Below are 144,179 nucleotides of genomic sequence, written 5' to 3'. Positions count from 1 at the left end.
GAGGGTTGCAATTTCTCCACATTCTCACCAACATTTGATAATTTTCTTTTTTTTTTTAATTATAGCCATCTTGTGGGTGTGAGGTGTTATGTCATGGTTTTGATTTGTATTTCCTTAATGAATAATGATGGTGAACATTTATTCATGCATTCGGTGGCCATTTGCATACACTATTTGGAAAAATGTCTATTTAAGTACTTTATTCATTACATAACTGAGTTATCCTTATTGTGGAATTGTTAAGAGTTCTTTAGATATTCTGAGTAGACATTTTTATATTTGTCCATGTGTCTACAGTTACCAGAAATCTTTAGATTTTTTTATGGCTTTGAATTATTTGAATCCTTTTATTTCAACCTAATGGACTGCATTTAGCATTTCTAACAGAGCAAGCATTATGATAATGAATTCTTTCAGCTTTTGTTTATTTGCAAATGTCTTAATTTCTCCTTTTTTGGAAGCACAGTTTTGCTGGTTATAGAAATCCTGTATAAGAGACTGCAAAAGAGACATAGGCATTTAGAACAGTCTTTGGGACTCTGTGGGAGAGGGTGAAGGTGGAATGATTGGAGAGAATGGAATTGTAGCATGTATATTATCATAAGTGACCAGTCCAGGTTCAACGCATAAATTTTCCTCTGTTCAAAAAAAAAAAAAAAAGAAATCTTGGTTGACAGGCTTTCATTTTTTGTTTTCCCCTTCAGTTTTTTAAATATATAAATCCATTGATTTCTGGCCACCAAAATTACTGCTGAAATAATTAAACTGATAACTGTATTGAAGACCCTGTACATGATGACTTGCTACTTTCAAAATTCTTTGTCTTTTGACATATTATAATGTGTCTTCGCATAAGTCTCTTTGAATTTATCCTACAGAGATTGTCAGGATTATTAGATTTATAGAGTCATGTCTTTCAATAAATTTGGGCAGGTTTCAGCCATTATTTCTTCAAATTTCCCTCTCTTTTTCATATGGGATTCCTGTAATGCCTATATTGGTTTGTTTGATGATGACTCACAAGTGGTTTCGACTGTATTCACTTTGATCTTTTATCTTTCTGTCTGACATTTTTGACTCATTTCAATTCTCCTGCCATCAGTTTTCCCAGTTTCTTCTTTTTCCTTATTAAATCTGCTGTTGAGTTCATCTGATAAGTTTTTCAATTCAGATATTGTATTTTTCAGATCCAGAATTTCTTTTTGATCCCTCTTTATAATTCTGTCTCTCTATTGGTATTTGCATTTTGTTCATAAATAATTTCCTATTTTTCTATCCAAAATAATCACGTGTATTTTGGTTTTTACTCAGTTCAGTTCAGTTAGAACACAGTTCAGTTGCTCAGTCGTGTCCGACTCTTTGCGACCCCATGAATCACAGCACGCCAGGCCTCCCTGTCCATCACCAACTCCCGGAATTCATTCAAACTCATGTCCATCGAGTCGGTGATGCCATCCAGACATCTCATTCTCTGTCGTTCCCATCTCCTCACACCCCCAATCCCTCCCAGGTTCGGAGTTTTTTCCAGTGAGTCAACTCACCGCATAAGGTGGCCAAAGTATTGGAGTTTCAGCCCTAGCATCCGTCCTCCCAATGAACACCCAGGATTGATCTCCTCTAGAATGGACTGGTTGGATCTCCTTGCAGTCCAAGGGACTCTCAAGAGTCTTCTCCAGCACCACAGTTCAAAAGCATCAATTCTTCGGCGATCAGCTTTCTTCACAGTCCAACTCTCACATCCATACATGACCACGGGAAAAACCATAGTCTTGACTAGATGGAACTTGGTTGGCAAAGTAATGTCTCTGCTTTTTAATATGCTGTCTAGGTTGGTCATAACTTTCCTTCCAAGGAGTAAGCGTCTTTTAATTTCATGGCTGCAATCAGCATCTGCAGTGATTTTGGAGCCCCAAAAAATAAAATCTGACACTGTTTCCACTAATTCCCCATCTATTTCCCATGAAGTGTTGGGACCAGATGCCATGATCTTTGTTTTCTGAATGTTGAGCTTCAAGCCAACCTTTTCACTCTCCTTTTTCACTTTCATCAAAAGGCTTTTGAGTTCCTCTTCACTTTCTGCCATAAGGGTGGTGTCATCTGCATATCTGAGGTTACTGATATTTCTCCCAGCAATCTTGATTCCAGCTTGTGCTTCTTCCAGCCCAGCGTTCCTCATGATGTACTCTTCATAGAAGTTAAATAAGCAGGGTGACAATATACAACCTTGACATACTCCTTTTTCTATTGGGAACCAGTCCGTTGTTCATTGTCCAGTTCTAACTGTTGCTTCCTGACCTGCATACAGGTTTCTCAAGCGGCAGGTCAGGTGGTCTGGTATTCCCATCTCTTTCAGAATGTTCCACAGTTTATTGTGATCCACACAGTCAAAGGCTTTGGCATAGTCAATGAAGCAGAAATAGATGTTTTTCTGGAAATCTCTTGCTTTCTCCATGATCCAGCAGATGTTGGCAATTTGATCTCTGGTGCCTCTGCCTTTTCTAAAACCTGCTTGAACATCTGGAAGTTCACGGATCACATATTGCTGAAGCTTGGCTTGGAGAATTTTGAGCATGACTTTACTAGCGTATGAGATGAGTGCAATTGTGCAGTAGTTTGAGCATTCTTTGGCATTGCCTTTCTTTGGGATTGGAATGAAAACTGACCTTTTCCAGTCCCGTGGCCACTGCTGAGTTTTCCAAGTTTGCTGGCATATTGAGTGCAGCACTTTCACAGCATCGTCTTTCAGGATTTGAAATAGCTCAATTGGAATTCCATCACCTCCACCCGCTTTGTTCGCAGTGATGCTCTCTAAGACCCACTTGACTTCACATTCCAAGATGTCTGGCTCCAGGTGAGTGATCACGCCATCGTGATTATCTTCATCGTGAAGATCTTTTTTGTACAGTTCTTCTGTGTATTCTTGCCACCCCTTCTTAATATCTTCCGCTTCTGTTTGGTCCATACCATTTCTGTCCTTTATCGAGCCCATCTTTGTATGAAATGTTCCCTTGATATCTCTAATTTTGTTGAAAAGATCTCTTGTTTTTCCTATTCTGTTGTTTTCGTCTATTTCTTTGCATAATCGCTGAGGAAGGCTTTCTTATCTCTCCTTGCTATTCTTTGGAACTCTGCATTCAGATGCTTATATCTTTCCTTTTCTCCTTTGCTTTTCGCTTCTCTTCTTTTCACAGCTATTTGTAAGGCCTCCTCAGACAGCCATTTGGCTTTTCTGCATTTCTTTTCCACGGGGATGGTCTTGGTCCCTGTCTCCTGTACAGTGTCACGAATATCCGCCCATCGTTCATCAGGAACTCTATCTATCAGATCTAGTCCCTTAAATCTATTTCTCACTTCCACTGTATAATCATAAGGAATTTGATTTAGGTCATATCTGAATGTGCTAGTTAGCATATTTGCACAACAAAACAAACTTTCTCTTGACCCCACTCTTCACATTAACCACTATACATTTCTTTCTTCCCTATACAGCAAAACTATGTGAAAGAGTTGCCTTTACTTATAATTTCTAATTCCTTTCTTTTCATTCTCTTTCTTTCTTATTTTTTAAAATTTATTTAACTGGAAGCTAATAACTTTACAATGTAGTATTGGTTTTGCCATACATTGACATGAATCTGCCCCAGGTGTACATGTGTTCCCCATCTTGAACCCACCTCCCACCTCCCTCCCAATCTCATCCCTCTGGTTCATCCCAGTACACCAGTCCCGAGCATCCTGTATCATCCATCGAACTTTGACTGACAATTCGTTCACATATGATAAAGTACAGGTTTCAATGCCTTTCTCCCAAATCATCCCACCCTCGCACTCTCTCCCAGAGAGTCCAAAAATCTGTTCTATACACCTGTGTCTCTTTTTCTGTCTCGTATACAGGGTTATCATTACCATCTTTCTAAATTCCATATATATGTGTTAGTATACTGTATTGGTCTTTTTCTTTCTGGCTTACTTCACTCTGTATAATAGGCTCCAGTTTCATCCACCTCATTAGAACTGATTCAAATGCATTCTTTTTAATTGCTGAGTAATACTCCATTGTGTATATGTACCACAACTTTCTTATCCATTCGTCTGCAGATGGACGTCTAGGTTGCTTCCATGTCCTGGCTATTATAAACAGTGCTGCAATGAACATTGGAGTACAGTGTCTCTTTAAATTCTGTTTTCCTCGGTGTGTATGCCCAGGAGTGGGATTGCTGGGTTGTATGGCAGTTCTAGTTCCAGTTTTTTGAGGAATCTCCAGACTGTTCTCCATAGGGGCTGTACTAGTTTGCATTCCCACCAACAGTGTAAGAAGGTTCCCTTTTCTCCACACCCTCTCCAGCATTTTGCTTGTAGACTTTGGATAGCAGGCATTCTGACTGGTGTGAAATGGTACAACCTCGTTGTGGTTTTAATTTGCATTTCTCTGATTATGAGTGAGCATCTTTTCATGCGTTTGTTAGCCATCTGTATGACTTCTTTGGAGAAATTTCTGTTTAGTTCTTTGGCCGAATTTTTGATTGGGTCATTTATTTTTCTGGAATTGAGCTGCAGGAGCTGCCTGTATATTTTGTAGATTAATTCTTTGTCAGTTGCTTCATATGCTGTGATTTTTCTCCCATTCTTAAGGCTGGTTTTTCACCTTGCTTAGAGTTTCCTTTGCTGTGCAGAAGCTTTTAATTTTAATTAGGTCCCATTTGTTTATTTTTGCTTTAATTTCCAATATTTTGAGAGGTGGGTCATGGAGGATCCTGCTGTGATTTATGTCGGAGAGTGTTTTGCCTATGTTCTCCTCTAGGAGTTTTATACTTTCTGGTCTTACATTTATATCTTTACTCCATTTTGAGTTTATTTTTGTGTATGGTATTAGGGTGTGTTCTAATTTCATTCTTTTACAAGTGATTGATCAGTTTTCCCAGCACCACTTGTTAAAGAGATTGTCTTTTCTCCATTGAATATTCTTGCCTCCCTTGTCAAAGATAAGGTGTCCATCAGTTCAGTTCAGTTCAGTTCAGTTGCTCAGTCATGTCCGACTCTTTGCGACCCCATGAATCACAGCATGCCAGGCCTCCCTGTCCATCACCAACTCCTGGAGTTCACTCAAATTCATGTCCATCGAGTCGGTGATGCCATCCAGCCATCTCATTCTCTGTCGTCCCCATCTCCTTCCACCCCCAATCCCTCCCATCATCAGACTCTTTTCCAGTGAGTCCATAGGTGCATGGATTTGTCTCTGGGCTTTCTATTTTGTTCCATTGATCTATATTTCTATCTGTGTGCCTGTACCATACTGTATTGATGACTGTGGCTTTATAATAGAGCCTGAAGCACGGCTGATTGATTCTCCCATTTCCATTCTTCTTTCTCAAGATTGCTTTGGCTATTCAAGGTTTTTTGTATTTCCATACAAATTCTGAAATTATTTGTTCTAGCTCTGTGAAAAATACTGTTGGTAGCTTTTTAAGGATTGCATTGAACCTATAAATTACTTTGGCTAATATACTCATTTTCACAAAATTTATTCTTGCAATCCATGAACACGGTATATTTCTCCATCTATGAGTGTCCTCTCTGATTTCTTTCACCAGTGTTTTATAGTTTTCTGTATATAGGTCTTTTGTTTCTATAGGTAGATATATTCCTAAGTATGTTATTCTTTTCGTTGCAGTGGTGAAAGGAATTATTTCTGTAATGTCTCTATTTTCTCATTATTAGTGTATAGGAATGCAAAGAATTTCTCTGTGTTGATTTTATATCCTCCAACATTACTATATTCGTTGATTAGCTCTAGTAATTTTCTGGTAGAGTCTTTAGGGTTTTCTGTATAGAGGATCATGTCATCTGCAAACAGTGAGAGTTTTACTTCTTCTTTTCCAATTTGGATTCCTCTTATGTCTTTTTCTGCTCTGATTGCTGTGGCCAAAACTTCCAAAACTATATTGAATAGTAATGGTGAGAGTGGGCACCCTTGTCTTGTTCCTGACTTTAGGGGAAACATTTTCAATTTTTCACCATTGAGGATAATGTTTGCTGTGGGTTTGGCATATATAGCTTTTATTATGTTGAGATAGGTTCCTTCTGTTCCCGCCTTTTGGAGGGTTTTTATCATAAATGGATGCTGACTTTTGTCAAAGGCTTTTTCTGCATCTATTGAGATAATCATATGGTTTTTATTTTTCATTTTGTTAATGTGGTGTATTACATTGATTGATTTGCGGATTTTGAAGAATCCTTGCATCCCCGGAATAAAGCCCACTTGGACATCTTTTTAACGTGTTGTTGGATTCTGATTGCTAGAATTTTGTTAAGGATTTTTGAATCTATGTTCATCAGTGATATTAGACTGTAGTTCTCTTTTTTTGTGGCATCTTTGTCAGGTTTTGGTGTTAGGGTGATTTCGGCTTCATAGAATTAGTTTGGAAGTTTCCCTTCCTCAGCAATTTTCTGGAAGAGTTTGAGTAGGATAGGTGTCAGCTCTTCTCTAAATTTTTAGTAGAATTCAGCTGTGAAACCGTCTGGACCTGGGCATTTGTTTGCTGGAAGATTTCTGATTACACTTTCAATTTCCATGTTTGTGATGGGTCTATTAAGATTTTCTATTTCTTCCTGGTTCAGTTTTGGAAAGTTGTACTTTTCTAAGAATTTGTCCATTTCTCCAAAGTTGTCCATTTTATTGCCATATAATTGCTGATAGTGTTCTCTAATGAACCTTTCTATTTCTCTGTTGTCTATTGTGGTCTATCCATTTTCATTTCTAATTTTATTGATTTGGTTCTTCTCCCTTTGTTTCTTGATGAGTCTGGCTAGTGATTTGTCAATTTTATTTACCCTCTCAAAGAACCAGCTTTTGGCTTTGTTGATTTTTGCTATGGTCTCTTTTGTTTCTTTTGCATGTATATCTGCCTTAATTTTTAAGATTTCTTTCCTTTTACTCACCCTGGGGTTCTTCATTTCTTCCTTTTCTAGTTTCTTTAGGTGTAGAGTTAGGTTATTTAGTTGACTTTTTTCTTGTTTCTTGAGGTGTGCCTGTATTGCTATGAACATCCCCCTTAGCACTGCTTTTACAGTGTCCCAGAGGTTTTGGGTTGTTGTGTTTTCATTTTCATTCATTTCTATGCACATTTCGATTTCTTTTTTCATTTCTTCTATGATTTGTTGGTTATTCAGCAATGTGTTGTTCAGCCTCCATATGTTGGAATTTTTGATAGTTTTTCTCCTATAATTGAGATCTAGTCTTACTGAATTGTAGTCAGAAAAGATGCTTGGAATGATTTAATTTTTTTTGAATTTACGAAGGCTACATTTATGGCCCAGGATGTGAACTATCCTGGAGAAAGTTCTGTGTGCGCTTGAGAAGAGGTGAAATTCATTGTTTTGGGGTGAAATGACTTCAGTTCAGTTCACTTCAGTCGCTCAGTCGTGTCCGAGTCTCCGCGACCCCACGAATCACAGCACGCCAGGCCTCCCTATCCATCACCAACTCCCGGAGTTCACTCAAACTCATGTCCACAGAGTCGGTGATGCCATCCAGCCATCTCATTCTCCGTCATCCCCTTCTCCTCCCGCCCCCAACCTTTCCCAGCATCAGAGTCTTTTCCAGTGAGTCAACTCGTCGCATGAGGTGGCCAAAGTATTGGAGTTTCAGCTTTAGCATCAGTCCTTCAATGAACACCCAGGGTTGATCTCCTTTAGAATGGACTGGTTGGATCTCCTTGCAGTCCAAGGGACTCTCAAGAGTCTTCTCCAACACCATAGTTCAAAAGCATCGATTCTTCGGCGATCAGCTTTCTTCACAGTCCAAATCTCACATCCATACATAACCACGGGAAAAACCATAGCCTTGACTAGATGGAACTTTGTTGGCAAAGTAATGTCTCTGCTTTTTAATATATTATAAAGGTTGATCATAACTTTCCTTCCAAGGAGTAAGCGTCTTTTAATTTCATGGCTGTAATCAGCATCTGCAGTGATTTTGGAGCCCAAAAATATAAAGTCTGACACTGTTTCCACTGTTTCCCCATCTATTTCCCATGAAGTGATAGGACCAGATGCCATGATCTTTGTTTTCTGAATGTTGAGCTTCAAGCCAACCTTTTCACTCTCCTCTTTCACTTTCATCAAGAGGCTTTTTAGTTCCTCTTCACTTTCTACCATAAGGGTATTGTCATCTGCATATCTGAGGTTATTGATATTTCTCCCAGAAATCTTAATTCCACTTGTGCTTCTTCCAGCCCAGAGTTCCTCATGATGTAACCTGCATAGAAGTTAAATAAGCAAGGTGACAATATAAAGCCTTGATGTACTCCTTTTCCTATTTGGAACTACTCAGTTGTTCCATGTCCAGTTCTGACTGTTGCTTCCTGACCTGCATACAGGTTTCTCAAAAGGCAGGTCAGGTGGTCTGGTATTCTCATCTCTTTCAGAATTTTCCACAGTTTATTGTGGTCCACAGAGTCAAAGGCTTTAGCATAGTCAATGAAGCAGAAATAGATGCTTTTCTGGAACTCTCTTGCTTTCTCCATGATCCAGCGGATGTTGGCAATTTGATCTCTGGTGCCTCTGTCTTTTCTAAAACCTACTTGAACATCTGGGAGTTCACGGTTCACATATTGCTGAAGCCTGGCTTGGAAAATTTTGAGCATGACTTTACTAGCGTGTGAGATGAGTGCAATTGTATGGTAGTTTGAGCATTCTTCGGCATTGCCTTTCTTTGGGATTGGAACGAAAACTGACCTTTTCCAGTCCCGTGGCCACTGCTGAGTTTTCCAAATTTGCTGGCATATTGAGTGCAGCACTTTCACAGCATCATCTTTCAAGACTTCAAATAGCTCAACTGGAATTCCATCACCTCCACTAGCTTTGTTCGTAGTGATGCTTTCTACGGCCCACTTGACTTCACATTCCAAGATGTCTGGCTCTAGGTCAGTGATCACGTTATAGTGACTATCTTGGTCGTGAAGATCTTTTTTGTACAGTTCTTCTGTGTATTCTTGCCACCTCTTCTTAATATCTTCTGCTTCTGTTAGGTCCATACCGTTTCTGTCCTTTATCGAGCCTATCTTTGCATGAAATGTTCCCTTGGAATCTCTAATTTTCTTGAAAAGATCTCTTGTTTTTCCTATTCTGTTGTTTTCCTCTATTTCTTTGCAGTGATAACTGAGGAAGGCTTTCTTGTCTCTCCTTGCTATTCTTTGGAACTCTGCATTCCATAGATATCAATTAGGTCTAACTGGTCTATTGTATCATTTAAAGTTAGTGTTTCCTTGTTAATTTTCTGTTCAGTTGATCTATCCATAGGTGTGAGTGGGGTTATAAAGTCTCCCACTATTATTGTGTTTTTGTTAACTTCCCCTTTCATATTTGTTAGCAATTGTCTTACATATTGTTGTGCTCCTATGTTGGGTGCATAAATATATATAATTGTTATATCTTCTTCTTGGATTGATCCTTCGATCATTATGTACTGTCCTTCTTTGTCTCTTTTCACAGCCTTTGTCTTAATGTCTATTTTATCTGATATGAGTATTGCTACTCCTGCTTTCTTTTGGTCTCTATTTGCGTGGAATAACTTTTTCCAACCCTTCACTTTCAATCTGTACATGTCCCTCGTTTTGAGGTGGGTTTCTTGTAGAAAACATATATAGGGATCTTGTTTTTGTATCTATTCAGCAGTCTTTGTCTTTCAGTTGGGGCATTCAACCCATTTACATTTAAGGTAATTATTGATAAGTATGATCCTGTTGCCATTTATTTTATTGCTTTGGGTTCGAGTTTATACACTCATTCTGTGTTTCCTATCTGGAGAAGGTCCTCTAGCATTTGTTGGAGAGCTGGTTTGGTGATGCTGAACTCTCTCAACTTTTGCTTGTCTGTAAAGCTTTTGATTTCTCCTTCATATTTGAATGATATCCTTGCTGGGTACAGTAATCTGGGCTGTAGGTTATTTTCTTTCAACACTTTAAGTATGCCCTGCCATTCCCTCCTGGCATGAAGAGTTTCTATTGAAAAATCAGCTGTTATCCTTATGGGGATCCCCTTGTGTTTTATTTGTTGCTTTTCCCTTGCTGCTTTTAATATTTGTTCTATGTGTTTGATCTTTGTTAATTTGATTAATATGTGCCTTTGGGTATTTTTCCTTGGGTTTATCCTATTTGGTATTCTCTGGGTTTCTTGGACTTGGGTGATTATTTCCTTCCTCATTTTAGGGAACTTCTCAACTATTATCTCCTCAAATATTTTCTCATGGACTTTCTTTTTGTCTTCTTCTTCTGGGACTCCTATGATTTGAATGTTGGGCCATTTAACATTGTCCCAGAGGTCTCTGAGATTGTCCTCATTTCTTTTAATTCATTTTTCTTTTTTCCTCTCTGTTTCACTTATTTCTACCATTCTATCTTCTAACTCACTTGTCCTATCTTCTGCCTCCATTATTCTACTGTTGGTTCCCTCCAGAGTGTTTTTGATCTCACCTATTGCATTATTCATTGTATATTGACTTTTTTATTTCTTCTAGATCCTTATTAAACCTTTCTTGCATCTTCTCGATCCTTGTCTCCAGATTCTTTATCGGTAACTCCAATTTGTTTTCAAGATTTTGGATCATTTTCACTATCATTATTCGGAATTGTTTATCTGGTAGATTCCCTATCTCTTCCTCTTTTGTTTGGGTTGCTGAGCATTTATCCTGTTCCTTTACTTGCTGGGTATTTCTCTGCCTCTTCATCTTGCTTATATTTCTCTGTTTGGGGTGGCCTTTCTGTCTTCCGGCAGTTTGTGGAGTTCTGTTTATTATGGAGTTTCCTCGCTGTGGGTGAGGTTGGACTGGTGACTTGTCAAGGTTCCCTGGTTAGGGAAGCTTGTGTCGGTGTTCTCGTGGATGGAGCTGGATTTCTCTCTGGAGTGCAATGAAGTGTCCAATAATGTGTAATGAGATGTCAATGGGCTTGGAGTGACTTTGGGCAGCCTGCATATTGAAGCTCAGGGCTATGTTCCTGTGTTGCTGGAGAATTTGCATGGTATGTGTTGCTCTGGAACTTGTTGACCTTTGGGTTGTGCTTGGTTTTAGTGTACGTATGGAGGCGTTTGATGAGCTCCTATCGATTAATATTCCCTGGAGTCTAGAATTCTCTGGTGTTCTCAGGATTTGGATTTAAGCCTCCTGCCTCTAGTTTTCAGTCTTATTCTTGCAGTAGCCTCAAGACTTCTCCATCTGTCACTTCCAAGGTGGTTCCCTCTGTTTTAGCTTCTTCTGTTTGCTGGTCACTTCAGTGTCTAATTTCCTCCCTGACACTAGGGGGCGGTGGTGGACACGTTTTAAGGCTCACTTGTTCAGCTGTGCTGTGGGGAGGGAGGAACACTGTAGACAAATATCACTGGCATCTGTGGGGAGTGCACACAGTGTGTCGGCCACCCTGGGTTTGCCCCCACTCACGGCATGTGTGCTGTCCCAGTCTGCCCTGCACAGGCTCTAGGTTGCTCTGCCAGGAACTCTCTGAGGCCAGCACTGGGTTGCATGCACTTCCCAGGTCTAAGTCGCTCAGATTCAGGTACTCGGGTATTCCACAGAGGCGCAGACTTGGTTGGGCCTGAGTTTTGTGCCCTTCCCCGGTCTGAGCAGCACAGGTGACCAGGTGTTTGGCGAGCGCGGTTGTTGTGACTTACCGCCTCCCTGGTCCCTGGCGCTCAGTTTTCTGGGTGTACAACTGACTCACCTTCTCAGACGGATGTCAACCGGCCAGAAACCCAAGAAGTCTTGGTTAGCAACGAAGCCTGCTTGCAGTTTCTTATCAGATGCCTTTCTGGGGCCGCCATTGCCCCCTTCCAGCTTTGGTTGCCCTCCCCTGCATGTCTTTGTGGGGGATGGGGGATGAGCTGTCCGCAGTCGGCTAGCTCTAGTCCACCCTTTGTTCTGTGAGCGGGTCTGGTGGAGTCTTCAGTTCAGTTCAGTCGCTCAGTTGTTTCCCACTCTTTGCGACCCCATGAATCACAGCACGCCAGGCCTCCCTGTCCATCACCAACTCCCGGAGTTCACTCAAACTCATGTCCATCGAGTCGGTGATGCCATCCAGCCATCTCATTCTCTGGCATCCCCTTCTCCTCCTGCCCCCAGTCCCTCCCAGCATCGGAGTCTTTCCCAGTGAGTCAACTCGTCCCATGAGGTGACCAAAGTATTGGAGTTTCAGCTTCAGCATCAGTCCTTCCAATGAACACCCAGTACTGATCTCCTTTAGAATGGACTGGTTGGATCTCCTTGCAGTCCAAGGGACTCTCAAGAGTATTCTCCAGCACCACAGTTCAGAGGCATCAATTCTTCGGCGATCAGCTTTCTTCACAGTCCAACTCTCACATCCATACATGACCACGGGAAAAACCATAGCCTTGACTAGACGGACCGTGGTTGGCAAAGTAATGTCTCTGCTTTTTAATATGCTATCCAGGTTGGTCATAATTTTCCTTCCAAGGAGTAAGCGTCTTTTAATTTCCTGGCTGCAGTCAGCATCCGCAGTGATTTTGGAGCCCCCAAAAATAAAGTCTGACACTGTTTCCACTGTTTTTCCATCTATCTCCCATGAAGTGATGGGACCAGATGCCATGATCTTTGTTTTCTGAATGTTGAGCTTCAAGCCAACTTTTTCACTCTCCTCTTTCACTTTCATCAAGAGGCTTTTTAGTTCCTCTTCACTTTCTGCCATAATGGTGGTGTTATCTGCATATCTGAGGTTATTGATATTTCTCCCGGCAATCTTGATTCCAGCTTGTGCTTCATCCAGCTCAGTATTTCTCATCATGTACTCTTCATGTAAGTTAAATAAGCAGGGTGGCAATATACAGCCTTAATGTACTCCTTTTCCTATTTGGAACCAGTCTGTTGTTTCCTGTCCAGTTCCAACTGTTGCTGCCTGACCTCCATATAGGTTTCTCAAGAGGCAGGTCAGCTTGTGTGGTATTCCCGTCTCTTTCAGAATTTTCCACAGTTTATTGTGATTCACACAGTCAAAGTCTTTGGCATAGGTTAGGGCTTTTCACCTTTGTGCGGGATAGCTATCCCACAGTCTGCTTTGCTATCTCCAGTTAGCGCCCTCAGATTCCTCTCAGGGCATTTGGGCCTTGTCCTCTCTAAGCAATGCAGCCCATGCCTCCCTGCCAAGCCCCGCTTGATAGTGGCAGATGCAGGCATCTGTGCTGCTTCTCCGCTGGGTGTTACAGTTGGGCATGTAATCTGTGGGTTTTGATTTTTTATTTTTCATCCCAGTTATGTTGCCCTCTGAGGTTCCAAGGCTCACCACAGACTTGCCAGTGATAGTGTTTTCTGGTGTTTGGAAACTTCTCTCTTTTTTAAGCCTCCCTTCCCGGGACAGATCTCCATCCCTACCTCTTTTGGCTCTCTTTTTATCTTTTATATTATTTCCTATGTCCTTTCGAAGACATTGGGCTGCTTTTCTGGGTGCCTGATGTCCTCTGCCGGCATTCAGAAGTTGTTTTGTGGAATTTACTCAGCGTTCAAATGTTCTTTTGATGAATTTGTGGGGGAGGAAGTGGTCTCCCCGTCCTATTCCTCCTCCATCTTCCTTCCTCCTCTCATTTCCTATTTAAAAAAAAAAAAAATTTTGGTGTTTTCCTTTAGCTACTTGAGCATATTTAAGACAATTCCTTTAAATCTTTTCCTAGTAAGTCCAATCAATGTCTGTGCTTCTTCAGAGGTGGCTTCTGCCAATTTATTTTCTTTTATTGAACTGATCATGCTTCTTTGTACACCATGTAAGTTCTCCTGGTTGAAAATTTGCGTTTGCAAAAACAAACAGCTTTCCCAGTCTTTGTAGACTGTTTTGGTGTCAGAGCAGTCTGCCACTGACTAGCTGGGCATGCTCTGAATCTAGGAAGCAGCTGAGATAAAAGCTTAAGATCTCCTTAGAGCATGCATCTTGCCTACACACTTTCTCAATTCTCTTGATATATTTCTCAAGAGTCTCACCTCAGCTTCTCCCTGCGATTTTAAATGGTCTATTGTATGTCTCCACACATAATCTCTTGCTCTGGAGGTCTTCACATCTGTAGTATCATTGCAAATTTCACCATCAGTGACTGCCACTTTTCCCCATCTGAGATCTGTTGGGTGAGAGAAAGACCAGTTCTTCAAGTAGCCCCCAGGCAGGTTTGAAAGTCGCAAATAAGATCTGTTCTGCTCCCTGTAGTTTAAATGAGAGAATTAAGAACTGAGTTTTCACCTTATCCAAAGCAAGAACACACCAAACCAGGAGTTGGTGGGGCACTTTGGAATAATGCACCAGTAAAACTTTCTATACCATTTTGAATGTGTTTTTTCCTTGACTGAGCATTTGCTTGGTTGCTATAGACTTTTGAATGCCTTCCAGGGTTCCTGCAAGCTTATTTTAGCGTTTTCTGGTTCTTCTCATGTCTTTATGGAAGAATAACAGCTCTGAGCTTCCTGGTTCACTATTTTGCTATTGATACTTATTTTATGACCCAGAATATGGTCTGCCTTGGTGAACATTCTATTCACTTCAAAATTATATGCATTCTGCTGATATTATGCAGAGTGTTCTGGAAATGTCAGGTAAGTCAAGGTGGTTAACAGTAGTGGTAAAGTCTTCTATAACCTTGCTTTCTGTCCACTTAGTCTATCAATAATAGAAAGATATGTATTAAAATATCTCACTTTAATTGTGGACTTATCTATTTTTACTTGCATTTCTATAAGTTTTATTTCAAGTATTTTGAAGGCCTGTTATATCCTCTTATTAAATTGATTTCTTTTTCTCCCACTTGTGTAATTGATTTATGATTATGAAGTAAAACTTTATTATCCCTGGTAATATATTTATTTGAGTCTTTTTAGAATATCCAATCTGATATTCGCTACCTTTTCATTGCAGTTTTTATATGCTTTACATTTAATATGATTATTTTTATGAGAAATATTAAGTCTATCATCTTATTTGATTTGCATTTGTCTTATCAGTGTTTTTTTTTCCCCTTTTCTGCCTTCTTTTGGATTGAGTATTGTATTCATTTCCTAGGGCTACTATAGAAAGTACTACAAATCAAGTTACTTAAAATAATAGAATTATTTTGGTCTCAGTTTTGGAGTCTAGCCATCCAAAATCAAGGTGTCAGCAGGGTCATGTTCTCTCTGAAATCTGTAGGAGAGAATCCTTGCATCTTCTACCTTCTGATATTTTCCAGCAATCCTTGGCTTTTAGATTCATTTCTCCAATCTCTGCCTCTGTCATCACATGGTCATCTTCGCCCTGTGAATCCTGTTCTTGTTCTCAAATAAGGACACCTGTAATATTGAATTGGGTCTCATCCTAATGATCTGAGCTTCAGCTGATTACATCTGAAAGATCTTATTTCCAAATAAGGTCACATTCACAGATATCAGGGTTTAGGATTTCAACATATCTTTCTGGGGGACACAATTCAACCCATAAGAAGTATTTTATATGACTCTCCGTTGTTGGCTTATTGATAACAACTATGCTTTAGGCGACGAGTTGACTCACTGGAAAAGACTCTGATGCTGGGAGGGATTGGGGGCGGGAGAAGATGGGGACGACAGAAAATGAGATGGATGGATGGCCTCACCAACTCGATGGACAGGAGTTTGAGTGAACTCCGGGAGCTGGTGATGGACAGGGAGGCCTGGCGTGCTGTGATTCATGGGGTCGCAGAGAGTCGTACACGACTGAGTGACTGAACTGAACTGAACTGATGCTTTATTAATTTATTGGTTGCTTTAGGATTTATTGTATACCTCTTTATTATAGTCTACCTTCAAAAGACTTATAATACTTTATACTGCTTATAAAACATTTATAATTAAAGGCAGTAGTGTATCAGGTCGGAGAAGGCACTGGCAAGCCACTCCAGTACTCTTGCCTAGAAAATCCCATGGATGGAGGAGCCTGGTAGGCTGAGTCCATGGGGTCACTCAGTCGGACACGACTTAGAGACCTCACTTTCACTTTTCACTTTCACGCATTGGAGAAGGAAATGGCAACCCACTCCAGTGTTCTTGCCTGGAGAATCCCAGGGACGGGGGAACCTGGTGGGCTGCTGTCTTTGGGGTCGCACAGAGTCGGACACGACTGAAGCGACTTAGCAGCAGCAGCAGCAGCAGCAGCAGCAGTGTATCAGGTACAAATGGGTTCTCAGCTTCAATAGTTGTTTACAGCTGGCACCTATTCCAATTGGTTGGTGCTGCATTGTTAAATATTTGAAGATTATCCCTGGATGGGCTCTGTTGACTGTAAAATAAAATAGCACTTCTAACTTGTAGGGACTCAGACTAGGGGATACAACCCTGAAGGAGAAGGAAAAGGCAGGCAATAAATGAATGCTAATGCTAAATCACTTCAGTCGTGTCCGACTCTGTGTGACCCCATAGACGGAAGCCCACCAGACTCCCCCGTCCCTGGGATTTTCCAGGCAAGAACACTGGAGTGGGTTGCCATTTCCTTCTTCAATAATAAATGAATAACTGGGTAAATTTAGCCCCTTCACCAGTTGCAATAAACAATCCAACTACCCAAACCATTGTGATGGCTGTTCTGCTATTTAAGATCAGTGACATGAAAGAGGGACAATCCTGTACAGTGTGCCATGGGTCATCATTCTCACAAAGCCATGTCATCCTACACAGGAGTGAAGTACAGTTTTCTCATGTCATTTAAGATGCTGTTAACTGAAGACTTCTGGAATGATTTGATGAAACAGTTCAGCCATGTGACTTACAATCTGGGTGTTCTCCCTCCACACAACTATCCATGGGTCAGCAGCATCTCACAGCTGCGTGTGCATGATGGTAAGGAGGCTGATGAGAGGACCTGGAATGAACAGCACCTGGAAAAACATGCTTCCTTGTTCAGGTAGCCTGTTGCCTCCTAAAACTCACATAAGAGAAGCATGCCCTTTTCCTCAAGCCATAGCAAACATTCTGCCATATCTCATAGGCCCTTAGTGGTTTCGACCAGGCCCCAACCCAAGCCAGTCACTGTGCAAGGCAGGTGGCATTATCCCAACTGGCTTAGATGGATCCATCTACCCCTGTTGCTGGGCCTGCCCTCCAAACTGAATGATAGCCATTCAGCTGGAGAAGGATGGCCTGGATATTTAAGGGGAAACCTGAATTCATGAAAACTCTTTTAGATTTATGTAGTATTTTCTCATTTAGAAATCACTTTTATAGAATTTAATTTTACTAGTAAAAATAACACTTTTACCCTAAATGTATGTAAAAGATAAGGTCCAGGTAGGTGAGGAGTTATCAAAGCTATGTGCTTTTACATAGCAGAGTTTAGCAAAACAGTAAGTCTTTTAAGGGATACAAACACAGAGGAAGTCTAGGATTTCGAGACAGTTTGGTGTGCTAAAGGAAGGCTCAGCATTATTTCAGGAATACAGCATCTACATAAAAGAGGTTAGCGTCTGCTGCTCTTGAGGAGCGTCGAAGAAGACTGGGAAGCAGGCAGAGGGAGGACAGGAGAAGAGGCAGCGGACAGAAGATTTACACACTATTTGGGCAACAGTCAATGGACCCTAAGGGGAGGAAGATTATAGTTGTTAAAAAAAAGACAAGTAACATTCTGAGTTGCAAAGTGGCTGGATCACTAACACACTACATTCTTGGTTGAACAAATGCAACAGTTGGAAGGTCCTTGTGTAAATGGAGCTGTGGTTTGAGGAATATCAGAGCCATGGTTAGAAATTTGGGACTTTTGCGGGCTGCACCAGCACCTGCTAGCAGGCTCTGTAACCCACCCTGCTGTGACCTGTCTGAGGCTATCTAGAGGAGGTCTACAGCTAGGGCCATTATTTCTTGAACTCACGATCCAGGGACAGTCTGTCAACAACTAATGTACTCTCAGCAAAGGTGTCCTCATTTATTATCTTCTCTTTTTCCCCTTTCCAACCCCCTTCTCCCGACTGCCACACTTTTAAAAAACTTTTGTGAAGTCTCATTTTTTAATAAAATTCTTATAAAACACAGTTAAAGAAAGGGCCCAACTTTAAACAAGTTGACCAACTCCTTCCTTGAGAGGTTCATACAATAAAGCTGTAAAAAGTATCTTTTCTCAACCACCTACACAAATGTTCTCCTACTAGATTATACTCCTAAATCCCATATCTCTGTTATTAATCTTATTAAGTACTTACCCATTACCACCTACCAGGGAGACAGAAGGAACCAGATTTAAGAAATCTCCAAATACCTATAAATGGTTGAAAAGTAATCACATGGACCTTTCACCCCCACCCTGGCTAATTCCTAATTCTGAGAGACCAGGTGGATGACCTTCAAGCCTCTTTCCCCTTGGTTTGGGACAGTTTCCAGGTAGCAGCTGGGCCTGTGGTAAACAGGCCAGTGAAGAAGCCTCCCAGGACCTGTCTTTGATGATCCACAGAGTTCTTAACAACAAACACTGGAGCCTGGAATAGAACCTTCTTGTCATAGTGCCCACATGTCACTAAGCACCCTCACGGGTCTGCTGACGGAACACTAGCTGCCAGGTCTCTGGTGGGCAGAGAAATGTCAGATCCCCAGATCCAACTGGGCAGCGCCTGGAAAAGCCACCAACAGAGTGACCATCAGAGCTTACTGGGAAATGCCAAAACTAAGGGAAACAGGTGCTATTCCTTATTTGGAGAGAACATAAAGCTTATGGAGACAGAAAAGTCCTACTCAATTCTGTCCTTCAACTGGAAAGAAGAGAATTTGCTAAGAAAAAAACTAAGTTTTCTAGACTCCATGAAGAAATATGAAGCTAATGCCTGGCTAATGGAGCAGAAAGCCTTTTATAAACGGTGCCACTCAAAGCTCCGAAAGTCAGAGCTAGCGCATGCTCGGTTGCTAGGCAACAAGGACTTGGTCAACCGGCTCACCTCCAAGAAGATGTTGTCCAACTACACCACCACCTTTGTGGATGAAAGCGAGGCAGCAGTGAAGGCGATAATCCAGAAGAGAAGAGAGGGGGAGAAGAACAAAATCCCCTTCAGACTTAGCCTAGACAAGAACAGACTCTACCCATCCACAGCTTCCAGGGCAACCTTAAAGGCAGACTCCAAGGATGAAAGTGAGAGGGCAACTGTAAATATAAGAGGGTCTCTCTCCAGAGGGGAGGGAAAACCAGCTCTGGTTTTATCTTTAGAGTCTTTGGATAGTCCAGAGCAGGTAGAAAAACAGAGAAAGCTCCCTGTTGACAGCAGGCCATCAGCTGGGGGAGAAGGGATCATAAGAGATATCCCTAGTAGGCCATCGAGCACTGGGCAGAGTCATCTCCAAGATCCAGCCATCGGCAGGAAATCAAAAGGCAAGTTTCTTAAATACATAATCTATGGAGACAGGAGTGGAGAGCACCCCAAGAAGAAAAGGTCACGGCCCAGGAAGAACCCACCTGTCCCAGACGAGCAAATGGACCAGGCACTGCGGACCCAGGTTCAAATCAACCTAAGGCAGGAGTTTCTCACGAGTGAAAGGGCCAAGTATCTTGAGGCCAGAATCCAAAGTCTACCACAGCCCACATATTTTCAAGGTCACTCTTCTAACAGACACTGGGAGAAAGGCACTGAAGGAGTAGTGCATGCTCCAGGAATCAGAACACAGGGTGCAGGAAGAGGGCCGAATATCATTCCTGAAGAGATCGGAAAACGAACTGGAAGCAAGTCCATCATCAAGAACAAATGTTTTTCCTAAGGCACCCTTCCCCTTTCCACCCCTCTGCCATTCAGCAACTTCTACTTAATACTTACCAAGAAAACTCTTACCCCTGACCTCAAGACTGCTCTGGAACTCACGGAGAAAATGCTTCTCCTCTTATATAAAACTTTGACAACCAAGGCAGGATCTAACAGTAAGAAGTGGACCTGGGTCACACCTCTCCCTGCAGCCCTTCACGCGGAGACACGGACGGGCGCGCAGAGGAAGGGCAAGGGGGCCGCGCGCGCGTCCAGAGCGCCCCTTGCGAACCTTCAGGTCCGCGTCCAGGAGCGGTAGCTGGGGGGAACATGCTGCTGGGAAACTTTCTGCCAGAAATGCTCTTACTGTAAAAAAAAAAAAAAAAGAGAGTGAAAGACAATGATTTGCGGAACGTTAGCAAATCTGTTTCTTCGGTAGCTTGGGGAGGGAAAGGGAATAGGAACCTTGGTCTAACTTTTGACCTTTTTCAATAAAATCAAACCAAACTAGTCGACTTGAAAACTAGGAGAGATCTCTCTCTCACTTTCCCTCGGCGCCCCGTTCCCCAGCAGGCAGGCCCTACTGGGAGCCTTCCTGCATTTAGTGAAGCAAAAAATGTTGAAACAAGAAAGAGGACTGATGGTGTGAGATGAACACCAAGTGGGAGGCAGAGGTTCTGTTTTCTAACTTCATGAGTTCATATGAATGCAATGATCAGAGTAATCTTGAGCAAAACGCTTCACAGCTTGAGACCTAAGTTTCCTCATCTATAAATTGAGGGTTGGAGAAGATGATCTTTTAGGTCATTTTTACCCCTATACAATTATTTTAACTTGTCACAAAAGCAGATGTTGGGTGGCTGCCCTTGAGCAAAATAAAACATCTTCAGTCTTTTGTCCTTCCAGTGGTCAGTCCAGTGGTTAGTTAACATTTCAAAGTTTTTTCTGAGGTAATATAAGGAAGTTAAAGTCTTCATTATCAATTAGATGGTCATGAGGCAAATGTATAGAGAAGTGGCACTTTTACATTTAAATGAATAATGGTAAATATTTTTAAAATATTTTTTCTCTGTATTTCATAATTCATATTAAATATTTTTTCTGTATTTCATAAGTATTTAAGTCCCATTATGACAGCAGCCTAAGTAAGTGGAATTCATGTTGTACAGCATGTGGCTAAATAATTGCAGGCTTAATGTCACCTGAAATCAGATCTGCAGTCAGAGGGATCACTGCAGTGATCTGCACTGTCCCAAATGATTGCATCCACGTCATGTGGATTCAATATGAATTTTACTAATTTCCTCTACTGGTTACTGGCATAGTACTGAAAGCACATAGGTGGTTGTGATGAGAAACAAAAAGCCACCCTTATATGAATTATGAGGTTATAAGTGTAATTTTAGAGTGGGGGCGGGGATGAGGACCTACAGTGGAGAGAAAGAGGCTCTGAAAACTAAAGGCACTTAGCAAAACGTGATTGTTTCCTCACCACCTTCTTAGGGATACATGGCAAACTGGTTTCCCTCAATTGTTTTCCAAAACTAGCTCCATTCATAGAGCAATATAAGGTGGTACTGTTCCTGAACAGTGGGAAGGCGTGAGGAGTATCTGAATGCCAGAAAAGCTCTTCACATGCAGGAACAGCTCTTACACTACTTTTACTGGTAGCTTCTGTGGAGATCTGGAAGTCCAATTGATAAATCAGGCTCTTTGGTTTTATAAGCATAATTTCATTCAGACATTCATTTGAAAAATATGTTCTGACCACCAGGGTGAGGAAAACATATATTTCTACTCTCATGGAATAGAATTTAAGGAATGAGTTAGGCAATAATGAAGTAAGCAAAATAATAGCCTGTGAAAAGCATTTTTGAAATATGACTATTTTGGAGACTGCAGTTTAAATTTGAAAAATACATCAATCCTATTAAAAATACATATTTAGGGCAAATGGTATTTTCTTTAGGCTTGGGTACAAGATGCAGGCACACAGGGACAATTCTGAAATGCATTTTTAGGTAATGGGCTAACTTCCACTTGACAGGCCCAAGAATACACTTGTAGTTATGATGAGCCGGGATTCTCCTTCTCAGTCTCAGCTTGAAGCATTGGAGGTTATTTCCTGCCCTTGGTGATTATTTCCAGGGCAAGGCTGCCTTCTCAGTTGCCTCAGGAAACAGATCTGATCTCACTTACTGTGAACTTGATTCACTGGTAAGGGGACCAAACCCAGCAGTGCTAGGCATTGATTTGCAAGTTAATATATATCATATCTCAACAGTTTTGAAATATTTTCACTCAGCTGATATATCTTCCTACTGCTGCTGCTGCTAAGTCACTTCAGTTGTGTCCAACTCTATGCGATCCCACAGACGGCAGCCCACCAGGCTCCCCCATCCCTGGGATTCTCCAGGCAAGAACACTGGAGTACGTTGCCATTTCCTTCTCCAATGCATGAAAGTGAAAAGTGAAAGTCGTTCAGTCGTGTCCGACTCTTTGCCACCCTACGGACTGCAGCCTACCAGGCTCCTCCGCCCATGGGATTTTCCAGGTGGGAGTACTGGAGTGGGTTGCCATTGCCTTCTCCGATATCTTCCTGAGATGACAGTAAATAAACACACACACAATGTGGGCCCTTAAACACTGTGGTAAGAATTAAGGTGGGGGAGGGTGTCAGCAAGGTGCAAAGGATAGCAGGGAAGAGGATGGGAAGGAGACACCCTGGTTTGTTGTGCAGTTTAGTGAACTTTGTTTACATTCTGCTCTAGGTACCAGGGGCACAGCCATGAGCAAAGTCCCTGCCATCATCAGGCTTGGTCTCTAGTGAAGCACAGATAAAAATGAGTAGATAAGGGTTCATTTTTACTTGTTTAACTCTGAAATGTTAACATTTTCCAGGGACTCTGTCCATGTTCTTTCTTCCTCCCTTTATTACCTTTCCCTGGTGACTACTTAAGGGTACATCTATGCTGAAAACCATACATTTTAATCTTATTTGTAGGCTTTTCTTTAAATTTCTATTTTTTTAACTGCCTCTGTACAATTCCACTTGTATATTTCTCAGACACTTCAACTGAAACATGACCCAACAGTATTAATGTTCCTTCCAAAACTTGTTTCTCTTCCCTGTAGATCCCACACCACCACCAACAACCCAGTCATGCAAATCAGCAACGTGGGTTATTTTTGACTCCTCTCCCTGGAATATCAAATCAGTCACCCAGTCCCAGTCCCAAACATGTCTTAGAACGTCCCCTCTCTTCTATCCTCAGGCTTATATACCTGAGAATATAACTAGAATTATGGCAATAATCTCCTAACTGGCCTTCCCTGGTGGCTCAGATGGTAAAAAATCCACCTCCAGTATTACTGCCTGGAGAATCCCATGGCAGAGGAGCCTGGTGGGCTACATACAGTCCATGGTGTCACAAGTAGGACATGACTGAACAACTTGGCAAAATCTCCTAAGTACAAAGATTGCATGACACTTACTTTCCTCCATGTTATAAAATGATACAAAAAATGTAAAATGGATTATCTTTGTATTTCAATATCTTCAAAACAAGTTCAAAGTCCTTGGTATGGTCTACAAGGCCTTTCATGATCTGACCTGCCTTCCAATCCAATCTTGATCCCTTTCAATCTGGTACTCAGGCATATGAAACACCTTCTTGTCTGCCTATCAGCTAATCCTTCACCTCGTATTTGGACAAGTTTTGGATCTGAATTCACTGTCCAAATTGTATCTTTATGTACTTCTATAACCCTTAGTGGTCCCTATGTATATCTGATCCACTAGATTCAGTCTCCCCATAAAAAGTCTCCTTGATTGAATAAAGGTAGCTGTGAAACCAACCTGAAACCTCCAGCAAACCTGCAACATGACTAACATTCAATTGGTATGTTCAGTTCAGTCGCTCGGTCGTGTCCAACTCTTTGCGACCCCATGGACCACAGCACACCAGGCCTCCCTGTCCATCAACTCCCAGAGTTTACCCAAACTCATGTCCATTGAGTCGGTGATGCCATCCAACCATCTCATCCCGTCGTCCCCCTCTCCTCTTCCTTTCAATCTTTCCCAGCATCAGGGTCTTTTCAAATGAGTCAGTTCTTCGCATCAGGTGGCCCAAGTATTGGAGTTTCAGCCTCAACATCAGTCCTTCCAATGAACGCTCAGGACTGCTTAGCATTGTTTTCAATTGGTATTGAATTAGCATTCAATTTGTATTGAATTGTATTTACCTGGTAAATGTTAGTAAACAGAAAGTCTTCGCACTTCTGTTGGAATAGGACTAGAAGCAAGTTTGAGATCTCCCTTGGAGATCTTTCCGTAGCACCATCCAAAGAGTACCTAAGTCCTTCCTATAGGTCTACTAAATTATTTAGTAATGAGATTTACTAAATAAGGCGGCACGTGTGTGACAGGAAGGAAGCAAGTAAGGGTGATGGTGCAACTGAACACAACTTTTTATTTTTGCTGGTCTGCTCTGGCTCTGTTTTCCCAGGAATGAAACCTCAGGTATTTTTCTGGTCACTTTGAGATAATAAGCAAAGCATGTTTTCTGGGTATTAGTGAAACATCAAAAATGCCACACTCTCTCCTAATTGAAAATGCAACTCTTGCTCAGAGCTGCTTCTGGGTGGGAGGCCTGAAGATAGGTTCTTCATCACGTTACCTTCTTCTCAAAAGCTGTTTCTGGCCCTGTTTTTGGAAGGGAGGAAATCTAGAGAAAAATATCTTGCCTTATCCAGTCGGTGCAACTGTCATGAGATATTGAGCCTTCAGAGAAAGGTGGGAGTTAATGGCTTTCTTTCACAATGTAAACTCTTCAGGGAACCCCCAGGAGAGCCTCTGGCTTGGCTGATCATTTCCAGTTTCTCCTCTTCTCACAGCTTCTATCTGAGGGTATTCAGATACTGGGTGTCTGGCTTCAGAGCAGGAAGCCCACTTGTGCAGGGTCAGATGGCCCATGACCTGTCACTTACAGCGATCACATGTGGCCTACAGGAAGTATACACTTCAGCCTCATCACTGGTAGATGTGCCCTTTATTCAGCAATATTCTAAACAGAATTCGAGCAAACCAAACTGAGTAGCATATTAAAAGGTCTGTGTACCATGAACCTGCAGAACCCCAGGAATGGAGGGTTGGCACAACATACCAAAATCCATCGATGTAGCCCTACTAATAGAGGACAAAAACTCACAACCATCTTAACAGAAGCAGATTAAGATCCTACATTGCAGGTGGATTCTTTACCAGCTGAGTCACCAGGGAAGCCCAAGAATACTGGAGTGGGTAGCCTATCCCTTCTTCAGGGGATCTTCCTGACCCAGGAATTGAACCAGGGTCTCCTGCATTGCAGACGGGCTCTTTACCAACTACCAGGGAAGCCCCAATAGAAGCAGAAGCATCTGACAAAATCCAATATTCTTTCTTGATAAAAACAGTCAAACTAGGAATGGAAGGAAAATTTCCTCAACCTGAAGCATCTCTGAAGAACTTACTGTTAGCATGACACTCAATGGTGAAAAATTAAATGCCATCCTTATAAATCAGTACTAAGATGTCTGTTCTTGCCACTTATATTCAATATTGTGCTAGAGGTGCTAGCCAGGGCACTTAGAAAAGAAAAAAAGTATCCAGAGTGAAAGGGAAAAAGTAAAACTTTCTATTTGCAGATGCATGATCTTGCATATAGAAAATACAAACGAATCAAAAGCAAAACACATTTAGTTAGGAAAAGTCACATAAGATCAATATAAAAACCTTTTCACTGCATTTCTATATGCTAGCAATGAATGATCCAAAAATGAAATAAAGAAAACAATTATGTTTATAATAGCATCAAAAAATAATAAAATACTTGGGAAAATATTTAACCAAAGAAATCAAGACTTGTACACTGAAATCTAAAAAATAACAATAAAAAAATTAAAGACCTAAATAAATCCAAAGACATCCACGTTCATGAGTCGGAAAGCTCTATATTGTCAAATTAGTGATATTCTCCAAATTTATTTATAGATGCAACACAATGCCTGTCAAAATTCTAGATGCCTATTTTGAAGAAACTGATAAGCTGACTCTAATATTCAAATAGAACTGCAAGGGACCCTCAATAGCCAAAATGACCTTGAAAAAGAACAAAGTTGGAAGACTCAACATCCCTAATTCAAGCGTTGTATTTCAAAGGACACCGTCAATAAAGTGAAAAGACTATCCGAAGAATGGAGTAAAATATTTGCAAATGACTTATCTGATAAGGGATTTGTATCAGAATAAGGAATTGAATAATAAAGACAAATAACTGAATAAAAAAATAGGGAAAATTTCTGAATGAATGTCTCTATAAAGATGACCAAATGGCCAAAAGCATATGAAAAGATATTCATTAGTCATTAGGAAAATGCAAATCAAAACCATGAGATACCACATCACTCTCAATAGGAAGGCTAGACTCAAACTGTTGGCCAGGATGTGGAGAAATTAGAATTCACAAGATGCTTGCAAGAAAGTGAAACCACTTCAGAAACGTTGGCAGTTCCTTGGAAGGCTTGGGCATATGACCCAGGAATTCACTACGTACATTACCGGAAGAAGGAAAGCTTATGTCCACATAAAAACTACAGTGTTCATGGTAGTAGTGTTTATAATAGAAAGTGAAAACAACACAACCACCTATCGAATGAATAAAAATATGGTATGTTGATACACTGAAATATTATTCATAAAATGAAGTACTGATACATGTTACAGCACCGATGCATCTTGTGTGTGATTCTATTTATATGGACTGTCCAAAATAGGGAAATCTACAGACAAGTAAGATTAGTGGTTAGGTCTTGGAAGGTGGGGAAAGATAATCACTTCTAATGGATACAAGCATTTTTCTTTTTTTGCAGTGGTGAAGATGCTCTGGAATTATATAATGTGACACAATTTTGTGACTATTCTAAGTCACTAATTGTACACTTTAAAGAAGTGAATTTTGTTATATGAATTATCCTAATTAAAACAAAAAACAAAAATCAAAGAAAGCACCCCTCTTGCATTTTGAGATAGATGAGGAAGGGTCAACTCCTGCAAAAGAAATCATTACAAACATCCTCAACCTCTCAATGAATTCCTTCTTCTGTCTTGCAACAGGTAGCACCTGTGTCTCAACTTCACTGAGTCTTGATAATCATCAGTGACATACATGGGCTTGGACATGCTAATCCAAAGGGCGGGCAGGGCCAGACAGAACTGAGACCGTCATTCCAACTCTAAAGGCTGTGCCCTCAGTCACTGTGCACTGACACATACCCATCGCATTTTCTGTGGTTTGCTGGAGACTAAAAGATAGCCAGGATAATTATTCCTGTTCGGCTGAATCCAAGAATCCCAACTTAAGGGCTGATTTGTAGCAGTAATTACAAGGTTCTGGCAAACCAGGCATTCATAATGGTGAGTGCATTTAGTATAGAAAACACAGCATTCAGCAAGGATAGCTCCTTGATATGTAAGGGTCTGGCAACAGCAGGATGAAGTGACACCTGCCCCCATCTCCAGTGGGAGAGGAGTGTAGCCACAGAGGCTGACCACGCAGAGGTTACAGGTTGCCAGAGCACATCCCGAAAAGTAGGAAGTCACACAGAAATCTTGCTTCCAAGAACTTGGTCCGTTTCATCCTTTCCCTTTTAGTAATTTTCACAGGCTGAAATGACAGAACCAGTTACTCACTTCCTCCAGGAACAAGTTCTTTAGCCACTAAATATTCAAATATTTTAAAATAAAACCTTTTGGGGGTAGGATAAGGAGGAGACAGGAGACAGAGACGCTTCATTGAATGGCAAGCCGTCATTTTCAATCATTCAGGTGGTGACTGACAAGGTACTGGAAAAAACAGCGCTCGTCATTTCAACAAAGTTATTACACAACTACTATATAGGACAGGAACAGAGATAAACAATCTTCCCCAAGAACCTGCCCACATGCCACTTAATAGTTATGGGAAAAACCCCAAAAATCCCAGTTACTCCTCACTGCTCAATGTACATGTACAGACATGGAAGTTGCTATTAGGTTACAGACATTCTGGAGGTTGACGAATTCATGGGTGAGGGGCTTTTTAAAGTTTTGGCCCTTAAGATTACTTGAGGAATATGAAATGATTAAAGTACAGAATGATGATGTGGGTGGGGATGCAGGGAAAGATGCCTGTAACTGATGGTAGAATTGGAAAATAGGTGGGGCTGAGCCTATGGAGGGCTGCGGATACCAGGCTTGCAGATTTCCTCAAAGGGGAACAAGTTTTGAAGCAAAGGATATTAAAATTAATAAAACTGTGTTCTAGCAGAATGAGAAAGATTGGCAAATACTAACCAAGGTGGGTTAGGGGATCAGAGGCCTAAAGGAAGTATGATGAAGGAGAGGGGAAAACAATTGACACAAGCTGTGACAGTTGAAGGGTGAGGGATTCTGAAGACTGGGTTGAAAGGGATGTTTTTAAGGAACGAACAATAAATGATAGGTAGAGACAAAAGTTCCATTTTGAAGTGTATCGATTTTAAGACACCAGAAAGATATTCTGGGGTTAGAGTCTGAGCAGAAGGCACGGATTTGGAGAACAACCTTTTAGAGTGGTTGAGGTTTACCAGACAGAACTGGGCAAGTACAGGTCAGAATTTTAGAATTACAGTAGTATCCACCCTAGTGAAAAAGGAACAGAGTAGCAGCTGAACCAAGTTCAGGGTGCTGCCAAGGTTAAAGAGTTCTCACTGGCAACAAAGTTTCTCAAGAGGAGGCTCTAAGAATCTTTCAGGAGAGCTATTTTAGTGGCATAGCAAAAGTTTTAAGCAGCATTTCTCACAGGGGCACATCTGCACCAAAATCATCCTGCAATTGGTTAACAAATGCCAACTATTGGATATGAACAGTAAAGAAGGAAAAGACTAAGAGTCTGCACTTCTCTCTCTAGACTCCCCAGGAAATTCTCCATACACTAACACTGTGGGTAAAAGAAAGAAAGAGAGGAAGTAGAAGGGGCGTTTTGAATCCTCTATTGGCTCAGGGAAGGGGCAGGAATACAAGAGATGGTCCTTAGAGGCTGGTGGAAGGTCAAAGAAGATACTTGAGGTAAACAGGTTATAGGAATCATGACTACAGATAGAGTAGCCTTAGGAAGACTACCCTTCCTGCGAGTCTCCATGAAATTCTTGAGAAAACCCCTTGAAAGGGCCTGAAATCCCAGCACAGTCATGTTCTTACAGTGATTGATGGTGTTAGGTTACACTCATCCTTCCTTTCTAGTAAGATGGATGTGTACCGATAGGGAAATGAATATCATCAGCAAGTTTTGTTTGAAGTCTGATTTCTTGTATCTCCCTCCTTAGTTAGTATGTATCCCAAAGTAAAGCTACAGAAATTGTTGTTGGATTTTATCACACAATTAAGCAGAGCCCAGTAAAGTTGTATAGGGTAGGAAATCTAATTCATTGGCCAAAGATACCAGGCTCCAGAAAAGTTTGGTCACAGGCTGTGTCTTTATGCTTGAGATATTCTGTAACAACGATATGTAGGAGATATTTCATCTGGAAAACCAATTAGTTTTCGGGTTTTTTATTTCCTTCAGAGCTTCCTGGTGATCTGGGAGAAAGAGTACTTTATAGCACGATATCTGGGATAGAGTCAAAATTTCTATTTGTTCCCTCTTGCTTAAGATACAGTTCAGTGAAAATTTTGTAGACAGTAGTGGAAAGGAGGCAATGAGAAAAGAAGTGGTAATATGCCCAGGAAAATCAGATACTGAGCAAGCGAGACCAATTAGTCTGGACAATCAATGAACTTTTCTCTTAAAATATTTTCAAGGGTAGGTTTATTTTCAACTGTTTGTTAAAAGTCTATTTGATATGAATTCTATACCTGATGATCTGTACTCAATGACCATTCAAAAACTTCACACAGATGTGATTACAACTGGATAACTTCAATACTGTAGTGATAATAAAACTTGAGAACTGAAGAACACAAATTTCTTCACGAATTTATTATACAAAAAGCCCCCAGAGTATTTGATTTCTCGTATTCTCACTTTCATTATACACAAGAAGCACAGGGATGAGAGGCCTTTTAAGGTGACTGCAGTAGCATGAGGGGCCCTTGAATCAAGGTAGTGTACATATTTTTAACAGTGTTCTCACGGCTGGCCCAGAAAATCCCCATGTTACCTTATCACAATATGGAAAGCAATGTTTTCTTTTTCCACTAAATTATGGTGAAAAATGTCACTGTTTTATTCAGCATTATGGTACATAACAGTTAAGTCTCAGTTACTAAAAGAACTAAAATAATTCTGAAAGACACCCTCTTTCCCCTTCCGATGATTGAAAGCTGTATTTTTCCTGCCAATTTCAAACAAATCATCAAACTAATCTGTCATGGTCAGTTAAAACAATCGAGGTACAAGCTCAGCACATTAGCTGTAACCTGTAGTAAAAGGATATATCAATATGTTTCTCCTCAGTTAAAAATACATAATCCTTTTATTTTATATTGCAATAAAAGAAATAAACATCACAGACACAGAAGACTAGAAAGGGGAAACTACTTACTTCTGAATGTCTAGTAATTTAAATCTACCTGCACTTTTCCACAGTACATGAAAGTAGTATTTAACACTTTTTGAAATAAACTTTAATCTTTGGGGACAGACGATGTAAATAGGACTTAAGAGTAACAGTTCCATTCATTGCCAAGTCTCTGCTTATTGTATGATTAGGTAAAACAAGGCACAACAGCCATTCTTTCCACTATGTTCCAACACTGATCATGTGCCTTGATAAAATGGCTGACTGGATAAGATGATGGCGACAAGAAGGGAAGACTTTGGATTGTCTATTTAAAATGTGGTTAATAAGCAAAGAATAAAAAATTTAAGTGCACTTTCACATGCTTTACGCTTATAATAAACAACAAACTTATCTTTCTTGCAAAGGGTTTGACTATCATTTCTTTTGGCCAAATGCACTTTTCCCCAATAAACTTAAAACAACAACAACAACAAATCCCTGTCCTTCCATATACTAAGAAGGAGGATTAGCTACTGAAACAGTTCATTGCAAGACACATGAAGACAACATACTGTGGCATGAGTTGTTTTTAATTTGTTGTGCTGTTACTAAAGTAAAGTTCTGAGGGCTGCAGTTAAACATTCCAAGTTCTCCCTTCCATCTTTATTGATTTTAAGATTTTTGCACAGAAAACTCTTTGGGGACTAGAACAGCAGCAATTGCATCACACTGTTTTCAAGACTTCAAGTTTCAAAAGCAAATTGTTTAAAAAAAATACAGCTCCTGATTTGAGTTAGATACAGGGACAAAAAAATAGCACATACTTGAAGGTTACATGGTCTACAAATGGTGGCAATATTTTCCTTGGGAGGGTAGTTTGTTGGTATATATTTTTAAATATGCAAAAAGGCTCAACCTCAAGCAGTAATAAACACAAGCAAAAGTGATTTAACCCTTAAAATAAATATTCAGAAAAACCTCTCTGTACATACAAGTGAAAGAATAAGTAACACTTTCACGCAAAAAAAAAAAAAGAAAAGAATAATAATAAAGGATTTGTTCATATAAGTAGCTGAAATCTGCTGTTCCAGCCCATATATCCCCAATAAAGAAGGGAGGCACAGACATAGGTGACTACTGTTGTTCACTATTTAACAGCCTTTTTGTACTGGGACACTATCACCACCAATTTTATCCCTCTTGTTATATTTATTAAAATTTTAAATTTCTTTTTCTTTTCTTCCCATTTTTTGTTTTTTTACAGCATGCCAAATCCTTTGGCATAAGTGATGGCCTTCAACAATCTCTCTTTAAGTTTTTCTTTGCTTGAATATTCCGGAAGTAAAAGGACATTAAAGCAAGTATGAGATGTAGGTAACCTATATAGAGAGAAAGGGGAAAAACAGGAAAATAAGTCATGGGAAATATGCTCAGTACTAAATGATCCTACTTTAGATGGCACATACATTGAGATGGTTTGCAAAGCACACTACACATTAATGCACATCATAAAGATAAACTATGATTTTGCCATACAGCTACCAAACAGCAGTTTGTCTTTACCTCATAAACTACTCAGTGCTAATACTGATGATGGTTGATGATAACGTACTGTATCCACAAAGTTATTACCACATACAGATACTGTTTTAATAGGTTCTTAATTCTGAGAGCTCATTTAACTAAATTTTCTCACAGTTAACCTACAGACTGTCAGTTTCCCCACTGTAGAGTTGAAATCACTGAATAGTAACATTAAGTGGAGACAATATTCAAATCTCAGATTCAAAACTTCAGTCTGGGCTCTTTAATGCTTATTTGAAATATTCCCAATGACTATGTAATTGATTTGATAATAAATAAATTTACATTAATATCAAATAATATAGAACACTAGAAGAAATGTTTCTATACAATTAACTTATTAAATATACTACTGCTCATGTTTGGCTACACACCAAACGTTAACTTCTACAAGAGAGGAAACACAGTTAATGTAAGGACAGTGAGATTGGTGGTTCTAGCATAATCGAGGGGTGAACAATCTTGTGAACTTCAACTTGACTATTCTAAACAGATGACATAATGTGGCTTTCAATTAAAAAATTCTCAATCAAAAACTTTAAGAATCATACCAATTTGTAAAATTTCAAATCAAGTGAACTCTGTAATTTTTAACCTGCCCAGTGTTTAAAGATTTTCTTGAACATTAACAGCAAAGTACTGGCTAAACTAACATTTTATGTGACTTGGAAATTTCTATTAAAAACTGCAAATGTGCTCAGAAGCTTCTGGATAGGTCACACACGTGTAATAATATGGAAGCCAAGGTTTTCAGTATATAGTCACAATTAATAATTACCTTTCTGTGTCTGGGCCATTTTTGGCTATTATCATCTTCAATTTTCCTAGTCCGCCCACAGGTGCCCTGTCTGTGCCTGTTGTAAACTGCAAGAAGAGTCTTTTCTGCTCATCTGTAAATGAATGAACAATTTCCCAGAACTCCCTAATGAGAAAAGATAAAATACTGATTTTAGTTTGGCATTCATTATTGCTAGCACATAATTTAAGTTTGTGATCTGCATTAAAACCATGATAGGAGATAACTTGAAGGTCAATATCAAGAGCCTGAAGGTTCTTTTCTGGGGATCTAGGACCTAGGACTTCCACTCATGCAAATTTAAGAAAACTATTTTCAAAAACATAAAAGTTTTTGTTCATCGCTACATTATCTGCAACAGTAAAAACTGGCAACAACAAAAGGAAACAATTATATCAACTGAAAATATATAGTCAGTAACAAAAGAAAAGGCAAAACCAAAGTCCTGTGAACTGAAGATGACAGCTATGTCCCTCTGTCTACTCATGCCTTGCGTAACTTCAAGGGCAGAAGGTCAGACACAGAGTAGGGACAAAAGAAACCACAAAACCCTCATGCCTACAAATACTAATACAAAAGTACACGATGTTTATATGAACAAGAATACTTTCATCAATGGTGTGTGTGCTCTGGGAGGGGAGGTGGGGGTTATTCTGATTTATGTATCATATGCAATTACACTGAGAATAACTTAATCCCTGGCATTCCCAAAATCTATGTGATAGAAGTCACATTATAATGAAGCTTGTTAAATTTACTCTAAAAACAAAATGTAAGTTCATTAAGAGCAATCTTGAAAAAGAACAATTGAAATCTATACTTTTAATAATAAAGTATCCATAAATTTAACATATACAGTTTCAGGTGTACAATTGCATATATCCACCCTTTCTCAGATTCTTTTCTCATGGTACAATGAAATACTGAGTGGACTTCCCTGTGTCATATGGTAGATCCCTGTTGATTCTCTCTTTAATATATAGTGTGTATATGTTAATCCCAAACTCCTGAATTATCCCTTTCCCACCTTTCCCCTTTGGTAACCATTAAGTTTGTTTCAGTTGGTATGTTTCTGTTTTGTAAATAATCATTTTCTTTTTTAGATTCCATATATAAATGATATACGATGTATCTTTCTCTGATTTACTTCACTTAGTGTGATCATCTTCAGGTCCATCCAAGTTTATGCAAATGACATTATTTCATCCTTTTTATGGCTGAGTAATATTCTTTTGTGTGTGTGTATATATATATATATATATGTATCATATCTTCTTTATCCATTTCCTCTCTCAATGGACATATATAGGTCGCTTCTATTTCTTGGCTATTGTAAATAGTGCTGCAAAGGACACTGTGGTGCACACATCCTGTTGAATTATGGTTATCTCTGGATATATCCCCAGGAGTGTGACTGCTGGATCATATGGTAGCTCTACTTTTAGTTAAGGAACCTCCATACTGTCCTCCAAAGGGGCTGTAACTGTTCACATACCTATTAGTAGTGTAGGAGGGTTCCTTTTTCTCCACATACTCTCCTAGCATTTATCTTCTGTAGATTTTTTGATGATTGTCATTCTAATCTGTGTCATGTGATACCTCATTGTAGTTCCAATTTGCACTTCTAATACTTTGGCCAACTCATGTAAAGAGTTGACTCATTGGAAAAGACCCTTATGCTGGGAGGGATTGGGAGAAGGAGACGACAGAGGATGAGACAGCTGGATGGCATCACCAACTCAATGCACGTGAGTTTGGGTGAACTCTGGGAGTTGGTAATGGACAAGGAGGCCTGGCATGCTGTGATTCATGGGGTCGCGAAGAGTCAGACACGCCTGAGCGACTGAACTGAATAATTAGTGATGTTGACCATTTGTCATGTGATTTTTGCCCATCTGTATGTCTTCTTTAGAGAAGAAATGTCTGTTCAGGTTCTGTCCATTTGCTGATTAGACTGTTTGCTTTTTTGATATTAAGCTGCATGAATTGTTTGGATATTTTGGAGATTAATCCTTTATTAGTCTTTTCTATTTGCAAATATTTTCTCCCATTATGTGGGCTGTCTTTTTGTTTTGCTTATGGTTTTCTTTGCTGAGGAAAGCATTTTTTAGGTTTAATTAGGTCGCATTAAAGAGTGTTCTGCTTATGTTTTCCTCTAAGGTTTTTATAGTACATATCTTAAGTCTTTAATCCAACTTTGAGTTTATTTTTGTGTACAGTTAGAGAAGGCAATGGCAAGCCACTCCAGTACTCTTGCCTAGAAAATCCCATGGATGGAGGGGCCTGGTAGGCTGCAGTCCATGGGGTCGCTACGAGTCAGACATGACTGAGCGACTTCACTTTCCCTTTTCACTTTCACACATTGGAGAAGGAAATGGCAACCCACTCCAGTGTTCTTGCCTGGAGAATCCCAGGGACATGGGAGCCTGATGGGCTGCCGTCTATGGGGTCACACAGAGTCGGACCCGACTAAAGTGACTTAGCAGTAGCATAGTTAGAGAATATTCTAATTTCATTCTTTTACATGTAGCTGTCCCATTCTCCCAGTACCACTTACTGAAGGGACCGTCTTTTCTGCATTACACTCCTGCCCCTCTGACACAGATTAACCGACCGCAGGTGTCTGTCTCTGGGCTTTCTGCTTCATTGACCTGTATTTCTGTTTCTGTCCCAATACCAACTGTTTTGATTACTAAAGCTTTGGAGTATAGTATGAGATCAGGAAGCCTGATTCCTTCAGCTGCAGGAAGGAATGGGTTTTTTTTTTTGTTTCTCAGGACTGCTTTGGCTATTCAGGGTCTCTGTGTTTGCATACAAAGTTAAAAATTTTTGTTCTAGTTCTGTGAAAAATGCCACTAGTAATCTGATAGGTAGGACTGCATCGAATCTGTAGGCTGCCTTGGGTAGTATAATTATTTTGCCAACATTGAATCTTTTGGTCTAAGAATGTACTATTCCTACCTGTTGTGTCATCTTCAATTTCTTTCATCAGGATCTTACAGTGTTTAGAGTACAGGTGTCTCCTTAGATAGGTTTAGTACTAGGCATGTCACTCACTCTTTCTGATGCAACAGTAAAAGCGATTATTTCATTAATTTGTCTTTGTTGTCTTTCATTGTTTATATATAAAAATGCAAAAGATTCTGGTATATTAATTTTGTAGACCGTAAGTTTACCAAATTCAGTGATTAGTAGTTTTCTGAGGAATGCATTTTAATATTTATTTGAAAGTGCTTTCCAGAATCTTGACAGAAAATGTCACACTTCCTACACACAGTTACAATTCTAGTTTTTGATACCCTAGTATTCCAGTATACAATTTCTCTTACCAAAATGTTGGTATTTCTGTTGCTGCAATGCCATTATTTCTAACATAGATTAGCAGCTTTATTAGAATTTTTGGCTCTCTCCAAAGTCTTGCCATGTCTATTCCCTGACACTGTAATATCCTCCCCACCCTTTAGTTCTTAAAAACCTCCCACCCGTTTAGAGAAAACAACTTAAAAAACAAATACAACAGGAAACTGAACGTGGAGCACACAAGCGCATCTCTCCATTAGGAAGGAAACAAACCATACCACAGTTTAGGTTGTTCCCTTTTGGGTGGCTGGCAAGGAAAAGCAGGCATGCAGTAACCCAGAGCCCTCTGTCAGAGCAAAAAAAACCTCCTCGCTCCTCAGGAGTGTTCTAAAGCCTAAATGAATCAGCCACATCTGAAGAGGCAGACCAACAGGTGCCCTTGAATAGAGGAGGCAGATCCTAAAGGAAGTAGCAGACCAGCAGTGGTCATTGAGACAAATTCAGCTGTTCCTTTGGTTCTTTCTAAAAAATCAGAACTTAAAACATTAGGGTTACTATCAGTTTTTACAATGAAAATACTAAGCAAAATTCTTCTCTTCCTATTAAGTGTTATGTTCTACATTAAAACTGTTTATATACACCTGAGTCCACACTAGCAGAGTCCAGGAAGAGCTGTGTGGAAAAGTAGGGTGTGCAGAACAACATGGGATGAGGGTCACCCCAAAAGGTCAGGTAAGAGCACTGGCAACAAGACACCATCTTGGATTAAAAATGGCAATCTCACAAAGACATCATGCCTGATGGGGCAGGAGGCACCCTGGGAGACAGAAGTATCCCTTAAAATTAGCCTCTGGCTGTAAAGGGATGAAAGCAGCTGACCAAAAAAATGGCCTGAGTTAAATATTCTGCTAAATGTTGCCAAATTCTCCATAGAAATTGTGACATTTTCTATGTGACAATGCCATTTCTCAACTAACAGTCAAACAGCTGAACTGAACAACACCCTGGGTTGGGAAAATTGTAGGAAATGAGATATGCATGTATATTACTGGTAGGAGTGCAAAATGTCACAATTTCTGTGGAGAATTTGGCAATATTTAGCAAAATTACATACATATCTACCATTTAGTTTAACAATCCCACTTTCAGCAGCAATTCCCAATTTGATGATGTTTGATGTTATGTATGGAATAATGTTAGTGAAATGATCCACTGTGACTTCTAACAGCAAAGAGCTGGAAGTAACTACTGTGTCTATCTACACAACACGACAGTATTGACCCATACATTTTTTACTACTAAAGTAAAAGATGTAAATAGGACCCAGGGTCTCCTAATAAAACAGCCAAAATATCCAGCATACAATCCAAAACCACCTGTCAAGCCAAGAACTATGAAAATCACATGAAAGAAAGAAAATCAACCAATATCAAACACTGGGATGAATAACATACTGCAACTGACAAGGATTTTAATGAGGTCATCATAAAGATTATTCTATAAGCAATTATAAGTTCTAGTGTTTCAAAACTGAAACATCAGAAACTGAGTCTTAGCAAAATGTTTAAGTTAGAATTAAAAAAAGAGACAAATGCAAATTACAGAACTGAAAAACACAGTAAGAGAAAAATACTAGATGGATTCAATAGTAGAGTCAAGATAACCGAGGATCAAAACCTGAGCAAAAGAGAAAACAGACTGAAAAAACTGAGGGCCTTCGGTATCCACAGAACAGTGACAAATGACCGAACACTGGCATCATTAGAGGCACAGAAAGAAAGGAAAAAGAGAATGGGACTGAGAATGCATTTCAAGAAATAATGGCTAAGAACACTCCAAGTTTGAAAAAAGACAGAAGCACACAGATTTAAATAAGTTAAGAAACTTCAAACAGTATAAACAAAACTGTCAGAAATAAAGTGGAAATCACCCTCTGACAAAGGAAAACTAAAATAATTAGTCATTAGCAGATCGGCCTTTGAATACTAACTAAAGGAAGTGATAAAAGATGGATTCTGAGGCAGACGGAACAGAAAAAGTAGAAACAAAGGGACATACAACAGACTATAATTCTCCTCATGAATTTTATAAGTCGGATTTGATGACTGATACATTACATCACTAATACTCAAGACAATTGTATTTAAATGTGGGGAAAGTAACAGACTCAAATGGAAACAAGGTTTCCATACCTCACTGGAAATGTTGATACAAATATCAATAGCAACCATGAAGAACACTATACTAAGCAACACAAACAAAAACAGAACACCAAAATCAAGAAGAAATCCTTAAAAATGTTCCAGTAACTAAGTAACCCACAGAAGGCAAAAAGACCAGGAACCATGAGGAGCAAATAACAGAAAACAAATAAAACTGCAGACTTGAGTCCTACCATATCAATAACTACCCTGAACACAGATGGTCTAAACACAACAGTTAACGGCAAAGACTGACAGAGTAAATCAAAAAAACATGACTCAGCTCTTTGGAAGAAACTCATTTCAAATTCAGAACATTGATAGGTTGAAAGAAAAAAGAAAAAGATATATCATGCAAAGCAAGACAAATCAGGAATGGTTACATCATATCATATTCAGAGCAAAGAAAATTACAAGACATAAAGAGAGACCTTATATAATGGTGGAGGGATAGGGAAGAGGAGCCAAATTAGGAGTATGAGATTAACTACAAACAACTACACGTAAACTAGATAAGCAACGAGGATTTACTGTACTGCACAGGGAATTATACCCAATCTTATAATAACATATAATGAAATATAATCTGCAAAAAAACAATATGCTGTATACCTGAAACTAACACAATACTGCAAATCAACTATAAATAAAAAACATTTAAAAAATTCACATATGATGTTAATATATCAAGTAGGAATTATGTTATTCTAAAAGAATAACATAATATTCTGAAAGAATAACATGTTATTCTAAAAGAAATAAAATTAAGACCTTAACTTAAAAAGTAATTTCTCCATAAAGAGCAGCACAAGATACCTTCAACTATTCTCAGAGAAACATTACGATACCACAAAGTCATAACTGTCTGTGATCACTAACATCTCTAACAGAGATGGTGCTGTGACCATACTCAGAAGCGAGGTTGCCCTTTGCTGTTGTTATCCATGCTATTTCAACTCTGTTATGGGTCACCTTTGAACTTCAAGTAAATAGCAGGACAATAATTGCTAAAAGTAAATAACTTCACCACTGCCACTAAGAATGACCAAAGGTACGCTAAACAGAGGAAATACCAATAACTTCACACAAACCAAAGTGAAGAATAAAACAAAGGAAAATAACAGAACATCAAATATTCATTTCTCGATATAAGTGATACTCATTATAGACTTCCTATACTTGAGTCTTAGAGTGACAACCTTCAGAGACAACCTCCAGGAATGCTTCATCACCTCACCCTACCAGTGACAGCCAAAAGGGCATTTGTCCCTTTTTACCCCATCTCAGCAGGAGAGGAAGAAGCCTGTGTCTCTCAGGACTGGACAGTAGCAAAGAGAAGCAGACGGTACACAGCAAGAGCAACTCCTTGAGAACAGTTAAGACTAGGAATCTCTCCTTACTGTGAGAATCTGGAGCCAAGGTCTTCAAAATAAAATAAAAATTCTAGTATGTACCTTGCTATGTAATGAGGATTAAATCAAAGAATATTCCATTTCACACAAAAGGTGCCTCATACAGGGTAGGTAAGTAACATTCCCCAGAGGTCAAAAGAAAGGAGAAATATTCACAAGAGGTAGTTCTATTTTCATCATCATCTAACTGGCACTAAGCACACTGTAACCAGAATTACTAGGAATATTAGATACTTTATACCCCCAATGCAGAAGAAAACATGCCACTTACACAAAACATTATTCAGGAAATAAATCACAAGATTAACAATAGGAACTGGTGATTATATTACAAATATATTTTTAATTTTATACATTGAGAATTTGTCAGTTTGCTTATTTGGAAAATAAAACCTGGAGGCAAAGGTCTAAAGCATAAAACCTACACCCCTTTGGTGAATTTTAATTCTTCCTCTTAAGAATTAAGAACCTCACCTAATCACAACAGAGTCCCTGGTATAGCCACCGTCATATTCTGTAGTTTCTTCTAGTGCTTGGAAATCTAGGTTCTGCAAATTCAAGAAAACACGTCTTAACATCTACACCACACCATTACAAACAATAGATCAACAGAAGATATTTCTGGAAACCCCTGCTTTCTTACCCGGCTTCCACATATAAGCAATTCAATTTCCTCTGGTCTGAATAAGTACTTTAAAGGAGATTCATTGGTCACCATATGAAAACCTCTCCGAAAAGCCTTGAACTGTTTTTCTACCGACTTATTGAGAATGTAGTCAGAATACAGATTGACAAATTCCTGCAGAAAACATTAACCACAAGAATGTCTTATGATGCATAATACAACAAAATACAAGCTACTGGACTGCACAATGTTTTTATTTTCCCAAAGAAAACACAATCAAGAATATTTTTAAAAATCCAAACTTTACACAAAGGAAAATACCTTTAACAATTTCACAGCTCTCTATGATAGACAATGTGTTAGTCACTCAGTCATGTTCAACTTGCTGTGATCCCATGGACTGTACCTGGCCAGGCTCCTCTGTCCATGGCATGCTCCAGGCAGGAATACTGGAGTGGGTGGGTCACTATTCCCTTCCCCAGGGGATCTTCCTGACCCAGGGACGGAACCCAGGTCTCCCGCAATGCAGGCAGATTCTCTACACTCTGAGCCACCAAAGAGGCCACATACATGTAAGTTTCAACTTTGATATTAAACAAAACTGAAGATAAAACCTGGGCCTTGATACAATTTTAAAGTTCTCTCAATTAGGTTATGCAAACGCAAACCCATTTAAACCATTTATACGTCAATTTATAAAAGCTAACATTTTTAATAGAGTACTGGAAATGAGCAAACAAGGAAGTGTTTCATATTTCCTATTCTAGAATATTTGGGAAGCTGCCTACTGTTATGTTTCAACAAAAATATCGGTTTTTCACTTGGTGAGCAAGCTACTGTACCAAATAAAAAATGGAAGATACACTCTGTATTCCAACTTAATTAATACATTTCATCAAAAATTGTATTAATATAAACATTTTTTTTAAAGGTTTTATATATATCATAATTCCCCTGGGTTATATTCTGGGTTATTCCCCTGTTCCCAGATGTATACTTTTCTAGTCAACAGAAAACACAAAACTGATTTCTTTAAAATATTTATTCTTTAGCACTTTTCAGATGTTTATTTAAGGCACGTGTATTTGTGTGTACATTAGAAGCAATTATTGACCATCTGGTTATAAGGACCTTCCCTATTTCCTACCCCTCTACAGCTTAATTTGAGAGATAGCCTTCTTCCTGCTTTACACCACAGCCACACTGAGCCATGCACTGTCTCCCACTTGGGGCCTCTTTCTTTAGGAGGGGTTCAGTGTCCAACCACATGCTCTCATACCAGCCTTTAGTCAAGGTTAAAGAACTGTGGCTGTTTCATTTATAAGAACTTAGTTACTTGATTTCTTTGTACAGATGACATTAGAAACTTCTTTAAAAACTACAAGCATATGTGCTTTCCCTGGAGGAAGGCATGGCAACCCACTCCAGTATTCCTGCCTGGAGAACCCCATGGACAGAGGAGCCTGGCGGGCTGCTGTCCACGGGGTCTCACAGAGTGGGACACAACTGAAGCAGTGCACGCACAAACGCACACATATATGCTTTAAAATTCTGTTATTAAAGAGACAAAGACAAGGATGACACAAAAACATTTATTACCTTTCTGTTTTCATTGGTAATTGGAATTTTATCACCATTTTCTTTTAGATCATACATCATCGGATTACCAAAAAGATCTGTCTGAGATATCTGGAAAGTGATCATCATATCATCTTCCACATTCCCTTCATACTCCAGTAAGTCTTTTAAACTCTGATATAGAACCTACCAATCAGAAAAGGAAAAATTAAGGCTACCACAGAACTATAAAATACAACAGTTTGCATCACTCTTCTTGGGAAAAGATTAAAAAACAAACTAACAGTAAGAATTAGAGTACAAACAGCACCCCTCTTCTAGTAGTTTCTGTGCAGACATGAGAGAGACGGTCAGTCAGTGGTGATACCTCCCTCTGCTGAGAAACCCCACACCAGCTACTTCGCCATGGGTCTCACACTGTGCTCTACCGGGACCCTGAGAGGCATCTCAAGGGTAAGGAGGGGCTGGCTGCAGCCACCAGAGCCCCTGACTAACGGCAGCTCTGACTCTACCCAACAATCTCATGATTCCATTAAAAAAAAAAAATTAGAAACACTTTTCTACAGAATCAACCTTGCAAAGCTGACTTGCTTGTAACAAGTTCTCCTTCAAGTTTTTAAGTGTTTACGGCATTTCAGATAGATAACAAAACAAAGATTTCAAATCAAAGCTTTAAAAATTTTATATAAATTCTATATCTGCTTTTAAATAAAATCTAAAAGAATAAAAAATGACAAGACTTACAGGATGAGAGTCTCCCAAGTCAAGAAAAGTTCCTTTTTTCCCCATTAGCTTCCTGTAGACAACCATGGGAAAATGTACATCCAGTATACAGTTATTGTAAATAGCCAAACCCAGTACTATGCCAATCAGAGTGAACTGACCCTCAGTTTCAAAAGAGGATGGATTAAACCAAAACAGCTTTGTAGATTCATCATATGTGAACATACCTGTAAGAAATGATTTTTTTAAATGCATTACTTTCATATTTTATTAGACAGATGAACAAATAATTATACATATAAAATACAAAAATCAATATAATTACACATGTAAATTTATTTGCATTAGGGCTTTTTTCTGTTACATCAGGAATTGCGAAAACAAAGTTTAAATACATATGAATGCTACAAATTGTGTAGCATATATTAAAATAATAAGCCATTCTGTTGGCATTTTCTAAGTTAGGAAAACTGTTCATTAAATTCTAGTTCTCTAATCTTCTATTAACGCAAATCAAAAGTTAACTTGCATTCATATTTTCACCACTGAATGGTTGAAAAATGCAGAAGAAAAAAAGAATCATATTTTGAAAATGTTTCACTTATTAAAACATATTTAATCCACACGTACTGTTTTAAAAAACAATTTTGAATTTCATTAAGAAAAAGTCTTTTTTTTCTCCAAATGGCATAATGGTTCCATGAACTTTTTCAAGTACCTTTTAAACAAAAATGCCAAGTACTTAAAACTCAGGCAAACTTGATAAACTTAAGATTATGTCCAAAACCCAAAGCCATTTAATACACACATTAACTGTGAGCCAAAAAGTAAAACAAAACTAATTTGTAGTCTTCTTTCAATTTCACATGGTCTTCACTATTTATATCACTCATTTAAAAATAGGAATCTAAATAGCCATTACCATGGCAGACTTACCTCCTTTCTTGTAAAGAAATATCTAAGATAAAGGTTAAATGATATTTTAATTGAATTAACAATTTCATTTTACTATAAAATGATTTTTCAGTTGCTACTGTGGAACTAAATGAAAATATTTTAAGAATTAGATCTAAGAAAGAGGGGTAAGTTCCAACAGAATAAACTTTAGAAATCAACATTTTTAAAGAAGTCAACCAGTTTTTAAGCTTTTTAAAAAGCTTTAAAAATGTTTCTTCATTTTCACATTTAGTTGAAGTTAAACATAAAGAGAAATTTAAAGGGTTCCCTTGATCCTAAGAACATGAATTTAAGATATTTTTCTAATGCAACTTAATGTTCACAAAATAAAATTTTATAAATTACCTAATTCATACTTGAATGTCAGTTTACATTCAACTTTTTTTTACAGGCTGAAATTACAACATCTAGGGAAGTGCTAAAAACTTCATTTAATTATAAATATGGTATTAACTGGATCAGAACAGTTAAAAATAATTATAATGAATATATCTGAAGAAATATCACAAATGTATGTCCTTGGACTCAAAAGCTATAAACTATAAATTAATCAGAATGTAAATTACACAGGTCACTACTCTCATTTTTGTGCTTGAAAGATAATAATCTTAAAAGTCCAAGAGATTCCATTCGTGGTACATTTATCTTCAGGTCCCTATGAGAAAAGTTCCATAAAGGGTGGCTCTTCTAAAATATTCCTTTTTGATATTTCTACTGTCATCATTTTAATTGTTTTACTATCAAGCAGAATTGTTTAATGTATGTTTTTTCTTAAAAGTATTTCTGCATATAATGTAAATATACTTTGTAACTAATGTTTAACATTTTTAGATAACATAAAGAGCTAATGTTCACCAAAGATATGAAGCTTTTAAATTAATTTTCTATCTCAAAAACACCATGGTTTTTAATGAAGCTTATAAATTAATTTTCTATCTCAAAAACAGCAAGGATTTATACATCTAAGTTTACTTTGAGCAAATTATATATATAAACGACATAGTCTTCAGATTATTAAAAAACATTAGCTAAAATACTAAGTCTTACCTTAACTATGTTTATGTCATGAAGTCAAAATGTCTACTTCCATTTATAAGCAGACTAACAACAAATACAGAAAAGTCAATTCAGTGTACACACTGAGAATCAACAGGAAATGATGTGCATTATTCTATGCCACGTTCTTCACAATTATGATGGTACCTTTAGAGGACTTCTTTTCCTCTAATTGTCATGCATTCGATTTTAAAAGTAAGCAACCCCAGTAACCAAGGTTTATACTGTAGAAATTAAATCAGATCAGAATTATCCAAGAGTATACTATCCAGGAAGCTCTTGTCTTTTTCCTGTTCTACTTTGCCAACTCTATTATTTTGTCTATCAGTGAAACCCAAATTCTTCATTTTCAGACTGACATATTATAGATCAACCTCTCCCAAATCATGTTCAATGAAAACTCTTCTGGAAAGCAAAAGCTACTAGATGTGGGATGGAAAAAGGGTTCTGGAGTCCAAAAAGTGTGGGAAAATATTATAATATTAAGCCCAAGAAATGCTGTAGGAAATAAACCAAATTAATTTGCTATCAATCAGTACACCCAAATTTTGAGCACGGTACACTTGTGAGACATTCTCAAGAGTCTTCAGACCATTATTCTATGAAACTCTTGTCTCAGAAATGCTTTGGTTGATGAGTATTTTAAACTGAAAAAGAGCAAAACATTTCTTCAACTGTTCTAATGTATCATTCTAAAATGTCTTCAATTTCTTTTACCTAAGAGATAATTTCCTGTATTAAAAATATTTGCTAAGTAATCTAAGAACTTGAATGAGTGAGTGATGCAGGATCCATCCCAAAGCCCACAAATCCAGTCATTATCATTGATTCTAGTTAATTCATACCAAAATTCTCTGTTGCTCTTCATAACTGAAAATATTTGTAAACCTAGGTAAATAAACTCTTAATTCAAAAAGGTATGACACCATGATCACATCACTAAAATATTTACCAATATCTGGATTGAAGATTTCCTCCACAACCAGCTGAAAAAATTCTTTGGAAACACCTCCCTCATCAACTCCTTGTTCTCCTTCAAATTCCACATACAACTGTTTCTTCAAGTCTGCAGGATTTTCCATAGCGATCATCTCTAGCTAGTGAGTGGAAAAAGTGGAAAGAAGATGAAACCCAGTATTAGGATGAAAACAAAATAAAGTGTAGGGGCAGGAGCAAATAAAAAGATAATGCTTTTGATATATTTTAAATGGAAACAGGAACCAAACTGGTAAAAAGCCAGTAAAGGCAAAGATTTTGCCTCACAGATAATGGGAAAATAGGATAGAAAAGAAACTGGCATAGAATTTTAAAAGGGCTACTTTCTAACTACTGATTTGATATGAAACTAGAATTAGATTTCCTGTTAACTATGTACATAACAAACCTGGGTTGTAAGATCAGGACATGGGGAAAGAAGTCAAGATAGCAAAAATGCCTCAAATTATTTCAGGAGAAACAAAGGTGTATAGAAGTTGACTTCAAAACTGTTAACTTGTAATTCTTTATTAGAATAGAAACTCAAGAATTAAGTCTATCTATTAAATCATAAATAATTTCAATCAAGAAAAATACATTTAGGGAAGCAGTTTATGGTCTCTTATAATACTTTAGTATAAATTACCATTTTAATGGATGAGAAACATTTTATATTCACTTTTTTGAAAGCAGATGAGGCATATATTTGCTGATATCCTTACTCTTAACTTCTTACTAACAGTTATCAAATCCTAGTTTCAACATTTCTTCAACCATAAATCTTTACCAAATGCCTTTTGTATCTATCAAATAGTGATTGCTCTCAGTATTATGAAATTAATCATAAAATCAACACCATATTCTAATGTGAAACATTTACATTGCAGTTTGTCTTATGTATCTGAAATTTACTAACAGCATGCCTGACTGATCATCCATCTTATTTGCCAAAGTGATTTTAAATTTGCCAAAACAGAATATATTTAAGGGTATTCAGATTTTTGCAACTATTACAACGAGAATTTTTAAAATGGTTTTGAGTAAGGAAAACATCATCAGAGTAAGCATACTATAGTCAGTCCTAAAGTAATTAGTTTAGATAACATCACTATTTTGGGCATTCTAATGTGTCTATAAAAAATAAAATCTCATAAATTCAAGATTCAGGTCAGTTGCCCTAGGTCAATGTTTTTCAAGCTGCCAACTGCAATTCATTAGTGGGTAGCTCAATCCATTCAATGCAAACCAAGTAAATGAAACAAATCAGAATGCATTACACAGGACTGGCATCTACTATTCTATAAAACTTCTGTTTCAATCATACGCACAGGCAAATATGCACAGGAGTAAAAAGTATCTTAGGGGTTGCAATCAAAAACGTCTGAACAAAGGCAAAAATGATCTCCTGGAAATCTTCAACTGCAGAATTCTGATTCTGTGAGTTTAGAATCTTTAAGGAATGTCTATTCTGTACAACAGTGCTCTGTAACACTTGCAAAATCATTTTTATGCCAAGTTGCATTAAGATAATTTATTTTTGAGACAGTGTTATTGTGGAAACATTAAGTTAAATACTCTATTTGTCCAAATTGTCACTTAATGTTAACTTTTAACCTTTAAACTTTTGCAAAGAACTCAGCTAAGCCTGTTTCCTCATCTGCAAAGAAAAAAAATAACAGGCTAATACTATTCCTACTGCAAAGTTGTGAAGGCTTAATAAGAAATAATGCATGAGAAAGAGTTCTAGAGTGGGTGATATTTTTAAGACAATGCATCATGTTGTTAACTTTTAAAACAATTTTGCTCTTTTAACAAAAGATTCTCAACTTGATTTTATAGCCTAGTCTCAAATTTTGAAAATAACAGGGGAAAAAAATAGCTCCAGTTGGAAATCTGTTTCAAGTTACTGCCTATAAAGAATTCCAAGGACTAAGTTAGAATTATCATTTTAGCTCAAATGTTGTTTACCCACCAGGCCAATATTCCATATTGCTATGAAATCCACTGCTCACCTCGACCTGCTTACGTGTTATAGAAATGTATACCAATGTTTATGTACACCTTTACAATACAAAGACAAACGGGCTTCTATCAATTACAAGGTATTTCAATGTGGAAAAATATAATTACCTGTTATTTAATTATGTGCCCTCTGTCTCTTCCTCACTAGCATTTGTGACTGAGAGGTAACTCCACTATCGATGTGACTGATACTTTTTAACGGATTTGGTATAGTTTCTGAGGATTCACAGGGCTCTATTTTCCAGTCTTAGCTCTATCCAAGACACTTCATATAGACAAGTGAAGCAAATTAAACTTCACTCTTAATAACATATTACATGTCTCTCCATTTCCACCAATCTTCACTCTCCATCCCCCACCCTGAATGCCAAAAAAATTTAATGCAATATGTTCTATTATTATGTTAATTGTAAAGTCACTTTATCTGTTTCAGTTTTATTTGTAAGAATAAGCATATCAATATACTAATAAGTAAGTAAATGTATATGAAACACTTACATGAATTCCCTGCAAAATTATTACTTTTATTAGTTCTCAAAAATTTTTTTCAGGCTTGGCTAAAAACTTAACAACTCAGCTATTATAAGAACAAAACTACGGCTTTAACAACAAAACAACATACAGCACTTAATATATCAGGGCACTTTACATGTATCAACTTATTTAATTTTCACAAGAACCTTATCAGGTGCTAATATTATTAACCCCATTTTACAGATGCATAACCTGAAGAAATGAGATTCATAAACTTGCTCATTAGTCAGTAAGTGGTACAATAGAGATTCTAGTTGAGGCAGCAAGCTCTTGACTATGCTCTATTCCTCAATGACTAGCAACAACCTTTTTAAAAATATTGAGTGACTTTCTCTTCCTTATGTGCTTCTGTATTTCTCTTTACATTAAGTATATATCACAATAAATATATATTATGAATCGATATATTCAAATGCAAATATTCATAAGAAGGATTTGAAAAACAGATGGCAACTGAATTTAGTGGGTGAAAATTTCCTATTATTATTTAGATTATCAGATATATAATGTGGTTCTGTAAAATATGGTATCATTTATGACACAAATAGTCTATCTTTTACAAAAACTATGATTGTGGTAACAAACACAAAACATAAAATTTAGCAATAACTATTTTGACAAAGGTCATTATTAAGGGACTGCATTTATTTTTATTTCTCTTAAAACAAACTCTTCTAATTCATTATTCAATTACAAAAGACTTAAGAACTAAATGGCAAAGGTAAATTACTTAATGTAGTAGACACATACCATTTAAAATTGAATTTTTTAAATCAAAAGCTATCTTGAAGGTAGGATATTTGGAAATTGGAAGAATATGTCAATGAACATTCTGAAAAGGAGAATTTATATGCATCCTTCATTTATTTTTATATACAGGGTTACCTGTTGCTGTCTAGTTACTAAGTTGTGTCCAACTCTTTTGCAACCCCATGAACTGTACCCATCTGGTTCCTCTGTCCATGAGACTTCCCAAGCAAGAATGTTAGAGTGGGCAGCCGTTTCCTTTTCTAGAAGATCTTCCCGACTCAGGGATCAAACCCACGTCTCTTGCATTAGATTCCTTACCACATCAAATTACTGACTGGAATAAGATTTTTAGATTATCCAGACACATTTAGTTTTTTCATTTCTCTATAAATTATAGAGATGAAGTTGCCTTAGCTTAACTATAAATGTTTGGGTAAGAGCCAAATATAAAATCATATCTGTGAGACCAGGAATCGTTAGTTCTACTTACAATCCTGCCATTAATTTCTGTAGGTGAGAATCTGAGTTTCATTTTCCTCATATGTAACACTAAGGAGTCTGACAAGTTTCACTGCTTTGAACTATTGGTTGGTGTGAGAATCTACATAGATCGACTTCATTCTCTTATTCTACTTAAAGGACATAAACCAAGCATATCTTCAACTAGAGTCAATCTTAAGAAACTATAATGGCCACTGCACTAAGCACAATACAGTGAATGTAGAAGATACAATCAAGCATACCGAAGGGTTACAGAGTAATCTTACTCCTAAAGGATTACCTAAAAGTAGGTCAGCTGACAAGTGAAGAATCGAGTTTTGTTTCAACAATAACTAAGGATGTCTATCAAGGAAAATGCTGGGGACTAGATTAGATAGTACCAGCAAAGTCAAAAGAAAAAAAACAAAAAATGGGTGAGTGATTTTTAGAAGAGATTAAGCATGATCTCCTGGCAGTCCAGTCATTTGTCCTCATCAACTTTAATCTTTTTTGGACTCTCCTATCCAATTCTACATCTCCTGTTCAGATGTGAGGTGGTTTGGGGCACCTTACCGATGATAATACTATCTCCTACAATACTCATACCCTCACTCAATCTCCTAACATAAAAGATAATTAAAAAAAAATTTTTAACATCCTCCTCCCTTGGAGATGCTCTAAGAAAAAATGACAAATTATGTAAAAGATAATTTAAAAGAGCACACAAATAGGCAAATGTTATTAGCAAAATACTGTAAATAACCTCATCACATTAGAACTGTTCTCATTCAAATTGAAAGCTGAGTTCTGAGTCTATCTACCACTGTATTGGGACTTCCCTAGTGGCCCAGTGGTAAAGAATCTGCCTGCAATGCAAGAGATGTTGGGTTCGATCATGGGTTAGGAAGATGCCCTGGAGAAGGAAATGATAACCCACTCCGTTCTTGTCTGGGAAATCCCACAGACTGTGGAGCCTGGCGGGCTACAGTCCATGTGGCCCCAGAAGAGTTAGACATGACTTGGCAACTAAACAACATCATCACTGTACTCTTTCCTAAGGAACAACAAAAAATAGTGAAAATAAGTTCCAGGAAGAAATATTCCACTAATTTAAGGGTGTAGGGGAAGTTCTTAAGCAATCCTGATGTCTATTTGTGGAAAGACAACTGATACACTATTATATTTCATTGATTCTTAAAATCTGCTTTTCTGTTTTTATACTTTTATGTATCTGAAATCAGGATATAAAATTTATAGCATCTCAAAACTAAACTGGCAGCATTTTTTCTTTTTAATGGTAATAACAGTGTGCCCTACAACCAGTGAATGATACGTTAAGTTTGATAAAAATACTGTAAACACTAATAATACTCCTATTGTCATCAAAAACATTCCTCTAAAAACCCCAGTTAGGGAACAATCTGCTACTTTGCTTTGAATTACATAGTACATGAAACCATTGAATACTATTTTTCTTTTAAAATAAAAAGTCTGTAATCAGTAAGTGAAGTTACTACCCCTACCTTCAAGTTAGTCAGTCTTACAAGTAATAACTGACAAATAAGATCCAACAGAAAACATACTCAAGACTGCCATGTATGTAGTAACTAATTTCCAGGCCTCATTTATAAACTGAGTAGACAGGTTTTAAGGCTTCTTTTAGCTCTTACAAGTCTAAGACCCTATAACCTTAATTATTCAATTATTAATATTGAACCCACCACAAAGTTTCTCATCTCTTCTTTTCCTGGCCGTACTCTGTAGTTCAAAATTGGCAGGTCGTGAGAAAGTGGTTGGGCTTCCAAGGTGGTGCTAGGAGTGGTAAAGTGTCTCCTGCCAGTGCAGGTGACACAAGAGACACGGGTTCGACTCCTGGGTCAGGAGGATTCCCCAGAGGGCATGGCAACCCACTCCAGTATTCTAGCCTGGAGAATCCCAGGGACAGAGGAGCCTGGCAAGCTACAGTCCATAGGGTCACAAAGAGTCAGACATGACTGAAGCAACTTAGCATATATGCACACAAGATAGTGATCAATAGGTTTATTTTGCTTATCAAATTGTGATATAAAAAGATGAGGCTTACAAAAGGCAAAGTACATCTTTGGGGAACGAGATGTTGAAAATCCATCAGTACTTTCTACAGTGTACCCTGAGAGGATCACCTTAACACTACTTATTGTTACATCAACTGCTATAAATGTTCCCTCAACATTTGCAGATTATCAATTTGACTTCCATGATCTATTTTGATGCTTTAAAAAACCAATCTTTTCACACTGTTACGAAAGATGGAAAGAAGGGAGGGAGAGAAGTGAGGAGCGGAAGAAAATGAGACTAAAATCTGTTTAATGTGTGCCCCTAAGCTCCTCAGCAGTCATGATTCATCTTTACGTCTCTACTGCTTAGCAAAGTGCCTCACACAAAGGGTTTCTGAAGTGGTAATATTCAAGTACAGATGTTACCCAGTGAACACGAATTACCTTTGATATAATAAGCCAAACATACGGAAAAACAAACAATTTGTCAGCATAATTTAAAAGTTCACAATTAACTTTACCCTAACACCTGCTGAAAGGAAGTTCTTATAAACCAAAATGGTTATTTGCTCAAAATTCTGGAGGATAACTTTTAGAATAAAATAATTATACAATAAGCACCTAAACTTTTGTAGGTTCTTAATCTTGCTTTACTGGGGTATTGGGGGAATGGGACAGGAGCAGAGGGAGAGGCAGGCTCTCAGAAATTTCTGAGAAGGCAGTTAGTAAGGCAGACAATTTTTTAAAACTCTGGATTGAGTCTTACACAGTTAATTTCAATGCTTTTAAAGGTCAAATATAGCTTTTGCTGGAAACAGATGAAAGGATCCCAAACCCCAAGAAGACAAAGATAAAATGTGTAGTTTAGAGATTGCTCTTCTGTTCTAACAATGGAAATTCACAGACAGACCTCAACATGCTTTCTATAAAACATCATCACTTCCTTATACAATATCCTACCGCTGCTCTGCTAAACTACAGAACATAAGTTGCTGGCTGCCTGAAGATCAGTTATTAAGTGTACTGCGTTATTAGTTATTTGTGTAGCTCAAAACTGCTGAAGTAAAGTGAAAAGGACACCAGAAAGCAGCGATGGTGATTACTTCAAGCAACCACTGCCGTCTCCTGTCTCTGGTGAAAAACTGCCCGAGTTTCTTAAATAACGTAGAACCTTCAACATTAGAAATGTATTTCGTATTAAACACACACACACAAACAGTAACAGAGAAGTACAGAATTCTGCACCTTTTAACTTTCCTAAGATGTCCAACAACTTTCCCCACTGATTTAGTTTTATAAATTCTCAGTTTTAGACAAATCTAATTCTAAAACTGAAGTACATTTTGAAATAAGTATCATTACTTTCTAGTTGTCTGTTCCATGGGCTCTTTTCCTTTATAAGTATATAAGACTGGCTATATCTTAATTTTAGTTGCCATTAAATTTTACTTGAAGTTGATGAAATACAACTAGCAATGCCAGGTATACCTAATATTATAAATACAACTACACTCTGTGATAAAGAACCCTCTGACAAATGTAAATGTTGGTACATGTGACTGGCAACTGGATTCTGTCTTCTGCTGCTGCTGCTGCTAAGTCACTTCAGTCGTGTCCGACTCTGTGTGACCCCATAGATGGAAGCCCACCAGGCTCCCCCATCCCTGGGATTCTCCAGGCAAGAACACTGGAGTGGGTTGCCATTTCCTTCTCCAATGTGTGAAAGTGAAAAGTGAAAGTGAAGTCGCTCAGTTGTGTCCGACCCTTAGCGACCCCATGGACTGCAGCCCACCAGGCTCCTCCATCCATGGGATTTTCCAAGCAAGAGTACTGGAGTGGCTTGCCATTGCCTTCTCCGGATTCTGTCTTCTAGCCAGGCTTATATTCTAATGAGGACACTAGATTTTTACTTTCTGTGGAGGTAAAGAATGAACAAAAAGCAACAATGTCTGAAAGAGGGTACATGTATTCTCAGTCTTCTCCCAGTTTAATCTCCCTAGATTGGAATGATGATACAGACACCATTAATTATAAGATTCCTGGAACAGTAGTTTTCCCACAAGTTCCAACCGACTCTAAGGCCCTGCATAGTCCGCATGTATGTTGAAGTGGGAGGAAACTCTCACAGCCCAGCAGTGCTTTACAGGGACACTCAGGGTGACCCAGGAGGGACGCTCACTAGCAGCGTGCTCCAACCTGCCTGGGTCACTTCATCAACCTCACGAGTTTTACACACTGGAAGTTTTAGACGCCACTTCTAGTTTACAGTGTGGTAGTGTCCTACCACTTCTCCCCATTGAGACTTAACATTCACACTCATTATCGGGTGTATCCCACAGCCCCTTGGCTCTATGCTTTAGAACATCCACTTCTCTTCTGAATGAAAAAACTTCGGGGGTTAGTTGTCAAGATATAGAAAATTTATTCTTTTTCAAAAAGAGAGTTACCATGATACAAGACAATCAATATTTTGTGGAACATTTATAAACTTGGACGGGGCAACAACAAAAGTACTTACAATAAAAAAGTCAATGTGTTCCTATACTATATAGTATTATATACATTCATCCACCTCCCCCAAAAGTCACTTATAAAACGAATTCACTGAACTGTATCACAGCATGCCCATCATTAGGTACTGGATCTAGTACTAATTTTTAAACAGTAGCCCAACTTACCCGGACAAGTGCATCATCTATGATATGGTCACGTCTGACTTTGAGTCTCAAATATGGATTCAACTGCTGTCCTTGAACTAAGCTGTAGAGAACAGTAATTCTTCGTTCACTGTACATGCGAATTCTATTGTCATAATATAATCCCAAATTCTTTGTGACAGCATTCAGTATAAACGGACATGTCATAAAAGAGAACTTGTTCTCTGTTTCTACTTTGAAAAAAGTATAATCTTTATCCATTTCTAGAACATCATTCAGTGGTTCATTAATAAACTCTTCAAAAGGGATAAGTGGTTTTCGACAATCCAGAGTTTTAACAGCAAGTTCAGTTTCCAGTGGGTCCACTCGAGGACCTTTCTTATTCCTTCTTTCTTCTCCCAATAACTCCTGAAGTGTCAATTCACTGGACTCAGGAAGGGGCTCTTCATCATCTTCTTCATTATGATTTGTGTCTACCTCCCCTCCTACTACATTTGCATAGTAAACCATTTTCAAGCACTTGGAAGCAGCAACAATAGCATCATCATCGTTCACTAGATTTCGATTGTTAAAGTCAGTGCTTATGACTTTGTATGTAATCAGCTGCTGAAATGTTTCCATCATTCTCCGAATCTGGTCTGCACTGTATTTAGACCACAGTCTGACCAGTTTTCCTTGGGCTGCAAGGGGTAGTTTGCTCATTGCTTTGCAAAATAGTGGCAAAGCCATTTCCAGATATTCAGGACTGTGGAGATTTCTATTCTCCATGACAATAATGAATAAATTCAGATAATTAGGATCTCGGGAGTATACATTGTGATACGTCAAGTCACATTCCACATTAGGTGACAAATACACAAGTGCATTGAGAAAAGCAGTTTCTATTTTTTCATTAGAAAGCAATCTGGTGTAGACCCTTCTAATAGCCTCAATATCCACAGACACATCATCAGGGCCTAACTTTTGTAAGTTGTTATCTCCTTGTGAGCTATCACTTATCCTCGAGGAAGATGCTTCTGAATCCTCCTCCATAGCTGCTGCGGAACATGCAGCCTTTTCCTTTTCGTCTTCATCTTTATCCTCGTCCTTTCCTTGAAGAGATTTCAGTTCTTCCTTGGTGTGTTGTTTGACTTTCCGAAAGCTTTGTACCAATGCTTCAGCACTAGAAAAAACTCTTCCAATAACACGAATTAAAGGGGAATAATCCTCTCTCTCTCTACATAATTCAAGAATTTCATACACCATCTCTTCGGTTAGGTAAGTCACATCTAGAAAATGAGGAGAAGAGAGAACATTTATTTTCATAACATACACACGTTTGCTTTAATAAATTCTAGTGAAAAACAAAATGGCCAAATATTTTACACTAAATACCACTTGTGATTTACAACTGTTTTTAAAAAGTTATCTTTAACAAACAAAACATGCTTATCTTTTTTCCCAATGTACTAGTAACAGCAGTACAACCTTACTCATTCTTTTATATTCTATATACATTATTAGACACAGCTTTTAATGAGCTCACTCTTTTCACAATGATGGCAAATATTAACATGCACCATTAACTATAAATATGAATCAAGGATATCATGTGGTGACTCATCACATTCCTCACTGTAGACCAGAAACAACAGTGTATTTCTGAGACGTTTCTCATTTCACTACTGTTTTCAAAAGACTTGGACTGAGGCCATGTTTTCAGAAAGGTTTCTTCAGAGTCTTCTTTTGGAAACAGCCCATGTCCTAAAACCAAACCAGTTACTTTCTGAGTCTTCCTTTAAAATTTGTTTTTTTTCACGGTGACCATTCTGTGGGTGACGGAGAATTAATATATCACTAACCATACACTCTGAAGTTGACAGATACTGCCATATGCAGCCAAGTAATAGGCTGGAATAAATCTTACACAGGAACAGGAAATAGTTACAGAGTAATTAAAAAATAGAGTGGGAAGAAGGCAACTTACAAGCAGACAAGAGAAACCACCACCACTGCTAAGTCGCTTCAGCCGTGTCCGACTCTGTGCAACCCCATGGATAGCAAGCAGCCCACCAGGCTCCTCCGTCCACAGGATTCTCCAGGCAAGAACACTGGAGTGGGTTGCCATTTCCTTCTCCAAACATACCACTGCTGCTGCTGCTGCTGCTAAGTCACTTCAGTCGTGTCCGACTCTGTGTGACCCCATAGATGGAAGCCCACCAGGCTCCCCCGTCCCTGGGATTCTCCAGGCAAGAACACTGGAGTGGGTTGCCATTTCCTTCTCCAATGTGTGAAAGTGAAGTCGCTCAGTCGTGTCCAACCCATAGCGACCCCACGGACTGCAGCCTACCAGGCTCCTCCATCCATGGGATTTTTTAGGATACCACTAGTAGTAGTCACCAAAATTTACTTCCTCTCCTTTCTGGGTTAGACACATTGTCCTTTCCCAGCTTTCTGAGGTAAGTGCTACTTTCAGGCCAAGGCTTTTCTCCTTCTGGCTAATGGGATGACACTCCTAGGATGGTTCTGAAAATCGTGTTGAGGATAACAGTTGCCAATAAAGCTCCATCTTTGAATGACTGTGTGAACCAGAACTCTGCCAATCCAGGATATTATGATTGTTGGATGAGCTAGAAATAAATTTCCACTGTTTGTAATAAGATAGCATTCTTTCTGGAGTTTACTTAATATTGCAGTCTAGCTGATTCTTACAAGAAGCCTTTCATTTCCCCCACCTTGACTTCAGAGTCTTTAAAATACAAGTAATGACCATCTCCCCTAAACTGATGTTACCATTGTTTTTTCAGCTTGTAATATTTAAATCCATGGGAGTTTATTAACATTTTCTATTATATCCATTCTTCCCTATAAAGAAATAATATCCTAAGTCAAAAATAACAGGAGGTCATGAAAGGCCAGACTGAATTCAACTTACTACACATTTTCACAATTACAATAATGCAACAAGGTGAAATTCTAATGAAATCACAGAAGAAATAAAAAAGAGAACAATTCAAGGATTTTTTGAGATAAAATTTCTGGAGCAATGGATTGTTAGAGACATGAAAAAGTTTGCTGCAGTTTGCTGGAATTCATTTTACTTCCCTCTCATATCTGTCTTTAAATAATGTGGTTTAGGCCTACTTACCAGCTTTTGCTATTAAGACTTTTTAATATCTGCCATTATCCTCTTTCAGAAAAACCAGACAACCCTATGACTTTTGTTATCTTTAATGACAAAATTTATATCTATATGTATATTCCCTTGAGAGGAACAGAGTAAATATGGAGGCTATGGAACGCATGAGTGCCACTGTATGAGATACATTAGAAAAAGAAAACCTCCATGTGTTCCTTCTCTCACGCTTTTCTTACTCATGAAAAAAATACAAGCCCACACACAAAAATGAATCTTAACACACTATTTTCTAAAACTCCGAATTCTCATCTTACTCAAATGTTGATTTATTTTGTGCAAATTAATCTGAGCTTTTATAGTGCTTGACCTCTTTTCAAAGAAGGTACTGAGTGACTGAAGTGGAAAACAATGTAAAACATTCAAATTCAAAAAGCAGTAAACCCCAATGCTTGGGAACATCATACAATACGCAATGTGTTGACTTAACACCTCATATATCATAAAACTCCCATGAAATTCAACTAAGGAAAAAAAAAAAACAACTTTAAAATTAACTATAACGCACTCATTCCATGATCGATTATCTACTTAAAAAAAAAATCAGAAAAATCCACCCTATTATCTGAAATAAGCCTATATAATTACAAATTTTCACTACCAAAGCTGAGAAATATGCCTCAGTAACAGTACTTTTTCTGTTATGACTTGCATGAATATCAGATAGTGTGTGCTCAGTTGTGTCTGACTCTTTGCGATCCCATGGGCTATAGGCCATCAGCCTCTGTCCATGGAATTTTCCAGGTAAGAAAACTGGAGTGGTTTGCCATTTCCTACTCCAGAAGTTCTCCCTGACCCAGGGATCGAACCCACATCTCCTGCATTGGCAGGCAGATGCTTTACTACTGTGCCACTGGGAAAGCCCCAAGATATGAAAGAAAATGTTTTAACAATTTTAGTCAACAATTTATTGCACATTAGAAGTACTTCAATAAAATAAAACTTCAATAACAACAAATTATGGGATACAATAATAAAATAAGTGTATTTTAAATGAAAGTACATAAGCAAAAGTGTTTCAATGCTATGGTCAAATAACTACATTAAATAAAAGAAGTGAGTGCAAATAGCCTTTACAACAGTAGAAAACCATATTTCACTTTACAAATCAATAGCAAAGAGAAGAATAAATACTCTGGGCAAAGATAATTAAAAAATCTGAAAGTTCCATGTATTTGTGTGTGTATATTCTCATCCTTAATTATTATTAAACATGTCTGGCATTACTCAAAGTACTCAAATGTTTGACAGGTAAGAGTAACCAATAACTAAAAGGGTATGAAATATTTAATGACCAAACACAATATCTCATTCTAAACTAGCAGAAGAAGGTCTATGTTCAATGCTGGCTAATACCCCAAGAATTTTGTGTCCTGAGCCATATCAATTTAGTTTGCATGGCTATATTAACTTACATTCTCTACTGTAATTACCTCTTAACTACAAATAAAGGACTAAAACCACATCATATCTGAAATGTGATCCTCTGAAACTGCTCTCTTCCCTCCAGCTATCTAATACATCTGGGCAGACACTTTATGCTGGCTAAATCCAAATTCATCTACCAATCTTCATCATGACATGCCATTATGAAAGAAACTGCAAAAACTAAACACTAGTATTCCAATCCTCACTTGCACTTGGGGGACTGATTTATGAAACAGGTCTGCAGACCTAAGTGGAAGTCTGTCAGTAGAGTTCTGAGGGTCTGTTTTCCTGATAAATGAGACAAACATGGCTAATTCACATTTTGAGTAGAAAAAAAAATCATTTATTTTTTATTAGTAGATAACATAAGCTAACTAGTATCACCATTTCAAATTATGAAAACAAAAACTACAGAGGTATCGACACATCATAAAAACTGTTCTTTAACAAATTTTTTTCAAAAATGTGCTGTGCTCAGTCGTGTCTAACTTTTTGGGACCCATGGACAGTAGCCCATCAAGCTCCTCTGTTCATGAAACTTTGCAGGCAAATACTGGAATGGATTGCCATTTCCTACTCCAGAGGATCTTCTGACCCAGGGATCCAACCCATGTCTCTTAAGTCTCCTGCATTGGCAGGCAGATACTCTACCACTGCACCACCTGGGAGCATTTCAAGACCACTTTTCATATTGGCTAGTAAAAATTACCAACTGTGGAAGAAATAAAAACGGAGCACTCCAAATAGTTTTCGTAATTTTGAATAAATTATTCAGATATGTTTATAGGAAAGAGAACAAGTGATATATTTTGTCTATTAACTTAAAGAGGATATATTGGTAAAACAATGTTACTGATAAAAATCTTAATCTATCCCTTTAATCAAAAGAATGACAGCTTTGTCATCGAATACTTACGCAGAGGATAATTTGAGTCATGCAGATAATCATTGTCACTATGACAAATGGACCCTTGTACTGTACAACATATAAAATTCCTTAATACGATTCTTACCTCTACTTTTGTATTTGCTTTAGAGTAAAAGACATTTTAAAATGCAAATGATAAGTGAATGAATAGCTTCCAAATGCTGAACCACCAAAATACCAGATTTTATCACACCACAAATCTAATCTTTGGTCCTTGATACCAGACTGGCAACACATTCTTTTACAGCCACAATTCTTGAAGAACAAATCCTTAGGTTAGTTCTGTGAAAAACACATTGGCATCTTCTTCTAAACTTCAATAATCTCTTCCTGGAAAGTGTGAAACTGCTAACTGGAGCGTATTTCCCATTATTTTAATGGGAAAAAAACTACAACATGTTCTTTTAAGATAATGCAAAAAAATCCTAACTTCTTAATATGCAACCAATACATGGCAAGTAGCTATTATAAATAACTATCCAGTTAGGACATAGGACACTGTGCTTCCTAATCATCAAATCATAAAGTTGTTAACACTTTGCATGCCATAAACACAGCTGATGTTATGGACAGCAATGTTCTAGACCCACACACCCTTTTGTTGACATGTCATGCTCTTCAGAACATCTTCAAGTGTTTCTGACATTTACTAATTCTACATAAAAAGTACCAATATTTTATCCACATAGTGTTTTGCTTAAAATGTTAAGCTGAATCTTTCAGACATAAGTATAAATTAGCTAAAAAGACACTGCATTTTGAGATATAAACATTCATGACATTTGGGTCTCAATAAAATGAGGCATTCTACTGAGAAAACAATAGACATTTTTGTATGATATACCTATATATATTATGATATATGTATATTTAAATAATACTCTTAATCGACACCATTTTACACTTAAATTCTCATGCAAAATCAGAGTTTAGGGCAGACTATTCAGTCAGTACCCAAAACTGAAACTAGAGCCAGCAAATACAATTAACACTCAAAAGTACTAGTGGTGTTGACACAACCATGATTCCTGGTAGAAACATACGACAGTGAATACAGGTGCTGCCAGAAGAGCGGGTGGGAGAAGAGTGCTGCAAACTGGGAGAACAAACTGCTGACTTACACAGATATGAGCTTCAACAGTACACCAAGACTGGGAAAGTAAGCACCTCTAAGATAAAGCACATAGCCAAAAAGAAGATGGGCACACCCATCCTGTATTATAACCCCCAACGGCTTGCTGCATTCAATTGTGACACCACACCCTACATTCACAGTAACTGCTGTTCTCGTGATACACACTACTGGGAAAATGCACACAATGTTGTGGTGGTTCAATCGCTCAGTCGTGTCTGACTCTTGCAACCCCACAGACTGTAACCCGCCAGGCTGCTCTGTCCATGGGATTCTCCAGTCAAGAATACTGGAGTGGGTAGCCATTTCCTTCTCCAGGGGATCTTCCCCACCCAGGAATCAAATCCAGGTCTCCTGCATCGCAGGCAGATTCTTTACTGACTGAGCTATGCGGGAAGCCCTACTTTTACATTATACATATTAACAACATTCCCTTATTTATCTAAGGTGTGTGCTAATTCATAGAAAGAAACATTCACACAATAAAGTTGTATAAAGTTATAAGAACTGCTTTATTGTGGAAATGAGTAGAAGCTATAACACAACTACATTTCACTAATTAAACTTGATTCAAATGACGTTACTGAAAACTTTATAGAGATTTAACTTATATATATCCTAAACAAAAAGCTTCCTCTTTTATAACAGAATTACCTCTGGGCAGGGCTGTGATTCATTCAGAAATTCATTTAGCTTGTTTCTAATACTGATTTGCCTTCACTGGGAGAAAGCAAGCTTGGGTGATTAAAAGAAAAAAAATAATTAACAGTTTTGGAATACAGGATTATTTAGACAGCAAAGTAAGGCTTGGGTGGAGTCTACCATTGTTAGGTAATGATTCTTGGCAGTATGAGTGTGCTAAATGCCTGGGAGAAGGTGAGCACGATACAGAAAGAATAAATTAGAAGGAAAACATTCTTCTTCAGGTGATTATTACAACATCTGCTGTGTCTTCAGAAACAGAAATTCCTCTTTCTGCTTCATCTGCGATATAGTGCTCAGGTTCCAAAACGCATTCCAGATATGTAGGCCAGCTATTCTGACAGCTAACTGACTTCATGGCCCAGTTTATGTGACTGACTACTATGTAATACATTTTTCCTGCTGCTGCTGCTAAGTCACTTCAGTCGTGTCCGACTCTGTGCGACCCCATAGACAGCAGCCAACTAGGCTCCTCCGTCCCTGGGATTCTCCAGGCAGGAACACTGGAGTGGGTTGCCATTTCCTTCCAGTGGGAAACATTTAACACTTCTAATCAATCCATTAAGAAAGGAACTTCTGGAAACATAATCTACTTCTAATTAGAGACCATAAGAATAGTGAAAGAGTTAAGTCATTAACTCAATTATTATTTAGTTCTGCCCTTTTCCACATAAAAATCAATTCCACTGTAAACATGTCCTAAGCAAACGACAACAGCAACACCTCAAACGTGTTGAAAATCTCTAAACTGGTTTTCAGTCAAAAATTCTCAATTAAAAATAGAACAACTTACCTTTAAAATCATCTCTTGCTCCTTGCCCGTCCTTCTTGTTCATTTTTATGTCAGAGCAGTTGTTAGAGGCACCTTTAGAGTTTTCAAGGTAAGCTGAGCTTGCTCCTTTCTTGGAGGGATGAGGATCACAGAGTTTTGCATTAATCTTATAAAGCTCGAGGGCTTTAATAGCTGCTGCATTGTTATCCATACGACGAAAAGTTGGACAGGAAGCACAAAACTCATTCGTGCAGGCCTCATTTCCACAGCCCTCAGTTAACTGGTGGTAGTAGCGTTCTATTAGATGTTTTGCAGCTGCTCGCTTCCTGTACCAGACATTCAAACAATAAGCACAGTGATTAGTACAGCTCTCAGGTACAAAGCTCAACAGATCATCAGCAAGGCAAAAGTTAGTCAAGCACTGAAGTAATAAACTTGCATATTAAGATAAAGTATAGAAAATGGAGATACACTACTTACACAAAACCTTTAACTGGAGAAATATTTGATAGCTATTTCCTAAAACCTATGAATATCAATGCTTGGCAAAATACTGTTTTCACAGAATGTGCTTTCCTTTGGCATGGTGAGAGGGGCTTGTTTGATGTGTTTTAATTGTTTAGCACAACAGTTGAAAAGTTTTGTGGCTAAGAATTTTAGTATTTTATCACTTTAAAATTAACACTAAGAAAATGAAGAGTCTAAAGTACCATTGCAGCTTTCTTTTATATAATCCCCATTTTTGTTTCAACAGTCTGTAAATACTTGGTTGATAGTTAACACAGAACTTCTATGTGGAACAACCCCCCACCCCCACCTTTCACTATACAAATTTAAAGATATTTATAAATAAAATATTCAAAGCTTGTATTATACTGCAAGAAAGTGGCTCAAAACATACTACCCTGAACCCAAAAGGTGTCATTAAACCTTCCTCATTAATACCATGGTACCATTAATACCATTAACACTTCATTAATACCATGCCATGAGAATATCAAATATTTTAAATTCTCTTTAGAGCAAAATCTTATATCCCTCTTACTTTGTGAGCTTAATGTATGTGAATTAATGTTTCATTATTGTTGTTCCAGAAGACCTAGCAAGGTCAGTGAAAGTGAAAGTGTTAGTCCCTTAGTCACGTCCGACTCTTTGCAACTTATAGACTCGTTGCAGGCTGCACAACCGACTCATTGGAAAAGACCCTAATGCTTGGAAAGATTGAAGGCAGGAGGAGAAGGGGACGACAGAGGATGAGATGGTCAGATGGCATCACCAACTCGACAGACGTGAGTTTGAGCAAGCTCCGGGAACTGGTGATGGACAGGGAGGCCTGGCATGCTGCAGTCCATGGAGTCACCAAGAGTTGGACCCGACTGAGCAACTGAACTGAACTGAACTGAGACTGTAGCCCACCAGGCTCCTCTGTCCATGGAATTCTCCAGGCAAGAAAACTGGAGTGGGTTGCATTTCCTTCTCCAGGGGATATTTCCGATCGAGGGATTTAACCTGGGTCTCCTGTATTACAGGCACTCTTTACCATTTGAGCCACCCAGGGAAGCCCAGCAAGAATAGTGAAGAAGGGGTTATTTCATCAAGTAAGAAGCTGGATTAGATTTCTATCTTTACGGTTTATTCAAATCTTAAGATCTATATACTTCTACTACTATTGATGTTATGAGATGACCATAACTTTGAGCAGTCTACTGGATTTAAAAACCATAATTCACAGCTATCTATTTCTTTTGGTTCCAAATATATATGTAGGAATAAAAACATCAAATAATCTAACTAGAAAAAATAATTTACCTAATTTAATTCTTAAGACGTTCTTACAATTATCTCACAAACATGTAGGACTAAATGGCAAACAGTATTAGAGTTTACATCTTGTTAATCATGAGATACATCTTGTTAATCATTAGAAACGGAACAACTCATAAGACAAATAAGGGACACATTAGTAAGTTCAATTTTGTCTCAAAAGTAGGACTTTGTCTCTAAACTATCAAGGTAAGTGACAAGCAGTAATACACACATTCAATTCATTCTGCCACGCTGTTTTTCAAATGTTCCATGCAAATTTACCACTCACTACATGCAAATAGAGGAAAAAAGAAAAACCCACAAAATGCTCTTAAAAACTGCATGAACATGACTTGAGATATCCTATTATATGCAGTTACAAATAACTCCACTCCTGAAAATTAAAATATATTATTCCAAATATATCACTGTGCAAAATATTAAAGTGACAACATGTAAAGAGAAATAAAGGATCTATAAGATTTATGTCACACATTGCTGCTTCTTCAAAAATGCAATAGCTTTCCCTAGTGAGAATATAAATAAATATACATTTTCTTTCTGGAGGAAAACAATTAACATGCATCATAAGTCTTCAAAATGAATATGAGGATCAACCATATGAACCAAAGATCCCATTTTTGGTGAAATAGGACAGTTTTGCAAAATACGATGTTTCTATAAAGCCTGAAAAAACTGACATACCATAAAAATAGGAGATTACTAAAAGGAACTGATAACCATCCACACAATGGAATAAATAAAAATTATCAAGATCTGAATTTAAAATAGATCATTAATTGATCTTTTAATTGTAAAAGTCAGTTACAAAGTACTGTCATAATTAGCCTTTTTTATTTCAAAGTGTTAACAGCCATTTCTCTGAATGTGATTGGATGGGTTTTTTAAATTATTCTATCATGTTGCTTGTAAGTAATTTTTTCTATAACAATATTTCATTAAAATTAATGAACATGAAAGGGGAAATGTTAGTGGTTTTAAAACTTCATATATGTAATTTGAATGGCTTCCAGGTTTACTAAATTATCAATATGATTTTTTAAAGATTAGTTTCAAAGTTCAAAATACCAAAAATAATTTAGCTATTTTTAATAAGAATGTCAGGTTTTGTCCTTTAAAAAAACAAAAGTCACATACATAGTGCTTTTAAATGCAATGCATAAACAATTATGAACACTAAAAATAGAACAAGACTGAGAAATCAGAAAACTGGCTTTAAGTCTCAAAGTAGCTGTACTATCGGGCCTCAGTTTCCAATCTTTAAAGGCTCCTTTCAGTTTTAAATCTTTAACAGGGAGGTGAGCAAAGTACTAGCATTTATTGAACAGCTGGTAACATACTGGACACACTACAGGCACTATGACACAGGTTATCTCATCTGAGTTCCATGACTCTGAGGGTATCATCAGTCTACAGCCAAAAAGGGACACAGAGTCAAATCATGTATCCAAGGTCACACAAAGTTAACTGCAGAACTTGGATAAAAACAGGAATCCAGAGGCCTTCCAGGTTCAGAGTCTAAGTCTACTATACTGACTTACAGAAGGTGATACATTTCAATTCCAATTCTTAATAATAATAGTACTAAAAAACTTTTATGGAAAAAAAAATCCCATAAATAGTATGTAACTGAAAAAAGTAAAATGCATTCTGAAAAATCATAATTTGAATCACATATTTATGGAATATCTGGCATCACACAAGAACACAAGCTTCTTGAGGAACAGGTAGCACTCCATTCGACAAAGTAAACATATCTATTTTTTGAAGACCTACATGTTAGGCATTTTACAGATACTCTCACTGTGGAAGACAGCAAACCCTGTAAAGTTAAAAGCTCACACTCAGGCCAGACTGTCCAAGTTCACATGCTGGCTCTGCCACTTAATAACTATGTGACCAAGAATAAGTTTACTTAAACCTCCTGTGTCTGTTTCCTCGTCTTAAAAATGATGGTATATAGGATTATTATGTCTGTGAGAGAACTGAATGAGTTACTATAAACAGTCCTTAGAACACTGCAGAGCACACAGTAAGCACAACACATTAGCCACTGTTATTGTTATCATTGTTACTACCATCCCAAACGTCTATATTATGCTCAGAAGAGCACATAACTAGCCACACATCTTATAAGAGATCTGAACCCAGGTTTGACTCCAAACCTTGGGCCTTTAATACCATTAAGAATAGATTTAAGAGTAGGTCCCTCTATTTGATCCGCTTCTCTGCACCAAGACTTAGAAATAGCAGCTAGACTGATGAGACAAGACTGAAAGGCCAAGCCAGAAGCTCCATGTTATCAGTGGGATCAACCATACCAAGCATTTTTCCTCTTCCCTCACTTCACTGACACCTGGAATTACCTGCACACAATTCTGTATCCCCATCTAACTAAGAGCATATAAAAAAATGTGTATGCTAATAATGACATTTTGGTAAATAACCTGTACAAGATTAATCCCTATACACTAAGAGTTACCAATTCAAAGATCATGGACCAAATTTGTCATCTGTTTTTTCAAAAGCTTTGTAGGCTAAGAATTGTTCTTAAATTTTAAATCGTTGAGGAAGTCAGTTAAAAAAATAACGTCTTGTGACATGTAAAAATTACATGAATTTCAAATTTTAGCACCCACGAAGTCTTACTTAGAACATAACCACGCTCATTCATTTACATGTTGTCTACTGCTGTTTTCATACTAAAGCAGCACAGTTGAGTAGTTTTCAGAGATGGTACAGTCTAGCCTGCAGAGCCTAAAATAAATACCGCCAGGCCGTGACAGAAACAATTTCCCAACACTTAATTTAGAGACTGTGCCCTCCAGTGATGCTTCCATCCAATCATGTGGCCTCCTCACTCTTTTCAATCAGCAAATCAGTGCAATAAAATGCATAACTCCCTCAAATGTGAAGAAAGAAGGGAGGGAGGAAAGGAAAGGTAAAGAAGGGACAAGGAGATAGAAAGAGGAGGAAGAAAATGAGAAAACAGGAAAGATATGAAGAAAAGTCTTTTCCCTACTGGTCCCTTCAGTGATATCTTATGGGTCATTCAAAACTATCCCAAGATGGGTTCTGGCTTACTTTCTATACTTTCCTTACATCTTACTTTTATTCTATGCAAAAAACTAACCAAGTACTTTAAAACATACTGACTTTTTATAAAAGGTACTTTTTCTTATCAAATCCTGTGAAACCATCTAGTGAGAGTGCTCTCAATGCTCTTGACTCTTGACCTTACTTACACATTTAAAACAAACAGTCCTTTCCACTGACTTATTTTATTTCTTTCTATGAATCAGTAAGACAGTCCTACAAGTAAATGTTCTATGGAATAAATCATATGTGGAGGGCAAGTTACTCTAGAAAACTTGGCAGAAATCTTTTTAAGAATGGTTTCACCTTCAGGGAAAGGGATGTCAGTGACTTTAAAATGTACGGGGATAAAAAAGATGGATTGATGAATAAAAGTAGAAGGGTAGATATGTGACAAAGCAATGTAAACAATAAAAGCAGAATCTAGATGACAAAAGAGATGAAAAAAATCTAGTAGAGGTGATGAAATTCCAGCTGAGTTACTTCAAATCCTAAAAGATGATGCTGTGAAAGTGCTGCACTCAATATGCCAGCAAATTTGAAAAACTCAGCAGTGGCCACAGGACTGTAAAAGGTCTGTTTCCATTCCAAATTGCAAAGGAAGGCAAAGCCAAAGAATGTTCAAACTACCACACAACTGCACTAATCTCACATGCTAGCAAAGCAGTGCTCAAAATTCTCCAAGCAAGGCTTCAACAGTTCATGAACCAAGAACCTGCAGATGTTCAAGCTGGATTTAGAAAGCCAGAGGAACCAGAGATCGATCCAACTGCTAACATCTGTTGGATCACAGAAAAAGCAACAGAGTTCCAGAAAAACATCTGCTTCACTGACTATGCTAAAGTCTTTGACTATGTGGGTCACAGCAAACTTTGGAAAATTCTTCAAGAGATGGGAATACCAGACCACCTGACCTGCCTCCTGAGAAACCTGCATGCAGATCAGGAAGCAACAGTTAGAACCAGACACAGAACAATGAAATGGTTACAAACAGGCAAAGAAGTACATCAAGACTGTATATTGTTACCCTGTTTATTTAATTTATATGCAGAGTACATCATGCGAAATGCTGGGCTGGATGAAACACAAGCTGGAACCAAGACTGCAGGGAGAAATATCAATAACCTCAGGTAATCAGATGACACCACCCTTATGGCAGAAAGTGAAGAACTAAAGGGCCTCTTGATGAAAGTGAAAGAGGAGAGTGAAAAAGCTGGCTTAAATCTCAACATTCAAAACACTAAGATCATGGCGTCTGGTTCCATAACTTCATGGCAAATAGACAGGGAAACAGTGGCTGACTTTATTTTTCTGGGCTCCAAATTCACTGCAGATGGTGACTGCGGCCATGAAATTAAAAGACTTGGAAGGAAAGTTATGACCAACCTAGACAGCATATTAAAAAGCAAAGACATTACTTTGCCAACAAAGGTCCATATGGTCAAAACTACGGTTTTTCCAGTAGTCGTTTATGGTTGTGAGAGTTAGACAATACAGAAGGCTGAGCGCTGAAGAATTGATGCTTCTGAACTGTGGTGCTGGAGAAGACTCCTGAGGGTCCTTTGGACTGCAAGGAGATCCAGCCTGTCAATCCTAAAGGAGATCAGTCCTGGGTGTTCATTGGAAGGATTGAGGCTGAAGCTCCAATACTTTGGCCACCTGATGCGAAGAACTGACTCACTAGAAAAGACCCTGATGCTGGGAAAGACTGAGGGCAGGAGGAGGGGACGACAGAGGATGAGATGGTTGGATGGCATCACTGACTCAATAGACATGAATTTGAGCAACCTCTGGGAAATGGTGAAGGATAGGGAAACCTGGCGTGCTGCGGTTCATGGGGTCACAAAGAGACATGACTGAGCAACAACAAAGATGACAGGCACACGGCACCACCTTATCTGCTTGTTTGTAAATTTTTAAAGTAAATCATGTGGGGAAAATACTGTTGCCATACTGCAACTTTTTTAGAGAGCAGATCAAGTAAATGGCAGAGAGAATGGTTTCAGCCATCAATGAAGGAAAAGGAAAACCATCATCATCAATGATACAAATACCATGTTTGCTGATTCAGTTTTTGGAACAGTCCAGTACTGAACAGAAACAAAAAAAACCAAAAAACCCTATAATAATAAGAGTTATACTCTGATCATATTATGTACAACAACTTAATTTGTCTATTAAGGAAACAAATACGAGGAAAGTATGCTAATGTTCCTGTGCCAACAGCAAACCACTGAAGGCAGAACCAATGAAACAACTGCCAACAATATAACATGGAAGTTGAAAATGATCTTAAATTGAACATAATAGGAAGCTGGAAAATAAACAATGAATACAAGAACAAAGACAATGAAAGAAACAGCAACCATCAGGGGACGTCCCTGGCAGTTGAGTGGTTAAGACTCCACACTCCCAATGCAGGGGCCGTGTATTTGATCCCTGGTTGGGGAACTAAGATTCAGCATGCTGCATGGTGTGACCAAAAAAGAAATAAAGCAACTATCGGAAACTGAAGATGTATCAGTGAACAATGAGCAAACAAGACTGAAATTAAAATTAAAAAGAATGATAGAACTTAAAAGAATCAGGAACTGTGACTGCAGCATAAAAACTACTGGTGGACAACGTACAGTATAAATGAAAGGAGATAAAAAGGCAAAGATCAAGAGAACATGTGAATGTTAAGTATAAGGACTTTAACTGAAAATAAAGTCAAATGATGATGTGAGGAATCAAGACATCAGAGACAAAACAAAAAGGGCCCAAGACTTGTATCATCAGTCTATAAAGCTAGTAACCACTGTTTACTAGCCTCAAAGTAAGCAGAACACCTTTGTTTCCTTTAGGATGTTCCCTTTGTAAATGTGCCATCCCCTTTCCCAAAGTTTTACTAAACATAAAAAAATTTTAAGAATGACCAATGTTATCCTAGATATTAGTAGGCCTTATAGAAACAGATTCAACGAAAAAACATCTGTGACACAGTTATGATCAGGTTTAAGGTAGTGTCTGTTACAATGGACATGAATGAATTATTAAACTATTTGAATTGTGAACTCATTATTACCATGATCCAAACAACGAACCATTAACTACAGAATAAGATATAGTTTCCACAAAAAAGTTTTTAAATTGGTATATTTTACTTTAGAAATATGTTTAACAATAACTCCTGAGTACTCTTTTTACTGAGGCTGATAATCTCAGTGCCTAAATAGTTTCTTACACAGTATTCACAGAAACTGTAGAATAAACATTTATACAAAATTACTCATCTTAAAAAATCTTTTGGTTTTTTAAACAGCGTGACATTTTAGAGTGAAGTATAATAAACAAACAATAAAATATATCCATCCATCTCCCTCCAATTAAGATCTGAAAGGGAAAGGAATACAAAGCACATTACTGTAGAGCAACTACTAATTCTCTGTGCTGATCATGAAATACGGTCTTTGATTTCTGTTTCTGATTCAAAGACAATCAAGACAAAACTTGTTCCATGACTAATTACGCACTTGAGTGTCTACCATGTATCAGGCAATATGCTGTAATTTCTGTGATAAAGATCTGGCTGGCTATTTTGCAATTCTAGATAGCTGGATCACCTATAAAAGAATCGTTTTGTTAGGGAGTTAAGAAAACCTTGGAGTTATTTAAAAATTAAACAGATTTAATATACACTGCTGAGAAAACACCTAGAGTTCTGTCAGTGTTAGGGTGAAAAAATTATTAAGACAGATCTTTTAATTTATACTAAAGATTATTTAATATATATCAAAGTTAGTATTGTATAGATGATAAATGAACCCATAGATATATTCCTCCATCAACTGAACTTTACGATTACTAAATTATCTGAGAAAAGATAAAAAACTAACCAGCTAACCAGAAATGAGTCAGCAGGTAGAGAAAAAGGAAGCACCAGACCGATTCTCCCACAGAAACTCTGACTTACATGTGATGCCAAACTTTTTTGAGACCTCCAAAACCAGTTAGAAAGCTGCAGGTACCCTCAGCAAACTCAAAGACTAAATCAGCCAGAAATGTGTAAGAAAAGTTATTCCATATCAATTGCCTCAACCTCTCCCCAAGTAGCACAGTTCACAATAGTGATGAAAAGCCTAATTTGCAACATCACCCTTGGATAAGGGGGAAAAAAAAAACAGAGAGAGAGAGAGAATTCCAATGTCCAACATTTCAGTTTCTCAAGGGGCTGCACAAGGGACTAGTTTCTGTCTAGCCTAACTCAGAGAACTGGACCCAGCATACACTGGATGCCAAGGGAAAACAAAAGGCAGGTCTCTGGCTTGCTGCAGCCCCAGAGAACCTTAAGTGTGACAGAAAGACACAAGAGAGGGCAAAAGACTATACACTCTTGAAAAAAAAAAAAACCAAACAATAATAAACCCCTTCAATTGGGAAATTACAAGGACAAATCCAGAGAAGATGTACCCCCTAAAAGATTTTAGAGGTACCAAGATTCTCTAGCTATGCTGAATGATGTGATCCTCCCTTCTATGAAGTCAGTACATGAAGAATGGGAGAGAAGGTTAAAATCCACAACAAGACACATAAAAAACAGAATCATGACCCAGTCAAATGAACAAAATAAAGTTCTAGAAAATGACCTTAAAGAAATGAGTTCTACAAATTAAAATGACAAAAAAAAATTCAGTATAATTGCCATAAGGAAACAAAGTACAACAGAACAGAAATAAAAAACTTGATGAAATCATGATGTATGAACAAAATGAGAACATCAACAAAAATACCAAAAAAGAACCAAACAAAAATTCCAGAGCTGAAGAATATAATAACTGAATTGAAAAATTCACAAGAGGGGATCAATGGCAGATTTGATCAAGCAAAAGAAAAAAAAAAAATCAATGAACTTGATGGGTGAATCTTTGAAATTCTTGTCGGAAGGAAAAAAAGCAAAAAAAAGAAGAAAAAAGAAGAAAGTCAAAGGGACTTACGGGATGGAATATCATCACGCTGACCAACATATGCATTGGGGAGTACCAGCTAGAGAAGAGAGAATGAAGCAGGCTAAGTGAAAAACTAATAGCCAAATGCCTCCCAAACCTGAGGAAGAAAATGGACATCTAATTTTAAGAGGCTCTGCTGCTGCTGCTAAGTCACTTCAACTTTGTGCGAACCCATAGACGGCAGCCCACCAGGCTCTCCCGTCCCTGGGATTCTCCAGGCAAGAACACTGGAGTGGGTTGCCATTTCCTTCTCCAATGTGTGAAAGTGAAAAGTGAAAGTGAAGTCGATCAGTCGTGTCCGACCCTTAGCAACCCCACGGACTGCAGCCTACCAGGCTTCTCCATCCATGGGATTTTCCAGGCAAGAGTACTGGAGTGGCTTGCCACTGCCTTCTCCGTTAAGAGGCTCAAAGGACTCCAATTAGGATGAACCCAAAGAGGCACACAGTAAGATGCAAAATAAAAATAGAGAGAGAATCCTGAAAGCAACCAAACAGAAACAACTGGTCACACACAAGGAAGCTATCATAAGACTATAAACAGACTTATTAGCAGAAATCTTACAGGCTAGAAAAGAGTAGCATGACATATTCACAGTGCTGGAAGTAAGTAACTTTCAACCAAAAACACTATTATTTGGCAAAACTGACTTTGTAAACACAAAGGAGATATAAAGACCTCCTAGCATAAAAAAAAAAAAAGCTGAGCTAGTTCATCACCATTAAACCTGCCTTACAAGAAATGCAGAAGGATATACGACAAAACAGCATCTGAAAATATAAAGCCTTCTGGTAAAGGTAAATTTATAGAGGTACCAAGGTAAATTTTAGAGGTACCAAGATTCTCTAGCTACGCTGAATGATGTGATCCTCCCTTCTATGAAGTCAGTCCATGAAGAATGGGAGAGAAGTAATACTGCAATGGTGATGAGTATATCACCTTATATTCAGGTAGAGTTAGAACAACATTAAAAAAAAAAAAAAAACAACTCAACTATAAGGACTTTTCTGGAGGTCCAATGGTTAGGAAACCATCTGACAAGACAGAGGACACAGGTTCAACCCTGGTTAGGAAGCTAAGATTCCATCTGTTGCCAAGCAACCAAGTTCTTGTGCCGCAACTACTAAAAAAGCCCGCGCATCGCAACTAGAGTCCACGCACCACAACAAAAGATCTGACACAACGCAGCAAAGATTCTGAGTGCTGTAAATAGCACTTGACATAGTCAAATAAATAAGTACTTTTTAAAAACTCAGCTATATGTTACCGTATATGAAATACAAAAAGGTGTGATTTATGTCATAACAAAAATGAGAAACATGTAAAGTTTTTGTATGCAACTGAAATAATTATTTGTTTAAAATACATCACTACTACTGTAAGATTTTATGTAATCACTGTGGTGAACACAATGGTAAATACCAGCTTCCCCAGTGACGCAGTGGTAAAGAAGCTGCCTGCGATAGCAGTCACAGGAAACACAGGTTCAATCCCTGGGCTGGGCAGATCCCTTGGAGAAGGTAATGGCTACCCACTCCAGCATTCTGGCCTGGAGAACTCCATGCACAGAGGAGCCTGGCGGGCTATAGTCCAGAGGGTCACAAAGAGTCAGACACGACCGAAATGACTTAGCACACAAACGCAAAGAAAATACTTAAAAAAGACGCACAAAGAAAGGAATCAAAGCTGTAAGAAAAAACAACAACAACAAAACACAAAGGAAGACATCTCACAAGAAAAAAGGGGAAAAATTAACTATAAGATATACAAAAATCAATTAGCAAGATGGCAACAGTAAATCCTTTCCTATCAGTACTTACTTTAAATAATGGATTAAACTCCTAATCAAAAGATACAGAATGGCTAAAGGGGTTAATAAATTTAAAAAAAAAAGAAAAAGAAAAACCCAACTGTGGGGAAGAGCGTAAATTAGCCAAGATGGTATGTTCAGGCTCACTTGCCCCAGGTTTTGTAAACAGTGAGCGTGCAGCAGCTGAGATCACTGATCGCACTATTCATGTGTGTCGTGAGGCACTGCTTTGTGCTGTCGGCACACGTTGAGCTCCACCTACAAAGTGGCGGCATTACTGCTGCATCACGGCTGTGCCCATGGGGCCAGCCTCGAAAGGCGAGAGTACAGCAGGTCTGCTGCTATGGCTGCTGCGCCAGTCAGACAAGAATAAAGAATAAATGGGTCCGCAATCCCTATGCCTCCTTGAGTTTTCTTCCAGCTTCCCCACTTGTGCCTTGTCCAACATGGGTTCAATGAGCAGTGTGCACTATGAGATACAGTGAGACAACTGGCGTCATGAACAGGATCAGCAAGATACCAACTAAATGCTGTATATAAAAGAGTTACTTTACAGAGACAAGGACATACATATACAAGTTGAAAGTGAAATAAAGAAAAAACATACTGTGCAACTGATAACTGAAAGAAGGCAGATAATATATGAGAAAGTAAAGACCTATAAGTTAAAAACTGTTATTAAGAAAACAAAGGACATAATATACAATTGTAAAAAATGGGTCAATTTACCAGAAAGATACAACTAAAAATATATGTGCAGAGCACTGAAATAAACTAAGGAAACAGTGACAGAATCAAAGGAAGATACAGACAGTAACAATTATAGTAGGACATTTTAGCACCTCACTTTCAATAGTATATATATATATATATATATATATCTACCTGACAAAATTGTTTGGGAGACAAAGGACTTGAACACTATAATAGACTGAATGGACCTAACAATCAAATAAAAGACGCTGCACAAAACAACGGCAGAACCTACATTTCCTCAGTTGCACATGATTTCCAGCAAAGAGCACATGCCATGCCACAAAACAATCCTAGCAAAATTTCAGAAGATGGTGATCATACTGTGTCCTTCCCAACTGCAACAGAATGAAATAAAAAAATCACAATTAAAAGGAAAACTTGAATAGCCACTATGGAAATTAAACAACACAATCTGAACAACCAATGGGTAAAAGAAGAAATCAGAAAAAAAAAAAAAAATTACAGAATACCTTGCAAGAAACAACTATGAATGTATGGGACGCAGCAGAAGCATGGGCAGTTCACAGTGGTAAACACCCACATTAAATAAGAGAAAAGACCGCAAACCAACACCCTAATTTTAGACCTCAAGTAACCAAAAAAAAAAAAAACTAATCCAAAATTAGAAAGAAGGATACAATGAAGATTACAAAGAAATGAAATACAGCACAGACAAAGAGAAAAACTAACCAATGACAGCTGTTTGGGGGGAATGTCAAGAAAATCATCAAATCATTTGCTAAACCAAGAAAAAACTCAAATTTTCAAAATCAGAAATGAAAGAAGATAAATTATAATGATGCCACAAAAATAGAAAATATCATAAGAGACCATTAACAACAAGATACACCAATGAGCTGAATAACCTTAAAAAAATGAGTATATATTTCTACAAAAGTCCAAAACAATATAGTTTCACTGGAGAATTCTACCAAAGATTTAAAGAAGAATTAATACCAATCCTTCTCAAACTCGTCCCCCAAAATCAAGAGGATACCCTTCCAAATTTACCTATGAGGCCAGCATAATCCTGATGCCAAAATGAGACATATGAGACAAGAAAAATATACACCAATAACCCTGATGAATATGGATGCAAAAATCAATAAATTACTAGGAAGTAAAATCTGACAAAACTTTCAAGTTATACACCACCACCAGGTGGGATTTATTCCTGGAATGTTAAGGATGTTTCATCATATGAAAATCAATCAATCAAAATACCAAACTGCCAAAATGAAGGACAAAAATAACATGATCATCTCAACTGATGCAGAAAAAGCATTTGACACCCTTTCATAACCAAAAGTCAAACTAGACACAAAAGGAAAATTCCCTCAACATAATAAAGGCCATATAAAAAGTCCACAGTCAGTATCATGCCCGATGGTGAAAAACTGACAGCTTTCCCTCTAAGATCACAAACAAGGCAAGGATGCCTACTCTAATCACTTGTTTTCAACACAGGATTCCTGGCAATCCTAGTCAGAGCATTCAGGTAAGTAAAACCAATGAAAGTATCCAAATAGGAAAGGAAGAAACAAAATTATCTCTGCCCACAGGAAACCATAAAGATTATACACACACACAAACTGTTAGAACTAATAAATGAATTTGGTAAAGTTGCAGGATGCAAAAATCAGTTTTGTTTCTATGAACAATGAAAAGGAAATTAAGGGAATATTCCCCTCCAATCAGCATCAAAAATAAAATTCTTATGGGCAGCCTTATTGAAGGAGGCAAAAGTGCATTGAAAATGCATTGAAAATGACAACACACTGCTGAAGAAAACTTAAAGACACAAACAAATGGAAAGTTATCCCGTGTTCACCGACTGCAAAACCGAAGTGCTGTTAAAAGGTCCATGCCACACAAAGAAACCTCAAGATTCAATTCAACCCCTACCAAAATCCCGATATTTTCTCAGAAATGGGAAAAACAATCCTAAAATTCATATGGAATCTCAAAGTATGCCAAATAGCAAAAATAAACTTGAGAAAGAATGCCAAAGGCTTCACAATTCCTGATTTCAAAACATCTTTACAAAGCTACAGTAACCACAACAGCATGGTACTGGTATAAAGACAAGACATACACACCAAATGGAACATAACAGAGAATCCAGAAATAAACCCTTAAAACATAACACTCAAATGATCTTCAACAAAGGCAGCGAAGGTACACAATGTGGAAAGAATAGTCTCTTCAAGAGGTGCTGGGAAAACTGAACATCCCTACACAAAGAATGAAGCTGGACCCTTAGTTTATACAATACAATATAAAAGCTAACTCAAAATGGATCAACATAAATATACACGCTGAAACTACTAAACTCCTAGAAGAAAACACAAGGGGAATAGTTTCAGGACATAAGATTTGGACAATGAATTCTCTGATATGATACCAAAAGCATAGGCAACAAAAGCAAAAATAGCCAAATGGAGCTATATCAAACTTAAAACTGTGTATGAAATTTATGTAACCTACTAAGAAATGTAAGTCTTTTGGAATTTACTGACTATGGGCTTTCAGGACACTTATTTCCTGACTTCCTTTCTCTCTGGCTGTTCTTCAGATACTTGCCTTCCTAATCTAGAAATGTTTATACTCCCCAGGGATGAGCCATTAGACATTTTCTCTTTTGTATTTCTCTTTGGACACTTTCATTTTTCAAGGGTTTAGCAGTACCTGATGACTTCCAAATGTCTTCTTCAATATATTTCAAACTCTGCCTGAGAAAATAGAACTATTATTTCAGGTCTCATGGCTATTTTTTATGGGCTCTTTCTTCAGGGAACTGTTTAAGGGGTAGGGGGCTGGGGGAAACCCAGAAGATTTTTAACATCACAGGGACTCAGGAGGTATGGCAATATAAAAAGAGGCAATTTAGCCAAGATGAATTGCAAAGGATGACAGGAACGGATGACACAGAGGGTGGGAAGATTGTTTTAGATAAGAGAAATGAGTGAGTGAACACAGAAGAGCCTGAGAACATGGTCTTCAGACCACTGGATGAAGTTCAGTAGCATAAAGTTCAAGGAAGGACTCAAAGACTAAGCAAAGGCAAGGAGAGGCCAGATTATGGGAGAATTTTTAAGACATGATAAGGAATTCAGATTTTAACCAGCAGAGGAGTAATCTTACAAAGGTCAGTAATTTTCTTCCCATAAACATACATATATACTTTATCCGGCAAGAAGTTTCAGAATATTCACACACTTTTCATAAACTGCTAAATAAGAACATCCGCAGCAGGAGTCATTAAAGGGTTTTAAGTAAGTCAATGACTAAGTCAAATCTGCCTTTATGATAATTCCATGTTTTAAACTGGGACCAAAACTGGCAAAACTGGAGGTAGGCAATCTAGTTAGGTTCAGTTCAGTTCAGTTCAGTCGCTCAGTCGTGTCCGACTCTCCGTGACCCCATGAATCACAGCTGACTACTATTAGAGACCAGACAAAGAGTGAAGTAGCAGGAAAGAAAAGAAAACTGATGCAAGAAACATTTAAAAGATGTATACGAAGGGGTAACGAATAGAAAAAGCTGAATACCTAGGTTTTCTGGGACGGGCACCTGAGTAGAAGGTAGTGTTACGAGCTGAAATAACAAAAACAATAAAAATTCATTAACACAGTGAGTGGTTTTGCACATTATGGCCTTTAATCCTCACAAAGTATTCTAGGAGAAGGACTATAAACTATTCCCACTAACATTTCTTAAAATCTTTTAAGGACATGTACAATATAATAAATAAAACGCAAATTCGCACTAATTAATCCTAAAAACCGCTTTGCTGGAGTACTTCAACAAAATAACAGGGTTGTGCTCACTCTACCTTCTGAGAAGACTCAGTCAGAGGCATTCATCCCTACCATGAACCAGAAGCATATCTCCTTCTATTTAAAGATTCAGCTTAGTATCATATCATTTCAGGATCATGACTGCTGCTCCCACAGTTACCTGTACCTATTTTCAGTACACTTTATAATAAGTGCCTATTAATTACATGGTAAGCTCACTGAGACACATGATCTGACCATTTATCTACAGTTACGTTCTCACAACCTAGTAAATTTCAGAATCTCAGTGAGGATCTCATTTTCTCTCCTGATACTGTCTAGAAAGCAGTGTCAATTAACTATTTTTTTTCTAGTACTTAACCACGAAGGGAAACAGGTATCAGGATACCTCCCAGTTCCTTAGGAGTATCAGGAGCACACAAAAGTATATGCAAAGGCTCAACCTGGAGAACAAGAACATGGTATCAGAACCCATAGGAGAGAATCCTGGAAACAGAAGAGCTATCTTTATTTTGTATCTTTTACTTCAGAATGTATTTCAAGACATTATTTAATTAAAAAATGTTTTTATACACATACAAGTATATTTAATTTGGACTTGTATATAAATATTTTCTTCTACTCCACAGACAAAAGAGCATCTAAGCTACATCTCAACTTCTGATTTCTGGTTCCACAAGCTAGAAAGTAATTACTCCAATCCAGTAACAAATAAAAAGATGAAGAGAGACAAAAGGACTCCACAACTCTTCTTGGATTCCTAAATGAGGGAGAAGTATAAGGCCAAATGTCCCTAATACTGAGAGACAGGCAAATACAGGAGTCATAGTTTACTGAAGCAGAGATCCACAAGCAGGAACCCATGACAGGACAGAAAAACCTTAACTGTAATTGACAAACTCCTAGAGGCTGGGCCTTAAGAAAAGCTGGAGTTAAAAACTCCAGAGGGAGGGGCCAGTCATAGGGGAGCCCCCAGAGTTTTTATGAGAATTACCCCAAGGAGCTTGAGCAGGTTCTCAGAGCTAGTACTGAGAAAACTCCTCTCATGCTTCTAGCAGGGGGGCAGAGAAAGCAACCATTTTGAGATATACCAGTGCCCTCTCTTCTTATCAAGGCCTGTCCTCAGGCAAAAATACTTTACCCTGATGGGATATTATCAAATGCTTCCTTTCCGCTTACATCTTACTATCACATTAGTTAGTTAGTGTTAGTCACTCAGTCGTGCCCATCTCTTTGCGACCCCATGGACTGCAGCCCACCAAGGTTCCTCTGTCCATGAGATTTTCCAGGCAAGGATATTGGAATGGGTTGCCATTTCCGGCCTAGTACAGAAATTCCTTTTACTTGGGAAATCATGTCCAGCTATCAAGAAAAAATTACAAAGCATATTAAAAGGCAAAAAACACTATTTGCAACCACAGAGCAAGTGTAAGAATTAGAAATGGCAGAGATGTTGGAATTATCATACCAGGAATTTAAACCAACTAAGAGCTAGTTAATATATAATTTACTAAGCTTTAATGAATAAAGCAGGGCTTCTCTGGTGGCTCAGACAGTTAAGAATCTGCCTGCAATGCAGAATACCCAGCTTCAATCCCTGAGTGGGGAAGATCCCCTGGAGAAGGGAACGGCAATCCACTCCAATGTTCTTGCTTGGAGAATTTCATGGACAGGCGCCTGGCAGGCTACAATTCATGGGAGTCGCAAAGAATCGGACACAACTGACTGAGTGACTAACACACAAGTTGGATTATTGCAGGACTGCAGTCTTGGTAATTCACCATATCAATAAACTAGAAAGGAAAAACCGTATGATCTTTTCAATGAATAAAGTAGACAGCATGTAAATGTAAGCAGAGATGGATATCCTAAGAAAGAACGAAAACAAACCTCGAGATCAAAAACACTAACAGAATTTTAAAATGTCTTCTGAGGGCTTAATAGTAGGAAACAACTAAGAGAAGAATCTCTGAATTCAGATATTATCAGCAGAATCTTCAAAAGCAGAAATGCAAGGAGAACAAAGACTGACAACTGTGGGGCGCGATGGACGCGCACAGCACACACATACTGACTGCGGGGCGCGATGGACGCACACAGCACACACACACACTGGGAGCACTCGGAGAGGAAGAGAGGACCATCAGACGTTCCTGAAACGGCCACTGAGAAATGTGCCTAAACTAGCATCAGACACCAAGCTATAGATCCAGGACGCTCAGAAAACACCAACCAGGAAACATGCCCACTCTATAACCCTACACTTAGGGATATCATTTTCAAACTACAGATAATCAAAGAGAAAGAAAAAAAATCTGAAAGAAGCCAGAAGAGGAAAATTCCTTACCTACAAAATATCAAAAATAGGAATTATATCTGACTTCTCCTCAGAAACCATGAAAGGACAGGGAAATTAAATATATTAAGTACTAAGGGGGATAGGGGGAATGGAGAAAGAAAAATTACCAACCTAGAATTTTATACCCTGTGAAATTCTTCAAGAGTGAGGCAGAAATAAAGACTCAGACAAATAAAACTTGAGGGAATTTGTTGTCAGCATACCTGCCTTGCAAGAATGTTAGAAGAAATTCTCTAAAGAGAAGGAAAATGATACAGATTGGAATATCAAATTTACATAAAGGATGAGTACTGATAAAGAAGTTAAAAGTATACAGACTGGGACCTCAAATTTACATAAAGAAGCACAAGCACTGATAAATAAGGAAGTGAAAAGTAAAAGAAAACGTTTTATTTTTCTTAATCTTAACTAATCTAAGACATACAAGTTGTTTAAAATAATATCAACTATATATTTGGTTTATGAATACTTATGTATGTGTACATATGTGTGTGTATCTACTCAAGTATGTGTGTACGTTGTTGTTGTTTAGTCACAAAGTTGTATCTGACCCTTTCACAACCCCATGGACTGAAGTCCGCCAGGATACTCTGCCCATGAGATTTCCCAGGCAAGAATACTGGAAAGGGCATCTTCCTGACTAAGGGATTGAACCTATGTCTTCTGCACTGAAAGGTGGATTCTTTACCACTGATTGAAAGAGTGGATCAAAAAAACAAGACCCAATTATACATTATCTGTACTTTTACATATAAAGACAAATAAAAATTAAATAGGGAAAATATATACCATGCTAACAATGATCAAAAGAAAGCAAGAGTAGCTATATTAATTTCAGCCAGAGCAGACTCCAAAGAAAAGTTATCAGGGTCACACCTCCTAGAATAAAGAATAATGGAAATGAAAACAAACATAAACAAATGGAACCTAATTAAAACTTTTAGCACACCAAAGGAAACCACAAACAAGATGAAAAGATAACCTTCAGAACGGGAGAAAATAACTGCAAATGAAATAACTGACAAAGGATTAATCTCCAAAATATACAAGCAGTTCATGTAGCTCAACAGCAGAAAAACAAATAACCCAAGTCAAAAAATGTGCAGAAGATCTAAATAGACACTTCTCCAAGGAAGGTGAACAGACGGCCAATAAACACAGGAAAAAATGCTCAACATCACTCGTTACTTAGAGTAATGCAAATTAAAACTACAAGGAGGTATCACCTCACAGTGGTTGCAATGGCCATCTTCAAAAAATCTTCAAACAATCAATGCTGGAGAGGCTGTGGAGAAAAGGGAGCCCTCCTGCACAACTCGTGGGAATGTAGACTGATACAGTTACTATGAAGAATAGGATTTCTTAATAAACTAGGAATAAAACTACCATATGATTCAGCAACCCCACTACTGCACATACACCCTGAGAAAATCATAATTAAAAAAGATACATGCATGCCAATGTTCACTCCAACAGTATTTATAATAGGTAGACAATGGAAGAAATCTAGATGTCCATCAACAGATGAATGGATAAAGAGGTTGTGGTACACACACAATAGAATATTACTCACATATAAAAAGGAACACATTTCAGTCAGCTACAGTGAGGTGGATGAACCTAGAACCTGTTATACAGAGCAAAGTCATTAAAAGAGAAACAATATATATTAAGCATATATACAGAGTCTAGAAATATGTTATTAATGAACCTATCTGCAGGCAGGAATGGAGATGCAGATCTGTGGACACAGCAGCCGGGAGAGGGTAGGACAAACTGAAAGAGTAGCATTGAAACATATATTACCATATGTAGAAGAGAGCTAGTGGGAAGCTGCTGTGTAATACAGTGAGCTCAACTCCGCCTGCTCTGTGACAGCTCAGAGGGGTGGGATGGGGTGGGGCTGGGGCAGTTCAAGAGGGAGGGGACTCACATATACTTATGACTGACTCATCTTGTATGGCAGAAACCGATACAACAAGGTAAAGCAGTTATCCTCCAATTAAAAATTAAACAGAGGAAGGCATCAGGGCTAAAAGGGGGCATAACACAAGGAGAAATGGGTCAGTTCTCCAAGATAATATCGCAGTCCTTAATGTGTATGCACCAAACAACAGAGCAGCAAATAACTTCAGGCAAAAGTGAAAGAACTACAAGGAAAACCAGAGCAATCCACTACTACAGTCGGAGACTTCAATGCCTCTCTATCAGGAATGGGCAGGTGGAGCAGGCAGAAAATCATTAAGGACACAGCTGGACTCAAGAGCACCATCAATCAACTGGATACAACTGACATCTCTGGACTATTTCATCCAACAATAGCAGATTACACATTCTTCTCAACCTCACATGGAACAGACCACATTCTAGGCCAAAAAACACACCATAACACGTTTAAAGAACACTAGACTTCCATGCTGGTATTAAGTGAGCCAGACAACGAGAAATCAATATGAAACCAGTCAAACGACATTAAATCCCATGAAGATAAATACAGCATGGGAAAAGGAATAGGGAAGACAGGATATGACCTTTCTTTGAAGAAAACTGGTCAAGGAAGGTCTCTCTGATAAGGATCATTTGAGTGCTCTAAAGCAAATGAGAAAGGAAGCCATGTGGTTATCAGAGAGAAGGATCACAGAAAACAGGCACACATCTTAAGAACACCAAATCATTAAGGGCAAGAGCTTTATAAAGCAAGTGAGGATAAAAATGGGCAAAAGAAAATACAAGGGTCACAAAAGTGAAAGGAAGCACACAGAGCCTTCTAGATCCTTGGACTTTACTCTGAGAGAGAGACCTTTGAAAGGTTTTGAGCGTTAAGTAACAGGGTTTAATAACTTCAATCTTTGATCCAGTAACAATTAGCTATCTCCATTTACATTATGGTTGGTGTACTATGTGCTGAGTCGCTCAGTGGTGTCCCACTCTTTGTGACCCCATGGACTGTAGCCCGCCAGGCTCCTCTGTCCATGGAGATTCTCCAGGCAAGAATACTGGAGTGGGTTGTCATGCCCTCCTCCAGGGGAACTTCCCAATCCAGGTCTCCTGTATTACAGGCAGATTCCTTACTGTCTGAACCACCAGGGAAGCCCAAGAATACTGGAGTGGGTAGTCAATCCCTTTTCCAGGGGAACTTCCTGACCCAGGAAACCAAACCAGGGTCTCCTGCATTGCAGGTGGATTCTTTACCAGCTGAGCTACCAGGGACGCCCTATGAAGTTCTTACCTATAGAGAACAGATAATAATGGCCTGAGGGCTATGGCCTTGGTCATGCCAACATTTAGAAAAAAAAAAATAGGATTTCCAAATACTGAACCATAAATCACTTGATACACTTACCCTCGGTTCCCTTTACAGGCTTAATTATATACCTAAAAACATAGCCGAAGTGTTAGAGATAAGGTTGCAGAGTAACTACCAAAGACAAGAAATCTGAAGTTACTAGAATTGCTTTGAAATCATTAAGAAAATTAAAGAGTCTAAATTCGTATGTGAAAAAAGACTACTACATGGTATGTATGAATTTAAACAAAATCCAAGTATATTATATAACTGAATAAAAAGATATGGGTTATTGTGTCAGTTCTATTTTGAAGCTAAACTATAAACTAGCATGCAGCTGTTAAAAACTATGTTTTTCTGTGCTCTAGGAAATGGGTGACACTAGGAATTTCTAAAAACATGCATATTCTTTAATCTTATATAATTATTTAAAATGTACTCAAGGTGTTCCCTAAAGGATATCAAATGCAAATATATCTCAAAGTGGTAAAAAAGAAAAAAAAAAAAAGAATCATGCTTTAATAAATATAAGATGTTGCCAATAATAAAACACACTAGTTAATTCTTAGATAAGAACAAGAATCCTTCATCACCTATTTTGTATAGCAAGACACATCAGCTTAAGGTAGAAGAAATCTTACTAAACCTCTGCTTAGTCATGGTTTCTACAGGCACAGAAACTTGAGAAACTGTGGCAGACATGAAAACCTAGAGCTATGGTCTCATAATTATGGCCAGAAGCTTAGAAATCTTTGTCAAAACATCATGGAAGATCTAATTTCCAGTTACTCCATCTTACAATGGGCAACAGCATGATACCTTGCTAAACTCAACCAGAACTTAACACCACAGTCTCACTTGGAACCTCACGATAAACATCCTACCACACCTCACACTCTCGCCATACTACAAAACACAAGCCTCGTCTTTCCTTTTCACTCTTTACTCTTGATGCATCCATCTAACTTCTTCCATCAAGATCTCCAGAAACACACTCATGGTATCTTCAATAGCTTTATAAAATGTTTTCTCAATCTCTTAGCTTTCACTGAAACCTAACTTGCCCCCTGCATTTCTTATAATTCTTTTAAGTGAGGTTTCCACAGACAACTCAAACCCATAAACATACCGTTATCCTTCTTATTCATTGTATTAAAAAAAAAAAAAAGCATAACACAAACACAACTTATACTTAGAAACTTTCTGGTCAATTGCACCCATTTACTAAAGCCTTTATTTTGCCCCAGTTATATCATTGGCATTGTGACTTCAATGCTTGTATGCATGATCTATCCCAACCCTTGAGCCCCCAAAATAGTTGACTTTCTTAACCTGAGGGTCCCTCATCTCCTCTCAGTTTCAGCCAATCACTACCTCAGGCTCTGATCATCATCATCTATGCTTGTAAGAGTTTCACTTAAACTGAAACTATCTTTTTGACCCATCAGGCATTTTGCAATCAGCCCAACATCTTCATCTGGCACCACAACCTTTCCAATAGTGGCCATCACCAATGACATGTAAATTCAACTACTGCAATGTTAACACTCTACACACATGCCACTCCCATCTGCTCTAACAGCCAATGGTGAAATACCATTCATCTTCTGGATATTACAGAAAAGTCGTCAGACTGCAAGTATGGATAAGTTAATCTTAGCTGAGTACTCTGTTAGCACGAGACTTTCAATATCTGGTCCACTTCACCCATTTCCCCCAAGAACTTTCCAAGTTTTCAGTCTTTTAAATAAATCCCCTAACCAAACTGAGTTCTACAGAGCTACTTTAAAATGTTTCTTAAAAAGTTACATGGTCAAAAAACTATAGAGATATACCCGTGCTCCTATTAGGATGGCTTACAGTGAAGGAAAAAAAAAAAAGTAATTACAAATGTTGAGAATGTATGGAATTATAACCTCTGTGCATTATGTGGTCAAAATGTTAAAGTGGTACAGCCACTCTAGAAAACAGCACGAAGGTTCCTTGCGCAAAAAATTAAAAATAGAACTATCATATGATCCAGCAATCTGACTTGTGGGCATATACCCAAATAAATAAAAGCAGGGTCTCAAAGAGGTATTCGGACATTGCAGCATTATTCACAAGAGCTAAAACAAAAGCAACCAGTGTCCATCAGCAGATAAATGGATAAAGGAAATGTTACATACATATAACAGATTATTCAGTTCCTAAAAGGGAAGAAAATTCTGACATACACTACAACATGGATGAACCTTGATATCATGCTATGTAAGTAAAATGAGCCAATCACAAAAAGACAAACACTGTGGGCACTCAAAGTATACGAGGTATTGTTGTCCAAATCAAAGAAAGTAGAATGGTGATTGCCAGGGTCTGGGGAGAAGACTGAATGGGGAGTTATTTTTTTTTAACTGACAACAGTTTCAGTTTTGCAAGAAGGAAATACAGAGATGATGGTGGCAATCACTGCACAATAATATAGATGTAACTAATTACCACTAAATTGGACATTTTGTAATGTGTATTTTACCACACAAAAAAATTTTAAGTTACATGGACACATATGTTTGAAAAATACATTTCATAATTCCTTCTTGGAGATGCACAATGTATATCATTTTAAAGGATTTTTCACTGTTTTCAGAAAAGAAATCTGCTGTTTAAGTCTGTATGTCCCAAGCTTAATCAACAATGAAACCACTTCTTCCAGAAGCACACAGTGGTGTAGCTGACCTAATTTACTAAGAAAATTGACAGTTTAGGCACAATGGCTTTGACTTCCCCATTCTTACCTACCAATACATTTAATATCACATATTCATCCTTCCCTCCCTCTTCTAGTTTCATATGGGTCTCTGCTCTTATTCAAGAGAAATCCCTATACCTAGATTCTTCATTCCAACCCTTACTCCCTTAAAGCCCTGCTTCAATAATCACCATCTCTAGTTAAACTTTTATTTTAAACTTCTTATATTCTCACAACTAATCACTGAAGCCTTATCTACTTCACTTTCTAAATACTTTTCTTTAAACCAGAAAACTTTATCTTGAATTCCTAATATACTACTGCCCTTATTTAGGCTTTCATTGACTAAAACTTGGTCATCCTACCATATGATTTCTTCAATCCTGTTTCCTTGCCAGCAAAGTTACTAAATATATATATGTATCTAACAAGGTTACCCTACTTAGCAAATTCTTTCAGTTCAGTTCAGTTCAGTTCAGTCACTCAGTCGTGTCCGACTCTCCGCGACCCCATGAATCACAGCGCACCAGGCCTCCCTGTCCATCACCAACTCCCGGAGTTCACTCAAACTCATGTCCACAGAGTCGGTGATGCCATCCAGCCATCTTATTCTCCGTCGTCCCCTTCTCCTCCCGCCCCCAACCTTTCCCAGCATCAGAGTCTTTTCCAGTGAGTCAACTCGTCGCATGAGGTGGCCAAAGTATTGCAGTTTCAGCTTTAGCATCAGTCCTTCCAATGAACACCCAGGACTGATCTCCTTTAGAATGGACTGGTAAGATCTCCTTGCAGTCCAAGGGACTCTCAAGAGTCTTCTCCAACACCACAGTTCAAAAGCATCAATTCTTCGGCGATCAGCTTTCTTCACAGTCCAACTCTCACATCCATACATGACCACGGGAAAAACCATCAGTGATCAATGCAAAGAAATAGAGGAAAACAACAGAATAGGAAAAACAAGAGATCTCTTCAAGAAAATTAAAGATTCCAAGGGAACATTTCATGCAAAGATGGGCTCGATAAAGGACAGAAATGGTATGGACCTAACAGAAGCAGAAGATATTAAGAAGAGGTGGCAAGAATACACAGAAGAACTATACAAAAAAGATCTTCAAGACCAAGATAGTCACGATAACGTGATCACCGACCTAGAGCCAGACATCTTGGAATGTGAAGTCAAGTGGGCCTTAGAAAGCATCACTATGAACAAAGCTAGTGGAGGTGATGGAATTCCAGTTGAGCAAATTCTTTACTGACTCCCAAATACCTATGAGAGACAGGCCAAGGCCGTTCACATACCATGCAAGCACCTAGTCCTTTTTATCTAGTCTCATCTCCTTTAATTTCCCACCTTTCGGTTAGTCTATAATCTAAAAATCCTCAACTGCCTACTGTTTCCTACATTTACTATGCGGCTTTGTAAGTGCTCATGTTTCTGCCTAGAACATGCTAGCTAACTCCCAGGCACACTTCAAGACTTAACTTAGCCCTTCCCTGATCATCCCTGTTTTCTGCCATGTGGATTAGGTCCCTATTGCATCAAGGTACCTGAGTACACTGGTACTTCTTTATGTTCATGTTCCATCCTGGGATCCTTCTACCACCATGAATGAAATAATGTGCTTCCAGGTCTTTCACACTGAACAGACTAAAACTTCTAGGGGAGCAAAAATATGTAAGAATCCAGGGGTATGCAAATATCTGTCTAGAAGTAGAAATATAGTAATATGTTACCAAGATTTAGAGGTATTTATTTGGTAGGGAAAATTAGACATGTGTATTCCTATCTTCCAATTTCCTTTCTAAAGTAATACTCTCTTTAACTGGAAATTGTTTTCAAAAAACGTGATACCATGTAAAACAATCTAGAGCAACTTAGACACCACAGCCTCAACCAAGTTACACTTACATTCGGCTAGCTTCAATGTCGTCAGATTGAGGTTCTCCTGATGATCTGTAAAATGCAATTGAGAAAAGTTAAGCAAAATATTCCATATTTCAAAAAACGAGCAAACATATTATTTTGGAAGACAAACTTGAAACCAAGATTTAGTGGGTTAACAATTTTTTAAAAGTTCAACATGAGAAAAAAGTGATCAGATCAGATCAGATTGCCATACAACACATTTATCATAAGGGCTAGACTAATAAAAACTCAGTTCATTTTTTTTAAGGAAAGGAAACTAAACACTATTTAGATACCAACGTACAAATCAATGTAACAAATCATAATTATTTACAAAGTCAAATATTTATAATAAAAACATACAACGATGAACCCGTCTGCAGCCAAGTTATCAGTTATTCACGGCATCAAAGGCATTCACCGGTATTCGTGGTCCCAAACTTTAGATGAAGTATCGGCAAACTACTGCCTGCGATGACAAACTAAGGCCTGGGTCAGCCGCCTATTTTTATAAACTTGTTCTGGCACAGAGGCATGCTCATTCATTTACATACTGTCTATGGCTGCTTTTATACTACAAGAGCAGAGCTGAGAAACTTACAGACACGTGGCCCACAAAGCCTAAAATATTTATTACCTGGCCCTTTAAAAAAAAAATCTGCTAATCTCTGCTGTAGATAATACAAATTTAAACCTAACAGCCTCATGAATTTTGAGACACTCAAGTCTGATTTACCATTCTGATCATAATTACTTTATTTCAACAAAAGTAGCTTTCCCTGAAAATACACTGGCAGCATGTGTACCTGTCAACTGTATTCTAGGGTATTAAAAATCTTGCTGTGGATAACTATGAATTGACTTCAGTTATAAACAGCTGCCAGTTTTTTTCTACTTTTTCAATATACTGCTGCTATTTTAAGTAGAAATATTCGAAATTCTAAGACAGTAAGAAGTCTATTATTTTCATTCTGGGGTATGAACCAATTCTGCCTACCCCACCCAACATGTTAAAAAAAATAAATTCCTATTACTCTATTCACTTTTATAACCAGCATCAGTCAACATATATTAAGGTCAATCAACATAATACTGATTTCTAACACTTTCAATTCACAGAAAAGGTAAAATATTTTTTAGAGGTCAAAAACTAAATTTTCAAACTGATATTACAAGGACTTGATTTGTAAATTTATCACTGACTTGAGACTTCAAATTCCAAACAACTTTTAAGAAAAGAATCTTAAACTCAGAGCCACCAGAAAAGAAAAAATCTGTTTCCCATATTTCTCAGTTTTAAAAAAGTCACTTCCTTATCACTTTCAAAATTATCCCTCATTGCAGTGGTCCACAGGAAAGAATGCAAAAAAATGTAAGAGTCCAGCAGCTCAAATATTTTAGATCTTCTTTGCAGTATATTCACATTTTCAATTTTGCACAAAATAATATTAGAACTAAAACCTGGGGCATGCTGGAGGTGGCAGTGACTTGGCAGTGACACAAATGCAAAAATTTCACTCCACCCTCTCCCCCAGGGAGCAAGCAAATCACCTTTGTGACACACCTGGTTTCCACCAGCCTTGTGGGTAAGTACCCCAAGATTGCTTCCAAACTTGTATCTCTCAGACAGAAGAGCTAAAAAGTGATGATAACCCCATGTACCAGCTGACTCATTTTTGAAAGTGCGACCGACCCTCCAGCATCAGATGTCATACTGTAAGGAGGCAGAGCAGGCTTGCAAAACAAAAAATAAACCTGCTGGCTCTAAGGGAAGAGAGGCAGATTAGAAGCTTTTAAACACGCAGGCGGCAAAATTTTCAAAATTAACAGGGAAAGACAGAGGGGGGGAAAAATGAGGACACATTGACAGGGAAATTAAAGTACTACTGCAAAAAGGTAAGATGCAAGCAAGAGGAAAAACAAATCCAAGTCTCAGAAGTACAATTTGTAATTACTGTAAAGTTTTGAGATTCTGAAACGGAATAGAGATTAAATACATCAAATTGTATCTACATTCTAATTTCCAAAGTCTGTTCCCTAGACAAGAGAATATGTAAACATTGGCATCATTTAATATTAACATGTATTAATGTAACTACCAAAACCACTTTAAAGTCAAACCAAGTAATTTAAACCAATTCAAGAAGAAAAAAAGAATAATAAAAATTGAAGACTATTACCTTAAAACAATCTACCGTAAGACTCTTAAACATAGTGCATTTGTTTTTTCACTCAAAACGGAAATTGTTTTTAAATCAAGAAAAAGGTTATGAATATACACTGAACTAAAAGAAGCACTTATCTTATAGTGAGTAATAAGTAATAGTACCTGCCTGTATAAATTTCCAGTTTTTCTCTTATTGTATTCTGTCTGCAATATTCTAAATAATTTACCAGAGAGTATCCTAAGGTTAGGATCCAAACACTCAAATTTATAAAGTACATAAGATCTGGGGGGAGAACAGATATATGTGTAGGTATGGCTAAGTCCTTTTGCTGTTCAGCTGAAACTCCCACCACATTGTTAACTGGCTACACCCAAATACAAAGTAAGTTTAAAGTTTGGGGGGAAAAAAAATTCCAAAACTCCAATAAATAAATAAAATACCTAAGATCTAACAATAGTTTCCAAGCTTTATTTTAGCCCCTGAAGAGTCTTTATTCTTTACTGTCAAATGCTGGGAAGAAAGGATCTGGTTGTTCAGCCACTCAGTCGTGTCCAACTCTTTGCAACCCCATGGACTGCATGTAGCACACCAGGCTTCCCTGTCCATCATCTCCTGGAGCTTGCTCAAGCCCATATCCATTGAGTCAGCTGTAATTTTACCAAATTAAGGACATAAATCAAACGAAAAAACCCAAAAAGTACTGACTTAGGTTAACCTAAAGTATGTCAGAAAAACAAACCAGAAGAGAGATTTTTATGCGGTGCAGCTTCTCTGGACTGCAAGCCCCTCCTTTAACTTCCACTAACTCTCTGGGACAGAAGAGTATACCAGTGTTATTAAAACTCTCAGCACATGAAAAGCATACTTTAAAATGTAATATTAAGACTTTTTTCATAGTTTTTTCTAATCTTCATAATAAAATCTTTATTTAAAACTTGGAATTTTTTAGAAATACTTTCCTATTTATTCATACAGATAGGTCTGGGGAAAAGACGCAAAGTATTTTAGGAAGGAGATTAAATGGAGAAGTGGGTCAACTCGTAGGTCCACTATTCTTAGCAGTCAGTATCCCTGCCAACTATACATTTTCTTGCTTTTTTTTTTAACAGCATGTATTTTACAATGGCAGCCTTTTAAAGGCTGTAAAATAACATTCAAAATTACCTTTTACAAGCTGTGGCCATTCGGTGACATCAGGGTGATCACAGCTTTGAGTCACTGATTAAAAACAGGTTGTCACACCAGTCTAGCTGCTAACTTGATCTGAGCGTAGGTTTAATAACTCTAATAAATTAAACAAATCTTTAGTTAGAACACTTTATAAACTCAAGTCATTGTTCAAAAAAAATTTTTCACAGGTTCGAATTAGGTGCCAATGCAACATTCATCAGAAGAATAATTATAGAAATGCTTTCAAGAACTATTTTCCAGCATTTTTTCCTTAAATTATTTCTTCACTTGAGAAAACATGACAATAATCTTGTACTTTTATGAAATGTCACAGTTTACAAAAGCACTTTGGTAAACACTATCTTAAATCTCAAAACAACTTTGGCTCTAACCTATACCAAGTAGGTACGATAGAATTTTAAAAAAACAGAAAACCAAAGCAGCCTTAGAGTGATTAACTGACTTGCCCAAGATTTTAGTATTAGTGTTGAAGCCAGGACTAGGACTAAAACCTAGGTACTGACTTCCCAACCAGAATTAGTATTTTGTGATTTTGTTTAGTTTTGCTATAGAGCCTCATGATTTAGATATATGTAAGTAAGCAAAGATTTAAAATATAAATTGAGAATCCCCAATTATAATAGTTTAAATGGGACTAATAGTAATAGAGTTTTCCAGGTAGTCAAATGCTTAAAGAAATAGTTATACACAAACACACACACACACACACACACATCTAGTCTATTCCTACTTATTCCACAGGATAATCTTTAACAGTAGCAAAACCTCCTTGGGTATTTCACGAATATTATATTCTCCTTATCAGCCATAAATCCACTAACATTCAATTTCATGAGAGAGAATGGCAAAATACAAAATCATTTTTTTATCCCTCAACCTAGTATCTTCTGATCCCCTTACTTGGCCTTAGCTACTGTCCTGATTATCATGGTTCACGATTTATCAAGCGTCCTAATCACACTGCAGTTCTGACAAAGATACACATCGGGAATATCCCAGAATCAAGAGTTCATGTCCTGCAACTAGTTTTTCCTCCTGATGATTTCCCTACCAAACTATATATCCAGGTTAAATCTGAAAAGGGATCTAAGGAAAGATGAGAAAATTAGAAACAAAAGACCCTCAACATTTATAAAATAGGAAGCTATCTGAGAATACTAAGGGATGAAACATCAGTGCTTGAACCCAAAACTCTGCAGTCTATGAACTTGGGCTTCAAATTCAGATAAGCGAAAGAGCTGGCCAAAGAATACGTAAGTAACTTTCGGGGACTCCAATGCAGACATACTTCATTTTATTGAGCTTCACAAATAATGTGTGTCGTCTTTGACAAACTGAAGGTTTGTGGCAGCCTGCCTCTAGCAAGTCTACAGGTGCCATCTTTCCAAACAGCATTTGCTCACTTCATGTCTCTGTGTCACATTTTGGTTCACTTTTGCAGTATTTCACATTTTTTTCTCATATTTGTCATTGTGATTTATGATCAGTAACTTTTGATATTACTATAACAACTTGCTGAAGACTCAGATGATGTTTGGCACTTTTTTTTATCAACAAAGTATTTTTTAATTATATACACTATTTTTTAGACATGATGTTATGGCACACTTAATAGACTGTAGTAAGCATCTGTCAATATAACTTTCATAGGCACTGGAAAACCAGAAACTTCACATGATTAGCTTTATTTGCCTTACTGCAGTAGTCTAAGACTGAACCTGAAATACCTCTGAGGTATGCCTATATATGTGGGATTTATAATCCCTGGAAGATATCAAATTTCCTAGATTTTCCTATCATGTTACATGCTTCCTAATAACAACCTAGAAGATTCTTGAGGTCATTTGGAAAAGAGGTAATGCGACCCCTGAAACAAATCCAAGTATTTCCTCTGGGATCTTCATAAGACTAATAGTGTATGTGGATTTAAAAGATACAAGTCTAACTTTCCAACCTGTAAAACATAAAAATGAAAAAGTCAAAATACCTTTTGATTAACTGAGATGAATTAATTCATTAAAGAGATACATGTTCTGTGACAAATACTGCGGCAAGTTTTCTCTTCTAGATTTCCTTTTTCATAGTTCAGTGCTCAAGAGAGCAAACAGCTCCCAGAGTCAGTCTGGATACAAGGCCTTGTTTGGTCCCTTATTCAATGGAAAATCTTGGGCAAGTTTCTTAACCTCTCCAAGCCCGTTTCCCAACATATAGAACTAAGGTAACAGTAGGACCTATTTCAGAGGTCTGTCATGAGGATGAACAAACATGTATTTTGTTCAAAACAGTGTCTGGCACACAGAAAAAGCCCAATAAGTGGAAGCTATTATTAACTCATAGCCTAACAGTCAAACTCGCCCCCTCAATCTTCTTATGCAATTATTTTACCTCTCATAGCACACTAACCTCTTCTAAATTTCTTTCTGAATCCCACTTGGAGGCCTCATACAGTCTACCTGGCAGCATAGTGATTTATCACCTAGCAGCATAATCCTTTAAAAATGGCAGTCACCCAAATCTGCTGAATATATCCATCACTATTCTAATTATGACATTAAGATATTCATGCAATTTTGACTTTCAAAAAATAAAACAGAAACATACCATATTTCGCCAAACTTCTGAGGAGCTGGTGAATTCTAAAATCAGGCTCTTACAGATTTTTAACCTAAAACATAAAACACCTCACTCAATTCTTTTTACACAGACAACTGAATAGACAACTTTCAAAGAAAAAAAACTGCTCTAAAATTACAGAAGCAAACGCATTTGTAATATCTGTGAATATTCAAACATATCAGGAGACAAACGCCCCTAAGTGCTGCTGCCAGGATGTATGGACAGGTAGTTAGGCAGGCCCTGTGGCCTGAATGCTTCCCGCAGGCAGAACCGTGATGCCCATTTTCAGCCACAGAGCTTACTGCTCTCCATTTCCTTACTCCTCTCTCTCCAACAGAGATGAAAATACATGACAATTGTTTAAGTACGTGTCTCAAATTCCTTCAGATACCTATAGCAGTTAAGCTTTTAACTAAATTCTATATGCTGAGTATCTGCTATGTTAGGTACATATATGAGCATCTGCCCAACCATCTCCCAGAATAGCAGCTTGGGAGTGTCCTGTCTTAGGTGTCAGGTCGTTTTATTAGTGAAAATATTTTTAAAGTATGTAAGACAATGTTGTCTGGAGCATAAAAGGGCCTCAATGTACGGTAGCAATTATTATTTCTTAAATCAAACATTTAATCTATCAAAACTTCTCTTATCAAAAAGCAAATTTTGAAGCCTTTAAGCTTCAGCATGGATCCAAATAACCACTGTAAATTCTTATCTCATTTGTACACAATCAGAGCACATCTCAGTTGAACATGATTGAAGTTTGTTTTTTTTAAATACATTTCCTTTTACTACATATGAAGAAACCAAGTACACCACCAAGTCAGGAAACCCACCCAGCATTCTAAAGGTTGTTGTCAGAAAATGAATATACTGCATATAATTGGAGAAGGAAATGGCAACCCACTCCACTGTCCTTGCCTGGAGAATCCCAGGGACAGAGGAGCCTGGTGGGCTACAGTCCATGGGTCTGCACAGAGTTGGACACCACTGAAGCGACTTAGCAGCGGCAGCATATAATTACTGTTTTTAAAATTAATCAAATGTTAAGATCTTAACAGACTGAGTCTCAAACTCTCTTCTACAACACAATCACCTAAGCAATCTGTAAAAAAAAAATGCAGATACTTACTTGATCTCAACCTCCAGAGACTGTGATTCAGTACATAAAATGGGGATATAGGGATCTGTATTTTAAACACACATTTCATGTGATATGCATACCCCAATTTGAGACACTTTGCCTTAGAAGATTAGGAACACATAATCATCGAAGAAATATACCAAACCTATGAAGATATAGGATAAGTAACAGAAACTGTAAGCACCAAAAATGCTAGTTGCACTCTGCAAATTTAACCATTAGTACTCTTAGACCACACCAAGTGCCTTTATTTTCTTTACACTCGACAGAGGGCTCAGTAAAAATCAAAGAATAAGAAATTCATCTAAAAATAAGAAATGTCAATATCAATCTATATCCACCTGTCCTGCTATCATTTTCATTTACCCTTAGAACAATCCATCTACCTACTCTCACTTTTTCTCCCTCTACACAGGTGCATATATATTATTAATACATCTGTCATGTCTTTTATCTCCTCTCCAATAGCCTATTTCCTTCACCTCCTTGTAACCCTAGGACAAACTTAATTTCCAGACTACTTTTTCTATCACTTTTTCATTATGTCCACTTAGCAATCCTGTTCTTATTTATGCCATGTTTACAGTGTCTTAAATTTATGGCAAAGCTACTTGTTGACACCCATTCAGCTTTGTACATTTGTAAATTTCTCAACAAAAGACTATTCCCAGTAACTTTCTTGCATAAATCTTCCTGCCTTTAGGTTCTCCTCATTCTAGTTCACTCTGCAGTTGAGCTAAAATCTTTAAATATTACTTTCTTATAGTACTTCCAACATAATTCCCTCAACTCCATTAACTCTTTACAGTAACATTACCTTCCTTTAACCACCAGAAAGACCATCAGCTCAGATGCTAACATACAAAACTTTTCACATACTGATAGTTTTCTTATAAAAGTCCATCATCATTCTCATGTGTCCTAAATCTTATGACCTCTTAATCTTACTTTTTCTCTGCAGTATTTCACAATGCTAACCATTTCTCACCCCTCCTGGCTTCCATAATGTTGTACCTGTCAGTGTTCTACCTCTGACTGGAACTAAGTCTTCTGCTAGTTCATTTCCCTACTCCCCAGCTGTAGCCTCTAAGTTTCCATCAGTAGCCCTTTTCTTAGCATAAGAAAAGGAGCTATTTAGTTTAGGTTAAATTAATCTTCTAGACAAGGTCAGCACCTGTTCCTCTATCACCTCTCTATATACTTAGGATCCCTCACATCTTTTAAGACTTGACCTCTTGAGTCATAAGCCTGCTACTCTCAATTAACAATGGCACACATGCACTTGGGATGTTTCATTAGCATATAAAATCAAACTCAATTATTAAAAAAAACCTCACTCCATCTTGATGTGCCTACTCTTCCTCCTCTTGTTTTCCTGTTAATTATAGACTATAACAAAAATGGTAAAAAAAAAAAAAAAAGGTGAAAAACGAGAAAAAATGGTGCCATTCTTTTATTTTCCCCTCTCGTTTTTCTTTAGCCCAACCACTGTACAGTTTGATACTAAAGATCATTCAAAGAATGTCTACTACCTAAAACTAATACAATGTTATATGTCAATTATAGCTCAAATTTTAAAATATGTTTGAAGGTCTACAAGTGGACGAAGACATACTGGTAAAGCAACTAGACATGCTCTTACACAGATATAAAGAACAGACTTTTGGACTCTGGGAGAAGGCGAGGGTGGGATGATTTGAGAGAACAGCATTGAAACATGTATATTACCAAACGTGAACTAGATCGCCAGTCCAAGTTCGATGCGTGAAGTGGGGCACTCAAAGCCGGTGCACTAGGACAGCCCTGAGGGACGGGATGGGGAGGGAGGGAGGAGGGGGCTTCACGATGGGGGACACATGTTCACCCATGGCTGATTCATGTCAATGGATGGCAAAAACCACTATGAATACTGTAATTAGCCTCCAATTAAAATTAATAAATTAATTTTTAAAATTAAAATAAATTCAAAATTCAGTCTATAAATTTTAGTGACCCCCCCCCCAGAATTGGAAACTAGACTTGCTCTTATTCCCATGTAATAGGGGAAATGGGCACAAACAATAAAAACCACAATAAAGTAGGTAACTGCAATGCACAGTTAAGTGTTGTGAAGAAAAAACACAATATTAAGTGCACAAATAGAGTATTCTGACAGTCTGGGGAAAAAGTAAAGGCGTTCTTTATAAAGTGACATATAAACTGAACACTGAGGCATGAATGATGCTGACCCCAGACATACTAGGAAAAACCAGGGGAAGCAGTGACACCACTGCCAGTCCAGTCACGCAAATTAGAAAGCTGAGTCACAGTCCGGAAAGAAGCCCCTTCCAGCACAGCAAACTCAACCCCTGCCATCGACTCCATCTCAGATATCCCCCACACCCCAACACTTCCCCCAGTTATTCTGTTGCTGGTTTTGTTCCAGAGCAGCATTTAAGATGAAACTACACAATTCGGAAAAAATCTGCCAGTCCAGCCTCTTCTCTCAGACTAGACCACACTTTTAGAGAACACACACATAATTCGTTTCTTACCTCCACTGCTTGAAAATGTTCACAAAATATACTTCTCAGGATAAACATATCACAAAAGAAGAACATTTCCTTTTAGGTGACTTGCTTTAGGTCACTTAAGTAGTAAATATAAGGTTAAGATCAAGTTGTCTGATTCTAAAGACCATGTTTCTTCCTGCCATGTTGATCAGTCACTAAGTCCTGTCCAACTCTTTGTGCCCCACCCACAAGAGGCTTCCCTGTTCCTCATATCTCCTGGAGTTTGCTCAAACTCATGTCCACTGAGTAAGTGATGCCATCCAACCACCTCATCCTCTGTTGCCCCCTTGCACTCAATCTTTCCCAGCATCAGGGTCCTCTCCAATAAGTCAGCTCTTCTCATCAGGTGGCCAAAGTACTGCAGCTTTAGCTTCAGCACCAATGAATATTTCCTTTAGGACTGACTGTTCTGATGTCTTTGCAGTCCAAGGGACTCTCAAGAGTCTTCTCCAACACAACAGTTCAAAAGCATCAATTCTTCAGTGCTCAGCCTTCTTTATGGTAAAACCACAGTTGTGACAAATTTTATTTTCTTGGGCTGCAAAATCACTGTGGATGGGGACAGCCACAAAATTAAAAGATGCTTGCTCCTTTGCTTGTACACTTCTAATTCATACCAAAATCCCGTAAACTTTTTCTTTGAAATACCACTTGCATCCTTTCCCCCCCATGCAACCAACAGTCTCATGTTCAGTTCAGTTCAGTTCAGTCGCTCAGTCGTGTCCGACTCTCCGCGACCCCATGAATCACAGCACGCCAGGCCACCCTGTCCATCACCAACTCCCGGAGTTCACTCAAACTCATGTCCACAGAGTCAGTGATGCCATCCAGCCATCTCATTCTCCGTCGTCCCCTTCTCCTCCCGCCCCCAACCTTTCCCAACATCAGAGTCTTTTCCAGTGAGTCAACTCGTCGCATGAGGTGGCCAAAGTATTGCAGTTTCAGCTTTAGCATCAGTCCCTCCAGTGAACACCCAGGATTGATCTCTCCACAGGGTTTCCCTTTTTCCTCTATCTTTGACTCTGTTGCTAGAATAATCTTTTTAAAAAACCAAATTTGGCTATATCACTCTCATATTCAAAATCTTCTATGCTTTCCTAATGCCCACAGAATAAATTTCAAACTATCATACGAAGTCCCTGCTACCAGTCCAACCCTTACTGTGTGACATCAGTACCAGGTACTTGATGATCTAGTCCCATCACTGGATTACTGGCTATCACATACTTCAGTTCAGTGCAGTCACTCAGTCGTGTCCAAATCTTTGCAACCCTATGGACTGCAGCACACCAGGCCTCCCTGTCCCATCACCAACCCCCGGAGTTCACTCAAGCTCACGTCCATTGAGTCAGTCATGCCATCCAACCATCTCATCCTCTTGTGCCCTTCTCCTCCTTCCCTCAATCTTTCCCAACATCAGGGTCTTCTCGAATGAGTCAGATCTTCACATCAGTTGGTAAAAGTCTTGGGAGTTTCAGCTTCAACATCAGTCCTTCCAATGAACATTAAGGACTGATCTTTAGGATGGACTGGTTGGATCTCCTTGCAGTGCAAGGGACTCTGAAGTCTTCTCTAACACCACAGTTCAAAAGCATCAATTCTTCACAGCTCAGCTTTCTTTATGGTCCAACTCTCACATCCATACATGACTACTGGAAAAACTATAGCCTTGACCAGATGGACCTCTGTTGGCAAATTATGTCTCTGCCTTTTAACATGCTGTCTAGGTTGGTCGTAACTTTTCTTCCAAGGAGTAAACGTCTTTTAATTCATGCCTGCAGTCACCATCTGCAGTGATTTTGGAGCCCAAGAAAATAAAAGTCTGTCACTATTTCCACTGTTTCTCCTTCTATTTGCCATGAAGTGATGGGACCAGATGCCATGATCTTTGTTTTCTGAATGTTGAGCTTTAAGCCAACTTTTTCACGCTCCTCTTTCACTTTCATCAAGAGGCTTTTTAGTTCCTCTTTACTTTCTGCCATAAGGGTGGTGTCATATGCATATCTGAGGTTACTGATATTTCTCCCAGCAATTTTGATTCCAGCTTGTGCTTCTTCCAGCCCAGCGTTCCTCATGATGTACTCTGCATACAAGTTAAATAAGCAGGGTGACAATATACAGCCTTGACGTACTCCTTTTCCTATCTGAACCAGTCTGTTGTTCCATGTCCAGGTCTAACTGTTGCTTACTAGCCATCTGTATTTCTGACTTCAATGCTTTGGTTTCTCACAACACTTTACCCCGAAATACTTCTCTATCTTTTGCTCATCTTTATCTCCCACCCACCTATTATGCCCTGTTAAAAAAATACTCATTTTAAATACTGTACCACACAATTCTCTAATCTCTTCTGTAAATAATCGTTTGCTGTATATTCCTAATACTATATTAATCTTAAGTTTATTATTTTATATATTATAGCTATCTGTATACAGTTCTCAGTGCTTCTAATTATAAGCTGGTTGGGCGGAAGGTGCATCTCCTTCATGTTTACTTTCATCACATTGGGGACTGTTTTCTTGACTTCACACCTCCTGTCTACATGGGGGGAAAAAAAAAGTAAAGCTCATGGCCTGACAAAGGATTCTGAACTAGTTCCAAATGCAATTCATGGATGAATAAACAAGAGTACTCCTTAATTCCAAAATAACACAAATTTACCCCAAGTCAATTTAACCAAAGTATATTCTGAAGCTCAAAGATGTAAGAATCACCAAGAAAATTTCATTTTCTAAAAGAAACGTCTCTCTTTCCAAAGAACTTGTTCTAGCAGGAACTAAAGCATAGGATATTAAATAGTATAATTAAAATTGATACAACCCCTTCAAAAAAATCTACTAAAACTAAATATATACATATTCTATAACTTAAAAATTCCACTAGGTACATCAAACAGAAATGAGAACACACATTCACTAGAAAACATTTAGTGGAAAATTGACAGTAACAACCGTCTTAGTCACCCTAAACCAAAAATGACTAAAATGTCCATCAGCAGCAGAATGAAAAACAAAATATAGCTGATCCTTGAACAACCCAAGTATGAACTATGCAGGTCCACTAAGATGTGGATTTTTCTTCAGAAAATACACTAATATAGTAACACTATTTACAGCTGGTTGAAGTCACAGAACTGTCAAGTCTGCAAGGCCTACTGTAAGGTTATACATGCAGATTTCTGACTATGCAGGGGATGGGCACCCCGAGCCCCACACCTTAGGGTCATCTGTACCATACAGAAATTATAAGCAACCAGCGACAACCAACAGTGTGGATGAATCGCACAAATATGGTATGTGAGATAAGTCAGATACAACTAAATGTGATTGTTTCTAATTACATAAAATATAAAAATAGGAAAATCTCATCTATGCTAGTAGAAGTCAGGATACTGGTTACTCTTGGGGAAAGAGAATTAATGACAAAGAGAGCACAAGGGGCTTCAGAGGAACTGATCTTATTCCTTGATCTGAATGCAGGCTACATCTGTGTGCTCAGTGTGTGAAAGTTCAACAACCTATGTGCATCCCCATATGCTTTTGTATGTGTATCATACTTGAATCAAAAATTTATTTTAAAAAGCACAGTATGGTATGAGCACTTGATAAATAAATGTAGATGAAACAGAAAATAAGTCCAGAGAAAAATCCAAAAAATATCTAACAGTTACTTATCAAAAACAAGAAAACTGGACAACATACATGAAAAAATATGTTTCAGACCCTGGGTACAAGGCAGTGTAAGACTGTGATCCATGAGATTAAACAGAATTAAGGTGAACCCTTTGAATGCTTGAATTTCTGCCTAAAGGCAACTTTCTGCTAGAGTCAAACCCAGACAGAGGACAGCAGTCTCACTGGGGTGTGAAGCAAGAGGTCAGAGTTGAGTAGGCTGAAATGGGTAGAATATTTAGTAAGACTGAGTGCCAGAGAGGGGAGCTAAGCAGAGAAAAGTCTCTATAAGCCTGCCACTTGAGGGCCCTTTCAAGTCTGTCACTATATACTAAACTGGGCATGAATCAAGTGAAAGACTCCTTTGAAGCTGAAGAAAGAGGAGCTGTGAGCTGAAATATTCCCAGTGCTCATACAGGACTGGGAGATCCCAAAGTTCCTCCCAATGAGAATGAAGAGAACATGTTAACACTTAGAACATTTCATAGACATATACGGGACATTTAGTACAAAACTAAGAAAGGCCATGTTGTTCTAGTAGCTACCAGTCCCAAAGTAAAGCGTTCTCTAGACAGACTCTAATAGAGCCTTAAAGGAATCAAGCTGAGCAACAAGTTACTTGGCTGGCTGCCAAAACAAAATTTAACATTCGAAAAGACAATTAAATCCAGCCACTCAACAATAGAATATTACAATATTCAGTATCCAGAGGTAAACTACTAAATTTCCAAACAGGAAAACAAGACCCATAACCAACAGAAAAACCAGACAAAAGACCCTGAAGTGAAAAAACTGACGGAATCAGTAGATAAGAACTTTTAAAATGGATATTATAAATATGATCAAGGATTCAAAAGAAAATATGAAAATGAAACTCTTAGAAATACAAAAGAATAATAAATATATAATATTTACATAAATATATAAATCATCTCAAAGTATTTGACACTGCAGGGGGAAAAACAGTAAAATACAAGACTAAGTGGAAGCAGAAAGAGACAAAAAAAGAACTAAAAATATTAATGATCTGAATATAATTATCAAATAATCTAACATTATACATATAACCAGAGTCCCTGGAAAACAACGAAGAAAGAAGAGAAGTGACTTTAAAAAAATACAAGTGAAGAAATAATGACTGACACTTTTCCAGATTTGATGAAAGTATAAGCACATAGACCAAAACAAACAAAAACACCCAGAGTTAATAAATCCTAAGCAGGATAAACACAAAGAAAATCAGGGATAAAGAGAAAATCTTAAAAGAGACGCCAGAGGGGGAAAAAAGACTTTATGAATAGGGGAAGAAACGTAAGTATAACCACAGACTTCTCATCAGAAACAAATGCGGAAAGAAAAATGTCAACCTAGAGTTATGTATCAAGTGATAAATATCCTTCAAAATGTTAAGATAAACACTATATATCAACTAGAATGGCTACGTCAAAAAAACTGAGAGTCCCAAATGCTGATAAGAATGTAGAGCAACTGGAAACTTGTAATTGTTGATAAGAACCAACTAATTTGGGGAAGCCAAGACAAGCTATCCTGGCCAATCTCTGTGCCAAGTACAGCTTCATAAGCAAAATAAATAACTGCAGATGTTTGGGGTACACTAAGTTTGGGGTGATCTGTTAGGTACCAACAGATAACCAGAAAAATATACTAAATTTAGTTAAGTGCAGTATACTAAATTGATAATAATATATTTCATAAGTTTTAGTTAACTATATATGACGAAATTAAGGATGAGATATTCTAACATCTGCAACTTATTGAGTTAGCCAAAAAGTTCATTTGGAGTTTTCTATAAAATGTTACAGAAAATCCCGAACTTTTTAGCCAAAACAAAACTTTGAAAAGCATCAAAAAAAAGAGAAATAAAACAAGTTAACAGATAGATAAATATGAGACATTGAATAAGGTAAAATATTAATTGTAGAACTACATTCTACAATTATTTCATACCTGTGTAAGTCTGAAAATTTTCCTAATAAAATTTTTACAAGTGAAATAAAAACATTTTCATACAAATAGAAGCTGAAAGTTTTTTTTGGCCAACAGACTTAGTGCTCTAGAAATTTTATTTTTTCAAGTAGAAGGAAAATAATATCAGATAGAAATTTGCGTTCATGAAAAAGAATCTACACAAAAGAAATGAAATGAAAACATGAATAAAACATCAAAGAATATTGTTCCTGGTTTTTAAACTTCTTTATATAACAGCTGACTAAAGAAATAATCAGAAATTCTACTGTGGAATTTATAGCTTACATAAAAGCAAAACAGAAGACTACAATGGAAAAAAAGGATGAAGAAAGGTAAACGAATTTATAATGTTCTAGAATTCCTGTACTCTAAGAGGTCTTATTTTAAAGTCAGACTGAGATAAACTAAGGTGCATACTGTAAATACCAGTGCAACCAACTGGGGAAAAAACAGAGATACAAGCTAATAGTGGAGATAAAACAGACTTCTAAATAATGCTTAATCCAAAAGAATGCAGGAAGTGGGGAAGGGAAGTAGTATAAATAACACAACTAAAAAACAAACAGTAACCTGATACTCTTAAACTCAACCATATTGACAAGTACAATAAATATAAATGGATCAAAAACTTCAGAGAGCAGAGATTGTAAACGATCAAAAAGGATGCAACCAACTACAAAGTATAAAAGACATATTAAATATAAAGGCTTCTAAGTTGAAAGTAAAGAAACAAACATGTAAACACGAATCATAAGAAAGGAGTAGCAGCTATATTAACACCAGACCGAGCAGACTTCAGGCCAAGGAACAATACCAAGAGAAGAGACACATTTCTTAGTGATAAAGAATCAATCCATCAAGGAGATGTAACAGTCCTAAATGTGAAAGCACCTAATAACAGAACTTGAAAATACATGAAACAGAAAGGAACAGAATTGAAAGAAAACATAGCAGGTTCACAATTATAGTTAAACATTTCAATACTACTCTCTAGGGCTTCCCTGATAGCTCAGTTGGTAAAGAATCTGCCTGCAATGCAGGAGACCCCGGTTCAGTTCCTGGGTTGGGAAGATTCACTGGAGAAACAATAGGCTACCCATTCTAGTATTCTTGGGCTTCTCTTGTGGCTTAGCTGGTAAAGATTCTGCCTGCAATGCAGGAGACCTGGGTTCAATCCCTGGGTTGGGAAGATCCCCTGGAGAAGCTACCCACTCCAGCATTCTGGCCTGGAGAATTCCACAGACTACAGTCTATGGGATCGCAACTTCATTTTCACTAATTTAATAAAATAACTACCCTGCCCCCAAATCAGTTAACGATACAGAACACATGCCTGTCTAAAATAAAGAACTTGTAGCCTGAAAAGAAAAAGAATGAAAATAGTTGGATATTCACAAAAAGATACACACATGGCCAATAATGTATGAAAACTTCAATATCATTAATCAGGGAAATGCAAATTAAAATAACAATGACACTTCACACCCATTATATGACAATTACTTTTTTAAAAGAACATTAGCAAGGTATTAGCAAAAATGTGAAGAAATTGGAATCCTTGTAGGAAGGTAAAACAGTACAACTGTTATGGAAAATGGTATACTGGTTTTCAAAATAATTAAACATAGAATTACCATTCGTGACATTGTACAGGAGACAGGGACCAAGACCATCCCCATGGAAAAGAAATGCAAAAGAGCGAAATGGCTGTCTGAGGAGGCCTTACAAATAGCTGTGAAAAGAAGAGAAGCAAAAAGCAAAGGAGAAAAGGAAAGATATAAGCATCTGAATGCAGAGTTCCAAAGAATAGCAAGGAGAGATAAGAAAGACTTCCTCAGTGATCAATGCAAAGAAATAGAGGAAAACAACAGAATAGGAAATACAAGAGACCTCTTCAAGAAAATTAGAGATTCCAAGGGAACATTTCATGCAAAGATGGGCTCGATAAAGGACAGAAATGGTAGGGACCTAACAGAAGCAGAAGATATTAAGAAGAGGTGGCAAGAATACACAGAAGAACTGTACAAAAAAGATCTTCCCGACCAAGATAGTCACGATAACGTGATCACTGACCTAGAGCCAGACATCTTGGAATGTGAAGTCAAGTGGGCCTTAGAAAGCATCACTACTAACAAAGCTAGTGGAGGTGATGGAATTCCAGTTGAGCTATTACAAGTCTTGAAAGATGATGCTGTGAAAGTGCTGCACTCAATATGCCAGCAGATTTGGAAAACTCAGCAGTGGCCACAGGACTGGAAGAGGTCAGTCTTCATTCCAATCCCAAAGAAAGGCAATGCCAAAGAATGCTCAAACTACCGGACAATTGCCCTCATCTCACACGCTAGCAAAGTCATGCTCAAAATTCTCCAAGCCAGGCTTCAGCAATATGTAAACCGTGAACTCCCAGATGTTCAAGCAGGTTTTAGAAAAGGCCAAGGCACCAGAGATCAAATTGCCAACGTCCGCTGGATCATGGAGAAAGCAAGAGTTTTTCAGAAAAACATCTATTTCTGCTTCATTGACTATGCCAAAGCCTTTGACTGTGTGGATCACAATAAACTGTGGAACATTCTGAAAGAGATGGGAATCCCAGACCACCTGACCTGCCTCTTGAGAAACCTGTATGCAGGTCAGGAAGCAACAGTTAGAACTGGACATGGAACAACAGACTGGTTCCAAATAGGAAAAGGTGTACGTCAAGGTTGTATATTGTCACCTTGCTTATTTAACTTATATGCAGAGTACATCATGAGGAACGCTGGGCTGGAAGAAGCACAAGCTGGAATCAAGATTGCCGGGAGAAATATCAATAACCTCAGATATGCAGATGACACTACCCTTATGGCAGAAAGTGAAGAGGAACTCAAAAGCCTCTTGATGAAAGTGAAAGAGGAGAGTGAAAAGGTTGGCTTGAAGCTCAACATTCAGAAAACAAAGATCATGGCATCTGGTCCCATCACTTCATGGGAAATAGATGGAAAAACAGTGGAAACAGTGTCAGACTTTGTTTTTTTGGGCTCCAAAATCACTGCAGATGCTGATTGCAGCCATGAAATTAAAAGACGCTTGCTCCTTGGAAGGAAAGTTATGACCAACCTTGATAGTATATTAAAAAGCAGAGACATTACTTTGCCAACCAAGGTCCGTCTAGTCAAGGCAATGGTTTTTCCCGTGGTCATGTATGGATGTGAGAGTTGGACTGTGAAGAAGGCTGATCGCCGAAGAATCGATGCTTTTGAACTGTGGTGTTGGAGAAGACTCTTGAGAGTCCCTTATACTGCAAGGAGATCCAACCAGTCCATTCTAAAGGAGATCAATCCTGGATGTTCATTGGAGGGACTGATGCTAAAGCTGAAACTGCAATACTTTGGCCACCTCATGCGACGAGTTGACTCACTGGAAAAGACTCTGATGCTGGGAAAGCTTGGGGGCGGGAGGAGAAGGGGACGACGGAGAATGAGATGGCTGGATGGCATCACCGACTCTGTGGACATGAGTTTGAGTGTACTCCGGGAGTTGGTGATGGACAGGGAGGCCTGGCGTGCTGTGATTCATGGGCTCGCGGAGAGTCGGACACGACTGAGCGACTGGACTGAACTGAACTGAACTGAACCATATGACGCAGCAATTCTATTCCTAGGTATATAACTAAAAGAAACAAAAGCAGGGACTTGGAAGAGATTTTTACACCCCATGTTTATAGTAGCACTATTCACAATAGCCAAAAGAAGGAAGAAACTGAAGTCTCAACGAATGAATGATTAAACAAAATGTGGTATATAGACACAACGGATATTATTCAGCTTTGAAATAGAAATTCTGACATATGGTGCAACATGGGTCAACCTTGAGAACATCATGCTAACTGGAATAAACCAAAAGCAAAAAGATGAACATCATATGATTCCACTTACACAAGTACCCACAACAGCCAAATTCATAGTCAGAAACTAGAAGAGAGGCTGGAGGGAGGGGAAGAAATTAGCTGGTTACTGTTTAACGGGGACAGAGTTTCAGTTTGGAATGACAAACAAGTTTCAAAAATGGGTTAACAGTGATGGTCACCCAATGTGAGTGTAATTTACGCCACTGAACTGCACAATTAAAATGGTTAAAATGATAAATTTTGTTATGCATATTTTATTACATTTAAAAAGAAACTGCAATGGGATACCACTACACACCCATCAGTGTCTGCAATTTGAGAGTATCAAATGTTGACAAAAATTTGGAAGAAATGGAACTCTAGTATGCTGCTGGTGAGAATGTGTAACGGTATAACCATCTGAAGAGGTTCATCAGTTCTTTATAAATTTAAACATAAAACTAACATGTGCATAGTAAGTTGTTTCAGTCGTGTCCAACTCTTTGCGACCTTATGGATTGTAGCCTACCAGGCTCCTCTGTCCATGTGATTCCCCAGGCAAGAATACCAGAGTGGATTGCCATACCTCCTCCAGGGGATCTTCCCAACCCAGCTATGGAACCTACATCTCTTATGTCTCCTGCACTGGCAGGCAGGTTACTGCCAGCATCACCTAATAAGCACATGACCCAGTAATTCCAATTTAAGGCCTTTAACTCTGAGGAATGAAAACATGTTCACGTACCAAAAGACACATGTGCAAAGAGGACCTTTATTCACAACAGCCTAAAACTGGAAAATATGCAAATGTTCACTAGATAACTAAATAGTAAATAAATAAATACACTTTCATATAGTCATATTGTATTTAACAAAAAAATCAGTGATAAAATACAAAGTAGAGAAATCTCAATTATCTGTAGTTATGTGGGTATGTGATAGCATACACAGATTTGATGCAATAATTAAAAAGTACTGTTCAACTCCATTCTGCCAGTTGTTCCAGCCAAAACCTCAGTGTCATCTTTTACTTCTCCCTTTATTCCACACTTAACATCTGACCGCCCACCAAATTCTACAGACTAGAACTTCAACACTTATCAGTGATTCAACCTCTTCTCACCAACCTCATCGGCCTCACCCTGTCCAAGCCCCCATTATCACCTCTTACGTGTATTCCTGTAGTAGCCTACCAACTGGCCTCCTGATTCTGCCCTTCTCTTTCAATCTATACTAACAATGGCAGCCAGAGGGATCTTCTGACATAAGTCAGAACCTTCCACTCTGCTCACAAATTTTCAAGGGCTTCCAATCTCACTCAAAACTGAATTCAACCCCCTTATTATGACCAAATGCTGTGTGCCCTACATTCCCCTTTCTGACTTGATCTCCATCATTTACTTTTCTAAAGCCACAGCAGCCACCTTGCAGTTTCTCAAACAAACCAGGCACCCTCCCACCTCACTGCTCCCTTATGCACTACCCTCTGTGTCTGAAATGCTCTTCCCTCAGTGATCCATATGGCGAGCTCTCTCATCCCCTTCAGTTCTTTACTCAAGTCACCATCTCACTGAGGTTTTCTCCAGTCATACTAAAGTTTGCATTGCCCCCCTGCACTCTCAAATATTTCATCTCCCACTCCTTTTTCTCCTCAGAAGTACAATATACTGCAACTGCATACAAACTGCAACATATAATATATTCTACATATCTTGTTTTTGCTGTTTATGATATCTTTCCCTACTAAGCTAAAGTCCATCAAAACAGGAGCTTTGATGGATTTTGTACACTGCTGTCTCTACTATCATCTAGAAAAATGCCTGTGACACCATGGGTGCTTAAAAAATATTTGCTAAATGAATGAGGTAGAGATGCACATGTAACCATTCACAGGGAAAAGATTTGTATAATAAACTGCTAAGAAGGGGGGGGGAACCAAGTTGTACAGAAAACAAATACACAAGCAATGAACAATTTGAAAATAAAATCTTAGAACTTTCATTAGTAGTTCAATATCAAAAAGAATGAACCTTAGAAATATAAACGTTTCTTTCTGAACAGAAGTGTCAAATGTGTACAACAAAAACTACAAAACAAAAAAATCAAAGACCTAAATAAACAGAAAGACATTCCATGTTCATGAATTGAAAAATATCAATGTAAGAAAACTCCTTAAAGAGATCAAGAGATTCAACACAAATTAATCAAAATCCTGGCTCCCCTTTTAGCAGAAATTGACAAGCTAACTCTAAAACTCACACAGAAATTCATAGAATGCAGATAGCCAAGAGAGGAGCCAAGTTTGAATATTCACACTTTTCAAGTTTAAAATTTACTACAAATCTACAGCAATCAAGAATGTGTGTGAATGGCTGAAGAACAGACATAATATATGGAAGAGAATTCAGAGTCTAGAAATACACTCTTACATTTATGGCCAACTGATTTAAACCATGAAACTGAAAAAACAACTTTCGGGGGGGTAAATACTTAGAAATCATGTATCTGATAAGGGACGTGCATCCAGAACAATAAAAAGAAAAAATGATCCAGTTTTAAAATAGCAAAGGATCTAAATAGATCAAGATGGATAAACAGGACAAATGCTAGTCATATATGCATACATGCGTGCTAAGTCGCTTCAGTTCTGTCCAACTCGTTGTGACCCTATGGACTGTAGCCTGTCCTGCCAGGCTTCTCTGACATGGGATTCTCCAGGCAACAATACTGGAGTGGGTTGCCATGCCCCCTCCAGGTGGCGTTCTGATCCAGGGATTGAACCTGTGTCTCGTACATCTCTTGCATTGGCAGGCAGATTCTTTACTACTAGTGTCACTTGGTAGGCCCTGTTAGTCATTTAGCAAATGCATATCAAAATCACAGATACCTTCACATCCACAAGACAACTGTTTTGGCAGGGAAGTAATGAGAAATGAACTCTCATGCATTACTAATGCAACTGTGAAATAGTGCAGTCACTTTGATGAGTTTGGAAGTTCCTTGAAATGTTAAACACAGTTAAGACCAAAGAGTTTCACTCCTAGTTATGTACTTGAGAGAATGAATATGTATGTCCACATAAAAGCTTATGTGAATATTCATAACATGATTCATAATAAACAAAAAATGGAAACAACCCAAAATTATCAACTGATGACTGAATAAACAGTATGTGTATATTCAAACAATGTAGTATTAATGAACCTTCAAAATATCATTCAAGTAAAGGAAGCCATATACAAACATACGCATAGTTTACAATTCCATTTATATGAAATATGCATAACAGGGAATCCACAAAGAAAGAAAGACAACTCGTGGCTGCCAGGGGCTGAAGGAAAGCATGGCGAATGACAGGTATAGGGTTTCTCTTGGGGACGATTAAAATGTTTTAAAATTTATAGATAATGGTGACGCTTGCCAACTGAATATTCTAAAACCCACTATAAAGGGTAGATTTTATGGCACATGAATTATATCTCAAAAGTTGGAAATTATATAAGGTATATGGAATGATTTTTATAAACCACTACAAATACCTGTACTTACATTTGTTTGGTATTCACCAGGTGTTGTGATGTTTTTCTACACTTAAATTTAACAACTGTTAAGTTTGGAATTGGCTAATAAAAAAGGAAAAGGAAACTCATTGTTTTACACTTTAAAAAATACATATTACTTGTTGTATTTCCTTATTCTCAAAAATAATTCTATACACCAATATTTGAGGGGATGTGCAACCAACCATAAAATATTAAAGAGCTCTCTGGAAATTAACGTTGAAGTGCTAGAAGTTCTGGTTTTATGATTTACAGGAATAACCTACTATTTAGAATTGAGGCCATGCTGGCAAATCTAAGTTTTATACAGTGACATTTAAATATACAGAAATAGAATTTAAGATCAAAATCACAGAACTGGAAGAGAACTGAACTCTCTAATGTGACACCTGACCCTCCCCACCCTCTGGGTTCTGTGAACATTTCCAAAAGTAAATAAACTATGCTTATTTACCTACCTGAAAAACTATAAAAGGTGAACAAAACTCATGATCTGCCAACATTAAAATGCCATTTCACCAGTGATGACCTAAGTGTTTACTATGAGACTTATCAGCAGTGAGAGAATCTTACCTCAGTGTAGATCTCAAATATCATTTACAGAGACCCTTTAGAAATTCAAAATTATCAAAATTATTTCAATTTCCTAGCTTTTAATCATAAATCACATATTCCAGTCAAAAATTCCATCATATGAAAACAGAAGCAAATGTGCCACACACATAGTACAAATGACTTATTATTCTGAAATTTTCATTGGCACAAGTTAAACTGAGTTCAACCTTACGTAGAACTTAATCTAAAATAAAACCGAAAATCATATTAGTATTCAGCAGACAGACAAAAAATATTCATAATGCAATATACTAAAAGAACTAAAGGCAGGTGGATTTTCCCTGAAATTATCATTAACACATATTTTCAGTTTAATTTATTACATTTCACCTATCAAATGTAGCAACTAAACTCCTAAAATCTGAATTAAGAATAACAAAAGACAATTAGCTTCTAATTTAACTTCAAAATTCTTTTAAAATTTCACAAAATATAATTTTAAGTGAACTAGACTGTATCTATTAAAAGACAGAAAATTGTATTTCTAAAGACCATCTCTACTTGAAGGACGTAAGAGTAAACATTGAGCACATTTAATTGTCGATTAGTGTAGGGTAAAATACTTGACTGTAACCTAATTACAAATTTTCTTTTGAGCAGTTAAAATAAAATTTCTCTAATTGGAGGGGAAAAAAACGCAATTTTGATCAATCAGTATATGGACATTCATTCATCCAACACTCACAAATGCCTGAATCTGCAATAAAAAAAAAACACTGATTTTTCTCATTGAATCTTCAATTCAAAAGTAATTATTTAGTACCAGATGAGATAAGTACTTACTGAGGAAAAGCAGAATTCAATAACCATACAAGAAAGCCTTATACTAGTAAATAGAAGAAGATTCTCAAGGAAGGTTTCCCTGAGTAATATTTAAGCTGAGCCCAAAAGGATGGATAAAAATTGCTAGCTAACTGTATACTCAGTTCATTTCATTCAGTCGCTCAGTCATGTCCGACTCTTTGCAACCCCATGGACTGCAACACTCCAGGCTTCCCTGTCCATCACCAACTCCCAGAGCTTGTTCAAACTCACATTCATCGAGTCAGTGATGCCATCCAACCATCTCATTCTCTATCGTCCCTTTCTCCTCCTGCCTTCAGTCTTTCCCAGCATCAGGATCTTTGCCAATGAGTCAGTTCTTCTCATCAGGTGGACAAAGTACTGAAGCTTCAATTTCAGCATCGGTCTTTCCAATGAATATTCAGGACTGATTTCCTATAGGATGGGCTTGCTGTGCAAGGGACTCTCAAGAGTCTCCTCAAACACCACAGTTCAAAAGCATCAATTCTTTGGTGCTCGGGTATCTTCAAGGTCCAACTCTCACATCCACACATGACTACTGGAAAAACCATAGCTTATATGAACCTTTGCCGGTAAAGTAATGTCTGCTTTTTAATATGCTGTCTAGGTTGGTCATACGTTTTCTTCCAAGAAGCAAGCATCTTTTAATTTTATGGCTGCAGTCACCATCTGCAGTGATTCTAGAGCCCAAGAAAAGAGTCTGTCACTGTTTCCCTTCTTTCCCCATCTATGAGCCATGAAGGGATGGGACCAGATGCCATGATCTTCATTTTTTGAATGCCGAGTTTTAAATCAGCTTCATTGACCCTGGCATTTGGAACGCTGGGCTGGAAGAAGCACCAGCTAGAATCAAGATGGCCGGGAGAAATATCAATAACCTCAGACAGATACGCAGATGACACCACCCCTTATGGCAGACAGTGAGGAGGAACTAAAGAGCCTCTTAATGAAAGTGAAAGAGAGGAGTGGAAAAGTTGGCTTAAAGCTCAACAATCAGAAAACTAAGATCACAGCATCTGGTCCCATCACTTCATGGGAAATAGATGGGGAACAGTAGAAACAGTGCAGACTTTATTTTGGGGGGCTCCAAAATCACTGCGGATGCTGATTGCAGCCAGGAAATTAAAAGACGCTTACTCCTTGGAAGGAAAGTTATGACCAACCTAGACAGCATATTAAAAAGCAGAGACATTACTTTGCCAACAAAGGTCCGTCTAGTCAAAGCTATGGTTTTTCCAGTGGTCATGTATGTGAGAGTTGGACTGTGAAGAAAGCTGATCGCCAAAGAATTGATGCTTTTGAACTGTGGTGCTGGAGAAGACTCTTGAGAGTCCCTTGGACTTCAAGGAGATCCAACCAGTCCATTCTAAAGGAGATCAATCCTGGGTGTACATTGGAAGGACTGATGCTGAAGCTGAAACTCCAATACTTTGGCCACCTCACGCGAAGAGTTGACTCATTGGAAAAGACTCTGATGCTGGGAGGGATTGGGGGCAGGAGGAGACGGGGACGACAGAGAATAAGATGGCTGGATGTTATCACCGATTCGATGGACATGAGTTTGAGTGAACTCCGTGAGTTGGTGATGGACAGGGACGCCTGACGTGCTGCGTTTCATGGGGTCGCAAAGACTCAGACACGACTGAGAGACTGAACTGAACTCTGCATATAAGTTAAATAAGCAGGGTAACAATATACAGCCCTGACGTACTTCTTTCCCAATTTTTAGCCAGTCTGTTGTTCCACATCTAGTTCTCACTGTTGCTTCTTGACCAGCATACAGGTTTCTCAGGAAGCAGGTAAGATGGTGAGGTGAATCCCATCTCTTGAAGAATTTTCCAGCTTGCTGTCTCCACAGAGTCAAAGGCTTTATCATAGTAAATGAAGCAGAAGTGGATGCTTTTCTGGAACACTCTTGCTTTTTCAATGATCTAATGATATTGGCAATTGGATACCTGGTTCCTCTGCCTTTTCTAAATCCAGCTTGAACATCTGGAAGTTCTCGGTTCACACATTGTTGAAGCCTGGCTTGGAGAATTTTGAGCATTACTTTGCTATCATGTGAGATGAGTGCAATTGTGCAGTAGTTTGAACATTCTTTGGCATTGCCTTTGGGATTGGAACGAAAACTGCCCTTTTCCAGTTTTATGGCCACTGCTGAGTTTTCCAAATTTGCTGGCATATTGAGTGCAGAGCTTTCACAGCATCATCTTTGAGGATCTGAAATAGCTCAGCTGGTATTCCATCACCTCCACCACCTTTGTTCATAGAGATGCTTCCTAAGGCCAACTTGACTTTGCATTCCAGGATGTCTGGCTCTAGGTGAGAGATCAGACCATTGTGATTATCTGGGCCATGAAATCTTTTTTGTACAGCTCTTCTGTGTATTCTTGCCATCTCCTCTTAATATCTTCTGTTAGGTTCATAGCATTTCTGTCCTTTATTGTGCCCATCTTTGCATGAAATGCTCCCTTGGTATCTCTAATTTTCTTGAAGAGATCTCTAGTCTTTCCCATTCTATTGTTCTCCTCTATTTCTTTGCACTGATCACTGAGGAAGTCTTTCTTATCTCTCCTTGCTATTCTTCGGAAATCTGCATTCAGATGGGTAAATCTTTCTTTTTCTCCTTTGCCTTTTGCTTCTCTTTTCTCAGCTATTTGTAAGGCCTCCTCAGACAGCCATTTTGCCTTTTAGCATTTCTTCTTTTGGGGAATGGTTCTGATCACCACCTCCGGTACAATTCACTAACCTTCGTGCACAGTTCTTCAGGCACTCTATCATATCTAATACCTTGAATCTACTGGTCAATTCTACTGTATAATCATAAGGGATCTGATTTAGGTCATACCTGAATGGTCTAATAGTCTTCCCTACTTTCTTCAATTGAAATCTGAATTGTGCAATAAGGAATTCATGATCTGAGCCACAGTCAGCTCCTCGTCTTGTTCTGGTGACTGTATAGAGCTTCTCCATCTTCAGCTGCAAAGAATATAATCAATCTGATTTCAGTACTGTCCATCTGGTAATGTCCATGTGTAGAGCCTTCTCTTGCATTGTTTGAAGAGAGTGTTTCCTATGACCAATGCGTCTCTTGGCAAAACTGTTAGCCTTTGTCCTGCTTCATTTTGTACTCCAAGGCCAAGCTTGTTTGTTACTCCAGGTATCTTTTGACTTCTTCATTTTGCATTCCAGTTAGTTCTTGAAGGTCTTGTTAGGTTTTCATAGAACCACTCAACTTTAGCTTCTTTGGCATTCATAGTTGGGGCATAGACTTGGATTACTATGAAACTGAATGATTTGCCTTGGAAATGAACAGAGATCATTCTGTCGTTTTTGAGATTGCACCCAAGTACTGCATTTCAGACTCTTTCTTGACTATGAGAGCTACTCTACTTTTAAGGGATTCTTGCCCACAGTCTAATGAAATGCATTGGGCAAAAGTTTGCAACAAGGATGTTGGATAGCTCAAAAAACTGAATACAGGCCAATACTATTAGATGGTTCTAAAAAAGGAGAATGTTAGTCAAATCTGAGGAAGCAGAGAGAATCCAGATCTCCTGGGACCTTGCAGATCAATTAAGGATTCCCATTTTATTCCAAAGAGCAACAGAAAGTCACAAAATAATTTTAAACAGTAACAAAATAAGACTTATATTTTTAAAAGATCACTGGAGAAAGAATCAGTTGCTTACAATAATCTAAAGAGTTACAAACTGTTAGTAGTGATGGTAGATCCCGCAAGTTAATGGCTACAAAATCAACACCACCAATGATCAAATGTAATAGAAAAAAACAATCCTAAATATGTATAGACCAAATATCAAGGAATAAATTCAATGAAGTGTAAAAGTTATTTATGAAGAAAACTGTAAAATTCACAACAAATAAAGGGCAATGTATACTATGTCAATTCTCAAGTTAATAATACACTTCCAAATATCCCCAAAGAAACTGATACACTAGTTTTAAGTTATTATTTTAAATTATTTAAATATATTATCGAATATATATGGAATAATAGATACGAAATATATAATTCCATATCTATTATTCCATATATGTTATGGATTATGAAAGAATGAAAGTCTAAGAAAAATAGACAGCTCTGAATATGAAAGAGTAAGTTCTGACTCACAGATTCCAAAGCTTAATACAAAGTTATCCGAAATAAACTAATGCAGTAACAGTGCTTAAAGAAAATAAAGTAAAACCAAACCCAAACTTTTGGTAGCTGATACAGGTGATTCTAAAGAAAATTAATGAGGAAAGGATCCAATGCTTAATGCTGATACTAGTTTTTCATACAAAAAAAAAACACCCTGATTCTTAACTCCCTCCCAGACTGATCTAAATGCAAAAAGATAAATAACAAAAACCTCCCAATAGCAGACAGTATTAAAATTGTAAATTAAATTAAAAAATTATAATTCAATAAAAACAGAAATCATAAAAGACTCATGAGCTTCAGTTCAAAAACTGAAATATTATATCCCAGAAGAGAATATCACAATGGATGATAAGTATCATTTTCTGTGTTGTTATTATTCTAATGACTAACCTTAACTTTCCTGGCTGCGTTATAAATTAAGAATGCTGGATGAGATGATCTCCAAGATCCTTTATAACATAAATGTTGTATAACAGTATCTTTTTTCCTTTTAAAACATTAATTCATGAAACATTTAAAACACAGAGTAATAAAATTCATATCCATATATCCAGCACCCAGAATTAATAAATGAGGCAAATGAAAATTAAAATGAGATATCATTTCACACCCATCAAATCTGCAAAAATGTTAAAATCTGACAATTTCAAGTATAGGCTAGGACACTAGAAAAAGAAATGTCCAGATACTGCTGATAAGCATATACTGACATATTAGAGAAGAATTTAGCAATGGCACCCCACCCTACTCTTGCCTGGAAAATCCCATCGACAGAGGAGCCTGGTAGGCTGCAGTCCATGGGGTCGCTAAGAGTCAGACACGAATGAGCGACTTCACTTTCACTTTTCACTTTCATGCATTGGAGAAGGAAATGGCAAACCACTCCAGTTTTCTTGCCTGGAGAATCCCAGGGACGGGGGAGCCTGGTGGGCTGCTGTTTATGGGGTCGCACAGAGTCGGACATGACTGAAGTGACTTAGGAACAGCAGCAGTAAAGTTAAAGATATTCACAATCTATTTCCCAGCAGTTTCACTTCCACGAATCTTTCTATAAAGAAACACGCACAAAGAAATGTGTACAAGTGATCACTGCAGCAGCAAAGGAGACCACTCAAAACACCCATTAACAGTGAGACACACACGTTTGATGTACTGTACAATGGAGCACTACACAGCAGTTAAACTAAACAAATGAGAGCTACATGTATCAATATACATATGCCAAAAAACAGTAAAAAAAAAAAAAAAAAAGATACACAATACCACTTTGCAAAAATTTTAAGACACAAAATCCACCACCACATATATCATTCACAGATACAAGTACACATATACAGTAAAAGTATAAACCAGGGTATGAAATTCAAGAACCCTGGAATCATTATTACCTTGGATAAAGAGAGAATGGAATAGGACTTGGGCATGAGGTGGCTACAAGTGAATATGTAAGATTACATTTGTTTCTCAAAGGATCAAAACTTGCATAATTTATACTTCTGACTGGTGAGTAAATGAGCATTTGCTATATTATTTACTCTGTGTTTTAAATGTTTTTAATTAAAATATACACATATATTTTAAAAAGAAGAAAGTGAACATACAATATCCAAGCTGAAAATTACCTTGGAGATCACCTAATCCAACCTGTTTCCTTTATAAAAAAGAACTAAGGAAAGATGTCAGAATAAGAACACAAAATAAACACTGTTGTAAATTATTACCATTTTAAACAAAGTAGGTAGCTAAACAAGCACATACAGGGATTAGATCTTAATTGTTTGAAAGAAAACCTTAGTAGGATGAAGAGTGATCAGCTCCAATTTCTCAAAATCTGGTGCACACGCACACACACACCCTCCTAGAAATGCCTTGTCAATTCAGGGCAAGCACAGGCAGTGAAATGGGTCTCTGGTCCAAGCCCAGGTTCACCTCTAGCTCATCTTTACTTAAAAGTATTTAAAAGTTCTGAAGCTTAGAGTTCATTAGTCCCAAGAGCTATCTAAAAGTAGTCCTGAACTAACTATAAAGTAGTTCATTTATCCAATACTTACAAATATCTAAAAGAATACACAAAGAAAAAAGAAACAGCAAGTATTTACTGTTCATGTTGAATTTTCAATCCATAAGTAAATAAATCATTTAATTTCAGCTGAGATAAGTGACCTACCTATTTTCCAAATGAGAGCCATCTATTTTTAAATTCACCCCTCCCTACCTTTCATCTACCCAAAAAAAGATCAAAGAGGAATTTTGAGAGGGAGGGAGCAGACTGACTCTTCACTGAGTTAAATGAAACCCTAAGATTTTGCTTTTTCATTTTGAACATAATTTGAAATATACTACACTGGGTAATAATTAAATTTAAAGAAACAGAAGACTTTAAATGCAGAAATCTAGTTTTATGTATACAGAAATCTAACATTAGTTCAGTTTTTCTATTACACTTAAGTGTTCTCAATTTCAACATTATATCAACTTTTAAGAAGCAGTTCCATTTTACCAAGCACAATATACCCCTATGTTAGCTACCAATTTTATCCATTTAATTTTCTATTTTCCTTTTCTATCCTTTAAACATGTTTAATATGTCTGAGTCCATTTAGGCTGCTTATTTAACAAAATACCATAGACTGGGTGGTGTATAAACAAGAGAAATTTATTTTTCACAGTTCTGGAGCCATGAAGTCCAAATTAAAGCACCGACAGATTTGATATCTGGCGAGAATCAGCTTCCTGCTTCACAGATGATGGTCTTCTGGCTATATTCTCACATGACAGAAAAAGGGAAGGAGCTCTTTGGAGATTTTCAAAGGGCACTAATTCCATCAGAAGGGCTCCATTCTGAAAACCTTATCACCTCCCAAAGGTCCCCACCACCTAATGCCATCACAATGGCAGCAGGGTGAGCAGGTTAGGAGGGGTGTTAGGATTTCAATATATGAATGGGGGGTGGGGGGCGGTACAGAAACACTCTCATAGCCACAGCAAAATGTATAAAAAATTGAATATCAATGAGGCAGCTTCACTTATTAGGAAAGCTTCTCATTTCTAAAGAGCTTTACATTCGGATTATCTTTAACAGCACAGTTTTCCATCACCAACACAGAATACAACACACCTCAGAAAACTAGAAAAGAAAAATTTTATCTAATGATTCTTTGTGTGAAATAGGGTTTATCAATCAGTATACATGTCAAATACAACAGCTGCTCAAAAGACACCTGTTGTTTTTAATTCTCAAAACAAAAACTTATTAGCAAAGGTAAATATTTACTATCCTTATTCATGGCACACCATAAGGTTATCAATATTGACAAATACAAGCCACAATAAATAGAATTCCTAAGAAAAAATACTAAGGTAATAAGCTGGAAATTAACCTGTGTTTCACCCTGTGACCTATTAGCTCTATATAGAAAACACTGCTGAGTGTCTCATCCTTTCCCTTCCGAAAAACAGAATTACGCTTTACATATAAGAGATAAGAAAGTATTTTTCGGAAAGTATGAAGAAATTCCTGTAGTTGTATCTGCAGCGCTAGAGCAATTATCTGAGACGAAAATAAAGAACATCACTTTTAGAAAGGGTGCTAGAGTACAAAGAAGTGACAAAATGCGACACTTGTGCATACAGAATGGTACACACATAATCATTATATTATTCTCCGTACTGTCTGTATGTTTAGTTTGGAAGGAAAAGTCAGGATTTACTCTGCATCACAAATATAAAAATAAATGAGTTAGCATATTGGCTATATCTCACAAGGGCAATTTTTTTTTTTAACTGAAGGATAATTGCTTTACAGTATTGCATTGGTTTCTATCAAACATCAACCCGAATCAGCCATAGGTTGCCCATGCCCCTCCCACTTGAATATCTGTTTTAAAACAGGGTAAAAACTCATCTGCGTGGGAAAAATACATACACCTCCCCCATTCCAGCCCTGTAGGTTGTTACAGAGCCCCGTTTGAGTTCCCCGAGTCACACAGCAAATTCCCACTGGCTATGTACATACGGTAGTAACGTTTCCACCTTACTCTCTCCGCCACACCACCCACCCTTTCCTTCCCCCCGACCCTCAAGCATCAGTAAGCCTGTTCTCAACATCTGTGTCTCCATTGCTGCTCTGCAAATAGGGTCATCAGTTCCGTCTTTCTAGATTCCAAATACACGCATTAGTATACAATAATTGTTTTTCTCTTTCTGACTTATTCACTCTGGCTCTATGTTCATCCACCTCATGAGGACTGACTCAAATGTGTGCCTTTTATGGCTAAGTAATATTCCATTCTATATATGTACCACGGCTTCTTCCATTTATCTGTTGATGGCCATCAAGTTTGTTTCCACATCCTGCTAAGCCACTTCAGTCGTGTCCGACTCTGTGTGAGCCTATAGACGGCAGCCCATCAGGCTCCCCCGTCCCTGGGATTCTCCAGGCAAGAACACTGGAGTGGGTTGCCATTTCCTTCTCCAATGTGTGAAAGTGAAGAGGGAAAGTGAAGTCACTCAGTCATGTCTGACTCATAGCTACTGTAAATAGGGCTGCAATGAACACTGGGTCCCATGTCTTTTTTCAATTTTAGTTTCCGCAGCAGCAGCAGCAGCAGGGTATATGCCTAGTAGTGGGATTGCTGGGTCATATGGTTTTATTCCTCGTTTTTTAAGGAATCTCCACACTGTTCCCCATAGTGGCTGTATCGATTTGCATTCCCACCAACACTGCAAGAGTTTTCTCCACACCCACTGCAGCATTTACTGTTGGTAGATTGTTTGATGATAGCCATTCTGACAGGTCACAAGGGCAATTCTAAGAGTGCCTTCTCACATTCAAGAGGGAGGCTGCTGTCCATGTTCCACAACTACTGAGCCTGCACCCTCCAGAGCCCACACACCGTAACTAGAGAAGCCATACAGCAATGAAGACCCAACACAACCAAACCAGAAACAAAAAAAGAGGGAGGCTGCTGAGGTAGAAGTCTATTAGAAACTTGAAATGGATTACCTGTTCTTTTTGATACAAGCAGACAAAAGTTACCAAATGAAAAATTATGGGTAAAGTATTGGCAGCATCTTCATTCAGCCTCTAGCTACATAATTTGTGTGCAGCACTCCTTTTCTTAAATGTGAAATTTTGAATTACTGAAACTATGTAAAAAGGGCACCTATTAAGAACTAAAAAAGAGCTACAAGCCTACACACCACAAAGAGGTAAAAAAAAGTATCATGTTTTATTTCTGTAACATAAAGGGATCTGTGCTACCTCAACTGATACCAAAGGGTACAGAATACAGAAGATCAACTCCTTGAACACAATGAAAGAAAAGTCACCACAGTATTCTCCACACTGGCTAGCCAAGAGTTTCACTGAAGGGAGAGTTTCATCCTACTTGTCTAAGTGTTTAGAGCTCCTATACCACCACCTTCGAGCTTTATTCGCAGCACAGACGCTGACTTTAATTAATGAAGTCTTACATAGGATTCTCTTCCACAATCCACATATGACAGAAGATTCCAGCTGCTGCTGCTAAGTCACTTCAGTCGTGTCCGACTCTGTGTGACCCCATAGACGGCAGCCCACCAGGCTCCCCCATCCCTGGGATTCTCCAGGCAAATAGATTTCCTAAAACTGAACTTCAGGAATAATCTTATCTAGTAAGATTCTAGTAAGACTGGAATAGGAAACGGCAACCCACTCCAAAATTCTTGCCTGGAAAATTCCATGGACAGAGGAACCTGGCAGGCTTCAGTCCAAAGGGTCGCCGAGAGTGGGACAGAACCATTGAGCAAAGCACAGTAAGATTCTGTCTCCAAATCTTTTTTTTTCCGGTCAACCTTATAATTCACTTGCTATTTATCACATCAACAAGAGAGGTCACAAAAGTAAAGCAAATCACAGAAGTGATTTGACTGTGGACTAACAATACTAACTACTAACTACTAAGGTCTGCTATTTCTAAATATTACCAAATATAATTACCAAATATAAAATATATTACCAAATATAAAATAAATTACCAAATATAAAATAAATTCACTAAATATAAAATATATTTAGTAAATTCACTAAAAATAAATTCACTAAATTCAATAAATGCTAAGTACTTCCTCAAATAATATTTCTATGGAAAGGTTAAAAATTTAAGTTGAGAAACATGAAAATATACCAAGTTTCCAATCACCTGTCCATTACTAATCAACTTGTTTTCTCGGGCAAATCACGAACTCAGTTATAATGTCACTTTGTAGTTATGAATCTACTTTTTCAAGGATGATCTCATTTAAAAATCATAACCCTCAGAAACAAAGCAAGTATCACCTTTACTTGACAGGAGAGCCAAGGCTTTGAATGCTAAATGGCTTGTTCATACCCAGTAGGAAATGAGAGAAGAATGAACCCACGCTCTGACACCAAAGTTAGTGCTTCTTCCTCCACATCAGTGGTTCTTCACGGCTTCCGTTCATAGAACCTGTGGAGACTCTGAAGCACTTAGAATTTCATATATAATTTTAGGATGTTCACAGTCACAAGACTTAGAATCAAGCAGTAATAACTATCAGCTAAATTTCATGTGCAAAATATAGTAGTCAAAAAAAAAAATACTAGCTTTATTTCTTTTTCAAATAGACCTATACTTAATGATCTTCTTTTAACTTCCTAACCATAATGCTATTTACATGTTAAAGATAAGAGATAACTTAGATCAAAGCATTGTAAGTGACATTTCTGAGATTAAATGAAAAGTGAGCAAAGAAATTTATCATGTATTTATTAATAAGTCATCTCATTAAAAATCTGTTTAAATAGAATCTTTAAGTGTTTCAAACATCACACATTTTGAACATAGGATATAGGCTTGTAGATTAACATTACTTCCACTTACTATAATTTTCCTTTATCTCCTACATTAGAAGAAAAAGTTCTATTTCCTCCAGTAACTGCTATGGTCAGAAAAGGCATCTTGTTGAAGGTTGTTTTCTACTAATATCATGTGTGTGTGTGCAGTCATACTGTCGATCCCATGGACTGCAGACAGCCAGGCTCCTCTGTCCACGGAACTTTCCAGGCAAGAATGCTGGAGTGGGTTGCCAATTCCCACTCCAGGACATCTTCCCAACCCCTGTTTCTTGGGTCTCCCGCATTGGCAGGCAGATTCTTTACCACTATGCCACCTGGGCAGTGATATTCTACTAATGGTATGATATTCTACTAATATCATAGAAAACATGTAATTGCAAAAAGGTGGGTGAGAATTCTCAAAGCAAAGTTTAATACTCCTCCCAACAGACAGGACAAAACAGAACCATTGTGTGCAAAATCCTGATCTAGGGGCCAGAGGCTCAAAATGTGCCCTGGCTCTGCCACCTGGTGACTTTAAGAAAATCATTTTAAAGGTCTGCAATTCAATTTCCTCGCGTATAAGACAAGAATAGCCCCATTCAGGCCTACAATGGGCATCCCTGATAGCTCAGTTGGTAAAGAATCTGCCTGCAATGCAGGAGACCCCGGTTCAATTCCTGGGTCAGGAAGATCCCCTGGAGAAGGGACAGGCTACCCACTCCAGTATTCCTGGGTTTCCACTGTGGCTCAGCTGGTAAAGAGTCTGCCTGCAATGCAGGAGACCTGAGTTCGATCCCTGGGTTGGGAAGATCCCCTAGAGAAGGGAAAGGCTACTCACTCCAGTATTCTGGCCTGGAGAACTCCATGGACTGTGTAGCCCATGGGGTCACAAAGAGTCGGATACAACTGAGTGACTTTCACTTTCAGGCCTACAACTCCTATAAATTTATACAGATAACAGAATGACAATCATCTCAGAAAAATACCAGAGTATATACAGGCAACTGCCAAAGTAAGTTCATTTTTTTATACATATATATATATACACACACTCACACACTATGTGCCAGATTGGAGTGGAGGACTGGGACCGAAATATGAAGAACCTAACATGTGACAGACAGTACATAAAAGAAGGAGTGCAGCAATATTCTTTAGAATAAGAGCTGGGAGTAGGAGGCGTTGAGTCCACAGACCTGCCAAAGGATTAGAAGGGCGCTAAGACAATGGAGTTCCGATTGTTTGACAGTCTTTCACAAAACATGGTGTTATGTGGAGGATGTCACTAGGACTGTGCACTTTCAAAAGACAGAGACATAAGTCTTGTCTTTATAGTCCTTACACCTAGCTCAGCTCAGAGTAGTCACAGTAGATGCCTAATAAATGTTAGCTAACTATTTACTGATAGCTAAGTCACCCATACTCTGGTAACACAGTCTCTGGTAAACAGGAGTCCTTGCCCTTAAAGACTGAGTTCAAAACCAGTGAGCAAGAAAAACAAAGTAGAGGATAATATGCTAGAGTCCACTATAGATAAGGTGATTTAAGAACATTTAGAAAAACTGAGTAGGAAGACGTCAAATGATAATACTTCGATGTGCCTATGTGATGGGCATTTCACATACTTTAATCCTCATAACTCTAAAGTTAGTTTCACCACCGCATTCTACAGATGACAAAACTTGCAGCTCAAAATTAAGTCACTTGTCAACTGTCAGACAACTAGGGAAAGCCAAATCAGAAGTAGGATCTAATTCCTAAATTATTTTCACGATACACACCATAAGGTCTTTGGTTTTTATACTTTACCTTTACATTTGTAGGGGAGAGAGAGCACAAACTGCCGAAATCAGCCAAAGCTTTGTTGTCCTGAATCATCATGAAAAGAGCATCTAAGACTTTACCCAAGCATTTTAACTGATAAAAAAAAATCACCTCTGAAAATCTGTCTTCATAAAAATGAGAAAATTAATTTTTTAATAGCTGCATATGTACTTAATGTCATGTTTCTACATTTTGACCTATACAAGTATAGGTCTAAACAATAGGGCAAAACATAACTGAAGAACATGACAAGTAATCATTTAAGAAAACACACTTACTTGTAAGTACCATTTCAAGTGTTTGGGTTGAAAAATTCAGGTTTTGATCGAAAGTTTTGGATTATTCCACTGACTGCATATTGAGAGAAACAATAAATTATTCAAAATATTTAAAGGGAGAGAGGATTGTTTTTGGAGGGGAGAGTGGAGGAGTCATTTAGAAACGATCTATAGTGTGGGGAATAAAACTGACTAAATGTTACATGTCAAAGACACCAGTTAGGTACCCAACAAATCCTGTTAAATGAAGTGGGATGACAAAGTATCTTCCTTTCACTTCTGACTAACTACATAAGTTATTTTTTAAAACATGGAAAAAAAAAAACCTTGCAAATTTAAGAAATATGAAAGAAAAGCTCATAAAACTTGTGAAAAGGAATTACAATATTGTACTTTGTATCTCTGTGTAAAGCTAAAACTCCTCAGTAACCCAGCAATGTCAGAGGATGGTGTACATGCTACTAAGCACATTAATGCTAGTTAGCAAATACTGACACAGTAAAGACTTTCATAGTTTACATTGTAATTCTATAAACAGACATCATTATTTCTTGAAGCCATTTCTTGTTTCTGTTCTGTCATGATTACCAGCTTAACGGGGTTCTGGTCACTCTTAGGGCTTTATCAGCACCATCATTAATATTCATTTCACTAAAAATGTGCTAAGTAGCTCAGATTTACAAGCAGAATCTAATTCTAAAGTTATTTCCACTTCTTTTTATCTTCCTAAATGCTAAACTTCTTCACGTGGTTTACAAAACAATCTTAGGTAAGGGTACTTACTAGTCAAGAGGTGTGAGATAAACACTTCTCATCTTTCTTGTCCAACTCATTTGACATGACTTACTGGGTACTTCAAGTGCATTTCACAGGTAACTTTTTAACAGTTGCACTTCTGAAGTTTAGGTCATTTCAACCTCCCCTATCCGCCCCCCCACCCCACCCCCCGCCAAAAATCTGGAGTAATTTCCTTTTTTCAATATTGCAGACAGTGGAATGATCCGAAATTATGGGTCATACCCGAATTCCCTTCTGACTGATGGAAGGTAACTTTGGACTGTAAATCCCATATGCCATTCGTTTACTTTTCAGCAGCACCCTAACCACTTAATAAATATACCAAACAGGCTTTGTAATTATTTTTTAACATGTCCACAGGATTTTAAAAAAAATTCGGAAACGATTTTCTTTCAAGGATCCCAAGACTAACCAAACAGCGTCCATATTAAAGTAACTTTTAACAATTTTATGGACTAAAACGTCTGTCGCATTAACAGCAAAACCCTCCAACACCATTACGAATCCCCTTTATTTTCACAACGGGAAAAAAAGCGCGGGGGAGGGGGGCGGGGCGGCGCGGGGAACTTCCAGGTTTGCATTTAATGTCTCCAGCAATCCCAGTAGCTCAGATTTAATCTGAGAATCGCGAAGAGTTCTGTGGACACAATCCTTGGGCTTGATTTACCACTTCATTCGCCCTCCCTCCCCAAGAGTCCACCCCCAAAAAGACCCCAACCCGCCAAAGCACACGTCTAAACATTTCTTCACCCGTAAGGCCCAAACCCCGAAAACGGCGAGAATCAGAGCTCCCCTAGGGCGGAGAAGGCCAGCCGGCCTGTAGTCCGGGGCCTGGGCCGGCGGGGCGAGCCCGCTCGGAGGAGGGCCACCTAAAGACTGCCCGCACGCCCCGCCCCGGGCCCGCTCGCGTCTTCTCGGGCGACGAAACCCTCCCTCCGGCGGCGCCCAGCCAGCGCTGACAGTCACGGCGGCCGCCGCGGCGGGCAGAGGCCTAGTCCTGGCACCGGCCTCTCCAGACCGCGCGCCCCGCGCACCCGCCCCGCAGGCGGCGGGCGTCCCTGCCCTCGCCGGGGCCGGCCCCGCAGGGCACTCGGGCGGCCGCCGGGACAAAGGGGGCGCCGCCGGCCCGGGCCCGTCCTCCCCGGCGCAGTCCGTCCTCGGCCGCACTGACCTGTCGGCGCCCCCGCGCCTGGGCCGCGGCCCCCGCAGCAGCGGCCGCCTCGCCGTTCGTCGTCGCCCTCGCCCGCCGCCTCCGCCCGCCACCGCCTCGTTCCCTGTCACTGCCGCCACCGCCGGCGCTCATGCGGGACCCGCGCTTCGTTCTCCGGAGTCCGAGACCGGGAGAGGGGGCGCAGCGGCCGCAGGAAGCCCCGCGCCCGTCGCCCCGCCGCTCCGCTGCTGCCCGTCCGCGCCGGGGGTCACAGGGCCCGCCTGCGGGGCTCGGAGCGAGCGCCGATGGGCCCGCCTGTAGGGCTCGGAGGAGCCGAGGGAGGCGCCGCCGCCCGCGGGCTCGGCGCCCGTCGGCAGAAGCGAAGCGCAAGTCGGCGCGGCGGCGGATGGCGAGGGCCCGAGCCGGCGGAGGGCTACGCAGAGGCGGGGTGCGCGAGCGAGCGGAGGGCGCTGTGTCGATGCTCCCGCGAAGGCGAGTCGGGCTCTATCGTCTCCTGCAGTCACCCCGAGCCGAGCGCCACCATCTTGGAAAAAACGCGGATCTCGCGGCCGCGGCGCAAGCCGGGAGGACTAGCTGGGCGGGCCGAGTATCCCGGCAGGCAGCGCGCACCGCCCGGCGCGGCGAGGGCTCCCGGCCTGGACGCAGTGGCGCGGGGCGGGGCCAGGGCGTGCGCGGGAGGGCGCTGCGCTCCGCTCCGCCCCAATCGTCGGCTCCGCCCCCATCCTGCTTGCCGTCGTCGCAGCGCAAAGGCGGCTGGGAAAGGGAAGTGGTTCGCTGGCTGTTCCTCGCAGTCCCACCACGGCCGGTCGCCATCTTTGTACCGAGGAGAGGGTTCAGTTCCTCTTAAGCCCCTGCGATCTGTTCCCTGACAGAAAGCAGGCGGTACACTTGGGACATTCCCTGGAGCCCTGCGGAGTGTTGGCGAGCCCCGTGGGCTATCTAACCAGGGAACGGGCCTAAAGTTGGACGTTCCCGATTTTATTGGGAAATCGCTTCCGAGATTTCGCCAAGTGGTTTTGGTAGCTGCCAACCTCGCAGTGGGACAGAGCCCTTCATATTCTAGGTCGCCGACCCCGACCCCTTTGTGCTCTGAGCTGCTTTTGTAAACATTGCAGTAGTAGGCCGAGAGTGCGGACCAGCTTTCTTTCAAGGGACCAAGGTCATCTGCTTAGGACTTTTGCCTGCAAACGGTGTGTCACTAGTTTACGGGAAGGTAAAAGCCTGTCTCTTGCAATTTTGACATTCCGTAGTTTGTCGATAAAGAGAAAGTTGCCCCTTGATTGACCCCAGCTGGATACAGGCTAATTCTGATTTGTTTGACTGAATCCATGTAAAGCCGTGCGTCTTGATTTAGGGCTCTGAAACAGTTACGACCAAAGCTATAATGGGGTCACTAACAATTCAGTCTTAAGGTTTGCAGCTTTTGCTAGGTCCGTAAAATACTGTATGACATCCTTTTCATTTAGTATTCAAACTTTGTATATCAATAGCCATACATACTACTAAATTTAACTGTCATTCTTAGACCATCTGTTTTATATAGTCATATATACGTGTATACACACACACACACACACACTGCTTCCCAACAACAACAACAAAAAATAGTCGAATTTTAAATTATTAAAGGATAATTCACCAGGGAAGTCCATTCTGAAACAACTAATGATAAATAACAGTGTTAAGTCATGTCCAATTTTAACTTCGTCCCTTATTCTTTTTTCATTCCATTACAGATTCGAATTTGGAAACTTTCAGTTATGTTTTATGGGCGAAACTAGTTAAAATTAGTGTCAAGGATTGATCTTTGCATGTTATCAAAATAGGCAAATGAAAAATTTTAAAGATGTTATTAAAATGTTACTGCAATATCTAGCATGTGAAGATTCTTTTAGCAATTCTATTTCCTGTTGCTGCTGCCAAATCACTTCAGTCGTGTCCGACTCTGTGTGACCCCATAGACAGAAGCCCACCAGGTATGTTAAGTGAAAATTAAATAAATGAAATGTAATTTTAAAAATAATAAGTATATCAAACATGGCAGAAAACCCTGAGTTCCAAGAAAATTAAAGACAAGAGAAACCTGCTCTTAAATGTCTTAAATGCTGATTCTTTACTAAGATCAGAAAGGATCCCAATTCCTCCTTGGAATCTGGAGAAATGTAGCCCTTTTAGCTTGTTAATATTAATTAGGCATTCTTACCTGTGTCAGACTTATTTCAAAAACCCACTGTGTTCTTTGCCTTGTTCCTTTTCAAATTTCAAAAATTTTGCTGGTAGAAATTAGCAGCATGAACTTTGTCAGGAATCCTTAGAATCCTAATAGTGTTCCATCTCCATATATATCAGTTTTTATGAACAAATTTTTTCCCAAGTCAGACCCATATTTTCCTTCAGGTATGTTGTCCCAGGAAAACAACTTATTACCTACCAAGTTAAGTAATAAATTCGTTTGACTATTCTATGCAAAATGAGACCCAGTAGTTTCTAAGTTTCCCGTTTCAGTGTAAAGTTAAAGGAGCAGTTTAATTTTTTTTCACATAGCTCATTAATTCCTTTAACAAATTTTGAACTTCTGCTGTTTACCAAGATCTGTGCCAGGCTTTTGAAAACAATAAAAGATCAACAATCCCTATCCTTGCCCTCAAGAACTCACAGTCCAAGAAGAAATCACACCAGTAAAATGACATTTTTTTCAGAATAACCCAACAGTTTTTATGAAACAGTTTGCTCTAGATTGCTGATAAAGTTGTTTGTTTGTTTTTAGTGGCTGTTTTGGTGCTCAGAATTTGTTTTTGATGTGAGTTACAACAGATGAATCAAAATGCATAGACAATTTTTCATTCCCTAGCATGACTCTGGGATCAGGAGGAAGCTGAATGAATGGAACAAAAAATAGTCAGATACAGTGGGATGAACGTTACTGTTGCTCTATTTCGGTTACATAAAAATGTTACACACACAACTGTAGAAAAAGACTAGGCTTTCAGTATATGAGTAGCTCTCCATATTTAAGAAACACTGTTGTAGCAAAATTCTGTGAAGACCGTTGCCTGACAGGACAAGTGCTCAGCAAATTGTAGTGCTTAGTACTAGCAGTAGTGATCATTTATCATTATAGACTCCAGGCATAAACTCCTACATGCCTACAGATTACCCAAATTTGCACTCCCCTTAATCTTCTGTCTTAAATCATGAGCCATCCTTCTTCCTTTCTAGAGCTAATGTATATGGGAGTTATGTGCATCTCAAGACTTAATCCCTCTCCTGTTAATTCCTTCTCCTATTCATTAATTCTCCTCTTAACTTCGTTTTGGAAGAGCTATCAGATTGCCGTTTGCTTCCAAGTTCCTCTTCAACTATTGAAATGTAGTATTTGCTCCCATTTTACTATATATATTGCCTGTATTTATGTCAATAATGGCATAATGACCAAATTTAAAAGTTACTTTTCAATTTTCATGGTATCTGACCTCTTTGCAGCCTTCCACATTGCTAATCTACTGGAAACTGCTCCCTTGATTCCATCATGCTGAGATCTCCATTCTTTTCTCCCGTGTCTTAGATCACTCCTCCTCAAATCTACTTTACAGAATGCTAGTCTTCTCTGCTTTTGATACTCTTGACCCACCATTTTTACACAGTTACTCACAAAACTGTTTTTGTATATTCTGTGTGCGTGCATGAGTGCTTGCTCAGTTGTGTCCAACTTTGTGCAACCCCATGGACTCGCCCACCAGACTCCTCTGTCCATCGAATTCTCCAGGCAGGAATACTGCAGTGGGTTGCCTTTCCTTTCTCCAGGGATCTTCCTGACCCAGGGATCAAACCCAGGTCTTCTGCATTGCAGGCAGATTCTTGACTGAACGAGCCACCAGGGATCACTTATGTAAGTCAGAAATCTGAGTCTGAATCTTGGACACTGACCTCACTCAGAAACTTCAGACATGTATCTTCAACCGCTTATTGGAAATTTGTACTGAATGTCCTACATTCATCTCAAATTCATTCACGTCTGAAATCAAACTGCTGACCGTGCCCCATTTTCCGTCTTTCATTGAGATGTGGATAATTGTAAAGAAAAGAGGGTTTTGGACGAATAAGCAGGAATTGGTTTTTTAAAATGTTACATTTGAGATGCCTGTATGTCTGCAGTACAGAGTGATTGCTAGTTGGCCCTTAAAGTGCACTCTCCTCTTCATCCTTGTTAGTAGAACACCTGGCCAAATCCATTGTTTCCTATAATAAACTCTCTAGGTGTAGTCGTGCCACTCTTCTGGCTAGTGGGATGTGAGCAGAAATGATGTGAGCAACTTCGAGATCGTACTGTAAAAGAAATGAGATGCTCCTTTCTCTCTGTCCACTTCTGATGGTTGGAGTGTGGTAGGGTTGTGAGCTCGAGCAATAGGATGGGCCCCAAGGATTTTCTGAGTCACAGCTTGTATACCAGTGTGAACTTTGGTGTGAGACAGTTCCTAACCCTGTAATAAGCCATGGTTATTCTAGATACCTTTCACTGCAGCTGACTTTGTATCCTTATATCCAAATGAAGAAATCAAGGAAGCAGCTGAACGTAGGCTTCTTTAGTTCAGTTCAGTTCAGTCGCTCAGTCGTGTCCGACTCTCCGTGACCCCATGAATCACAGCAGGCCAGGCCTCCCTGTCCATCACCAACTCCCGGAGTTCACTCAAACTCATGTCCACAGAGTCAGTGATGCCATCCAGCCATCTCATTCTCCGTCGTCCCCTTCTCCTCCCGCCCCCAAGCTTTCCCAGCATCAGAGTCTTTTCCAGTGAGTCAACTCGTCGCATGAGGTGGCCAAAGTATTGCAGTTTCAGCTTTAGCACCAGTCCTTCCAATGAACACCCAGGATTGATCTCCCTTAGAATGGACTGGTTGGATCTTCTTGCGGTTCAAGGGACTCTCAAGAGTCTTCTCCAATACCACAGTTCAAAAGCATCAATTCTTCTGCGATCAGCTTTCTTCACAGTCCAACTCTCACATCCATACATGACCACGGGAAAAACCATAGCCTTGACTAGACGGACCTTTGTTGGCAAAGTAATGTCTCTCCTTTTTAATATATTATCAAGGTTGGTCATAACTTTCCTTCCAAGAAGTAAGCGTCTTTTAATTTCATGGCTGCAATCAGCATCTGCAGTGATTTTGGAGCCCAAAAAATAAAGTCTGACACTGTTTCCACTGTTTTTCCATCTATTTCCCATGAAGTGATGGGACCAGATGCCATGATCTTTGTTTTCTGAATGTTGAGCTTCAAGCCAACCTTTTCACTCTCCTCTTTCACTTTCATCAAGAGGCTTTTGAGTTCCTCTTCACTTTCCGCCATGAGGGTAGTGTCATCTGCATATCTGAGGTTATTGATATTTCTCCCAGCAATCTTGATTCCAGCTTGTGCATCTTCCAGCCCAGCGTTCCTTATGATGTACTCTGCATATAAGTTAAATAAGCAAGATGACAATATCCAGCCTTGACGCACTCCTTTTCCTATTTGGAACCAGTCTGTTGTTCCATGTCCAGTTCTGACTGTTGCTTCCTGACCTGCATAGAGGTTTCTCAAGAGGCAGGTCAGGTGGTCTGGTATTCCCATCTCTCAGAATTTTCCACAGTTAATTGTGATCCACACAGTCAAAGGCTTTGGCATAGTCAATGAAGCAGAAATAGATGCTCTTCTGGAACTCTCTTTCTTTAGTTAGGGTTGAATGAAACCAAATCATCCTACATTCCTTGACTTGATTGATGACTCCACCATCTGTGGTAGTCCCCAATCATAATATTAGTAATCCTAGACTTTCTCTTCCTCACTTTGCAGGCAATTAGGAGGCAAAGTTATATGTGCCTTAACGTATTGTTTTTAGAATTAGGTAGCATAGCAAAGTGATTAAGAGCATAGGCTCAGAATTTATTAGCAACTGCAAAAATGCTGACTAAAATCATAAACTCCTCTCTGATTTGGACCTCTCACCTGTAAGATGGGGTTGTCATGAGAATTAAATGTTAATATACATAAAAGCACCTAGAATGAGTGGGTACATAATATAAGCTCAGTAAAGGTGAGCTTTTTATTATCCCATGGAAATCCCAGTACTGCCACTTACCAGATATAAAGACTTTAATTAAATATTCAATTAATCTCTCTGTTTCCTTATCAGTGAAGTAGGAAAAATGATAGTAGCCTCATCAGGCTACTGTGGAGAGTGAACAGGGACTGTACATGTGAAGTGTTTAGTGCCTAGCATATGGGAAGTGCTCAGTAAATGGTTAGAGAAGGCAATGGCAAGCCACTCCAGTACTCTTGCCTAGAAAATCCCATGGATGGAGGAGCCTGGTAGGCTGCAGTCCGTGGGGTCGCTAAGGGTCGGACACGACTGAGCGACTTCACTTTCACTTTTCACTTTCACACATTGGAGAAGGAAATGGCAACCCACTCCAGTGTTCTTACCTGGAGAATCCCAGGGACGGGGGAGCCTGGTGGGCTTCTGTCTGTGGGGTCACACAGAGTCGGACACGACTGACGTGACTTAGCAGCAGTAGCAGCAGTAAATGGTAGTAGTCACTATTATTGTTATTCATTATTCATTCAGTAATAATATCATTATTATTATAACATCCATTTCCTTACACTGCTGCTACCATAATTTAGACCCTTAGTGTTTCTTACTTGAACCAGAATACAAGCTTCAGATGGGTTAGAAGGGCAGGGACATACTATCTTATTACTATTGTAGCCCCAACACAATGCTGATACAGTACTTTCCTGGATGGGAAAAAAGCTCCTCATCGTGGAATATTTTTTTTAACTTTTATTTTATAATGAAATATAGCCAGTTAGCTATACATATCACACAATGTGTGGTAGTTTCAGATGGACAGCAAAGGGGCTAAGCCATACATATACATGTAGATGGAATGTTTTTTAAAGAAACGTGAATCTTACTGCTCCCTTGCTTGAATATATCAGTGGCTCTTCATAGCCTTCTGGAAAGTGTTCAAACTCTAAGAACAAGGCCTACTGGAGATGGGGCCTGCCTCCTAGCCCTATTTCCTTCCACTCCCCTCATAGATACTTTCTGAAGTGATACAAACTCAAGAGTCGTTTGGAACCCTTTTGCCTGCAGTTTGTTCTTGTAGACAAGTCCAAACACCTTCTCTGAGAAGCCTCTCTAACCTTTTCAGGTGGGATTGTTACTCACACTAGTTCTTCCTCTCATGTCACTTTTCACATTTGTGCTGTGCTTACAGTTCTGTCTCCACTCAACTTCCTTGAGAGAGGAGAGTGCCTTTGGCTTCCTTTTTGTTCCCAGTGTGTATCTCAGTAGCTGAAACTTGGCACGTCCTCAAAAAGTGTTTGAATGAATGAGCTATTATATGGTAAAGTAGTGTATCTTTGCATATTTTACTTTTCAGTTGTATTAAGCAGAGATACAAGGTGCAGAGCTGTCCTGTACAATTTAGTAGGGACGGAAAAATCAGGCAAATAAATTTATTTTAAGATGTTTTAACTTGTGAACTCCAGCAACTAAGTAAGCAACAATATATGTCTTTAAACTTTCAGGACCTTAGTATTATGTATAAAAACAAGATAGTGAACAAGATAACCTACAAAATTCTTTTTTAAATTTATCTGACGGTGTCAGGTCTTACTTTTGGCTCTCAACTCTTCCATCTTTAGTTGCTGCATGCAGGGTCTCTGTGGCAGCCACGTGCATTCCTTGACCAGGGCAGCCTGCACTGGGAGCTCAGACTCCCAGCCACTGGACAACCATGGACATTCCAACTTACACAGTTCTCTGTATCTGTAACTTATTCAACCACTAATTTTCCCTAACTACAGATATATCTAAGACTACTTAAGAAGTCATTCAAACAAGAACCTGGAAGTCATTAAATTATGCTTTGACTGTGGTCATTTCAGTCTTTCTGCCTGCCTCACCCAACTGGAGAGTAAATGGAAAAGAGGAGTTTGATTGAATGGTGATTGCTGCATTCACGGTGAATTCATATCTCTAATAGCATTTTTAAGATATACTGATTTCTTACAGGAACTCTAATAATTTTTTATATCAAAGGAAAACACTGGTTAAATAAAATCTTTGTTATTAAAAATAGTGCAGACAACTGTACTTACTGGTTTGGGGGGGAACCTCAACTAAAAATGTCTAGCAAGGTAAGAATCATGAATATAGTTTGCAATTGATAAGCAATATTTTTGTATTGCTTGACGCTAACAACAGAATACAAAATTACCAAAATGATAAAAATTTACTATTGGTTTTTTTTTTCGGTATTGCTTGAAACAAAACTTGCCTTCTTTTTGTTGTTCTTAGCTTTGTTTTGTGACAGTAAACCATCCTTATAAGAAGACAAAGTTTATATAAGATAGTGTAAATATTATTCATGACATGAAATATTTTATATTGCTTCTTTTTTATTAGATTGGTGCAAACATAATTGCAGTTTCACACTGTAAATTATTGTAAATAGGCTCAAATGCATCTTTATTATAATAATCAAAATAGGAACCATTATAATGAGGAACCATTACAAACACACTTTTGCCAACAAGAAATAAGCTTATTCCTGTATCACAAACATCCATGCTTTGAGAGTCAACAAACTCTTGGAAAGCATTTTCTGCCTTCTGCTGGTTGTGGAAGCATTTTCCCTGCCAAAAGTTGTCAAGATGCTTGAAGAACTAGTCAGAGAGAGGTCAGGTGTATATAGAGGTTGAGGCAAAACGTCATAGCCTGATTCATTCAAAGTTTGAAATGTTGGTTGTGTGACATGCAGTTGGGCGTTGGGCGTGCAGAATTGGGCCTTTTCTGTTGACCAGTGCTGGCTGCAGTCATTGCAGTTTACCATGCACCTTATTAATTTTCTGAGTGTTCTTGACAGACCTAATGGTTTAGCCAGGATTCAGAAAGATGTGGTTGATTAGACCACCAGCAGACCACCAAGCAGTGACCATGACCATTTTGGGTGCAAAAAACCCACATTTTTTTGGCATTAGAAAGTGCTTTGGAGCATCTTCTCACTCCAGCTACTGAGCTGGTCATCACTGATTGTCATATAAAATCCACTTTCATCGCACATCACAATCCAATTGAGAAACTCTCGTTGCATAGACTAAGAGAGGACAACACTTCAAAAGGATGGCTTTTTTTGATTTGCAGTCAGCTCATGAGACACCAATTTATCAAGCTTTTTCACCTTTTCAATTTGCTTCAAATGCCGAATGACCTTAGAATGGTTGACATTGAGTTCTTCGGCAACTTCTCTTGTAGTTAGTTGTAAGAGGATCAGCTTTGATGATCCTCTCAACTGGTTGTTGTCAACTTCTGATGGCAGACCGCTGTGTTCCTCATCTTCGAGGGCCTTATCTACTTTGCAAAACTTCTTGAACCACCACTGTACTGTATATTCGTTAGCAGTTCCTGGGCCAAATGTGTTGTTGATGTTGCAAATTGTTTCTGCTGCTTTACAACTCATTTTGAACTCGGATAAGAAAATCGCTCAAATTTGCTTTTTGTCTAACAACATTTCCCAAGTCTAAAATACATATATAATACACAACAAGTAATAAGTCATCAGCAAAAAAAGCATTAAGCAAGAAATGTGCATTTAAATTATCTAAGTATAATCATATTATTTAAGATTGTATTCCAATATCAAACAGCAAAGTTCAACAGAGCATAACTGCAATTACTTTTGCACCAACCTAATAATTCCTGCTAAGCATGATGGAAAAACAGTGGAAACAGTGTCAGACTTTGTTTTTTTGGGCTCCAAAATCACTGCAGATGCTGATTGCAGCCATGAAATTAAAAGACGCTTGCTCCTTGGAAGGAAAGTTATGACCAACCTTGATAGTATATTAAAAAGCAGAGACATTACTTTGCCGACCAAGGTCCGTCTAGTCAAGGCAATGGTTTTTCCCGTGGTCATGTATGGATGTGAGAGTTGGACTGTGAAGAAAGCTGATCGCCGAAGAATCGATGCTTTTGAACTGTGGTGTTGGAGAAGACTCTTGAGAGTCCCTTATACTGCAAGGAGATCCAACCAGTCCATTCTAAAGGAGATCAATCCTGGATGTTCATTGGAGGGACTGATGCTAAAGCTGAAACTCCAATACTTTGGCCACCTCATGAGACGAGTTGACTCACTGGAAAAGACTCTGATGCTGGGAAAGGTTGGGGGCGGGAGGAGAAGGGGACGACGGAGAATGAGATGGCTGGATGGCATCACCGACTCTGTGGACATGAGTTTGAGTGTACTCCGGGAGTTGGTGATGGACAGGGAGGCCTGGCGTGCTGTGATTCATGGGGTCGCGGAGAGTCGGACACGACTGAGCGACTGAACTGAACTGAACTGAAGCATGATACTGATTGCAACTGTTATTTCAGTACTTAATGCAAAGTTGCTGAAATGGATTTGTTTCCACAGATTTCATTTGTGCACCCATTAAATGCTGGTTTCTTAAATCATAATTCTGACAACAATCTTTGATACTATACATTTCATGGATTAGGAAATTGAACTTAAAATAAGTAACATGTTGATGTTCCACGCCTAAAACCTCATAGAGCTAGGGTGTAAATCCAGCTGTGTGTGTGTGTGTAAATCCAGCTGTGTGTGTGTGTAAATCCAGCAATGTGTGTGTGTGTGTGTGTGCTTTCCCAGAAGAATTCCGAAAATGTTTCATTGAAATGTTTTCTCAATTTTCCAGTCATCCCTTTTTATTCATTGCCTCCTAAAAGTGTTGTAAGAAGAGTATTCTTAAATTGTTACCTGAAGAGAAAGCTCCTTGTCCCTCCCTTTCCGTACTGCTCACCTCAAACAAGGCCTCAGCCGGCCTGCTCTGCCTGTTCCCTTGCAGTACTCAGTCCTGGTTGTGTGACTTGGGGCCAGTTGCTTATATTCTTTAAACTTCAAGTTTTCACATATAAAACTGGTGATATTGTAATGATTTAAGATACAGTGTGTTCTTCAGGACTTGGCTCAGTGCCTCATGCTTGTGCTAGGTCGCTTCAGTTGTGTCCAACTCTGTGCGGTCCTACGGACTATGGCCTGCCGGGTTCCTCTGTCCAAGGGATTATCCAGGCAAGAATACTGGAGTTGCCATGTCCTCCTCCAGGGGTTCTTCCCAACCCCAGGAGCAATTCCACATCTCCTGTCTTGTCAGGCAGGTTCTTTACCACTAGCACCACCTGGGGTAGCTCAGTGCCTAACACAATATAGTGAAAGTGAAAGTCGCTCAGTCGTGTCCGACTCTTTGCGACCCCATAGACTATACAGTCCATGGAATTCTCCTAGCCAGAATACTGGAGTGGGTAGCCTTTCCCTTCTCCAGGGGATCTTCCCAATCCAGGGATCGAACCCAGGTCTCCTGCATCGCAGGCAGATTCTTTACCAGCTGAGCCACAAGGAAAACCCAACACAATATAAATGCTCAATAAATGCTTATGAGTGAGTGGGTGAATGGATGAAACTGTTATAACTTGGGATTCCCCCAGAAACAGATCTTGACGAAATGCTTTGGGTACAAGTAGTGTCTTTGGGAACTGATTCCCAAAAAACAGTAGGGAAATAAGTAATTTAGGGGAGGGAGACAATGAATAAAGTTGGTAAACCTACTATCAATCGAGCATCCAGTATGGGCAACTAGCAAGTATATATTATAATTAATAAGTTAGTTGAGTGGTCATATTTTGAAAATTAGACATTTCAGTATTTTACCCACTAGTTTCAGCATCATTGCCTGAATGAATTTTACACTGATGGCTGTACAATCATAATTTTTCCTCCATTCCTTCTATGTATATTAGATGTTTTCTTCAGTAAAGAAGATCTTGTCCTCCTAACCACCACTTTTGTTTAGTATTAATGTGGAGTCATAGCTTCTCTTTTTATTCCATATGGCATAATACATTACATCATTATTCTTTGTGGTGCTCAGATTGTCCTAGATTTGGCCAGTCCAGACCCCTGAAGCCAATTGTGTATACTTTTGGCATGTCCTTATCAGTCTGACCATATCTTTGATTTTGGTTCAATGGGTCACTTTTTCTGTCCCAGACCTGGACTCAGTCATTTCTCAGAAACCTGGTTCCTGTTAATAAAGTGGGCACTAGTCACTGCATCTCACTTGTCACTTGTCATTCTTCATTTCACTTGTCAATGGCACTTGTCAATGCCTATGCTTATGGAATATATATATATATGCATAATGATATTTCATATTCAGTAATGCTGAGCTCTTTCACATCTTCTCTCGTTCTGTACTTATTTCTCTTCTTCCACAATGAGACCCCAATATATTTATCACATTCTCTATCCTACAGTACACACAAATGACCAATACCACTATCAACAAGCGTACCAAGTTCCAGATTTCTTTGCAATTCTTTCAGTCCTTAAACTAAATTTCCATAAGGATGTTCAGAGTGTTATGTTCAGAAGTTTCTTGAATTCTTATTAGTGATACATAGTTTTTTTGTTTGTTTGTTTCTGTCTGTAGGAACTTTAGGGCTTGATTCTTTCATCTACATTAGTTTTAAATATATAAAACATTTTAAAGTTTCAAATATCAAAGCTACATAAAAGACATACTTGGAGATGTTTCACTCTAATTCCCATCCCTTCAGCCCCATTCCCAACCACTCTCTGTAAGCAGCCACTTTTATTTTTTTAAGTGTATATTTCCTGAGTTTCCTTTTATAGAAATAAAGCAACAACACATATATTTATATGTATATGTAATATATATATATATGTATGTCCTTATTATTGTTCCTTGTTTCTTTGTACTTACTATTTCTTTAGGTATTTAAGAAATATGAATTATGATAGCAAGGCTATCAAACTAATCAGTCCTAAAGGGAATCAACCCTGAATATTCATTGGAAGGACTGATGCTGAAGCTGAAACTGCAATACTTTGGCCTCCTAATGCAAGGAACTAACTCATTAGAAAAGATCCTGATACTGGGAAAGATTGAAGGCAGGAGGAGAAGGGGACAACAGAGGATGAGATGATTGGATAGCATCATTGACTCAATGGACATGAGTTGGAGCAAGCTCCAGGAGATGGTGAAGGACAGGGAAGCATGGTGTGCTGCAGTCCAGGGGATGCAGAGTCAGACAAGACTGAGCATCTGAATGACAACGACAACAACAAAATTATGGTAGAGAAAAGTTTACAGTGATACTATGTATAATCTCTTTAGGATCCTTTATTGAGATTTCTGCTGTTTGATTCATCAGCTGTGCAGTATCCTTTGAATTCTACCTATTGTCTATATTACAATAAATGAGCATATTCTACTTTCCCTCTTCCTTTTCTCTTCCTTCTCTTCTTATTCTAAAAATGGTGTTAGTTCTACTTTGTAATAATATATTTTTACATACTTTTCTTACATCTAGTCAGTTTTAGGGTTAGAGCTATAATTAAATGCATTGAATCTTATAATGAGTCTTTTTACTGATGTTTCCTCAATTATATCTTGGTTTAGTAAAGGTTGTCCTTTAGTAAACCCCTCAAGAAAAGATAGGGCATACAGTATTCCCTGAATTTGCTCATGTTTAAAACTTTTCCTATAGCTTTATGTTGAAAGGACAACTTGATAGGCTCTAAAAAAGTTCCTTGGTTCACATTTTATCACTTTTTTAATTTTAAACTTTATTTAGGCTGTTTATTTATGTGGCTGTGCCTGGTCTTAGTTGCAGAACAGGGGATCCTTGATGCGGCAGGTGGGATCCAGTTCCCTGAACAGGGCAGGAACCTGGGCCCCCTGCGCTGAGAGCATATAGCCTTAGCCACTGAGCCACCAGGGACGTCCCCACATTTTTTCTGTGATCTTCATGTATGTGTCACTCCATTCTTTACTTTTGTTGCCTTAGAGAAATCTCATGACAGCTGGATTTTCTGTCCTTTGTAAGAAACTTTAACTTTTAGCATGCAGTCCAGATTTTTCTTTATTTTTAATGTCTAAAAGTTTTACTAAGATAGGATTTGGAGATGACCAGTTTTCCAAGCTCAGCACAGTGAGGTCCTTTTCAACATACAGATTCCGATCTTCTTTTATTTCCATATTATCTTTATGAAATACAGTCAGAAGACCAGTTAGGACTGGCATGAATTCATCCCAACAGTGGAAGTGATACATACATCCATAATCAGTCTGAAGCAGATCTAAACATCACAAATAAACTGAAAGAACATCTGTCTCTCGTTCATATGTTATTCACCACTGTTGCACTGTCCCTGCTCCGTTAGCTCACACCTTTGACCTGGTGGAGTGTTCCGTATGACCAGCTAACAAGGAGGAAAAAGATCTGAACTTGATTCACAATGGGTCACCTTGTGATGTTCATGTGATGAGAAAATGAAAACCAGTTTTGTAGGGTAGGGTAGAGCCTCTCAATGGGTAGAGCTTTGAATGGTACATCATCCATTTTTCATGGAGAGAGAAAGTATAGATACACATGGACTCATGAGCAATAGCAAATAGCTGATGGGTCAGGAGGTACAGACAAAATTGTTCTAGATGGCAAGAGACTAAGAGCATTCCCTGAAGATCATGATTAAGACAAGGATTTTCACTTTCATTTCTATTCAATGTTTTCTCTGAGGTCCTAGCCAGTGAAATAAGGCAAGATGAAAAAATAGCATACAAATTAGAAAGGAAAAAGTAATACTATTATTATTCATAGGTGACAAAATTATATACTTTGCTATAATAAAGAGAATTCAAATGAATCTATAAGCCTACTTTAAGAATTAGTAAGGAATTTTGCAAGATTGTTTGAAAGAAAGCCAACATATAAAAATGCTTTTTCTATATGTTAACAATAAACTAGAAAATGAAAATAAACATTACTATAGCACTGAAAAAGCAACAAATACTTAATAAGTGTAGTAAGAGATATACTACTCCTAAATAAAAAATTGCAAAACATTTCTTGGAGAAATTAAAGTTCTAAATAAATAAAATTTATTGCATCTTTATGTATTAGTTGACTCATTTTTAAGATGTAATTATCTTTAAATCAATGTAATTGTGATTCAAAAACACCAGCATTATTTTGAGTAAATTAGTAGGCTGGTTTTAAAATTCACATAGAATAAAATATTTAAGATAAGTTTAACAAAAGGGTGCAAGACATACGCTGAATACTACAAAGCATTGCTAAAAAAAAAAAAATGAGAAATAAAGGGAGGGATATACCATGTGCATAGATTGGAAGATTCAGTCTTAAGATTTCAAGTCTCTCTCAAGTTAATCTGTGGATGCAATGAAACTTTTTTTATAGAAATAAAATTCTAAAATTTATGTGGAATTAGTAGCCAAAATTTTTTGAAAAAATGGTTCTTTTGTTTGTTCTTTTGTATACTAAATGATTTTAAATTTCATGGTAAAGCTAAAGTAAATAAGACAGTTTGGTGTTAATATAAGGTTAGATTTATAGACAGATGAATCAGGATAGAGTCTCCAAATAAATTTACTTTTATGGTCAACTGATCTCCCAACTAAGTGCCAGAGCGAGTCAATGGGGTAAAGCATAGCCTTCTAAACTAATGATGCTGGGACAACTGGATATTCGTGAACTATACTCTTACTTTATAACACAGACAAAAATTAACTGAAAATGAATCATAGACCTAAACATAAGAGCTAAAATGATAAACTTTCTTCAAGAAAACGTAGGAGAAAATTTTGTGTAAAAATTTCTTTGATAACACCAAAAGCACAATCCATAAAAGAACACAATAAATTGAACATCATAATTGTTTTTTCAAAATCTTATCAAAATACAAATAGTAAAATAAAAATCCACAGACTGGAGACAATATTTCCAAATTATATATCTAATAAAGGACATATTCAGAACATACAATGAACTCTTACAAATCAATACTAAGAGGATAGATAACCCAATTTGAAGTCGGCCAAATATTTGAATAGCCCTTTCACCAAATATAATCAAATAACACAAGATATTGAACATAATTAGTATGGAGATTCAAATTAAAACCACAAAAAGATACCACATCATGCCCACTAGGATGACTTCAGTCACAAAGGTTGATAATATCAAGCATTGTCCAAGATGTAGAAAAATTTCTGGTGGGTGTATAAAATGGCACAGCCACTTTGGAAAGTAGTTTGGAATTTTCTTGAAAATCTGTGCTTATCATATAACTCAGCAATTCTACACCTAGATTTCTTTTCTTTTCTTTTCTTTTTTTTTTTTTTGAGAAACAGAAGTTTATTAGTAA

At 38.3% G+C, this 144,179-nt stretch overlaps 2 protein-coding genes across 8 annotated transcripts; one reads left to right on the top strand and one right to left on the bottom strand.

Annotated features, from left to right (window-relative positions):
* Positions 1–30,903: 30,903 nt before the first annotated feature.
* On the bottom strand, positions 30,904–128,020 carry UBE3A (ubiquitin protein ligase E3A). Of its 7 annotated transcripts, XM_055417659.1 has the most exons (14): positions 127,884–128,020; positions 94,592–94,655; positions 91,964–92,083; positions 90,196–90,395; positions 88,635–88,679; positions 62,100–62,404; positions 53,963–55,209; positions 45,440–45,584; positions 42,496–42,701; positions 41,773–41,937; positions 40,192–40,347; positions 40,023–40,096; positions 32,618–32,761; positions 30,904–31,634 (listed from the first exon to the last, which is right to left on the bottom strand). In XM_055417659.1, coding segments are annotated over exons 5-14 (2,565 nt in total). In that variant the 5' UTR covers positions 88,637–88,679; positions 90,196–90,395; positions 91,964–92,083; positions 94,592–94,655; positions 127,884–128,020; the 3' UTR covers positions 30,904–31,513. The 7 variants fall into 7 exon arrangements, with proteins under 7 accessions (XP_055273634.1, XP_055273633.1, XP_055273636.1 ...); XM_055417658.1 differs by lacking the exon at positions 90,196–90,395; XM_055417661.1 differs by lacking the exons at positions 90,196–90,395; positions 91,964–92,083.
* LOC129550739 (uncharacterized) lies at positions 119,743–141,206 on the top strand. The gene is made up of 6 exons (XM_088829721.1): positions 119,743–119,873; positions 120,143–120,233; positions 120,431–120,608; positions 126,903–126,960; positions 127,758–135,893; positions 140,724–141,206. The coding sequence occupies exons 1-5, from the start codon at positions 119,743–119,745 to the stop codon at positions 128,728–128,730; spliced, it is 1,431 nt and encodes a 476-aa protein (XP_088685847.1). The 3' UTR covers positions 128,731–135,893; positions 140,724–141,206.
* The last annotated feature ends 2,973 nt before the right edge of the window (positions 141,207–144,179 follow it).

This window comes from Moschus berezovskii, chromosome 21, assembly GCF_049115385.1.
Source record: "Moschus berezovskii isolate FMDL1 chromosome 21, NW_MosBer_1.0, whole genome shotgun sequence".
NCBI classification, from domain to species: domain Eukaryota; kingdom Metazoa; phylum Chordata; class Mammalia; order Artiodactyla; family Moschidae; genus Moschus; species Moschus berezovskii.
Note: the sequence above shows the minus strand (reverse complement) of the source record. Positions and strands in the feature narration are given on the sequence as shown.

Bases quoted from the DNA above. Each gene is read 5' to 3' on its own strand.
- LOC129550739 (XM_088829721.1), top strand. From the start codon at position 119,743: ATGACAGAAAAAGGGAAGGAGCTCTTTGGAGATTTTCAAAGGGCACTA. The intron at 119,874-120,142 runs GTGAGCAGGTTA...TGTGTGAAATAG, and splicing joins GCCATCACAATGGCAGCAGG to GGTTTATCAATCAGTATACA. The intron at 120,609-126,902 runs GTACACACATAA...TCAATATTGCAG, and splicing joins ACACTTGTGCATACAGAATG to ACAGTGGAATGATCCGAAAT.
- UBE3A (XM_055417658.1), bottom strand. From the start codon at position 91,983: ATGGCCACAGCTTGTAAAAG. The intron at 62,405-88,634 runs GTAAGTGTAACT...TGTCTGGTACAG, and splicing joins GACATTGAAGCTAGCCGAAT to GAAGCGAGCAGCTGCAAAAC. The intron at 40,097-40,191 runs GTAAGAAAGCAG...TTGAATTTGCAG, and splicing joins TGCTTATATGTGGAAGCCGG to AACCTAGATTTCCAAGCACT.